This window comes from Pectinophora gossypiella, chromosome 2 (assembly GCF_024362695.1).
Source record: "Pectinophora gossypiella chromosome 2, ilPecGoss1.1, whole genome shotgun sequence".
In the NCBI taxonomy this organism is placed as follows: domain Eukaryota; kingdom Metazoa; phylum Arthropoda; class Insecta; order Lepidoptera; family Gelechiidae; genus Pectinophora; species Pectinophora gossypiella.
The window spans coordinates 11,409,158-11,529,079 of record NC_065405.1 but is presented as its reverse complement, the minus strand read 5'-3'; the positions used below and the strand labels follow the sequence as shown (position 1 = coordinate 11,529,079).

Genomic DNA, 119,922 nt, shown 5'->3' with positions numbered 1-119,922 from the left:
AAACCATATAATATCAATCATAACTTATATCCCACTGTAGGCTGGGCACAGGCCTCTCCTCAATGAACCAGAGGGCATATAGAGCATACTCCACCACTTCGCTCCACTCGATCGACGAGGGTATGATACAATATCATCTTTCATGATTTTACTGAACTCTACTACTTTATAGAATTGTTAAATGACCATGGTTAATAATAATTGTACTAAATAAATGACGTAGTTTTTATAAACCGTTAACACGCATTTATTATCATCATGTACCGGTTGATTGAGGGAAAGCCTGTGCCCAGTAGTGGGACGTAAATGCATAGACATATTTATTTAGAGATATTTATTATCATGTAGGTACTGTAATACCTACCAAAATGTAATTAAAAAACTAATGGAGATTATCACGTTTATTGTTCGATTTATTTGTAGTGCAATATATCAAACATAAAAAAGTGTAAGTATAGAAAACAACTTCAACATTATCGGCACGGCCATCGACACTGTGTCATTAGACATCAATTGAAAAAAAAAAACATATCGAATAGCGCGCCAGAATATACTTACAATGCCAATAATATTAATAGATACACCTCGTATCGTACTACCTGCATACACGGTTCTTATATTACCCTGCCCAACGGGCTAGATGCGTTATAGTGTCACATCTCGGATACTTTACACATGAAACCTCGTTTTACACAGACACTACATATTGACGAGGTTGATGTGTGTGTGTAACGTCCGACGCTGATATGATTGAAGACTAAAGTAAGACCGAAGGGTGAGGTAAACCTAGCTCAACCGCTGGTGGGGAGCAGAGAGTTGCTGTTCTATACGAAGTCATCATCACCAGCCCATTATCGTCCCCACTGCTGGGGCACGGGCCTTCCCTATGGATGGATAGGGAGATCGGGCCTTAAACAACCACGCGGGCCCAGTGCGGATTGGTGGTTATTAACGACTGCTAATGCAGCCGGGACCAACGGCTTAACGTGCCTTCCGAAGCACGGAGGAGCTCGAGATGAAAACTTTTTTTTTGTGGTCACCCATCCTATGACCGGCCTTTGCGAAACTTGCTTAACTTCAACAATCGCAGACCGAGCGCGTTAACCGCTGCGCCATACGTAGTACTATTCCTTATTGTACGATAGTTTTTTAGAAAATTACACGTTAATACTTTGCATCGGAAGACGTCTGTCAGTCTTTTAGAAATGTTTATTTTAAATGTGAAGCGGTTGATAAGTGAGTTTCCCTGCATATGTTTTCTTGCGTACAAGCCAGTATTAAAGATTTACACCCGTTTTATGTTATATACTTACATCTTTAGTTAAATCAGAATTCTTTAATATTTATTTAGAAAGAATGTGTTTTATGATTCAATCCATTTGTTTTGTCGAGCATTAAGATTTGTCTTTATACTTACATCTTGAAGGGTAAATTAAACATTAAAACGAATAATAAGAAATAACTTTGCCCAGATAAACTTGTTCCAGGCGACATTTTCCCTTGTAATACTAGTAACATAAATTCCTCTACGAAATAAATTAGGTACATCTAGTAACAAACTTTGAAGGCCTTTGTTTATTTATCACAATATTCACAGCTACAATTGTTAGATCCAAGTTGAATGATTGATGAAAGTAATAAAACTGGAATTGTCAAGATGTCGTCGACTCAGACAGATGGGCATAAATATAATATTACGTACTATATGACTATAAAACAATACTTGGAACTGGTTTATTGAGCCTACAAAACTGTATAATATGTACCTATTTAATGATACGTCATGAGTATTTCAGAGTTTCAAACTAAACACACTCAAAACACCATGCAAAAATGTCATTTTTACCGTGTGCCGCGAAGACACGTAAGTGCGAGCGGAGAAGTAATTGTATTATTCTGTTATGTAATAAATAATTTATTTAAAAAATATATTAAGTAATGTAATAAATAAAGTAAAAAGTTAATGAAATTATTGAATATTTGACAATTAAAATTAATAAGCTAATATTTTCACCCTACAGAATGTTTTCATTTATATAAAATTATATTTTATAATTAAAGATTATCAATCATTCTTTTATTTATTTTTCCGTCCTACAAAATTATTTTATTTTAATTATTAGTAAAAATATAATTCGTCAAACGTTATGCTTTAGATGATATGGCGTGTATTTTAGAAATGCCGGCACATAACGATCTGCCAAGGAAGATGTCGATCGGCCCACGATATACACCGACTCCTCGGCAGCTATGTTTAACTCCCATTAATATAAGGAGCCTATTGATATTAACCGGCCACAAAGCCTGAAAATCACGTGACAGAAATTATCTACGACTATAATTCAAGCTCAATAAAGTCGAATTGTGAAAACAGAATAAAAATTCTTACACATCACACCTCACACACACATACACAAAACACACAATAATAACAACTTACACACACACAAAATCACATCACAATCTCAATCATTCAATCTCATCTTTTAAAATAATGATAGGAACTCTTTGAACCATCATAAATCTTACCCATTTGTATTTTACCAAATAATGTTACGGTTTATCGCAATTCTACAATATGCTACCTTAAACGTTACCTTTTATACGTACTACATCAGTGGGAAACTACAAAGTGGCTTTTTAAAAATATTCGCAAAGACACCATTAGTGAAGAATAACAAGATTTGTCGAACGTCTTCAATATTGATATTATGAGAAATAAGGTACCTACTTTATTTTTTCGTATCTTCGCCTACGCTTTCAACGTAATCGTAATAAGCCTATCATACAAAACTCAGAAATCCTATTCATGCATGGTTAAATACAGAAATAAATTGTTCTGGAATGTTCCATTTATAAAAGGTATTAGTAATATCGTAACGAATACTGAGGGGGTGATTCAGACCAGGGGGGGAAATTTACGTCGCAAAATTCATGATGTTTTCTGTATTTTTTTTTAATTCTATACTCTAGCGATAGAACATTCCACTTAATATTAACTCAGAACCGTGGTCTCAATCATACCTCCAAGTTTTCGTTACGATGTCACTTACACCCTGTATTTTACTAGTAGTCTCTTGAGCCACTACCATACTTCTTAGGTATAATATTGTAACAAAAAAATACAAAGCGTATGAAATGTTTAAATAACCTATTCCCTATGAAATAGAACTAGACGAACACAATTAACAATCTATGGCAAATCTAGACTAAATAATTAAACGATTTGAACGAAATACTTGAATGGTTTTTTTTTATTTCGTATATTTTACACGAAAAATACTATGACGCGGATGTAAGTGATAGAGTCGGTAAAGAAAAGCCTAGGCGAACACACCGCGATTAAATCCAGCATGTTTTAAAGAAAGGCCAAGTTAAGAGTAATCTAAAGCGGCTAGCGTGAACAATTTTATGAGAGTCGAGAAAGCGAAAGTGGTTTGCCAGGATCATAGTACTTACAATGACAAATAAGCGTTTCCTTATGTACTTAAATATAAGTCATTGGTAGAGTCCATGTATGTTTTATTCATCTCTTTGCTCCAACTAGAAATATAAAAAATCTGCGTAAAAACGAGTCAAAAGCTCAGGTTTTTCACATTCGTTACCCGAACTACATACAGGTTTATGCTTAACTTTTGATTCCAGTATGTTTCAAATAAAAACTTTTGATCAAACACCGCTTGAATTTGTTAGCGTTTCATTCTAATGTTGCCTTCCACTCGTATGCATTTTATGTCCAACATAAATATTAAAGGTAACGTTAAATGTCATGATATTTCACATATATAACATACTGACACAAAAATACTTTGGCTTTCTTTTACGATAAATCAATATGAAGACGCTACGATTGGATATTTCCGCATTCTTCGTTTATTTAAAAAGCATATCGCCTTTTTGATAGGTATTTTGTGAGGTAAAAAAATTGTAAAAATATTTGTTTCCTTTGGGTCCTTATTTCTTTAATAATTTTATTTGTATTAGTCTTTTTGGATCAAGTTTTGTAGCAACTGACTTTGACTCGTACAAAAAAATCTTTAAAAAATATCAGCGCAGCCATGAACTTTTTTGTTTTTGTTTTCCCCGAAGGGCAAGGCAAGAAGTACTATGGCCATACATCCTTATCTTATGTATTTTTTTTCTTAATGATGATTAATGAAATTATGAAAGGTGATAACGATGAATGATTAAGAATGATTAAACAAAAGTCCGCATAAACTCTCGATATATGAAGTGACTTGTTGGTACGAAGCGAAAATAGATAGGTACACCTTATTTATTAATATTCCGAAATAATAACACGGTCGCGAATGTTTTCCGACTAACTCAATGCGATCATTAACCACAAAACACCACTTTGTATTAATTATTTAGACTATTTAATAAAGAAAGCAACCGTCCCGTTCTCGTTCCCGCCAAAAAGAGCAACCATAAACACAAGAAAAAATAATAAAAAATATTTCATAAATTCCTTAATGGCTTTTCTACAAATGTTTTTCGTCTAAACTAGCCAGTGTTCCTTAAAAACATTAAAAAATAAATTAAATAAATACTCTTTGGTCATGTATATCTAAAAACTTATATTGCGTAAGTATTTGTATTAAGTACGTTTTATTTTTTTAAGATTTTGTAATAGATCTGGCAAAATTGTACAAAAATAATAACCAAGGCAACAGAAAAAGCAAATGAAAACATTTTTTTTAATATCTTCATTGCTTATTTAAAAGTTTTTCGTATATACAAGTCCATATAAACATAAATTCTACTCTCAGATTTATTATATTGTAGATAATTTAGTAGACGTCTCTTACAAAATCTCAATAGTATAAATACTTTCTATACGGCACGAAGAGTAATTTATAAGTCTATGATCCCTCCAGTTCACTGGTTGTTTCAAGCACCATTGCATAAAGCTGTTCAATGCTAAAACGTTTTATAGCTAATGAAAAATGTTAAGAGACAGAAGATTGCACCCAGTAAACAGAACACTGTTGTTTATTTTCACTTGAGGCTGCTTCTTAATTGGTACTCTTATGGTAACTAGATTGTATACTATTGAATTGAACTTGAACTTGGTCAATACTGCTTTACAAGAAATTCTTTTAAAAGCATTTTATCTGTGAAGGACTATAGGATTAGCATTTTTATTATGGCTTGGACGGAATTTATTACTAATTGGTCAGATAAATGGCCATTTAATGTAAAGTTGCAGAAATTACATTATATTCCATCAAGCATTTCGACATTCATTTAATTACTGGTAACATTTAGTTGTTGATGGGAGCCATCGGTAAGGCAATGCAGGACTGTAACCTGGAACCTGACAGAGAGCAGCAGTAACTGTCAGTACTATTCAGAGGTGGAGGACAGAAGTCCTAGTACGAGTTTGAAATAGACTACTCTGGGCGCCATCCCACTTGCGTCAAACAGAATACTGCGGGGCGGAAGGCAAGGGGGATACCACTGTCCTATTTTTAACAAAAAAGTAGCATGGAGAATGCTACACTGACAACTATGTATGTGTATGTGAACATTTAGTTGATTTTGTAAAGAATTACATAAGATTAATTTACAATCTAAAATAATAATTCGGTTGGTATCACACCATATTTAGATTAAATTGTCGTAAAGGGTGTCAAGGTGTTGGCTGCGGCGCGAAGCATGCTTTTCGAAACTCCATAGGTCTGAGATATGGAAACAGTAGCGGATGGAAACGTGCCCATGACACTGGCCATATTACCGCGTTGGATGGCCATGGACAAACTCTACATAATGTAGATCCCGGAGCGAGCATCATGCCCCTTCAGCCTAAGCCGACGACCTTTGGCAAATATGTCCTTCATTTTCTTATCTGCCGAAAAGAAAAGGGACGAGTAATCGACAAGCATAAAATATATAGAACACTCGTCACGTCGTCCAGGTTATTCATTCACACGCTCATTCATTTTAAAATTAATCCGTCCCTTTCGTTTTTGGCGAATAAGAAAATGACAGGTATAACTTAAAATAAAATTAAATAGTGTCAGGAGAAATCAGTGCCAATAACTGGTAAAATTCGGCGAAACAACAATGAAAATTACGAACGTACGCAACGTAACCTAACAATAACCATGGTACCTATACCATACCAAAACATGACGCCCGTTTTATTTATACATTTGCAAAAGCAATAACAAATTCAACAAATACCAGAACATCATAAAACAAAACACAAAAGCTTTTTCAAACAAAAATTCGAGAATGGCGGTCGACAAAACGTAAACATCAGTTAATATTAAGCGTAAAATTATTTTTTTACCAAAATTTCTTTAACTGACGTTTCATTTTTGTTTTCTTTTTAGCATCTCTTTACCATAGAAGAAATGGCACATAATTTATGCAATGGTTCATTGTAATACTTTAAATTTTAGATTGTTCAATTCAATTTCTTAGGAAACCGAATTCTTATAATTTTATGGAAAACAAAACAAACATAATTGAAAGAGAACTTTTTAAATTACCGAAGTGCCTATTGAAAACAGTTCTTCTTTTTTTAAAAACAATTCCTAATTTTAATCAAATAATAACATTTACCCAAAAATACCACCAAATTATTATAATTAATGAACCTAGACAACTCTTGTTTGTGTCTCCCCGAGCTATTTCAATTTCTTTTTCATAATACCAACTACAACTGCACGTCATTTCCCTACTAATATCCCGTTTTTCACGGGTTCCGCTTCCCTAATCGGAATATTTGACAGGTTCCGTTTTTTACAGAAGCGACTGCCTATCTGACCTTTCAACATGCGAATGTAAAACCAGCCCAATTCATGTTAGGTCACATACCTCTGAAATGCATTTCTATGTTTATGTATGTTTCCTCAGGATGTTTTCCTTCACCGCTGAGTACGTGATAATTATTTGTAATCCAAACATGGCTTCTAAAACAGAAAATCATTGGTTGAGGCTCGTACTGTGATTCGAACCTGCGACCTCAGTGGGCTACTATGGCTCTGGGCGAGCACAATACATACCTAAATTTTATTTGATAAAACTCTGACCCAAAACATTCTACTTGAGTGAATCTGAATGACTAGCGGTACTAACTGGCATATTTTTTTCATAATTTTAGTAAGTTGACCTAACCGCTTGACGTGATGCGATAAATCACAAAAAAGGGCAGACTGACATTAACTCTCTGATAAGTGGGTCTATGGAAAAAAAGGTTAACTTTACTGTTAGGATCATGTTTACTGAAAAATATTTTCAAATATATTTTGAGGAATAGTCCTCCATGGCTATAGGGTCATTTATGTGTGTGTCATGATTCGATATCGAAAATACCTTTTACTGTTTAGACCATACTCCACCACGCAGCTCTATCAATAAAAACTTAACGCATCGATGACTTGCCAAACTAAGAATTTCTCATCAAATCCTTCCTGAAAACATTGTCACGTCGAATCTCGTGAGTTCATGTATATGTATATGATTTGTGAATCAGCATTAATATTAATAGCAAAGGATTCATTGTAAATTATTCGTTTTCTGTCTTAAGTACAGTTTCCACTAACACAGTTAGCTCAATTATTATAAGTACACTGCCGTACGGTTAATTACCAGTATACAGAAAAGCTCGGTGAGTTGTGGGTACTCAGTTCATCTTGTCGTGGAAGCCCAGCCGAGCTCAGCGGAGCCGTGTTACCTCAAATGGAGAAAGCTTGACTCGCACTTTGAGGTCGCAGGTTTGAATCCCAGTACAGACCTCAACCAATGAATTTCGAACTTCTTTTCAAATTCAAGTTTGGACCATAAATGATTAGCATGTGCTCAATAGCGAAGGAAAACATCGTGAGGAAACTCATATTCCCGAGAAATGCGTTTCAGAGGTATCTGACCTAACCTGTATTGGGATGGTTTTCCGTTCGGGTTCGCAGGTCAGACAGGCAGTCGCTTCTGTAAAAAACCGGACCTTACAAATCTTCCGGTTAGGTAAGCGAACCCCGGGTAAAACGGAATAACGCTAGGGAGATGATGATGAGCAGGAAAATAATATTTACTCGGATGTTTCTACAAATATTTACTGACATGGAAATCCTTAACTCCACTTCGTTTGGTCTTATATTTGTGGAGTAATATTTGGTTACAGTCGTAACGTGTAGCACAGAGGAGAATAACACCAGTAAATTTTTGTGTGGATTTGTCTGAAGACTTGATCACATATTTTCTTAGTCTTTTGACTCGTATGTCTAGCTAAAAGGAGTCACTTAGTAGGTTTATATTAGATTTTCTAGTGATCAAACGGTGAATCAAGAGGCTCGCTCTATCTACGTATAATATAATAGACGTCTAGACTAGACGCGCTGGTTGCTGTCTAATACTTTACTTACTGAATAAACCAATGAACCTTCCTCCAACCTCCCGCGCCCCTATGAGTTATAAATTGTTCACTAACAGAGTTGCTTCGACCATTATAGACGGCGATACGGATCTCCACTATCACGTTGGTCTAAATGAATGACAGTAACAGTTGGTCGGTGAGGTGTGGGTACTTAGTTACATTCAGTTAGTTACGTGTAAAAAATGTTTTTTTTTTTAATCAATAAATTATGTTAGTCTAGTTTATCTTGCAATGGGTGTACCTCTGATTACAGTAATTGTTTTTTTTTTGACGTGATTTATTGTAGATTTGCCGCAGGTGGCATTAACTACTTGGCCGGACAAATGGGGAGCGCTGAAGGCTCTCACCCGGTACAGTAATTGAGTGTAATGTCCTTTCTGTACACAGTATTCTTGTTTATTCTATGAAGAAATAGTTGTTTGTTATACTTACCTAACAAAAATACTCGAGTCACCAAGTCCTAAGCAAGTAAATACTTAATTGCCTAAACAGTCTACTTTGCCAAAATACTTCCAAGAAAGAAACTAAGTTAGCTATTAATAAAAGTTTCAGTGTTTCGCGTGAAAAAGTTTGTACCTCGGCGTGTTCCCGAAACTGATTTTATACTCAGAGTATCAACTTACGTCGCACTCGAGAAGAAAATAGGTGCTGATTTTGAATACCCGACATTAAGGAATTTTACTTTGCATTTTAAATATTTTATGAGATTATCTTCTCTGCTGCATTGGGAATACAAAAAAGCATAAAGTGCGTTCAAGAAAAACCGTTCCTTAGTTGACTTTTAGGAAGTGTCCTGGACTAGCCGTTATATTTATATTTTTGTCCTATAACACTATTCACATTATTTTAAAAAAACACTATTCATAAACTGTTGATGTATAACATTTCTAATTTAATATTTAATCCTAACATCGTTTCTACTAATAGCCTTCATTAATTATTGTTTCTGTCATATACATTTTTCTTCTCATAAACATATTTCTATCTCATATACTTAATTATAGAATAACCGCACACACTCGGATAACTATAGAACTGGTTAGGTTAGTATTGTGGCCATGCATAGCAAATTGCATGCTGCTTGCTTGTATGCTTGCTTGATTATGGATTAAGATATTCTCGGTAAAGACTTTATGACAAAACCTTCGAGTAGTTATCCTCCCTGGCTAAAGTACAGCCTTCTCCAACGTGATGATGAGGGACTGGATTCATCATATCCATCGAAAAACTAAGTTCCATAGTTACAAGCACCATCCAAGGGCCTTAGGCTCTGCCCACCCCGAAAAAAAAAAGATAATATATTGCATCATGTCTGTATCCCCGAAGCAGTAGGCAGAAGTGTATAATGTATGAGAATTCCTTTTAATATTTAGCAGTTCCTTTAGACAGTGGAATCTACCGAAAATCTTGATGCAAAAAGTCGAAAAGTTTTTGTAATTTAAAAATACTTACGGTATCTTTGCATCTTTTACAGATTGTACAACAAGAAAAAAAAACAATCGGAAATCGGAACCTGCCTAGGGAACAATAGGGAACAGCCAAGAGAAAAGCAAAGATGGATCGATAAGGTCTCTGTGTTATGCGAAACGTGGTTACAGCAGTGTATAGTAGTGTATGATGAATAGGAGATGCTTTTCATAGCTGTGATAAAAATCGGCTGAAATTGATTTGTTTATATAAGTATGATTTGCCTTTAGGTAAGTATGTACTAGCGTACTCACATCTCCTTAGCGTTATCCCGATTTCACATGAAGAAAACGGGTTTCACACCCTAAAGTTTGACAGGTCCGGTTTTAGACAGAAACGACTGCCTGTTTGACCTTCCAACCTGTGAAGGGAAAACCTGCCCCATACAAGTTAAGTCACATACCTCCGAAACGCATTTCTCGGGAATGTGGGTTTCTTGGGGATGTTTTCCTTCACCACTGAGCACGTGGTAATCATTTACGATCCAAACATGGATTAGAAATCTAGTTCGAAAATCATTGGTTTAGGTCCGTGCTTGTACTAGTGTAACTTATACTATCGCGAGCGTAAGTTTTTACTTAATCAGAAGTCAACTGCTTAGGGGCTACAAGTACTTCATTAGGTTACTGTATGAATGTATGTGTATGTTACGCAAATCCCTAACCCTAACAACTTATTCTAAGTCCATAACAATAAGTTGAATAGGTAGTCTTGTAAGTAGAGTCTTACTATAAATGATGAATGATTCGATCTTGACAAGGAAACATCTGTAGTTAATACATTTGCTTCTTCTTCTATCGTATGGGTTATAAGGTGGAATACCAACCTCACTCACCTTAGTGTCAGGGTTACTATTGACCCGCCAAAGGCCCCTGACATGGCTCAAGTAACGGCTACTTTAACGGCTTAACGTGCCTTCCGAAGCACGGATCATCTTACATTCGGGCAATCAGGTGATATGTCCCCACAGGGAATAGAACCCGGGACCTCCGGATCGTGAGCCCATCGCTCAACCACTGGACCACGGAGGTTGTTGGTCGTTTTCGTTGATACATTTAGAAACTGTTTAATTTTAGCAAATGTTGTCGGCTGTCGGCCGACTTTAGCTGGAATGTTCCGAGTGTTCTGACCAACTTCGGTCCAAGGGCTATAACCCATAATGAAGCCTGTAAAGAAGTTTTATAACACTTCCCTTTGATTAATGTTTTTGTGAAACGACGAAGTTCGATGTTTTTGGAGTTTATTGATTTTTTTCTCCATCACAAAGCAAAGTCTAAAGTAAGAAATATTGTGATAATACCAGCTGTTTCCCACGACTTTGTGCGTATTATTAAACAGAACGTCTAATTCAGTACAATTAGTGCTTATATTTCAATATTGGTAAAGTTTTTACAATAGCTTTAATGCGCTGTACTAGTTATTCTGTCAAAGTAGGTACAAAAAGCCAATGTTGTGACGTTCATTAGCATAGAGATGTATCAGTCAAGATTAAGGCGATTGATTCTGTTCAATCTAACAGTAGGAAGCTCGTTTTTGTCGCGATCTCTGGAGTGTACCATAAATATACTTCTGGGTACAAATATCTGTCTATGTGCCATTTTTCTAGCTAAATTGCAGCAGTGTATGGTAAAAGTCGTGTAGAACAACAGAGTTAATTTTGTATTTATAATTTTAGTATGGATGGTACGTGTTTAAACGAGGCGACTTCATCATCATCATCATCATCATCAGCCGTACGACGCCCACTGCTGGGCATAGGCCTCCCCCAAGGATCTCCACGACGATCGGTCCTGCGCTGCCCGCATCCAGCGGCTTCCCGCGACCTTCACCAGATCGTCGGTCCACCTTGTAACGGGCCTACCCACTGAGCGTCGTCCGACACGCGGCCGCCACTCCAGAACCCTTCCGCCCCAGCGGCCATCGGTTCTCCTCGCCATGTGTCCTGCCCACTGCCACTTCAGCTTTGCAATTCTCCGAGGTATGTATCTGTCTATGTGTTATTATTCTAGCTAAATTGGTCTAGCAGTGTATGGTTGAAGTCGTGTGGAACAACAGAGTTACTTTTGTATTTATAATTTTAGTATGGATGGTACGTGTTCAAACAAGGCGACTTATTTGCTAATATTGTCTTTTAACCTATATACGTAAACACATAAATCTTTTCAAGCAAATATTAAATGTTGGTTTAGGTCCTCTTTAATATTGACGATAGGGTCCAGGTGGAGCTACCTTTCATGATATTGTAGAGAATTCTTGATTTAGGTAGAATGTCCTGCATCGAGGCGTTCTTGTATTCACTACTCCATCCTAACTTTGTAAGACGATATAAAATATTCATAAATGTCATCTGAACTGCAACGAGCACCCAGCAAGCAGTAAGATTGTAACAAAGTAGCCGCTGCTTTGAAATTAAAACATTTTATACACGTCATACGAAGGAGAGTAAAACCTCATTTGTGAAGTCGAGAAAACGGAAATATTATTTATTTTTTCATTATTATAATGTCCTCGGAGAAATCACCGGCTAAGCTATTTACTAAATTAATAAACTTTTTTTTTTAATGTCGAACGTTGAATGACGAAAAGCCCCGTAATCAAATAGAACAATGCTAACGGATTTTGAGGCAGGCGCGGTCCCGAAGGGGAGGGTTACTGAGGTCACGGGCCTCTTAACTTCTTTCCACCGACCGATAAGGATTTTTTTATATAAAATTAAACGACAAAAACTTTTCCCATGTAATAAAGTAACAATAATAAAAAATAACAAGGGATCTCCCCCTATTCCTCCCTTTAGATCCAAACTAAATTTAACGCGCAAAAGCGGGTGCTATTTTTGATAGTTTCTGTTGCTGACTCCGCTTGTTCATAGTTCGTGCTATTCCATACCATTTAGGTTCAATACTTATAATTCTATATATTTTGTATACCTTGCAGCTCCCCACTGTCGCTGAGTTCACAGGTTTACCAACATTGTCGAAGCAAATCTAGCGTACAACGTTTAAGACGCAAGTAATTCTTACTTTACACTGAACTGTGGTACGGATTGATCTATGCGAGATATTTTTGCCTTGCTATCAGCTATCCTGCGAAATTCCAGCCGGCTTTAAATAGCATCTCAATAAATTGATCCATCAATACGGGTACGCCTGGAAATTTAATCGTCTGACGAAGCCACTTCGTCAAGCCAATCGTCTGATGTCTCAGGTGTTTGTACCTACTTGTTTAAATGACAACACTTAGTCTTTTGTGATTATCTAATTAATATTTTTAATACGGTGTGTTTTTTTTATTAAAGATTCCAACGTTTTCTTTGTTTTGCTTTAAGATCGCAAATTTGGATCTCAACGCGGGCCTAAAATGATTTTCGTACTTCTTTCGAATTCATATTTAGATCATAAATCATTATGAGAGTTCAATCTTAAAACACAAAACGTGTTTGTGACTATATATTATTATATAAGTAATACTATTTAGACATCTGTTAGACTTGATACAGTTCAGGATTTTTCCTACGTATTCATTTCGAGGGTCATAGTACACGTCAAGATCTGATAATTTATTTGTTACAGAATGATAATATTATTCTAATTAAAACACATAATAACGGGTTCTTACCGCGTTTAAATCAGGGATATGAGACTCCCGATATTTCGACACTGTCACTGTCTGTGCAACAGTGTCGAAATATCGGGAGTCTCATACTCATATCCCTGATTGAAACACGGTAAGAACCCGTTACTATGTGTCTTAATTATGATAATAACCGCGTAAACCTAAAACAATATTATTCTAATATTCAAATCCCTATCAATCTTTATTTGTAGAATATCTTTTGGAAACATAGGTAAGTACTTAATTTGTTACAAGTAGGTACAAAAGACAATCATAAAAATTTCTTTACGAACTATGGCTGTAAGCATAATCCGCCGCGGCTTGCCGAGTGAGTACGTCAAATGTGACAATATAAATGACTTTTGATGTGACAAGGGTTTCATTCTGTGGCAGTCCTTTGAGGTGAGCAAATGGAGTGAAAAGGAGAACACAGCAGCCAAAAGACGGTATCACAAAGTGATCACAAAGACGCATATTGATCGTGGCTACACTGGGAATAAATAACATACCGCTAGAATGCGGCCAGGTGCTTAACTCTTCGAGAATATCAATAAAATGAAGCACTTAGATCTAATTTATTATTGATTTATTTAATATCTGGGGGATTAAAACGCTACATTCTTCTTTTATCGTGTGAGTTGTGAGGTGGATTATCAACCCCATCAACCTTGGTATCAGGGTTACTACTGAGCCGCCAAACACATTGATTACAATACACATTGAATTAATTCATCTAAAAAAGCAATAAGATTGCTATTTGGCATTTGTGTGCATTGCGCACTGACTTTTATATTTATTTTTAATCCTTTCACGGGCAGAGACCATGGGTCATTGATGATTCATACATAATAGATAGTATGACACCTTAAAATCGAAACGTCATTAGACGTTCTGTCCTTGAAAGTGTTTAAGCAATATTTATTTTTAGATGAATTACAAAACAATGTGGCCTTATTACCTAGACCCCAGATAACCCATAAGGTTTGTCTCATACAATCAAAATGAAACATAAAAACCTAACAAACCTACAAAACAAACCTAAAAAATTAAACCGACTTCAAAATCTGTCAAATAAAATTTAAGAAACGGCTCAAATTGATAATCTCCTTCTTTTTTGGTCGTTAATTTCAATGATCCGACTGTAATGGCTACAGCTTTGCGCTCACGATCTGTATGTCTCGGATTCGATTCCCGACGGGGACGTGATCAAAATCACTTTTTGAGTTTTAGATTGTGTGACTAAGACATTGCAGGCTTAATTACTTGATTTTTCGACAGAATAAGATGAGTCCGTTTTTTGGAAGGTACGTTAAACCTTTGCGTTGGTCCCTGACTACTAGATCAAAACATCTCCACCGACCCGCAGTGGAGCAGCATTGAGTATGCTCCATACCCCTTTCGATTGATTGAGGGGAGGTATGTGCCCAGCAGTGGGACGTATCATGGCTATTTATGTATTATGTTATGTTATGTTTAGATGTAATGTAATATGTAATGTTACATAGAGCTTCCAGTGACGGTGAATGTATATATACGTGAGTGGCCATGTTTCATATACACGTGGACGTTATCTAATTAGCTTCTCCACGTGCTATGATATCTCTTGGGGACGTCCGCATGTTATAAAAACATATCAAGTAAAAATATTAATTAGGTAGGTTAGGTTAGGTTAGGTTAGGCAGGTAACTGTTCGAATCCCGCCTAACAAATACGACTTTATGACTTTGAATTCATGTTTAGATCATAGATAATTGACATCACGTGGTTTCTAGGGTTTACACATACATAAACTCACGCCTATTTCCCACCGGGGTAAGCAGAGACTATAGAATTCCATTTGCTTCGATCCTGACAAACTTCTCTTGCTTCCACCACATTCATCAATCGCTTCATACACGCACGCCGGTTCAGAATAGATCGTATTGAACCTTTTCTAAGGACATCTCCAATTTGGTCAATTATTTCTAGGGTTTGTGCACGGTTAATGGTAATAGGCTCGCCCCGCTTTACATGGGACTTTTTAAACATACTAGACTACATACTTACTTAAGTAAATAGTAACCGATCTTACTTTCAGACAATCGGGTGATCAGCCTCCAATGTCCTAACCAACCTATGGATTACAAAGTCATCATCATCTCCCTAGCATTATCCCGTTTTTCACAGGGTCCACCTACCTAACCTGAAGATCTGACAGGTCCGGTTTTTTACAGAAGCGACTGCCAGCCCAAAACAGGTTGGGTTACATACCTCCGAAAATGCATTTCTCGGGAATATGGGTCACAAAGTGATTTTTGTAATAAATATTTCCCCACTGAAAATCGAACGCGATCGTTTCATATACGCACGCCGGTTCAGAGTAAATCGTACTGAACCTCTTCTAAGGACATCTCCAATTTGGTCAATGTACGTATTTCTAGGCCTTCCTCTGCCAGCCCTACCACCAACCTTGGCTTTATATACTTACTGCTTTCGTAATCCTATTATCCGTCATCCGCTCTGTGGGTCCAAACCAACTAAACATTTTCTTCTCAATCTTAGTCACTATATCGTCTTTTACACCACATCTCTCTCTTAGATAATAATTAATTCTATGTATTTTGTATTCTGTGACTACCGTCACTGAATTTCCGACCTAATAATACATTATTACGCACGGTGCAATCCAAACCCCTACACATCTTGCAAACGGCAACATATGGAGAAATAGACCAAAAGAAGTCACGCTTTTCGGCCTTGGGAATACACAATAAGGGACTTTCCAGGTTATGTTCCCCAAAAATAATATAGATGGTGCTGTTCAGATTTATCGTAATCTTCTCATTGCTCAGAGTACATAATCATACACAAATATAAAAATAAACAAGAATAAAAAATGCACATGTCTGTTATTGATGAACTTAGAAGGTTAATCGAAGACAAAACTATACAGCGCCATCTACATATTTTTTGGGGAACGTAGCCTGGAAAGTCCTTCATTCAATTCCATGAAATTTAATGTAGGTTACAACAAAAAGAACTGGAAGAAATCTCGTTACCGACAGACTATTTATATTACTTACGAGTAGAAGGAAATAGATAAGAACGATAATAATATGTAATAATATTACGAAACATATCAATAATATTATTGTTAGATATTGTATTTTATACGTATAAAGATGTCTGCTGCTTAAATGAAAAGGTTATCTAACACGTTCGTTCAAGCGTTCGTGAATAAAAGGTCGAAGTAAACACATGCTCGTAATAAAGATAAGTTATTGATAATTATAAAAGCAGTACTTAAGTATCATCATCAGGAATTGGCCTTTGATAGACAAGAATGGAGAATGGTAATGAAAATGGTAAAAAAAAAGGTACACCGACAAGCGCGTGGCTCTTAAATTAGTGATGATGAAGTATCATCATCATCTATTTAAGAGACGGTGGTTTTTTTAAGAATGGAGAATGCTACACCGATAAGAACGTGGCTCTTAAACGAATGATGATGATTTATTAACGTAGGCACAGACATACAAAAAAAACACACCTTACCGAGCTTTCCGTTAGACCAAGATGGTGAGCCGTATTGGCGATTATAATAATTTTCCGTCATTTTATTATAAACACATTTCGTGTTACGTTATCCCACATTCTTTTGACTTATAAAAAAAAGTGGCTGACTTGTCTAGTTGTCTTCATCAATCAGTCGAGAGCTTGTCCTACTTGGCAATCATTCTCAACTTCCCACACTCAAAGTTACCACACAAGTAACAAGTTCATCCATCAATATTAGGCGTAATCCCCGCAAATCATTTGCAGATGTGAACATGACTTCGCGTTTTTTTTAATCGAGTTTTTCAAGACTTCGAATACTTAGAAAGAAGAGTGAGTTTTATAAATTGGTTATAAAGTTATTTCCAATAGTACATAAGTACATGAACATAATATATAACATAATTAAATCAAATCAAATCAAATATACTTTATTGCACAGAACTAAAATTTCAACAATCAGACATAACACATGAATACAGTACAATTTGGGAGGCCTTATTGCTCTAGAGCAATTTCTTCCAGGCAACCAACAAAAGAAGACAAACATAATTGTTACATACAAATCAAATACATACAATAAACGATCTCCATGGTCCAGTGTGCGAGTGAATCGAAATGTTAGTACCTAGTACCAGTAGGTGGCGGGTAAGGATCTTCATAAGGGCCTTCACGGGGCATTGCAGACTCAACAAGCATCGAATCCGTAGATCGAATCTTATGGAGCTGACTGAGTCCCCTTAAGCAGATTCTGTTTAAAGGAGGATGAAACGCTATTACACCTGCTGTAGAGCTCTCATACACAGTAGAAGCCGAGCACTGGGGGGCCATATAATGAATCCCCAGCAGGCCATGGAGCTTCCTCCCAAAAAGACTAGATTTAATCGAACGGATCGGTCTAGAAGAGGATTTTTAAATGTAGGGACTTAGTCACTTCTTGCTAGGTCGCAGTGGACATTCGGGCTGCATCAGCTCGAGACTTTTACTCTCAAATAATATTAATAATGTCACAGTACATTTACCTAGATTAAATTGTCTTAAGGGGCCTCTACGTGTTTGCTTCGGCCCCACGCACGCCTTCCAAAAGTCCGGGACGCCATAGTCCCGAAATATGGAAACGACATACTTACCCATAATAATAATAGGTCCAGGGGGGTTAAAATGGCCACATCGAAGCAATTCAGCTAAGAAAGCAATATTGCAATTTGACATTTGCGCATATAAAAGTAAGTGCGCAATGCAAACAAATGTCAAATAGCAATATTGCTTTCTTAGATGAATTGCTTCGATGTGGCCATTTTAACCCCCCAGTACCTATTTTCAATAGATAATAATAGGTGAAATATTACTAGCGTCACTTTTCACAATCGTTCAACTGTTTTTGCGATAGATTTTATGCTACCACTTCACAGTAACGAAACATTTTAGGGATTATAAAATTATCCTCAAATAAGAAAATATTTAGTGTCAAATATACCTATTTGTGAGAGTATTTTCCACTTCTTAACATTTAATAAGTAAGTATTAGATATTTTCTTAGTATTAGCCAATTACTATATAGACTCAGTAATATTTTTATGGTTCTTATTTACGGCTTTCGTTTGGGCAGGCACTTGAAAATCCGTAATAGGCCATTATGGAGATTTATAAAACTTTTAATTTTAGATGGGTATAAATTATAATATAAAAGTTAACTCAAAATCATTATTGCCTGTATACGTAGATATTGGACAGGGGGTAATGAAAAAGATATAAATGCTTTAGTTCTCACCATTATGTGGGCTGATAATTTATCGACATATGAGTAGGTATTACTTTTTCCTAAGATGGCATTACCTACTTGGCCGGAATTGAAGGGTCTCACCTAGTGCAAACATTTAAAACAACATCCATGAGGGTGCCCAGTTTGGCGCGAAATTTTTGACCAGGCCTGTGGGTTTTTTTTTACCTTTGATGTGTTTGCTCTTGGTCCCAGACTTGACCGAAGGTATTGACGAGGCCTAAGATGGAGCGAGCTCGCCCAGAAGGCGCCTGTTCACTCTGGCATTGAAAGCACCCGGGTTATACGCATCTCGGGGTCTTTATCTTTACCTTTATGAAATGTTTGTTGTAGCAAGCTAATTGGCTGCGTCTATGGCTAGAGTAACCGGGTCGTCAGGATCGTATATTACGTCCTTCGGGCGCCGATTCTTTTCAGTATTATTCCGGTATATTGGACATTTAGTGTGTAAATTTGTCAAAAATGTTGATATGCCATGGTTCTAAAGTATAACGCTTTTTAATGCTCATGACAGTATGTGATCAATGCTTATATGTAGGCAGAAAACCACCATATAACAGGGACGCAGCCTAATGCCTATAGGCACCTAGAAAGCAGTGGGATAATACTACCAACACCCGGATTACCCAGTTATAACCCATTTATCACTTGGATTAACGTGTATTGGCGTATTAGGTGGATACTTAGTCAGTATTCAATACATATTCGGACACAAAATATAATGTAGTATTAATAAATATAAATGTGTATCCGAATATCTCAAGGACTGGCTCGACCATGGCACTAACACGTCTCATTTTTGTATGTAATTGGTATTGAATTGGTAAAATAAGTAGCTAGATCTGCTACCCACTGAGTTTTTCTTTTTTAACGCACAGAAGAATTGGGTAGTTTCCTAGGTCAAAGATAAATTATGGAATTCTGATTAACACTTTCAAGGACAGAACGTCTAATGACGTTCGGATTCCAAGGTGTCATATTACCAACTATGAACCATCAATGACCCATTATCTCTGTCCGTGAAAGGGTTAAGTACTAAAAAAAGACAGATCTAAAGGTAAAAAAAAACGTTTTACTTATTTACGAATTTTAATAAAGAAAAACGATGAAGTTCTTTGACGAAGTTTGTGTGGATTTCATTGACTGTTTAGAATTAGGTACATATTTGACGAAGCATGTGGTGGATACCTAATGTTTTTATCAATAAACATTTATTAAAACAAATAAAGAAAAATGTAAGTACGACATTTTGTCACGTTTTTCTATGACGTCACAGGTTTTTCATACAAATTCCATAGTAATTTCGTGTTTTGACGTTTAGTAAAATGTTACTGATTTGACTAGTTGGAAACTAACCTATTGGTCCCTGCACCCGAAGCCTGACAAGCGGTATATCGTGCAAAAAATATCCATCGAAAAAAAGAAGTAATTTGTTAAAATCCATTAATGTAACATAAATTGCAGGATTACGTCATCCATCATTGTTACGGTCTGTCTGTGTGAAAGATAGATTGTGGGCAAATATTTTGTCTCATTTACCGATAGGCTTTGATCGTAGGTATACCTACGTACTTACATAAATACACACCCATAATAGCTTCGGTAACACAAACAATCTCGTTTTACACTGAAACCAAACATTGACATTATCGTATACGCGCATCTGTGTGTGTGACGTCTGACGCCAAACGATTGAAAACTAAACTATGTCCGAGAGTTGGTGAGGTAAACCTAGCTCAAACTCTGGTGGGGAGCGGAGAGTTGCCGTTCTATACGTAGTATTATTTCTTATTCTATGGCGGTAGGTACACGTATTTAGGAGATACCTTGCAATCACTTTTAATATGAAGGTTATCAGCTCTTCGCCCTATAGAGTTGGCTTTTAGTCCACTATTTTGTGGGCTTTTACCACAGTATTTATATAGTACAGAAAGATGATTGGACACTTAATAAGACACGACGAATTTATTAAAAACATCATAGAAGGGAAAATAGATGGCAAGAGAGAAAGAGAAAGACCAAGGAGATGGAAAAAAATAAAGAGAAGGCGAATGTCCTGTCTTATAAGGAAAGAGGCCCTAAGGCCCTTGATAGACATAATGAAGAATGCTGCGCCGACAAGAGCGTGGTTCTTAAATTGATGATGATGATGACGTATAGGAAAGAATTTAGTAAGAGTAAAGATGTTTTGATAGTGTTATGTTGTTAATATATTTTACAGTTTTATGATATTAATAATTGCAAAAAGAAATAAACTGCTAGTATGGTGATTAAATATGAAAAATGTAGAAATTGCAGGCAAACATATTTATTTATATTTCTGCCTTCTTAGACATTAAAGATAGCTAATTGGTCACTCACGCTTACGTGTATGTAAAAGCGCATGTCGAGTCGATTGCATAAAGTGTTTGCCCTGCAGCATTCGCGCAAAAGGCTTTTCTTGCAGTTCCTTTTCCTCGAATATACAGATTGTGAGCTGCAGTAGTTTCTAAAAATTGACAAAGTGTAACTATGTTACCTACTGAGTAAACATATTTTTAAATTTTAATTTGTACTTTAACACCGCCGGAACCGTGGTAGCCCAGTTGGTAGAACGCTTCGATCACACTTTGAGGTCGCAGGTTTGAATCCAGCACAGGCCTAAACCAATGATTGTCGAATTTGTTTTCGAATTCATGTTTGAATCATCAATGATTATCAGCGGTGAAGGAAAACATAGTGGGGAAACCCACATTCCCGAGAAATGCATTTTCGGAGGTACCTGACTTAACCTGTATTGGGCTGGCTTTCCCTTCCGGGCTGGAAGGCCAGACAGGCAGTCGCTTCTGTACAAAACCGGAACTGTCAATCTTCAGATTAGGTAAGCGGACCCTGTGAAAAACGGGGTAATGCTAGGGAGATGATTTTTTACTTTTACCACATACCTTATAAGTAGCTGTACATGTTAATTTTATAAGGCACTCATTCTACCACAAGGCAACGGTAATAAAACAGACAATAGTATTTACACAATCCTCTTGTCTGCATAAAAGCGTTAATTGCGTAAAGGGACACTCATAAACTCTGTCGTCGGTAAGTCTAATTGTTTTCTTTACGCGAACACGGAGTCGTACGCAATAAAATCATTGTAGCCCTTTGTACAAAGCTTAGCGAAGTTTATTAGGTCCGTAACAGAGAACAATCGAGGCTCGCAGTATATACAGGCAGTGTAAAACTAATTTATAAATATACTGAGATGTGACGACCTGAGCATTCTTATTCATTCATTTGATGAACAAACACCCCGACTAGCAATTAAAAAGTAGTAAAACTAGGATAGTGCGGTCCCTGCCCTGACGAGCAAACGTTGCGTCATCCTTAGAGATCTTGGATTTTCTCCGGTCTCTGCCTACCCTAACGCGAAATAGGCGTGATCTTATATATGTATCCGTGATTTAATGATTTCAGAGGCGCTCAAACTTCACACCCCTAAGCAAATACTACACTACATAATATAGATAATGTAGAGCTTAGAGATTATTTTTTTTTTGACGTGACTTATTGTAGATTTGCCGCAGATGGCATTAACTACTTGGCCGGACAGATGGGGAGCGCTGAAGGCTCTCACCCGGTACAACGTTTAAGACAACAGGCCTGAGGGTGCCCAGTTGGGCGCGAACCTCGGCTCAGGGCGTCGTCTGAGAGGAAAAATATTTGAAAGAATTAATCGACCCTAGTGGGTCGATAGCGATAAGCGCTGAATGAGGGAAATCGTCGACCACGCCGACGGGGTCGGTATCGGGGACCTGAGAGCTTAGAGATGAACTATAGCATAAGGAGGCGATCACTATAAATCCCTCCTGCAAAATCTCCAGCTTCAAAATAAACCTTTTCTATAACTCGACCGGTAACTGAACCCAGGTTCTTTGGTTTGATGGTCGAATAATCTGGCTATTACAACATAGTGATTGCTTGCTTTCTCGACTGTTAGTTAAACTTTACAAGTCAATGTTTTGTCAGAAATATATCCAATTTTGTTGAGCTACTGCTCGCTGGTATACTTGGTGATAAGGGTGACTTTCTCATTTGTTGTCTCAGAGGTGTCACGGATATGCTATACCTAGGCTACGGTACAAATTCCTATTAGTAATACACCCTGTAATATCCTGAGCGACGCCATCAAAACTTTCATTAGACAAAATATTTGTCCCATTTCGAGCCGCAATCTTATGAGAATATTCGATTTTATGATCTAGGAGTTTAGTACATTTACTAAAGTACATTTAAATGTAAGTTTAGGGAAACGGGGATAAGCTCTGAGCTATTGTTTGTTCTTAAGGATCATTTACCACCTCATTATATTACGGCAATGTGCGCCATTAAGGCTCCAATACAAAGTTTGGTTGCAATTTACTTGTAAAGGTGGTGTTTTCTGGAACTGTTTACATTGATAAGGAACACATTGTCTGTCTTTCTCTGTTTTAGAAGTTACAATGACTTCATAACCGTTTATCACCTATCACATTGGTCTAATATAACTAGGTGAAACACGGGTACTTCATTCATCATGCGATGATGTACAGTCATGAGCAGTATTATATAGGTACTCCCCTTAGAACCCTGTCGTACTAACATATTTGACATTTATTGTGACTTACAGTTCAATTACCCAGACCTACGGGGTATAACGTAGAACCCTTGCCAATGCAGGACGGAAGAGGCGAGTTACAGGGACTGTAACCTGAAAACTGACAGAGAGCAGCAGTAACTGTCAGCACTATTCAGAGGCGGAGGACAGGAGTTCTAGTACGGCTTTGAAATAGACTACTCTGGGCGCTATCCCACTCGCGTCAGACAGAGTAATGCGGGGCAGAAGGAAAGAGGGAAACTGCTGATTTATTTTTTCCTAAAAGTAGCCTGGAGAATGCTACACCGACTCTTGTCGGCGTGGCTCTTAAATTAGTGATGTGACAGTTCAATTTGTCAAATAAGTTAATGTGAAATGGTACCAAAGTCTATACATATTAATGCTCCAACAACCCCAATTGGGAATATGGCCGGGAGCTTATATTTATGTAATTTTTAGCTTTGAAGTTGCCTAGTGTAGTTGCCATCTCACAAAATCTCTATCTAAACCTATATTAATCCTGTAAGTCTGAGTAATCCATGGGATTATCCATGGTTTTTTGGCCCAAAACTTGGAGATAATAGGTCTAATAAAGATGATTGGATATTCCAAGTCTCATAGTTTATCTCAGATTAATCGTATTCAATCTCAGTACTTAACGGAGTAATTAAAACTGCTCATTCAAGATTTACGAAGCTTTGGTTTTTGGTTTGGTTTAAACTTTTCTTTGATATTCACACCGTTCCCGACTCCAATATGTAGCAAGTTCATTCACCCTAAGGTTGCCTGGAAGAAATTTCTATTTAGCAATAAGGCCGATTGTACTTCTCCTGTCACATTTGTAATTGTTTTTAGTGTTGTGTTTATATGTGCAATAAAGCGCTTTTGTATTGTATATTGTATTCTATATTTATTCTACTCGTACTTAGGTAGGTAAGTCTGTATAACATAAATTCACGTCATTAATCCCTTATATGATTGACAAACCCACAAACAATTCGAGGGTCTAAAAATATCACATTGGAAATAACTCGTCTAAAAAAGCAATAAATATTGCAATTTGACATAAGTGCGCAATATCAAAGAGAATATAATTCACTACGTTTTACGCAATATGAATATCAACTTTAAAATAGCAAAATTGCTTTTTTTAGATGAATTGCTTAAATAGGCCTTTATAGACCCTCTGAAGACAACTTGCCAATTTTGATACGAAATCCTTTTAAGTAAGTAAAATGTTTATTTTTCATAAGAATACAAAAATATTGGTAAGTAAGTACAATAAAAACCCCACAAAACCAATTCCTCGGTTTTTCTGTGGGAGTGGAGTTCGCGTAAAGATATTATACGTATATTTTAAACACATATTATTAATTATATTATGTCTGTATGTCGTTTCCATATCTCGGGCCTATTATAATTTTTATTTAAGTATTATTATTAGAACAGCCTCCGTGGTCCAACAGCCTCCGTGGTCTAGTGGTTAGAGCGTTAGGCTCATGATCTGGAGGTCCGGGTTCGATTCCCGATGGGGACCAATGTCCCCATTGTCGAAATCACTTTGTGAGACTGTCCTTTGTTTGGTAAGGACTTTTCAGGCTTGAATCACCTGATTGTCCGAAAAAGTAAGATGATTCCGTGCTTCGGAGGGCACGTTAAGCCGTTGGTCCCGGCTATTAGCCGTAAAAACACCTCCACCAACCCGCAGTGGAGCAGCGTGGTGGAGTATGCTCCATACACCCTCCGGTTGATTGAGGGGAGACCTGTGCCCAGCAGTGGGACGTATATAGGCTGTTTATGATGATGATGTTTTGTTAGTTAATTTATAGCTAAGAGATGTTTTACATAAGATGTTTAAACAAAGATTTACTACTTAAATTTATTTATATTGCACTCCTGACTAATGTCGACAGCCAGCATGTTGTACGGTCATGAGTACTAACATTTATACACTTTGAAACCATGTCTTATTAACTTTCTTGACAAATTAAACCGCAAGTCACATTAAATGTCAAAATCTGATAGTGCGACAGGGTTCTAAAGTGGGTAGGTACATGATATTGCTCATGACTGTACAGATACGGTATCTCATTTGAAGGCATTTGAGGCCTTAGCCAGGTTCGAATGATTACGAAAAACGACAGTCTAATAGAAAATAATGTATGCTACACATAAAATATGTACAAATAATGTATTGGCTGCCCATAGTAGACAGTAAAACTTTTTTTTTCCCGACATCCACCAGCGAAGCACTGGGGGCAACAGTGGGGGCCTTCAGGATTTCCTGGTATATTTCCAGGTATATACCCATCCCATGATCCATCATATTTATAAAACTATCTTCTTCACTATATATTTCAACCAACCGACAGACGGCCGATAAATAAGTTATGCAAATAATCTATCAAATTGCACATAAAAAGAAATAATACCTCTATGTTTCTACCTAAATATAAAATACCATTGGTTTTGAACGTAAAATACACGTACAGCCTATTATGATAACCTGATTTTCCTTCATTTCATACAAATCGAATACATTTTTCTCCGTTTCGCGGATGTACAGAAATTATCCTCTTTTAACGTTCAGCGCCCGATGCACGAGACGTATATCCACAGCATAGCATTCGCTTCGTTTATTGTTCGCAGCCATCGATATAACTTATTCTGCGCAGAACACGACTTAACAAATGGAATGGTGGTTAGAAAGAAAAAAGGAACTTTTATTATTGTATACACCCATCACTGAGCGGCATGTTCCTAAAACGCAGAAACCAAATCCTAAGATGGATGTGACGATCCTCATATCATCGTGAATCCTCATGCTTTCTCTATCATTTGGACCTTTGCGGCCGCACATTGGCTAACAATTTTAAAAAAATGTCTCTAAATTATCGCGAAAACCACTAAAGGATTTGCATGCAGTTGTAAATGTTATAATCTGCGTTGTTCCTACTTTCCAAGAAGACTAATCGGCAAAAATCAAGATGTATCCCCGGATATACAAGTGACTTTATAGTTTAGGTATTTCTGAATTTTAGTAGAACACATTATATTTTACCGTATTTCTAACACGGACCTAAATCAATGATTAACGAATTAATGATTGGGTTATAATTGAGTATCACGTGCTCAGCCAGCGGTGAAGGAAAACATCGCATCATGAGGAAACACATTCTCGGAAATGCGATTCAGAGGTGTGTCTGAGCTAACCTGTATATGCTGGTTTTCCCTTTGCGGGTTGGAGGATAAGGACAGTCATAGTCGTTTCCCTGTAAAAAACACCAAACCTATCAATCTTCAGGGTAGGTGGGCGAACCCTGTGAGCATGGGATAATGGCCTGGGGAGAAGATTATATTATATTATACCCTATTATTTCTAGCGTTTGAAACTGCAAATAATATAACGCCATTAATATTAATGAGTTGTATATACAGGCTGCTGAGGAGCTCGGTGGCGCAGCGGTAAACGCGCTCGGTCTGCGATTGTTGAAGTTAAGCAACATTCGCAAAGCCCGGTCATAGGATGGGTGACCACAAAAAAAATTTTCATCTCGAGCTCCTCCGTGCTTTGGAAGGCACGTTAAGCCATCGGTCCCGGCTGCATTAGCAGTCGTTAATAACCACCAATCCGCACTGGGCCCGCGTGGTGGTTTTAGGCCCGATCTCCCTATCCATCCATAGGGAAGGCCCGTGCTCCAGCAGTGGGGACGTAGTAATGGGCTAGTGATGATAATATAAAGGCTGCAAACGTGACGTGTCCGCTTGACTGATTGTTTCCAAACCGAGTTTGGCAAATGTTTGTTAATTCGAGCCTATTTTGTTCTGACACCGCTGTGAATTGATAGCAGTGAACACTTATTGTCTGGAACCTCTAATTTTAACACATATACAGCAAAATGATCCTTTTGTACCACACCAAAACATTACACACATACAAGAGTCATACCCGAAATTAAATAATAGGATATTGGCCCCGAATCCTGCACACACCTTCTAATTTTACTTTAAGTTATAAGTACTTACCTATCATTTTCTTATCCGCCAAAAGCGAAAGGGGCGGATGATTGACAGCTCTTAATTTTAAGAAGAATAAGTAAATGAATGAATAACCCGGGCGAATCAAAAAGGTATCTCGCTGGTATGCAAACAGTTTGACGTCGCTGTCAACTTAATTATGTCGTGTTATTAGCCGATGCAAAAATTGTAATGGTTGTTTTAGATTTGTGCTTAAAATTGACGTGTATTTCATAAATTTTATGCTTGTCGATTACCCGTCCCTTTCCTTTTCGGCGGATAAGAAAATGACAGATATAACTTAAAATAAAATAAGATTGTGTTTACAGGAATTAGCACCATTATTATAATAGAATAGGTAGAACCACAAACAATCAAAAGCCAACCTGCAGCATAAAAAAGCAATACCCAAAAAATAAGTAGAAAACGTTATTGCTAATAAGAAACTTCTTACAGGCAACTCTTAAAATGTAATAATAATATTAATATTGTTAGACCAACGATATAACTTAGTAACTTATTAGATAAACGACTGAATAACTGATTAATAGATAATTTATTATGGTATATTTTTCCAGATTTTTCCAGATTATGTCGATTAAAATGTTACTTGTAATCTTAAATGCAAATAATTGAAAGTAAATAGATACAATGAAAGAATGTTAGTTGCTGCTTATCTTCCGAGACACGTCAACGGAATTAATCAAACTGATCACGTCGTATCTTCGGTAGTAAACAAATTGCACGTGATATCAATATAATCTCTTGATCAACCTTAAAGGCCTCATCACACCAGGCACCATAGCGTTGGTACATTTTGTTGGTGGCGTGACCGTGGTTGCGTCGCGTGTACCAATGTCACACAATGTGTCGCGTGTGCTGTTTGTTTGAATAAACGTTTTCTCTCTCTCTCTCTCTCTCCCTCTCTCTCTCTCTCTCTCAATGAGATTGGGCTTACTATTAATAATAGGGGATTTTCTTTGGGTGCACTCCCATGGTGCATACAGGGATAATCGCCGGTTGGTGTCACACAACATTTAGATTAAATTGTCTCAAGGGGATTATATTATTTGGATTAAATTCTCTACGTGTTAGTTGGCTTCGGCCCCACGCACGCTTTCGTAAAGTCCGGGACTCCATAGGCTCGAGATATGGAAACGACATACAAGTAATAATAATAAAATTTCTATCACATTTATAACAATAAATTTTCATTTCATTTCAAGTGGTTACTTAAAAGTTATTTTTGGTTCGAGCTCAGATGGACCTTCAACCAATGTCTAAATATTGACCTAGGTAGATCTTCACAGATAGCCTTCAGGATACTAGGTGTTCGATTTTCGCAATATTTCCAAAAACAAGCGATACGGCCCCGAACAACAGCGAAAAATAAAAAACAACAGTGAAAATTAAACCGAGAACGATTAGCGGCCCTTGTCTACGTTTATTAAGATTTCATTTTTTTATATCACACCGGGCATTCAAAAGTACTCGTATTGATCTGACGGAATCGAATAACAGTTTTCAATTATGTTTTAGAGACTTAAGTCAGAACACGAAACTATTACAAAAACACTTGCCTATAGATTTGTGCGAAAAAAAATACCTCTACAAATTTTACACTAACTAAATTTATCAAGAGACCGGCGATAATTTATCACTGCTTTGTTCAACGACAAACAGCTTCAATAGTTTATTATACCTATTATTATCTCGATACATTTTCCCAACGTTTTTAAACATAAATATTCAACGATAGGCTGTTAAAATTATCGCTTACCTTTTATGAATAATGTCGCAGTCATCCAGAGCAACTGTCGCGTAAAAGACGGCGATATCATATTGGACACAGGGCACAGGCGATCATTCACTATAGACCCAACCCTCATAACACGTTATACACCATATACTTTACCCCATAAACTTTAATTCAACATAACTTTTCTGGCGGCTCATTCCGAATTTTCTCAAAAATAAAATATTATATCACCAAACAAATCATAACATTAGAAAAAAAATGTAAGTAGGTACTATTTTATTTAAGTAATATATTTTTTATAACTTTCGTAAAGATGGTTAACGACACGGGAGGAAAGTTATGTGACGTCACCGCTACGTAGCGCGCGCCCGCAAGCAGTGACGGTCGTAGCACTGAGTGAGCTCCTCGGGTGCTACGCCGCTACGAGATGCAGACTACGCGCTACATCTGCGACGACCGTTGAAAGTTTGCTTGATTTAAATCTAAAGAGACGAAATTAAGATCGCTTTTAGAAGTTTGTTTTGATCCTTTCAAATACTTAAGTGGACATTTTAAGGGGTTGCTAACTTTAGGAAATGTGGGTTTCGAACACAAGTTATACAATTTGTTTTCGCTATTAATAAGGTTTATTTACAACCCTCTGTTTTAGTAGGTATTAAATTTCTAATTTTATACATTGTATCTTTTATTTTCCAAATTTAAAAATAGATATGTGTAATAATTTTAACTTATCTATTGTCAAAGATTGTTTTTCATAAAACTGTAATGAATACTATTACTGATTAATTTAAATTGTAAATTGTACTCTCTCCTCCTCTTTGTTCCCCCTGTGGACCAAACAAACAGAATACACGAGGCAATCTTAGAGTAAAATTCAGCCAGCATAAAGTGATCTAATAGGCGGTAACGGGGTAACGTCGAGACAGCAATTACGGATGTCGTATGTCACCGTACACAAACCAATTTGCGGAGTCAGAGATACTCAGTGTACGCTAGTCGATATGCATCGTGGGTAAAAAATATTGTATTGGAGCCGTGGTAGCCTAGTTGGTGGAACGCTTGCCTCTCACTTTGAGGTCGCAGGTTCGAATCCAGCACAGGCCTAAACCAATGATTGTCGAATTTGTTTTCGAATTCATGTTTGGATCATAAATTGTTATCAAGTGCTCAGCGGTGAAGGAAAACATCGTGAGGAAACTCTCACTCATGCATTTTTTGGAGGTATATTATGTGAGTTTGTATGACCTGTACGTACTTATGCGGGATGTAAGTGACATCGTAACGAATACTGAGAGGGAAGATTCAGCTCATTATTCTGAGTTAATATCAAGTAGAAATTTCCATCGCAAAAGTAATAGAATTGAAAATAATTTAAAATTACGTAAAAATAATCATAAGACAAAAAATCATGAATTTATGAAGGAAAATTTCACTCGATAGTAACTCATCCCCCTCAATATTCGTTACGATGTCACTAACACTCTGTATATTGGATTCAATCCCATACATTTTTATCAATGTCACTGTCGATTGTCATACTCTTTTCCAACTTGGCTAAGGCCCCATTCTATAAAAGCCTATTGTGAATGTCTAATCTGACTGTCGTGTCGTGTACAGTCGTTAGTCCTCCGGTTACGGAAATTCACATTCCTACACACACTTATACATACAAATCCTATTCAGCATTTAAGAATTGTCATGTACCTTATCTAGTCGTTTACCGTATAGAGTACAATTACGAATGCCCTGAGTCGTCGAGCACAAACCACTTACAGCGAGCGAGTGAGGGATTTACTTCAACGCAATTTAATACTGGATTACTTGGAATTGGCACACAAATAGGGACCAAATTCTGTTTAAAACCTATGATATCCCGCTTGGAATTCCGAGATACGTAGAGTATTTTTCCTGAGGTCAATACTTGGTTTTACATATTATACCTCTAATATAGGTAAGGTAAATAAATAATAATATATCGAATAATATAAGTAAGTGATTTATTGGACAAATAACGTACACATTAACTTATAAATAAAACACCTCCTCCAATGCGTCATATCAAGACAAGGTGACCAACAGGCTGGCAGCATTGCCTCTCTGAATCGCCAGACTCATTCTTTGACAAAAATAACTTCCATCCCTTGCATCCCCCGAAGCCCGGATAAGACGCATTGAAAGACCCATCGAATTCATCATCGAAGATATATCGAATTGATTATCATATGTTGTTTAATAATTACATCCAAATTAATAGAAGTAGTTACTATGCTCGGAATCCGTTCGCTCCTAAATTTAAGTTTGCCTGTACGCACCTTAAAAACTACGTAGAGTCTCATTCCCTTGATGAGAACCGCCTAGTGCTTCAAGATATGACAGTCATTTATGTCGCGTTCGTACGCGAAGAATAAAATATAGTCTTCTCCTTGTCGTTTCGATGGCATTCAGATTTTTTCAGCCCAGTATTTTGCCACTCAGACAGCATTTTCCGGGTTTTGAGCTGACCAGGCCGACCTGGAATCTTTAAATAGACTCCGCATACAGGTTGGCCGAAGTAAAGATAAAATATAGTGGAAACCCGAAATCATCATTATCACGAAATTGAAGAAAGAGGTTGGAAAGGCCCTAACGTGCATTTTATATGAGAACCGCTGTCGCCGGTTCAACCCTTCTCTCTTTACTACTACCGCTGCAAACAGATAACTACGATAGCTCTACTGCTTCTCAAATTCCATAGCCACTTTACCGGCAATGTATATTTTATGTGTTACGCTGCAATTTTATCAGTACCTATCGTAAGATACTGCTACAAACATATAAAAGAATTTTTTTGATAAATAGCCGATCATACCAAGGTTTTTAGCGTTTCTATTATATGGAGGGATCTCCTTGAATGATAGCCGATTTTTGAGTTTTGGACCCACAGATTTTAATGCACAAGTCAACCTTTTAATACACTATCGCGAAGCACTTACGAACTTTTTGGTCATGCTTGTAGGTCGTCCTATCACCTAGAATACAGCCTAGCTACGTTTTTATTTATTTAAATAGGAACCGCTAAAAAGCAAAAAAATAAATTAACGCTTAAAAATAAAAAAAACGCCTTAAAAACATTAACTACAAAACAAACACAAAAAAGCATTAGAAAAATACAGAGAAACTAAAAAGCTAACAATTTTACAGTTACATAATAAGTATGATGATAAGTTTCTAATTTAAATACCTATTTACAATAATCAATTATTTTTGGAGTCGGTGCCAAACGATGACTAACGGTCTGCTCACCCTGAAGGGCGGGGAGATTTGCGGGCATGAGTTGTATCTGTCTGTGTCGAATCGATAGTGTCGAGGTTAACACGCCTATGGGACGCAAACCACTTAGTGGTACAGTTTCTAAACCGGCCCAGAGCTAGCTTAGGCACTTGTAAGATCCAACCACAGTAAGCGCAGCGAGATAATACGCAATTATTTATAAGAAGTCGTTTTCTGCTGGACTAACAATACAAATATAGCATAGAATGTATTCATATGAGTACCTGCAAGATCGTCCCAACCATTAGTAGGTAAGAGTATCGCCCGCGCACTACACTTTTTTGCCAGAATTTTCATATATAAATACATTATTACATTGGATACACTTTGGTGCTAGCCGCGACTAAAAGCTATTTCAATGTACGTGGTAGATGCAGAAAACGACGTAAAATTGCAATATCCTCCCATAACATTATAACTTTACATGGAAATCTCCCCGAGCCTCTTCTTATATGTCTTGTAGAAGCAAATAAGTACAACACTATTATACTATCGTAGGTAATTCTTATTATTGTAAACACAGTAGTTGTCAGATGACCTTTAGGTTCAACGTTGTGTGTACGCAGAAAAATTACTACCATTCTGAATTCTAGTAATCAAGGTACCAATTCCCGAGAATTTTTAGTCATAGTACCGATTCCCGGAAATTTTTGGCTATATACATACTTTTGATAGTAATACCCATAAACTACCCATACACATAATAAACAGCTTGCACACAACCAGAGATACATAATAACACCACACTGCTCTGATGGAAAATTGCACAGTGCAGTGATGATAACAACATAAGCTCACGACAGTAACCCACATACACACAGACTAGATAATTACATAAGATTATAATGCAGATTCATTTATTTGTGTTTTTATTATTGTACCCATACTTACGTAATTTTATAAATGCGTAAGTAACTCTCTGGTATGGAGATAGATTGAGACCCAGGAAAGAACGTAGAATAGTTTTTATATCAAAAATCCCTAAAGTGTTGAAAACGGGGGTAGAAAAAAATATGCCGCGCGCGATAAACCAAGTACACGCTGATCAATTCGCGAGCGGAAAACCAGTCGCTTAAAATGGAGATTGTTTAAAACAGTGAAATAAAACTTAAGATTTTACAACACTGTCATTCCGAGCATATTGAAGACGCAGAAGCTGACTAGGTTTTTAATACTCAACTTATTTCGAGTCTACTTTAATGACACCATACACGGCTGAAAAGCATCAGATTTTCTTTACTTCCAGATTTTCTTTGACCTGAAGTATGAAACGTGTGACAAAATCTTCAGGAATATACCATGTACCAAATTAAGCTAGTCATTGAAGCGGCTAATCGGATCAACTAGGCTCAGTCGCATACAATTTTCTCTTTTACTAGACGACCTCAATTAGGGATGGTCGGTCAGAACTAACACGAGTAAGTTGTACCTATTTTATCTATAGGTATATCTATCTACATATTGGTCCCGATTCCTGCAGACACCTCCTAATTTTATTTTTAGTTATACCCGTCGTTTTCTTATCCGCCGAAAAGAAAAGGGACAGATGATTGTAAACAAGTTAATTTTAAAATGAATGAATAACCCGTGCGAATAAAATAGGCATCTCGCTGGTACGCATTCCGTTTGACGTGCTGTCTACTTAATTCTGTTATGTTATTGGCCGATGTAAAATTTTTAGACGGTTGTTTTAGATTTCTGCTTAAAATTGACGTGTATTCCATAAATTCTATGGTTGTTGATTACCCGTCCCTTTCTTTTTCAACGGATAAGAAAATGACATTATAAATTAAAATAAAATTAGATGGCGTCTGTAAGAATTAGCACCATTGTATCTACATAGATACTACTTACTTATTAGTGTTTGACACTCGTAGCTTATGACCACTGTTTTACCTACAGATACGAGTACAATACATTTCAAAGACAATCAAATTGGGATTTTCGTAAAGTGGCAGAGTGCAAACTCTGCACATACTGGCCTCTCCTTTTTACCACCAATCATTTTTAATTTCAAAATTCTCTTTTATTCCACAATTCGTTTTATTCAGCAGTGACGCATTACATCCGCGACCTTGATAAGAGTAACATCTATACTGTTTAAGTGTGGCGTATCCACTATTTTTAACTGTGTTCTACGTGTTCGTTGCATCTTATTTTCGTTATAAGGTCAATGTTGGGAAGACCGGCATACTGTTGTAAAATATGAGTTTGACTGGATTTATTGAAGAAGATATTATTTGTAGACCAGGTCATATGATCGGGTATGATAGATAATTTACTTGGATATGTATATAAGTCTAAATATAAGGCACTAGACGATATTTTACCCCAGACGGTCTTCCCCACATTGACCTTAATCTATTCTTAACTGTGACTTTGTGAAGTGCCAATTCTACAATTAACTGTTTACTGTTGGACGCCTGCTTTCATTGTGACTCTGAGCTTCCACCTCCACCCATCGTGCCGCAGTACAGCTCTTCCAGAAGAGCCCCCATGGAGGCAATTAATCTACATCAAAAAACCTTTCAAATGAGCAGTATGGCTCATTACTAAGACCAGAGTCTACATCCTCCGAGGTGTCTCTATGCGTCTTAATTATTATCCGGTCTATGTGACGTCACGCTAATTTCAATATGGCGCCCTCTACAGGACATAAAATGAGGACGATAAAAACTCGCCGTGGGCGAGGAGCCTAAATAGTGCGGGCTAATTGCTGACTATGAAACAATTTACTGAAAACTATTTCAATTTCAATGAAATACCCAAAATGTATTTTTCACAATTCACGTGCTACATTTTATTCGACTAACAAGAGTTACTTAAATTCAATTTTCTAATCAACTATACAATACAAATTGAACCATTCTGAGGGGAGCGGGTAATCAGATCACACTGTTTTGGTTACGTATGAGTTATCCTATTTTAATTTAAATCAAATATACCGACAGTACTCGTAAATATGATTACGTTATACCTACAAATAACATTAAATACAAGTATAAGTGTTACAGTTAAAACGCGTTTTCCACATTTAAAAATTTTTTTTCCGAAATGCTTCTCTTAAAACTAGAATCTAGGTACTATGTTAGATATTTTAAATAAAAATACTTATTTCTTACTTTAAACCTTGGTTAAAACATAAAGCTTCTAATACAGAGGCATATGTCAACATTTCTAAACATTTTGAAAGAAAAAAAAACATTTAAAAATATATTTTATACCCGGATTTGTACTGGCTTGGCTATTAACGCCCCTATTACATGGGACTTAAACATGGCTGGCGAGAAGTGGGTGTATTGTATAATACACCTCTAACTACCCCTTCGGCGGTACGGGCGAATGGTATGCTATGTTTATTTACCTACATCAAAAATTAAGATTCAATATTGTAACTTTTTTGACACTGTTTTGGTACTTCTATATACATTTATTATTTATGTACCCGTTATTTTGCACTTCCTGTCCGTCTTTTAGATGGGCATTCCATCCGATTTTTTTATTGGGAATTTTCGTGATAGGTGATCAGTCCATCATCTATATAATGAGGGTTTTTACGTGATTTAAGTAGGTTATAATTGCCTTGGATGGCATACTTTAGCTTTATTCCTTGTTAACAGGTTTTCAACGCCAACACTCAAAGTTTTATGGAACTAATACTTGTCCGTCGCCTCGTCCGCGCAAACTCTATTTAAACATCTCTTTGATGTGGCTCCAAGAGACCTCACTACTTTCTTTCTTTGAAGAAGCTAAACACGATTAAAAGCTATTCCGGTACTTGACGGCACATTACAAGCGAATTAAGACTGGGTAACAGTTTCACAAACTCTTTAATAGCAAACAAGTTACAAAACTTACTAAACATCATTCAGTATCATTATTTATTTCTGCTCGACTGCGGCGAAGTTAAAGGGAGTGCTGTTTTTGACCGCTATACAGGATGTTAGTGACATCGTAACGAAAACTTTGAGAGATGATTCAGGCCATAATTCTGAGTTGATATCAAGTGGAATTTTCCGTCGCAAAAGTATGGAACGGAAAATAATTTAAATAAGCTCTAAAATTTTCATGACTTCTCCGACAGGAAATTCCACTTGATATCCACTCAGAATCATGGTCTGAATCATCCCCTGCAGTATTCGTTACAGTGTCACTAACACCCATACCTACTTGTATGGCTACTGTATGTACTTGTATGGGGTGTAAGTGTCATCGTAACGAATACTGAGAGGGATGATTCAGCTGATTATTTTGAGTTAATATCAAGTGGAATTTTCCATCGCAAAAGTATAGAATTGAAAATAATTTAAAAAAACTAAAAAAATAACATGAATGTTGCGACGGAAAATTCCACTTGATATTAACTCAGAATCATTGTCTGAATCATCCCTCTGATTATTCGTTACGATGTCACTAACATCCTGTATATAGATATACAGGCTGTTAGTGACATCGTAACTAATACTGAGGGGGATGATTCAGACCATACATACATACATAAACTCACGCCCGTAATCCCAAATGGGGTGGGCAGAGCCACAAGTAATCAAAGACAACTTGCAGCCACTGTTGATACGAAGTCCTAAGATGGATATGATGAACCTTATGGTGATAAGGGATCAGCCTATCGCCCATAACATTAGTCCATCACGTTAGAGGACGCAATCCCTCTGTCGGTTCATGACCATAATTCAGACCATAATTCTGAGTTAATATCAATTGGAATTTTCCGTTGCAAAATTCATGTATGTTTTTGTATTTTTTTAATTATTTTCAATTCTACACTTTTGCGATGGAAAATTCCACTTGATATTAACTCAGAATAATGAGCTGAATCATCTCCCTCAGTATTTTTATCACTTACACCTGTACAAGTACATACAAGTAGCCATACAACTAGATAGGAAGCTAGTGTGTTATTTGAAATCCTATTTCTATTTACATTTACTTCTTCTTCTATCGTGTGGGTTGTGAGGCGAATTACCAACCTCATCAACCCTGGTGTCAGGGTTACTATTGAGCCGCCAAAGGCCCCTGACATGACTCATTTATAACGACTACGTACTTACAAAGGAAGTAGTAATCGGAAGTAGTACATTTACTTATCATCTTTCGATTTAAACATAAACAGTCTATATACGTCCACATTTCACCACGCTGCTCTGCTGCGAGTTTACACTCCACACATATACTATATTGTATTAATATATTACTATATTGTATTAAATCATTTTTGCATGGCTTATTAATGATTGTAGGACCTTGGACAAAAAGCTTACATGGTCATTGTTAGTACTCGTAGCAAAACATTGAACGGAGAAAGTCATTAATGTTGAAACTTTGCGAAGGGCCCATAAGTTGTGTATGAATACACTGAAATACATATATGAAACTATACGAGTAACTAACTATTACATATATGAAACCACTAGTTAGCTGTTACCCGCGACTTCGCTCGCGTGAAACGCAACTATTAAAACTATACATAGAAGTTTCATATAAACTTTACCTCCGTTTTTACCTCCTTTGGGGCAGTCTACATTTTTAAAGGAACCCATGCAAAATTTGAGAGTCAAAGCACTTGTAGTTTCTAAGATTTCATGATTTCGTTAGTCAGCCAGTCAGTGATATTTCACGGCCTCCGTGGTCCAGTGGCTGAGCGTTGGGCTCACGATCCGGAGGCCCCGGGTTCGAATCCCGGATCATAAAAATCACTTTGTGATCTCTAAGTTGGTTAGGTTACAATCTAACCACTGATCTTATTTCACTCTACCAATTTTTGAGTTTCTGATTATGAGTGTCATGGCATTGGGTACCTAGCTAGGTACATACTTGTAGTAGTACTTATCGCGAATAGTTAAGGCGTAAGTAGGTTCCTAATGTCGGTCACTCAGGAGAAAATAAGAATAAGTTAGATACTACGGTAACTTAAGAACCTTAATGTGTAAACATTAGATATATACCCACAATTATGAACACTAAAAAAAAATATTTGTATCGCAAACGTAACCTCTATTAACTTTTGACGCACACCTCAAAACGCTATTAGCTCCGATAGTTATGAGAATACCTAATACGTTCTTGACTGACTCGCATAATTAAAATTAGCTGTTTATATATTCAGTCTCATGTAACATAATTGTCAAGTCCTATTCAAATGTTCCTCTAATATTGTCGAAATAGGAACAGATCACGTCCTAATTTCTGAAGCTATGATTAATTTATACGAGCAATTTACGGGCGCCGTGCCAATATGATTTCCACTTCATTTATTATTCCATCATAAAATTATACGTGATTAGTCATGTGTGCTTATAGCACTGTAAGCGAATTTCAATTAAATATATTTTATTAAAAATTGATTCTCCCCTCCTCTCCCTGATCTGAAAATGAAGAAAAAGAAAATATCGATCTACTTTGGACCAGTTTCTTGCGCCTCCGTAGACACACGTTTTATTTTAAGTTACTATGAAATGAAACCCTCAGCGCTCCTGATTTTTTCACTAAGACTAACGTAGTAAGGCGGCCGAACGAAGCAAAACTACAGTAATACATGTAAAAAAAGTAGTTACTTCACTAATGCGACTATCCATAATGCGTAACCAAAATAGTGTCATCCTGTTCGATAGCAATAGCGTAGACCATTTTGACTAATACATGCTTACTCCTTCTACTTTTGTAGCGGGAAAATTCTATCAGAACACCTAAACATTATCTATGATTTTTTTGCACCTTCCAAGGATTGCATAAACATATAGGTTGCGTCTGCAAGTTGTATTCAATGAATCAAGTCTCAACAAACTTCACTACTTACTTATCAGTAAGTGAACTACGTGTCACATGGTACTTATCTCACACTTAGCGTAACTTTAATGAAACTTTATACAGGGAACTTAAACGAACTTCAAAGGAACGAAATATGTTGCTTGGGTACATACCTACATTTCACCTAATTGTCTGTGCTTCGGAATGTACGTTGGTCCCGGCTGCTATTTATTTAATATCTAAGTAGGAAAGTAGTCGTTACATGTGCCAAAACGCTAACTTATCTTGAGTTACTTGTCTGGGCCTTTGATGGCTCAGTAATAACCCTGACAAAATCCTAGATAATTCGTAGACATGGTCTATTGAGAACTATTGAGATGCGCCAATCAATTTCTCCAAAGAGCTTGTCTGTCGCAACCTTGCTATGTAGTACCTAATTCTAAGACTTACAGAATGGTGGGGAAAAGTAACTCAGGTTATTTATGAGGTGTTTTAATGAAACAGATGAGGTTCTTGTCTGGAATGGGTAGTCTATGGAGCGTTTATTCTTACAAATGAGGAGCGTCGATAAGCGAGGGGTATCCATCACGGAGTTACACGAATTACCTACCTACCTTTTGATATAGCCTTGCTAGATTCACCAATTCACAGTCTCTACTTGCAGTATTTAGTTGCGTTTTGTTAATAATGCACAGTGATGGTGCGTTTTGTTGCAATTTTTAATCTCTCTCTGTTCTGTTGTGTGGGTTGTGAGTTGGATTACCATCCCATTAACCCTGGTGTCCGGGTTACTATTGAGCCGCCAAAGGCCTCTGATATCGCTCATGTAACGACTACTAACTTACATGAGTAAGAAATAACCGGGACCAAGGGCTTAACGTACCTTCCGAAGGATCATCTTACTTTCGGACAATCAGGTGATCCCGGTGGGGGAAATATCACAAAAATCATTTTGTGATCCCTAGTTTAGTTAATACACTTCTCATCAAAAAAATCGAAACACTTCCGTTTTCATTGTTTCTGTCCGAATTTAACACAAAAAAGAATTCATACGATGAAAAAAAATACATAAATGTATAGCTGGCAGTTTGGCCATTACAGTAATAAGCGAAAATTCTAAATTCAAAATTAGAATTTCATTTGTTTATCTTATAAACGAAATGAATCACTGTTTTGAGACAAATGTGTGTTTAGGGTTGGAGTACATTTAGCGTTTAAAAACTAAAAATTGGCGCCTATCCTTAAACTTTTTGTTTTTTATTTCAATACTGTGACTTTGGGACGTCTGAAAAAAGGTTTTTTTTCTAAAACGTATGGATACTTCGCCCACAGAAGCCGCCCAAGTTGTGGCATTGCTGGATTCTGGCCTTAGTCAGCGTGTTGTGGCTGCAAGACTGCATCTAAGCCTGTCATCTGTTCATAGAGTCTATAAACGTTATCGGGAGACTGGTTTGTTCACGCGCCGTTCAGGATCTGGCAGGAATCGGGTCACTTCTGAGCGAGATGATCGATTTATTGTAACAACTTCTTTAAGAAATCGACGCCTTAACGCTTTTCAACTGCAGCAGCGGCTTCGTGTTGTACGAAGGGTGGCTGTAAGTGACTCTACAATTAGAAGAAGGTTGAAGGATCGTGGACTGGTACCGCATAAGCCAGCAAATGGGCCGAAATTAACTGCAGACCATCGAAGAGCGCGCCTTAACTTTGCACGTGAGCACCTAAATTGGTCATACCTACAGTGGAGCAAAGTTCTCTTTTCTGATGAGTGTAAAATTATGCTGTATGGTAACGACGGAAGGAACAAGGTCTACAGAAGAGACGGAGAACGCTATGCATAATGCTGCATTGAAGAAAAGGTCAGCTATGGTGGCGGTTCGTGGACGGTTTGGGGAGGAATCAGCGCCGACGGTAAGACAGAGCTTGCTTTCGTGTCTGGGCCACGTCTGCCTGCACTAAACTGTCATCGGTACGTCGAAGAGTGTCTCGAGCCTCATGTGATGCCCTATGCACATTTTATTGGCAACGGCTTCATATTCATGCACGACAATGCTAGGGCTCACACCGCGGGCGTCGTACGAGATTATCTTAACGAAGTCGATATCTCTATTATGGAATGGCCAGCAAGAAGCCCGGACATGAATCCCATTGAACATCTGTGGGATGAATTAAAGAGACGAATTCGAGCAAGAGATCCTGCCCCAGAAACACTTAGCCAGCTGCAAGATGCAATCCAAGAGGAATGGGACAATATACCACAGCATGTGATCGTGACTCTCATCCGATCGATGAAGAACCGTATGGAAGCAGTAATTAGAGCTCGGGGAGGGAATACAAGTTATTAAATAAACGTTTTTTAGCTTTTTTTTTCATTTACGTGTGTTGTTTTATCCATTTCCTTTATACTCCATACGGAATAAAAATGACTCATTTAACAAAATACGAAACCTATGAAAAATTCATTTAAATTTAGAACATTAACATTAAGATTTGATAAGCTCATATTACTCACTATTAAACGACATTTAACATTTATTCCTAAATGTACACATTTTTCTGATAATCCTGACAAAACGTAAACTTGCAAGGTGTTTCGATTTTTTTGATGAGAAGTGTATATTACGGGCATTTTTTTATTATAGGAATTGGCAAGAACAATCCATAACATATTTTTTTTGATGTGAATTATTGTAAGTAGATTTGCTGCAGATGGCATTAACTACTTGGCCGGACAAAAATCTATAACAAAACAGAATTTAATAGGTATTAAAGGCAGTAATCGAATCGTTTGGCTACTAGCCCAGACACCTCCATCAACCCTGCGTTGAGTATGGATCCATACGCCTACGAAACGACACCGCTTGTGTCGTAGGCGCTTATAAATTGTGTTCCAAGTCTCCTGTTTCTATACTGTAGGAATATTGTTCGTCGTTACCAATACGTATACAAGTACCATAAGTATTTTCACAACTATTTTATTTTTACAATTGAGTTCAATACTCTTCCAATACACAAGGTGTATCATCTGATAACTCGTCGCGCTAACTACTTTTGACGTGAAAAATGTACGCGGTCTTTGGAAGCCTAGCTGAAAGCACTTACGTGACGATCCAATGATTATAATGGCTTCAACGATGAAATCAATCTTCATGCCAAGCTATACCTATATTATAGCTATATCAGAGCTATCATCATTTCCCCATATATGACAGAGTCCGCTTACCTAACCTGAAGATTTGACAGATCCAGTTTCTTGCAGAAGTAACTGCCTGCCTGACCTACCCGATCTCGTGAGATCTCGTTTAATTTATTGGGATCAATCCTGAAGCATAATATGACGAGATCCCATTCGAGATTTACGGGATTGCGCGAATCTCCTTGAGTCATACTTTTTAGTTTGATTATGCTTAGGTATTTCCAAAAAAAAACTTAATCATTTAGTTATTAATATTGAAGAATAAAGCTTTTTGTTTTCTTTCTAAAAATATACGAATTTTATTTTAATTAACCTCACTATCACAGAACAAGATGATTGGACACCTAATAAGACACGCAAGAGATCAAGAGAGGTAAGGTGATTGGACACCTAAATAAGACACGACGAATTTATTAAAAACATCATAGAAGGAAAGAGATGAAGAGGAAGGCCAAGAAGAGCTTACATGGAACAGATTAAAGAAAAGGGTAACGTCGTATTTTATAGGGAAGTCAAGGAATTGGCCTTTGATAGACTGGAATGGAAAATGCTACACCGACAAGAGCGTGACTCTTAAATTGATGATGATGATCACAGAACAGCAGTTTTCATCGTCTCCAACCATCCAAACTTTACATTTTTTTATGAACTAGACGAGATCCCGAAAATTTAGGGGTCTCGCGGGATTGATAATTCTAATCCTGCGGGATTCGAATTTGCAATCTCAAGTCGGGATTGCATTCGCTATCCGAAACACATTTATCGGGAATGTGGGTTTCCTCGCGATATTTTCCTTCATTGCCGAACACGTTATATTTTTGAAGCTGAATAGCGGTACAAAGCCGCGAGCGATGACCGAAGCGCTGCAAGGCGATAATTGATTGGTTTTGCACTCGAATGCCCCGGAACACGAATGCAGGCGATCAACTATGATAATACCTATTAGTATTAACAACAATAGGTAGTACTACCTATACTTATTCTTGACTACGTGTTTATCTCCATTAGTTTACATAATATAGTAATTATAAACACGTTTGGGTAAAAGGCGCTAAGAAAGAACCTGTTTAACATAACATAGCATCACGCCTATATTTCTGAAGGACTAGACAGAGGTGTAATAATTATATATATATATATATATACAGGGTGGCCCAGAAGTTCAGGTTCAAAATGAAAAATTAGATAGAGGGGCTCATTAGCTACCAGAAACACCCCTATGTATGTTCAGCAATTATTTACGGTTTAGGAGATATGACCCATTTTGTACCTTTTTCTAGATTTTCTACCTTACTTCATAAATAATCATTTTGTCGCTATCCCTTTCTTAATAATTATTTTATTTTACTTCACAACTATGCCTAAGGCTGTGTACCGCTCAATCAAAGATAAATCAAAGTCAAATCAAGTATAAAAAAAAAGTTATCGGAAGTCAAAGTGAGAATTCGACCAAAATTGTTACAGTTGTTAAAACTTCGCCGAAGAATAATAAACACATGAGATTGTTACGGACCCTGAAAGTATTTCTAAAAACTGCTCCATTTAATAGGCTTTTAGAAACATTAATAAAAAGTACCCTTAATACGGGCAAAAAACTAAGTAATTTGACCTCAAATATTGCAAGACAGACAGATTTGAAGGAAAATTTAACATTCTCATACAATGTAGCTGCTTCTTTCTAACGTTGTTAAAGGTGCTCAAAGACACATTTTCAGTTAAAAGTAAATAAAAATCACGCTTATAATCGCTAACAGGGTAGACATAGCAACAATCCGAAGAGAAAACTTGCAGTCACTTTTGGTATTCGTATTTTAATGAAGGTACATAGGTAGATTTGAAGGAAAATGTTATCCCCAAACACTGTTGGTGATTCATACTATTGGATACTAAAATAAAATCTGTCTTTGAGCACCTTTAATAACGTTAGAAAGAAGCAGCTACATTGTATGAGAATGTCAAATTTTCCTTCAAATGTGTCTGTCTTGCAAACTTTGAGGGCTAATTACTTAGTTTTTTGCCCGTATTAAGGGTACTTTTTATGAATGTTTCTAAAAGCCTATTAAATGGAGCAGTTTTTAGAAATACTTTTAGGGTCCATGACAATCTCATGTGTTTATTATTCTTCGGCGAAGTATTAACAACTGTAACAAGTTTGGTCGAATTCTCACTTTGACTTCCGATAACTTTTTTGTTATCTTTGATTTGACTTTGATTTATCTTTGATTGAGCGGTACACAGCCTTAGGCATAGTTGTGAAGTAAAATAAAATAATTATTAAGAAAGGGATAGCGACAAAATGATTATTTCTGAAGTAAGGTAGAAAATCTAGAAAAAGGTACAAAATGGGTCATATCTCCTAAACCGTAAATAATTGCTGAACATACATGGGGGTGTTTCTGGTAGCTAATGAGCCCCTCTATCTAATTTTTCATTTTGAACCTGAACTTCTGGGCCACCCTGTATATTGTCATTACCTGGCATAAATCCTGTACACCACGTGATATCAATTATCATAACCCAAACATGAAGTCAAACTCATAAAATCGAATTCAGTGGTTAAGAACATTTTTTCTACATTTATCTACGTCATCATTTAGGTATTTTTTAACGTTTACCCTGGTGATCTTTCGGCATCGCACTTGATTAGATAAATCAAAAAAAGTTTTCAAAGTATCTTAAGCTTTATTGTTAAAGAAGCAAAGAACCCTTTTAAGACTTGCTTTAAAAAAGGAACTTTCATCTCAAATTATAATTTGGGGCTTTGAAGATTGCGCAGGCATAAGGCGGAAATTATTCTAATTAACCCTTTCAACACAGTGGAAGAATGAAAAGAGTGAAAACATGTTTTAAAACTACTATTATACAAAGATTTTCCTTAAGATCTGAGTTAATTTATGTTCGAGGCCTAATTAAAGAAGAAAGCTGTTAGGTTAACAAATAAAGATCTACTAGCAAGTTGCAGCTTCGAAAGGAAATAAAAAAGAAAACTAGTGATTGAATACGGAAGTTTGCATAATTTTATCTGTAGGTATACTCCATAATTCCATTAAAGTTCCATTCCTCAGCTGTGAACGAAGTGAAAGATGAGATGGATCGTTTAGTACGATTTGGAATATTGCCAAATTATAAGAACAGTCGTTTCAAGTGATTATTCGTATAACCGCACGCAAGCTTTATCTACATAATCTATGTCTTTTGAATTGTTATAAATTGGTTTCTTTATGTATAAATATAACTCACGCCCGTAGGCATACATTACGTGCTGATTTTTATATTGAACAAAAACTGACAGACATTTAAAAAAAACAATGAGACATACTGAAATTGTAAAGTATATAAAAAAAACTTAAAACGACCAAGGAGGCCGTCTTTAACACAACCACCCTAGTGCGTTTGCACTCATTTGAAACAGGGATTTTGGCGAAATATGCCACAGAACGCTTTAGCAGCCCAGACCTTGTCCGCACTGCCACCATCCTTATCCGGCTGTACTTGCCTGGAAATATTTCTTACGTACAGACTCCTTTTAGCCACAAGTTGCGGGGTGCATCAGGGTCTACAACTAAAACGAGATCCTAATGGGGTGGGCAGAGCCACAAGTTAAATAAACTTGCTTTACAAGTTAGTCGATTACATAAGATTACTAAATCTTTTAAAGGGCAATGTATACGTTTTTACAATAAGATTCCCATTGACATTCAGAATTTTCCTGTCAACTGTTTTAAGACAGTAGTTAAACAAAAACTTTACTAAAAAGGTGATAAAGTGATTATTTAGAAGATATGATTGCATGGGATTAACTGTCTGAGAACTGATAGGTATTAGGCAGCTAAATTACTCAATTGTATACCAATATTTTATGTTTATTTTTATTTTTTTAAAGAACTTCTAGGGCCCTGTGCCGAGGTTTTTCTTGCAGCTTCTTTTCCCCGGCTATACAGGTTGTGAGAAGCTGCAGTAGTTTTAGGCGGATGAGACGTTCGTTATGTAAAAAATTACGATTCAAAGTGTAACTATGTTACCTACTGAATAAAGATAAAAAAAATAGTAAACAGAAGGCAACTTGCAGCGCAGCCACTGACTATAAAAACATTAAAGTATAACAACAAGAAGAACTTAAGTAACTGTGGTCCTGTGGTACACGGGTTTGCTTCTCAAATGGGAATCGGTTCGAACCCCGGTACCGGACTTGTGAAGCCCTTTTATCTCAGAACGTCCACAACCACCTTATGATCATTTCGACAAACATCCGTCTTGCTTTTTTGTAATTGTTTTAGTGGAAATTTGATATGATGTTGTTGTCTTTTTTGTGTGTGTGGCACCCTTTTATAATTCCGGCCAAGTAGTTAATGCCATTCGGGCCAAGTAGTTAATGCCATCTGCGGCAAATCTACAATAAGTAACGTCAAAAAAAAGCCCTTTTATAATAAACTAATTCTATTCTATACTTGCACCAACACTCGCGTTCACCACCTGGCACGTAGGTCAAACAGAAAGCTCGGTGAGGTGTGGGTACTTGGTTTATAGTCGTGAGATTCTGTTATATTAAAATAGAAAGTACTTATCAACATACTTCTGATGCGTCCTGTCCTAACAGAGAACTGACTTCATTACCTACTAGATTTTGATCTTAGATTGTAACTGTGTATCGTCACAAAACAAGGCAAAGCAGGAAAATCTCATCCCGCCATCTTTAACCTTTCCAAATGTGTTTTTGTAGTAATCAGGATTTCTGGGTCCAAATCCGAGCTTCAATCACAGCAACGGCTATGGGGCTGGGCCCAAATCCGACCGAATTAAAAACACATCTAGCAGTCGGCGACCCGAAAGAACCCAATAAACCTTTGCCGTTAATTTAATTTTGTTAGTAGATATATTTAATCACCCACGTTCCAAATATGAACAAAGTTTAAGATGTTTCCACCATGTCTACTAACGGCCTCCGTGGTCTAGTGGTTGAGCGTTGGGCTCACAATCCGGAGGCCCCGGGTTCGAATACCGGTAGAGACAAATCACAAAAATCACTTTGTGATTCCTAGTTTGGTTCGAACATTACAGGCTGATCACCTGATTGTCCGTGCGTCGGAAGGCACGTTAAGCCGTTGGGCCCGGTTATTACTTACTGATGTCGTTACATGAGCCATGTCAGAGGCCTTTGGCGGCGCAGTAATAACCATGACACCAGGGTTGATGGGGTTTGTATTCCGTCTGACAACCCACACGATAAGAAGACCGTGCCTACTCACAACAACGACCTTTTGATTTGAGGATCCACAGCATTCTTCACTTGACCGATCATGTAGAAAAGCAAATCTACAAAAAGTGACATATAATTAACTACTTAAAAAATAAACACGTATCAGCTATAGGAACAATAATACTACTTTAACTCAATCCTTCCCGACCGTATTTCGCATGTCATCACGCCAGCACTCGTCGCGTTAATAAATTAAATTCACTCATTATATCCTGTTTTAACTGAAAACATTGAGAAGTTTTGTATGTCAATTTACCCAAAAGCTATTGCAGTTTTAAAAATTCTGACATGTATGTACAGGGTGTTAGTGACATCGTAACGAAAACTTTGAGGGATTTTTCAGACCATGATTCAGAGTTGATATGAAATGGGATTTTTTCCGTCGCAAATAATGAAAAAGACACAAAATTCTTCACGAATTTTTCGACAGGAAATTCCACTTGATATCAACTCAGAATCATGATCTGGATTATTCCCCTCAGCATTCGTTACGGTGTCACTAACACCCATACCTACTTGTATGGCATGATTCAGCTCATTTTTCCGAGGTAATATCAATTGGAATTTTACGATGTCACTAACACCCTGTATGTATAGATGTGTATGTGACATGGTACCAAGAGAAGAAAGTGACCGATTACCAATGAGGTTAGTTTGGGCTTAATAAATACGAGTTGGGAATCGTACTTTCCCAATAGTAACAAGTGGCTTATTTAAGTGAGCCTATTTAAGCTACAATCCACGTCAAATTTGAATAAATTGTTATCTCACATCTACCTGTCAGTCAGATGCAAAGTTTCTTTGAATTTTAAATACCTAGGTAGGACTTAAAAACTTCGGCGGTCTAAGACTATGTAATCGGCCTCTGAAGACAGCCCCCTTAATTTGTCGTGAGCCGACCTCGGAAACTCGAGCGGAATCCCAACTTAGTACGGATAATCTTGCTGTAAATCCACCTTTCAGAATCGTATCGCGCTGTAAGGATATTTACACACGGTGGTTTGTCATGTGAGGCTGTGGAGTGGGAGAACATTCTTCTCTGCTGCACAACACCACGCCTGGTCACGGCTTATATTTTGCCGCTAAAATTGATTCCACCTGCAATATCCTAGCAATACCATGGACAACAATGTATAATACCATGGACAATTTCAGAACCCAGGAACCCAAATCAATTGAATCAGTGGGTACTTAGGTTTAATTTTAAACTTAGGAAGTAAAGTTTTTTTTACTTTTGATGGGTTTGCTCTTGGCCTCAGAATTGCCCGAAAGTATTGACGAGGCCTAAGATGGAGCTCGCTCGCCCAGAAGGTGCCTGTTCACTCTGGCTTTGAAAGCACCCGGGTTATATGCATTCGGAAATACAGAAGGCGGCAGCGAATTCCACTCCCTACCCTAGGTTTTATTATATACCAAGAACATGGTTCACAACATTCAAGTCAAGTACCTACTTTACGAATATAGGCACCCACTTACTACTTTTCTCGGAAAAATTGGAAATCGTCAATATCAATTTCGCACGTGTACGGTCAGCAACACATTACGGCGATGTCGGCGATTCGTCTTCAATTCTTTATCTTGATATGTCCATCACGAGCGTGATTGAATTTGTACCCATTGAAAGCTGAATGGAAGCGTTATTTGTCGCCATGGTATTTTTCTTTTTATAAGTATAAGTACCTATGCTATTGTCACAAGACAAATTTGCACTTTTGGGTATTCTATGATCTGTCCTATAGTTAATTGTTATCCATGAAGAAATAATATAAATTAGGTAGGTACATGCTTATGATTACTTATGATGGCAGGGTTACCAACCCTTCGTCTATAATTGTAGGTAGGTACGTAACCTAATCTCAGAGAGAAAATATACAGGGTGGCCCAGAAGTTTAGCTTTAACAACGTTAGAAAGAAGCAGTTAAATTGTATGAGAATGTCAAATTTTCCTTCAAATCTGTCTGTCTTGCAATATTTGAGGTCAAATTACTCAGTTTTTTGCCCGTATTAAGGATACTTTTTTTGGATGTTTCTAAAAACCAATTAAATGGAGCAGTTTTTAGAAATACTTTCAGGGTCCATGACAATCTCATGTGTTATTATTCTTCGGCGAAGTTTTAACAACTGTAACAATTTTGGTCGAATTCTCACTTTGACTTCCGATAACTTTTTTTTTATACTTGATTTGACTTTGATTTATCATTGATTGAGCGGTACACAGCCTTAGGCAAAGTTGTAAAGTAAAATAAAATAATTATTAAGAAAGGGATAGCGACAAAATGATTATTTCTGAAGTAAAGTAGAAAATCTAGAAAAAGGTACAAAATGGGTCATATCTCCTAAACCGTAAATAATTGCTGAACATACATGGGGGTGTTTCTGGTAGCTAATGAGCCCCTCTATCTAATTTTTCATTTTGAACCTGAACTTCTGGGCCACCCTGTATATGTCGTAAAAGTGGTGGTGTGTCAGAAGGGTGGGCGTTAGAAGACAATAATGGCCGTCATTAGTATCACAATCATTTTATTTACTTCCACATAGTTTTTGTATCACGATTAGATAAAGTCACAGTATAAGGTTTACACTCACGGAAACATCACGGTATTTGTAACGGTTACATAGTCTCTCGTAATCTAGCGCGCCTAAGGACGTTAGCGCGAAGGGGGCCCTCCACCACCCATGGTTCCTATATTCGGACCGAATCATCGGGACATGTGAACGTACTTGCTAGGTGCTCTTTTCCGATCACACTTTCTTGACGTCCCTACAAGTTATAGGTGAGCGACTATAGCACTCCTCGTAATTATTCGACACGTCCGCTCATGACGATGGTTCGCAGTAGACTGCCCGACTAGAACGGCAGTGCACGTCCGCTCGACACGACGACTCTGTAGTGACTCCCTCGACTTCTCCCAGCTCTGCTCGTAGGCCACCTGCCGTCGGAGCGTTGCAACTTCATGACGGAAGTGATGTAACTTCATTTTATTTTCCGATTTGATCAATTTCTCTTCTTAATTCATAACTAGCGCCGGCATATATTATGAATAAATAACTAAACTAGACGACTGCCGACTAATCTAAACGGTCCTTCGTTCGAAACATTTATAGGTAGTAAGTTGAAATAAAATGAAGCATAAAGCTTAGTATGTTAAAAAGTTGGTGTCTTTTCTAATTGGCTTTTCTACGGAGTCGTGAAATATGTATATGATGATATAGTAAATTTTACGAACCTACTACTGGTCAAAAAGAAAATGGAATTACGAATAAGAGTAGAATAGATCAGGATATAGAGGATCTATCCCATTTTGCCAAGTAAACGTGCCTCCGGCTAGCATCCGTAAGATAGGCGGTTTCTACGGAAGATTCATGTGACCCTCGACGAATGTGGGAAAAATTTATCAGAATCGGCGGACAGTTCGTGGTTCTGTTACGGTTTTGTTCATGGTTTTGTTATTTTATGATTACACTTTATGGTCATGATGATGATTACACTTTATTGATTAGGTAAGTTAGGTACCTAGATCTCTTCTATCGTGTGGATTGTGAGGTGTAGTACCAACCCCATCCCCTTCCACCCTGGTGTCAGGGTTACTTTTGAGCCGCCAAACGCCCCTGACATGGCTCATGTAACGACTACTTACTTACATCAATAAGTAGTAACCGGACCCAACGGCTTAACATGCCTTCTACTTTCGGACAATCTGGTGATCAGCCAGTATTGTCCTAACCAAACTAGGGACCACAAAGTAATATTTGTGATATGTCCCCACCGGAAATCGAGAGCCCAGCGCTCAACCACTGTACCACGGTGGTCATTACCTACTTACGTAAGTTGTGCCTATAATACCTAATATATATACAATATGTCTAATATAATATGTCCTCTGACAATGGATCAGGTATTCAATATAATGTGGAAGTTTGAAGTAGAAATAGTACCTACAGTCCTACATTGAAGCAGTATTGCAAGTTAACATTTGCATACTGCGCGTATCTATATGAAAAAGTAAACTAAAGTGCACAATGTCAACACATGGTCTTCTTAATAAGATATCTACGACATTTTCTGTATAGGTACCTACTACTTATACGAATCCTACCCGAGAACCAATAATCAAGTAAAACCTAACAGTCTATTCAGTCATGGATAGGTACTTGCCAGTTGCGACTGAGCCACTAACGAGATCCGTCAATTCCAGGATTTATCATTGTCTCTTACTTATCATACCAGGCTAAATAGATGAAAGTAGTTGGAAAAAACACTATCGCGTAATACCTAATTACACTTATGAACTCTTAAATAGGTACTCATTTAATTGCTTTTATTATAAGTGCAAAAGTGAATGTCTTACGCTCTGTCATGTCGCTGTCCAGAAAAGGATAGGCACTTAAGTATAAGGTATGACTAGGAACTACTTACACTACTACTACTACCAGTATACTTTCCAGAGTCGAATAAAAACATCGCATACCGATGTCCACGAGCGAAAAGGTCGCTAAATACCGTCTTCCTACTTACTCATTTGTAAGTATGTTGTAGATACGAGTAGACCTATATATGAAGAGTTCTTAAATCCACGTGTAGGCGATATAAGCCAGTTTTTCCTTAAATGTTTACAGGTAAAATACGAATAGCTATTTGAGAACGAAAAGATATTCAAACAAATTTAATTTTGTAGCACATTCCCTGGTTTTGTGTAAAACTGTAAGGCGCGCTTTTCCTCACGTTTAGCTGAGCAGTGGTGCGTGATCCGTGCTGTGCACTGCAAAGTGAAAACTGCGCGCTATAAGCACGTAAGCCACTAAAATTTAATTTGCTAAAGCTATTAAACTGAACAGCCTGTATTGGCCTGGTTTCCCATCGAGGGTCGGAAGATCATAGGTAGTCACTTCGGTAAAAGACCGGACCTGTCAAATCTTCAGATTAGATAAGTCGACCCCGCGAAAACGGGATAAGACTAGAAAGATGATTATTGAAGTTTAAACAGCTAAAACTTGATCTACGTACGGTAAGATGTACAATCTATTTTACCTGGATTATAATACAAAGTGTTAGTTACAGACATCGTAACGAAAACTTTGAGGGATGATTTAGACCGTGATTCTGAGTTCATATCAAGTGGAATTTTCCGTCGCAAAAGTAATAATGGGGTGGACAGAGCTATAAAAAATGGAAAATAAAACTACGGATCCATAAAAGGCACACTGCGGCTCGCACCAATACGAACTTGGAGCGGGATTTCCGTATGGGCTGAGTTTACGTCCAGCGCAAAGATTCTACGCGGATTGGCGAAACCTTTCACTACGATGCCAAATAAAAAAGTCTGTAAAGAAATCTAGTTAACGCGCTGGCCGCATCTCGACATAAATATGTGAAGTAACGAAAAAAACAGCCACGGGGCTGTCAAATTAAACCAAAATTCCAAATTTAGTTACCTTTTACATATCCTTTTACAGAACGATATTTTATCATGCTCAAAAACAATCATATTACTAAATAGGTACTTATTTATTTTTACAAGGGGCGTTGATAGTACCAACAAATCAAAAGTATGAATGATTTCGCAAATTTAGAGAAAACTATAGTCCGTGAGCTGTCATGTCGCTTGTGTCTGTGTAACGATGTGGTGAAACTCAAGCCCCTCAGTTCAGAGGTCAAGAGGAAACTTAAGAAGCTCTTCGAAATCGTCGTAAGTTACCTTACAATTTATTGGAAGAACGTGTCACTTTCATTTCAATCTTAAGACCTGACCCTAAACTACGAAATACTTAGGGCGGTATTAATAAACTAATCTCAGTTTCGAGACTGCCCTCAAGATCATGTCAATGTGACAGTTCTCATATAAAAACAGACTTGAGCACCCTTAGTTTGAATGTGTGTAGGGGACCAATTCGCGTCAAGAATTATTCGCATATATCTTTCCCCCGTATAAAGACCCAACAGTAAATAGTACCTAAGTGTTCATACCTTATTGTATCTATTCATTCCAGATCCGAGCTGACGACAGTCTTCCCAAAGCGATATGCCACGACTGCTTGCAACAAGTAGGCACCATGTACCTCTACTCTATAAAAGTTGAGAAAACGCAAAAGTTTCTCGACTTTTACAAACTAAAAAGCGTAGACGAAAAAAGGGATGTTCCAATTGAAGAAAAAATGCATCCGATCATAGCGGCTTTATCAATTGAACGCTTGAAGGAATCAGAGAAGGCGTTGACCACGCCGAAGGATAAGCCTCTACCGCTAGAACTCCAGCAAGGAGACTCAAACAAACAACAACAAAATAAGCAAAAACAATCAACTAAAAAGAAGTCTCCTGCCGATATGAAGTACATGGAATCAATGCCAATGGAAGAATTTGCGAAATCGGAGAAACTAGATAAGTCCCTGCTAAACACGTCGACACCGCAGCCTAAAGCAAGTTTATCACCTGTAGAGAAAAAAGAACACAGTAAAAAAGAGAAGGAACCATTGGATATCTCAAATGACACTCTGGACCCGGTTGTGTTGATAGACGGGAGGCCGGCTAAGCAAGGGGTGGCACTGGACAGACAAATAACACTGTTTTACAAGATGGAATGCTGCATATGCCACGAGAATGGGTTCCACTTCAGGTCCTTGATGAAACACTACAAAGACAGACATGGTGTGCCTGGATACGTGACATGCTGCGACAAAAAGTTCCACTACTTCTACCCTAAGAAAATCATCGAGCATATGGCCTTCCATCTGCAACCTAGTATATTCATGTAAGATGTGATTTACTCATGTTTAATAGGCTAGTTTCCAACTAGTCAAAATCAGGTAATTTTTACTCACGTCAAAACACGAAATTACAATGGAATTTGTATGAAAAAGCACACCGTTACGTCATAGAAAAACATGATAAATTGTCGACTTATTATTACGTTTTTCTTGACTAAAATTCATAAATCAGTTGAATAGAAAAACGAAAATGTTTTCCGTTAGTTTTCGATCTGTAGTAGGTAATCATAATTTTAATAATTTATCTTGAAGCTAGTACACGATCCAATTATAGCGATTCGTTAATGGATTGGAAAAAAGGCAACACTTAACTGGGTATTCGTTCTAAAACAACCTTTTGTTTCATTTTTGATTGGCCTTCATTTTGTTTCTCAGTGTTACCTATTTACTTGCCTTACCATTGCGGTGTTACTAACAACTTTAATTACTAAAACGAAAATATAAAATTCAGGGAAAACATTAAAATAAAGTTTTCAGTTAGGGTTTTACATTACCGTTATGTCCATTCTGTTTATTCTTTAAATTAGTCCCTTCGGTGTCTCTCTAAAGCAAATCTGCAAGATGATCCAACAACATTTCTATATCTGCAGGTGCCCAAGTTGCCACCAAAATTTCCAAACCTCCCAAGAGTTGGTGGAGCACCAGAGCAACGGTGGGCGGTCTGAAGGCAAGATCGTCTGCCCTCGTTGCAGTGAGCGATACCCCACCTATCACGAATTGGGATGGCACATCATCACACACCGGAAGGACAAGATGCAATGCGATTATTGCGGCAAGCAGTATGTATCTACTATGTAACTTCTATCTTGTAGGTTGCAACTTGTACCTAAGGTCAATGACCGACTTCAATATCTCTGGTGTTAGGGTAGGGTACCTACGAGGGGAGGTCAAAAAGTTCGCGGAATGGAGGGGTTGGAGGGGGTTGGTTTGCTCGTACAGGTAGCCGCTAGTTGCACACATCATTAACAGTATATGTACCAAGTTTGAAGCAAATCGGGTCATTAACGTATGAACTATCGACCAGCAAACAAGTGAATCGGGAAGAACTCAGCGAATATGGAGAAAATTGAACACCGCGCCGTCATTAAGTTCCTCACCAAGCAAGGAAAATCCGCTCAGACGATTTTTCAAGAGCTGTTAGCAGTTTACGCGGACTCTGCCCCTGGTAAAACCATGGTTTACAAGTGGCATAGTCTTTTCAAGCAAGGAAGAGAGTCGATTGAAGATGACCCCCGCTCCGGACGGCCCATTGAGGCCACCACACCGGAAATCATCGAAAAAGTAGAGAAACTTGTATTAGAAGATACCCGCTTGAAGAAGAAGCAGCTTGCAGCAATGGTCGGTGTATCCGAAACAAGTATTTTAAATATCCTACATCAACATCTTGGGATGACTAAGGTCAGCGCAAGATGGGTTCCAAGAATGCTCACGCCACTTCAAAAAAGTGAGCGTGTCGAGTGTTCTCGCCAGTTTTTAGAGCTCTGTGGAGAGAATAAGGAAGAAGTTATGGCCCGGATTGTTACTGGAGATGAAACCTGGGTTCACCACTATGAACCTGAGTCGAAGCAAAAGTCGATGCAGTGGCATAAAAAAGGCACACCTCCTCCAAAGAAGTTTAAGGTGTCACAATCGGCCGGAAAGATCATGGCCACTATTTTTTGGGATACAGAAGGTATTTTGCTGATTGATTATAAAGATCGTGGTGTGACTATAACGGGACATTACTACGCTTCTTTACTGGATAGATTGAAAGAGGCTATCAAGGAAAAAAGAAGAGGAAAGCTGTCAAGAGGTGTGCTCCTTTTGCACGACAACGCACCCGTCCACCGTGCCATGTTGCGACGGCTGCCATTCACCGATGCGGGTTCGAAAAATTAAACCACCCGCCTTACAGTCCAGACTTGGCCCCCAGCGATTATTATTTGTTCCCAAAAATGAAAAAGGAACTGCGTGGACGAAAATTTGGCGATGATGATGAAGTCAAGTCTGCAATTTCGGCCTATTTTGACAGCAAAGAGAAATCTTTTTTTTATGATGGAATAAACAAATTATTTGATAGATCCGGAAAATGTGTTAAGGTTAAGGGAGAATATATTGAAAAGGAAAAATAGTTTCGTGTTTAATTTCGACCCCCTTCCCCCTCATTCCGCGAACTTTTTGACCTCCCCTCGTACTAACCCGCAGACCTAAATACCCATGACGTGGCTCATGTACCGACTACGTATCTGCTTCAATTGAGTAAATAGTAGCCGGCTATCCGAGACGACCGATTTAACGGACCTTCAAAAACACGGACTCATCATACGTTTCTATTTATTATTATTTCCGTCAACGTCCAGAGGTCCAGATCATTAGCCGCAAGCTCAAACCACTAGACCATGGACGCTATTAAGTTACGTATAACCACACCCCGAACACTTCATATAAAACACCTCGTTTTCACAGACACTACACATTGACGTTAGTGAACCTAGCTTAACGAGTTGCCATTCCATATATGCATTATCTATTATTCCTTATTCTATGGTACCTATAAGTGCTATAAGTTAGACGGTGTCCCGGCCAAGTAATTGATGTCATCCGATACAAATAGAGTTTCATCTCGAATCTATATTGATTGAGTGCGCTTTTGTAATAATAATAGAAATAAAAACGATACTAGTTAGATACTAGGTAACTAGTTTCCGTAGTATTCCAAAGGTACTAAAATCTACAACAAACAAGTTACTCAGCGCAAGTTTCATTTCATAGTCATGTCATAAGACAGTGCACTCGGTAAACAAAGGATTCAATCCGTCCAAAGGAGAAACACACTGAATAACACTAACCTATATGAAATAGAAAGATATCGTAGGTAGTAGTAGGTACTTACTTTTTTTAACTTCCGTTTGATCAGAATATCTAAAAGTTGCTCTCCCACGTAGTGCAAAATAACTCGCAATTATCCTCCCCCGAGTTTCCTATATCCTATAATGTATATTTTTGTCACTACCAATATTCGAAAACACCAATTGTATATTCAATTTCAATTGAATTATATTCTATTCAATATTCGAGATTGGCTCTCTATTCAATATCTAATTGCCGTGTCGTGTTGTGTAGTACATTATTACCTATTGTGTATTTATTCTATTGTCCTGGTTCCAAAGACCGGAAAGATGAGCACAAACACAGATACGAACAAAAATTTTCTTGAAGACTGAAACCGACTTGAAGTCTTTTGCTTTCAAAAGAGCCATCCAATCTAATCATTCGAAGTTATTTTAGTAAGAATAACAAAGGTAACTTCTGTAATTGAGTCACACGCAATCAACCTTAAATGCCAAAGCCAAAAACATTGAAATTCGGAATAGATACTGTTTAAATTTTCGAGAATTCAATTTTCGAGATTTTCGGATTGTTGTTTGAAGGAAAGCAAGACGTTATGGACGCATATACAGTGACATACCTACTTTCAATGTTAGTTCAGAGGATCCGACGTTCGTCGCCTTGTGAATATGACTTTGTTATCTGCTAATCTTCATTCCAGATTGAAGCACCACCATCGTAAAAAGACCATAAACCACATGGAAGACATGATTTTGTGTTCTCAGTGTATTCGCACACTGAGAAGTATAGAAAAGCAAGAAAAGGAACTAGTAAGTACATTCTCCATGGTCTGAAATTAAGTTATAAAATAAACATTAAATGTTGTGACAAGTTTTTAACGTTTCATTTTGCCTTCTGCAGAAGGAGAAAATTAAAGCTAAAAGCAACGACACGATCACACTGCAAAAGTATCAGAAGTTCAGGCAAGCGATGGGGCTCTCTGGCGACGAGGACGCATCAACCGATTAACCAGACATTTTCGAAAAAAATAGAAAATTATAGAAAGTGTTTTGACGCTATTTAAATAAAGGTGTATTTTTTTCGTTTATGTCTTTATTGGCGTCTTAAATTCTAGGTAATTATAATAAGTTTTTAGCCTTAGTCTAGCCTCCGTTTCTTGACGAGTGATCCGAGGAGGTCGGATATGAGCGGGAGGTTGTTGGTTTGGTCGTTGGCTCCTGTGTTGAGGTTGGATAGCGGGATGTTGAGTTGGTTGGAGGAAGGCTTCTGTCCTTTCATATTCCGGTGCTGCGGGAAACTCGGCATGAGCTTCGGGTCGCACGCTGTAACAATAAGTAAATATTGTAGCTAATGAGGGGTAAAATTCGGAGTTATGCGTGAGCCCCATCTGTCCCACGTTCCTTGTTACCAACATATTAGAGCGCTTACACACTGCGACTTTTTGCAGCGATCGATGCAAACGCGCGTTAGTGGATCTTCGAGTGTATCGCGATCTAGCGTTTTTATTTCCAGACACAATAGTCTCCCTTCAATCGTGTGGATTGTGAGGTGGATTACCAGCCCCATCAACCTTGGTGTCAGGGTTATTACTGAGCCGCCATAGGCCCCTGACATGACTCATGTAACAACTACTAACTTACATCAGTAAGAAATAACCGGGACCAACGGCATAACGTGCATTCCGAAGTACGGATCATCTTACTTTTTGGACAATCAAGTGATCAGTCTGTAATGTCCTACCCAAACTAGGGATCACGAAGTGATTTTTGTGATTTGTCCCCACCGGGATTCGAACCCGTGACCTCCGAATCCTGAACAAATTCAAATTCAAAAATATCTTTATTCAGTAGGTAACATAGTTACACTTTGAATCGTCAATTTTACATAACGAACGTCTCATCCGCCTAAAACTACTGCAGCTTCTCACAACCTGTATAGCCGGGGAAAAGAAGCTGCAAGAAAAACCTCGGCACAGGGCCCTAGACGTTCTTTAAAAAAATAAACATAAACATAAAATATTGGTATACAATTGAGTAATTTAGCTGCCTAATATCAGTTCTCAGACAGTAAATCCCATGCATTCATATCTTCTAAATAATCACTAACTTTATAATAACCTTTTTTGTAAAGTTTTTGTTTAACTACTGTCTTAAAACAGTTGAAAGGCAAATTCTGAATGTCAATGGGAATCTTACACATGGGAACACAACGCTCTACCACTGGAGCACGGAGGCCTTTAAACAATGGGATTTGGATTTTAAAAGAAAATTAGCTCTTACGACTTTGAAACACGTGGCCAGATTGTGAAAATTGTTTAATCACGTATTGATTAGACGCGACTATATCACGATGGTATGCAAACTGTCGCTGGTGTTATAGACAAACAAAATTAGCGTCTGTATTGCACACACGCGCTAAAGACACAGTGCGCACAGTGTGTAAGTACTTTTACACCACGCACACATACACATTAAAATTTGTAATCAGTGTTCAATGAACCAGAATTCGTACCTACGTCTCTTTATTCACCAAAGAAATTCTCAAAAAATTCTGTTTTCGCATTTTCCCTTTAGTAACGAGGCTAAGTAAAAAGAAGCGTAAAATTGGCTAAATAACCATGAATAAAGACATTTTGAATGGTATGCCTATTGTGCCTAGCTAGAACAGAAAATACTGCACATAACTATTGTGTAATCTGTGAGATGGTTAGAATTATTTCACACCCCGGACACTTCATACAAAACACCTCGTTTTACACAGACACTTGACATTGACGTTATCCTACACGCGTATCCGTGTGTGTGACGCCCGATTACGATTGAAGACTAAAATAAGACCGAGCTCAGCCGTTGGTGGGAGAGCGGAGTTGCCGTTCTGTACGTAGTATTATTTCCTATTCTATGGTGTAGGGTATCTCTAAGAAAATGTCTCGGCGTGACAGATTACGTCATTAGCGTGGACGTGTTAGATACAAGCGAATAATAGCTCTGATTAAAGCGTTGTGTCTTGGAAATGGGCGAGTTTCTGAAGACTTCACAATTTAATTACGTATAATGGCATATCATGGTTACAAGTGTAAGGTTGGGTTCCCATTGAAGCGGAGCGGAGGCGTGCGGAATCGACCAATCACAGCGTAGGAGAGAGCGAGAGGAAATGTCGCTTTTTCTCTCGCCTACGCTGTGGCCTGTGAGTGATTGATTCGTGCACATCTCCGCTCCGCTTCATGTGTTTAATATCGACTAAACTTAACATTTTTGTCGATCTTCTACGAAACGTTAATGTAACGTATTCAAGTATTTTTTGTCTATCTATCGATTTACGCAGGTTTTTTTCAAAATTCGCTAGATTGTAAGCATTTTCATATAACATCCAAATCAGAGCCTTCATTGTTCCGCTATGAATCGTAACCATGGTTACCCCACAATCTAAGGCAAACAAAACTTCTGTTTTTCCTGTTTTGTCCCAAAAGGTTTCTTACAGACAAATCAATCATTTGGTTGATTATTTAGATAATTGTATTGTGTATTAATAACAATATTTGTTTGCAAAATAAATAATATTATTTTGCAAACAAAATAATATTATTATCAGTCTACACCAAGGCATAGCCAGGCCTATAATTTCATCCACTCATTTCTAAACTGGGTTATCCTCTATGATCTTCGTCATGGAATGCAGCGTCGAGATACGAAACGTTCAAATTCAAATTTAGAATTCGATGGATTCTAAATTTGAATTTAACAGTTTAGATGTCGGTCAAAGACCAAGTAGGAATAGGCCATAACAAAAAAAAATACATACGTAACGGCTGCTCCTTGAAGTACGAACTCTGCAGGCACTCTTCAGCGGTCGCTCTCTTGTTAGGGTCATACATGAACAAGAAGTTGAGGAGTCGCAGCCCAGCGGCCGAAAGCCACGGGAACCGTTGCTTCAGATTGTTGTACGGTTGTTGTTTCAATGTGAAATTCTGGAGAGCTGGTAGCGCGCTGAATTCCGGCCAGATAGCGTCCGATGGTGTACCTAGAGAAAACATTAGTGTATAACAAAATGGTTCAACGGATCTTGCTCAAATAATTAGATGAAATCTAATGAGTAAGGAGCCGGGAATAGCATAGTTTCCAACTACTTTAGCTAAACGTCAAAACAGGAAATTACTATGGAATTTGTATGAAAAAGCAACCTGTGACGTCATAGAAAAACGTGACAAAATGACGCACTTATTATTACATTTTGTTATTAAAATTTTATTTATTAAAATTAATACTTTATTAAAATTCATAAATAGATTAAATAGAAAAAGAAAATGTTTTTATTTTTTAGTCTTTATTTAGTAATCAGAATTTCATAATTTATCTTTGACCTAGGAAACTACCCAATTATATGTAGAAAAAGGTGTTTATCTATAAGCTGACTACCACACGAGACTATCGTCTACACTGTAACACATCCAAATTTCTTTTCATAAGCAAATATTAACTTCGATAACAATTTCTTGTACAGTTTTTTATAACTTACCAAGTAAATCCACAATGAGTTCCAACTGTTCAATCTCAGTCCTGCCGGGTAACAGAGGTTTGTTGGCTAGCAGTTCACCAAGAATACATCCTGCAGCCCACATATCCAGTGCTGGGGTCTGTTTTGGCGACTGGAGTAGAAGCTCGGGTGCCCGGTACCATAGGGTCACGACGCGAGGTGTAGCGCAGCGCGAAGGTGCACCCAACCAACGAGCTAGACCAAAATCAGCTGCAAAGATTTTTATTGTGTATAAATTTAGGTACAATTATAAATAATAGATGCAGTTATAGTCGCAAATTACGTCTCACTAAATTTTGCCTTTGCAGGCACATTTCACACAGGCAATGAAATAACTTAAGAGAAAGAAAACAATATTATAAAAAAAACTATCAAAGAATATATTCAATGGATAAGTAGGTGTATAAAATAACTACAAACAAGGTGATTATGTAGAAAATGTAGGAAAAACTCTATCTAGGAATGAAAAGAAAGTTTTATTATGTTTATATTTGAACAGACGTTACACAAAATAAATGCAGTGTGAACCATAGGTTCTAAATTAAGTATCTTTTTTACATTGGGATTTCGTCCTGTAGCTATTAGGGTAGCTTCTATGCTTATAATAGTGCCGACTGTGGCAGAGTGGCAGACACCAACTTAATATTAATCAATTTGACAGTTCTAAAACTAGCACTTATCATAAAGTGAAGTAGAAGTTGAAGGATGGCACTAGTTTTGCAGGTGTCAAACTAAAATAAAATTAAATTTGTCTCTGCTAGAACTTCCGTAAGTTGGTAACATACATAAGTCCCAACCGGCAATTTACAAAAAGACAAAAGACTCTAGGATATTTTTGCGACGACACCGAATTATATTGGCTTCCTGTATGCTGGAATTAATAATTTCCTGCACCAGTATAACTCACCTATTTTCACACATCCTTTGTCAGTAAGGAGCAAGTTGGACACCTTCAGATCTCTATGCACAATGAAGTTAGAGTGCAAGTACTTGAGACCTTTCAGCACCTGCAGCATCAGGCATTTAACCTGTGACTCGGTGAATGGTGAAGACATATTGTCAAGAAGTGATGCCAGATCTTGCTCACAATATTCCATAGAAAGGAAGATACTGGAACAAGACATTATTATTTCGATTTAACCACTTTAAACCTCTAAATGACACATTGAAGTTCATTATTTTTAATATTGATGGAATGTTCTCAGGGCAGACTCAAAAATAGCTGATCATTTAAGAGATATTTATTTTGTATATAAATATGCTCCAGAAGCTAAAATTGACATTGGTGATTATGAGACCTACATGTGAACAGGCTTGCTAGGTTTGACAACTGATTGGCTATTACATCAAAAGCTTTCTCACAAGTAGAAAAATAAGTAACTGGTACCTACATGGAACTGAAAGATAATAATTTATGTCTTACCTTTCCAAGGAACGACCAACCAAGACCTCCTTCAACTGAACAATGTTCTCATGTCTGCAAGACATCAAGACTTGAATCTCACGGAGTCCGCTCAAAGGGAGGCCATCTTTTTCCACATCCATTCTCACTTTCTTCAGGGCTACAATGTTTCCATTGAGTTTATCTTTTGCTCTGTCTGTAAAAATAACAAAATAATAGGGTCAGATAAACTAAAACTAGTGTTAAATCATTTATTAGATTATAGGTGTGAGTAGGGTTGCCAGGCATTAAAATACAAAGGACAGACTCGGCACTATATAAGGCCGGATATTTTGCCCTAAAAGCTGAACATGTTGTTTAACAGCCAAACATACTGCTTTTACAGCTGGGCTCATGCAACAAAGTATGTGTAGTCACACGCAGTTCGCTCTCCACTCGCTTGTGCCTGTTGTCGTAGGTATCACCACAAAAAGCCTAACAAAAGCTGGACAAGCCTATTACACAAATATTTGACCGGACACAATCGCAAAAAGCCAAAAATGTCAGGCTAAAGCCGAACACCTGGCAACCCTAGGTGTAAGTCACACAACCATTTAAGTTATAAATACTCATTGCACTACAAATGAGATTAAAACATAATTAACTAAGTTATTGACAAGTTGTCACTGTGGTATTTTTGTGGAATATAATTAATGTTAACTAACTTACACACAATGCCATACGTTCCTTCACCAATTCGGTTTAACTTCTCAAATTCTCCAACAAATCGACATCTCCCAAGCTGAAATATCAAAGGACAAACATATTCTAAGATAAGTAGTTGATTATTAGATAATTATAACATGCTTAACATAGTATACATAGCGCACCATTACAACAGGAAAGTTTTTAGATTTTAAATTTAAACATAGTACCATAGAATATTATTGGATACCTTGGTAAATAATAAAAGTTAGGTTATGTTTACGTACAATATCTTTTTCTGGTATTTCCATTGTCTTGCCAGTTCGAAAGGATATGAGCACACCCTTTCGAGGCGAAGGCCCAGTTGGATCCACAACATCCTGACTAGGTTTTTCAGAATCTGAAACAAAACAAACTCGACATTTGTGTCTCCATACAAATAATGTTTACGCTCGCGTATGAAAATACGAAAAAGTGAATATATTACTTACTTTGAGACATAATATTATTAAAAAGGTAAATTACAGTCTCGAATTGAATTCTTATTTATTCAAAACCTTTAAATTTTATATCTTCCGGCACAATTCCGGCATCAAGTCAATAGTGCCAATCTCGTGCCAATACAGAACATTTTTTTTTTTAAATTTCAATGTGTCAAACACCATCAAACAAACCTCAGAACAATAACTAAAGCATAGAAGGAAGGCTAAAATAGCAACAGAACTCTATAATTCTGCTCTACTTTATCTTACGGAACCGGCGTAATGTTAGACAAAGACACATATACAAAAATTGTTTCGTGATTTCGTAGGTTGTCACAAGTTTTTCAATGCCTAGTGTTGGGTTTCACTTTAGTAATATGTCGATAAAATTAAATTTACTTACAATTAATGTCGATAATTTTTTTACAATATTTCTTTTTGTAGGACGCAATTATCTTCTTCTTGATGAAAGGAGACTCTGTCTCTGATAGGTAAGTATCTAACCATTTTTGGATTATATTGGCCCCGATTCCTGCAGACACCGCCTAATTTTATTTTAAGTTATATCCGTCATTTTCATATCCGTCGAAAAGGAAAGGGACGGATGATTCACAGCTCTTAATTTTAGGAAGAATGAGTAAATGAATGAATAACCCGGGCGAATCAAAAAGGTATGTCGCTGGTATGCAATCCGTTTGACGTGCTGTCTACTTACCTGTGTCGGGTTATTGACTGTTGTAAAATTTTTAGACGGTTGTTTTAGATTTGTCCTTAAAATTGACGTGTGTTCCATAAATTTTATGCTTGTCGATTACCCGTCCTTTTCCTTTTCGGCGGATAAGAAAATGACAGATATAACTTAAAATAAAATTAGATGGTATTTACAGGAATTAGCACCATTGTCTGGTTTATATTAGTTTGGAGCTGCAGCTCACATTCAGGAAGGAAAGAAAATAGCCAACTGTTATCGTTTCATCGGTAAGTATTTTGTAATATTCGAATTTATTTATGATGTCATCCGCCGTGCACTGGTGTTGATCGACGTGCCGTGCAAATTGGAACCGCCGGGTCTAAGCCGCACAGACGGTAAGAGGCCCGATGGGCTCACGCTCATACCCTAGGAGAGGGAGCGTGCTTTATTGTGGGACGCGACCTGCGCTTGCAGGTTTGCAGCAACGCACCTGCCCCGTACTACTCGAACCGCAGGGCCGGCTGCCGAGTGGGCCGCTAGCCAAAAACTGGCGAAATATGGGAATTTAACGCGGACCCACAATTTTGTCCCTTTTGCCGTCGAGACTTCGGGTGCGTGGTGCTCGGCCGTAATTACCATTTCATCTGTCTGATCTATAATGTTCAATGTAGGAATAGCATCGTCTCGAAGACGTCTCCACTTCGAATTAGGAACACACATAAATGAATCCGCAGTAAAATGTTTCGAGCAAATACGGCTGTACTTATTTGGAATCCAATTTCGTCTATTAATGTGAATTATCCATTCTTTCTCTTTGTTATCGTCTACAGGAAATCTAAAAATTAAAAGTATCGATAATTTTAGTACATCACTATGGACAATCAACATAACCTCAAATCAATTCCGTATTCATCGATGAAACGTATAATATAATGGATATCTCAAATATTTTATGCTACAAATCTATTCAACAAAACATATTACTTTCCTAAAATTGTTCAGCAGTTCACATTTCACTAGAAAATTACAAAAAACTTACCGATGAAACGACAGAAGTTGTTGGCTATTTTCTTTTCTTCCTGAATGTGAGCTGCAGCCCCATACCACACAAGACGTAATGTCACAGAGTCGAAACACTCAATTATTTGATATAAATAAAAGTGTCTTTCCATTTATTTGGAAAAATATTGTTAAATTATCACTTAAAACAATCTGAACACAAGACACTCGTAAACAAAGTTCACGCGACCGTGTCAAATAGTTCGGTAAATATAAGTAAAATCTTCTTATGTATGTTACTATGTATTTGGCCGAGTTAATTTTTTTTTTTTTTGGTTTGGTTTTCCCCGAAGGGTAAGGCAAAGGGAACTATGCCCATACAGCCATGTCTGACGTATTTTTTTTTCTTGATGATTAATGAAATGGTGAAAGGTGATGAATGATGATGATGAAACCTAAGCCCCCACCCTCGGAGTAGACTCCTACTCCGAACCCCAAACGAATTAACTCAAAAGTCCGCATAAACTTTTGAGCTATGAAGCGGCTTCCTAGCACGAAGCGAAAATAGGCAGATACACTTTGTTTATTGAATACTCCAATGTAATAACACTCGCGAATGTCTTCCGACTAACTTAATGCGATCATTAACCACAAAACACCACTTCGTATTAATTATTTAGATTATTCAATGAAGAAAGCAACTGTCCCGTTCCCGTTTCCCGCTAAAAAGCCCTTGGCCGAGTTAAAATGAGTCCAATAGGTCCAAATGACATTTCATGTTGTGACAACTTGTGACAACCTCGGAAAAAATGAAGCAAAGAGCGAATCATTTGTCCTTTTCTCACTCATAGTTTGTGTCGTAAGCTAGAAGAGAGCCGGTTTATAGTTTCTGAATTCTTATTTTAGCCTTCCTTCTATGCTTTAGTTATTGTTCTGAGAAACAAACACATACATATTTAGTGCAGTACCGGTATGTTGTGTGCATCCATTCGGCGATACAATGAGTGATTCAGTAAGAACTTAAGAAAGTTAATGATTTCCAAAGCAAAAAACATTGAAACAACACGATACGAGTGGCGCGGCGCGTGGCGGATCAGCTGACTCCGAAAGAACTTTTATGTACACGTGTACAGTGCATATCTAAATCCATCAGTCATGAATTCCTGCCATAACTGACATATGGCTGTATGGGTTATTAAGGTCTTTGCCTATACTTTCCTTGGAAGGTTTATAAACAAAACATTCAAAAATTATTTTTTGTAATTTTATGTAATATTTTCAAATATTTAATTTTATTCCAGTTTAAGTATCTTTAGCTTCTGATATTATTTTGAAATGGAGTTATCATCGAAAGTAATAGGTTCAATAGGCAGATTTTGGAGAACTAATGTGTAAGCCAAGGATCAGACACTCATTTTAGAGTGGATTCATCCAAACTCATAGCTTTGCAACCCATTTCATGATTTTGCAAGTGTTTGAAAGTTTTCCTTTTTGTATCATAGCCGGTAGTAGTATATCAATGACCATAGTGGTATCTTATTAATTTGCTTGTTTTAACTAATAGTCAAGAGGTTATGAAGTTTCTTTTGACTAGCTGAGGTTAAAAATATATATAGTCCATCTTTTAGTAGTCCTAGTTACAGAATCAGACAAGATGCGAGTGCCAAAAGCACTAAATCCACGGATCCAGAAGCAGTTATTGTAAGTTTAGCTTTGGAAACCTTGATGTTGTATATTCACGTACCAATTATTATAAAATTGCATTATATATTACATACATACATGCGAATGCGTAGTCGCAATATATGTTTTTATTTAAAAAATGCATTAAAATTAGTCACAACTTTTTTTAACTCAATGTTATCTTTATGAAATTCTATATGTTGTATTTTTAGGTATCTGTTATATAATTGTAAATTTAACATTCATATTTACATTATTCAATAATGTACATATTAAAAAAAGTACTTCATTTAATTACAAATCATACTACCTATTTGTTTTATGAAACCCATGTTGTATGTCCCTTTCATTCACCCACTCATACTCATTAATTCATCTCACTGTGTTTGCTACTCACCTTTTGTGTGTGCATGTTTACCTATATTGCATATTATATTATATTATTGGTACTGATTCCTGTACACAACATCTAATTTTAAGTCATACTTGTCATTTTCTTATCTGCCGAAAATGAAAGGAACTAGTAATTGACAGGCATACAATTTACGGAACACATGTCAATTTTGGGCAAAAGTTTAAAAAACTTCCAAAATTTTATATTAGCCAATAACCCGACCAAATTAATTTGACAGTACACATCAAATGGATTACATATGAGCGAGATGCCTATTTTATTTGCCTGGGTTAGTCATTAATTTTAAAATTAACAGCCGTCAATCATCCATCACTTTTCTTTTCGGCGGATAAGAAAACTACAAGTATAACTTTAAATAAAATTAGGAAGTGTTTGCAGGAATCGGGGCAATTGTTTACAATCTTCTCTATTCATTATTTTATAAAAATACTTACTAATTCATAACTTTTTCAGAATGAGATTTGGGGTATATGAAAAGGTTTGGCCAGTGGAAACTACTCCAAGCAGAATAGTACCAGAACATATTGAGAGGCCAGATTATGTAGCAAAGACACAAAAGCTAATTATACCAAAAAAACCTGAAATCAAAGATGTTAACCAATTAAGAGGAATGAGAAGAAGTTGCAAATTAGCTGCTAATATACTTGCACAAGTGGAAAACCTTGTTAAAGTATTTTTTTTTAATTATATTATTTTAATGAACTGATTGTCAAAAAAAAGATAAAGAGAAAAAAGAAGAGAAAAGGAAAAAATAGAAAGCGAAATTCTGACTCAGACCTGTCTGAGTCCTGACTTTTGTGATTTAATTTTCTCTTTATTAGTTTTTCTTCTTCGTCTTTCTAATTATGGGTGTGCGAAAGGTTTTCCGTCTCATTGACTTTGTGGTGAAAAAAGCCTTTCCTTGAGTGGATACTCTTCTTGTTTTTGCACAACTACCCAATCTCTCCAGTAACCAATTAGGAGGCACCCCTAGAACTCTCTTTTGGTACAAATCAAATGCAATACTTATAAGGATATTGATTAGAATCTGCTTTACAAAATAACCAGGCATTCTTTTAAAAACATTAATTTAAAAACTTGTTTCAGCCAGGTGTGACCACAGATGATATAGATGAGTTGGTCCACAATCTGTCTATTGAAGCAGGGGCATATCCTTCGCCGTTGCATTATAAAGGATTTCCAAAGAGTGTATGCACTTCGGTGAATAATGTAGCAGTACACGGAATTCCGGACTTGAGACCTCTGGAAAATGGAGACATTATTAATGTGGATATTACTGTAAGGTTTACATTATTAAATTAAATACTTTCTTATTTATAATTGCTTAAAACTTAAAAATGTAAACAGCCTATTAACATATAATTATATCTGCTGAGCATGTGCAGAGGAAAGGACCAATGGCTTACTTATTTAATACAATATTACACTAAGGTACCTGTACTGTAAAGTAACAAATTTATTATACATCAATGCCTATAGCTATGTTAACAGTAACATATTTATACATCAACATATTATGTTACTCTAATATTAATTTCAGGTGTTCTTCAAAGGTTTCCATGGCGACTGCTCCAAAACATTTCTGGTTGGTGATGTAGATGACAAAGGCTTGCAACTTGTCGGTGTAACAGAGGAAAGCCTTGAGATTGTAAGATAATATTGTGAATAATGCATTTTATGAGGATTAATTGTGGATGCAACTTTATCAATTATTATAAACAGATTGAAAAAAATCATGTTAAAAAGCAAATAAGCATTAGAATTAGTCATATCATAGGTATTTCTTTTTGTTGAATATAATCGACGTGCCGAAAAAGGTTTTCATTCAACTCATGCCGAGAAAATTGCACAAAGACTCGTCAGAAATTGATTAGACACGCATTTATTAAGATTTATATTATTTATACTAGGTATATATGAACATAAATTACATAATATTATGGTGCATTCCTTTGAATTTCAGGCTATCAAAGCGTGTGGCCCCGATGTGCCGTTTTATGAAATCGGAGCTCACATATCTAGACACGCGAAAAGGAATCGATTGACAGTATTGCCTGCATTTATAGGTCATGGTATAGGACAGTACTTTCACGGACCTCCGGAAATTTATCATTTTTGTGAGTATCTCATCTTCTAGAGATTTAACCTTTCAAAAGGTAGATTAGATCCTTTATTCCCATCTGCCCCCTTTAGGCTTGCCACCGGGGTGGTGGTTGGCACTAATTAGGTGCCGTTTACCACCCCGGTGGATGATGGCACTTAATTAGTTTCATCTGCCCACTTTACAGTTATAGTACGGGGGTTTATTCTTATGTCGTACTGGACATTAAATAAAAAAATGAAAATTTAGCAATATTAATTTTATTATTATATTATATATATTTTATTTTTTATGTATTAAACTATTATTGTTCCATTATTGTAAACTTAATTTTTTTTTGAAAATATTATAATTTTGTACGTTTTTTTTAAACAAAAAGATTACTAGATAATTTTAATTATATTGTGACATAACTGTAAACTTGGTTAGGATTTTGTTATCTGACAGAGATGGTTTTTTCATAGCTTCCATGATGGTCTCCTATCTAATAGAGAATGTCACCTCAATGTGGCGTGTGTAAAAGCATCATAATTTAGGTGCTTTTATTTAAAGGCATAGGTCGAAATCCGCATAGCAATCCGGCGACCCCACTAGGCGACATGGCCAAAGACATCGAGCGATATCTGACAACGTCGCAAAACTTCCTCCGATGACTCTCTTTCCGACAACTACATGGATGGCTGAGATAAGTGAGATGTCTTGCGAAGTCTGGCAAACTCGCACGATGTCTGGCGTAATGGGGACGCGACTTAGCAAAGTAAACCATCCTTTTCAGTTACGTACTGAATATTTCAGATGATCGATACACGCCACACCGGTACCCAGGCCTGATGCAGCCAGGGATGACGTTCACAATAGAGCCAGTACTGTCTCATGGAGGGGAACTGACTCTAGTCCTCGAAGACGGATGGACTGCCATCACCGAGGACGGGTCCAGGGCTGCTCAGGCGGAACACACTATCCTCGTTACTGAAAATGGCGCGGAAATCCTTACTAAATAATACATTATAGTTGAATATACATATGAATAAACGATGCTATTGACGCGCCTGTACTAGAAAGAACAACAAAATATAAGCTCATGACTATCTCATTGAAATAGTCGGAGGTAAATCCATCGCAAGATGAACTAAGTACCCACACCTCACTAAGCTTTCTTTTAGACCAACGTGATAGGTGGCCAGCGTATCACCGTCTATAATGGTCGAGCCAACTGTGTTAGTGAAAAGTGCACTTAAATTAATATTCAATGGTGCAGATGTTACAGTATAATATGGTAATCTGGGGTTTACTTCCGTGACTCCATATTCTAGCTGATGCACCTCGAGAAAGCCTACGAGTGAATGTAGATGCGATCCTTTGTAATCTAATAAGTAATCCTGTTGTGATATTATCAGTGTAATTTGACTTGTATACACATAATATTAAAGTACAATAACGAGTGTTCAGTGGTTGTTGCTCAAGTGTAGGTTTTTATTTTACACATTTTATTTAATTAACATATTTATTAGGCCTGGCCCTAGGCTTGTTCCTGTTTTATTGTTTGCTATTCTACCTCCATTTTGTGATTAGCTAGCTATAAGAATTGTAAGACAATTGTTTTACCAAATATTTGTCTCAATTAGAAATTGAGGCTCATTTCTTTAAGTTTTAAGTGCATGAAGTAGCTTTATTGATATTATATACAAATTACATACAATGTTGTGTTATACATATATTAGTGAAATCAACAGTTATATATTTGACATAGTATTTATGATTAATAATAAAAATGAAAAACAACGTAGCGTGTGGTGTTTTTTATTAGCTTTGATAAATCTTAAATTAAAAAAACATGTTACTTGGTACATTAAAAGCACAAGCACAATAATTTATCACTCACAATTGTCAGTCAATAGATAAACTTTAAAAGGCGTAGAAGGAAGGTATCGAAACTGTAACTTTAGTGGTTAATTGGACTAAGGCGTAACCGGTGGGACATACGCAGCCCCCGGCATTCTTGAAAACATTCGACACTGGGTTTTATTTCACCATTACTATTCACATTACTTGGTCCCATAATGTATCCAGCTACGCCTCGGACATAAGTGCTACGATAAATAGTAAATGGTCTTAAAGATAGAAGAGGAATCATGACTAGATCTAGAGATTAACAATAAATGTACTCAATAGAATAACTCGATTAACAACGCAAAAGACAGAATGTTGTCTCTAAACCATTCTTTTACCTATGAATGTCTTATAAGACGACTAATTATACAAAAAATAACGCTGACTAGGGTATAAACGACTGCAGTACTGCAGAGAATCTAAGTAAATTAATAGGTAAGTAAGTAAATGCAATAGTCTTGCGCATAAATGCAAAAACAAGTACAAAAACTCGACAAATTGTGTTGTTGTCGTACGATAATAATCCTAAACCTATACTATTTAAGTTACATTTTTATAATATTGGGGTAATATTTAATTAGTAAAGACAAAATACTATCTGCATTCCCGCTCATGTAGTGTAAATAAGTAATTGTTATTAATATTGTGAAGATAAATTATTTTAACATTAAACATTACGCAATAATACATTCTTTATATTTAATTTTAATAAATTATTTAGAAATATTTACTTATCAGGGTCTTTATTTTAAAACTTTTTGCGTATTATTACATTTTCAATGTCGAAATTTCATTTTAATTTCCGGCAAAAACTTTCAAAGTAAGAGCCCTCTTTCTCTCTTTGAGGTGATTTGGTGGGATATGAATTGAGGTAAAAGTTCAAATGAACTTAAGTAAAATTAATTAAACCATTACGAGTGATAATATTAAGCAAAGTTAAGACTTACTTACTGTCAATGGTAATTTGAATTACCATATAACAGACTAAGGGTGCTGGGAAGGTTAAAAGGAGTATAAAAGTTGATACAAAATTATTTAAAGATTTTAACAACATACAAAAGCTACTTTCCTTCATTTAGACTACTATGAAGATACTTAAACATTAATTTATCACTCAAGGTAACATACAATCCGTAAAAGAATTACCTCAGTCAAAATGAGAGTAAAATATCGCTACAGTAAAATATACTACATATTTGACAACAAACAACAAATAGAAAATATAAATATGAAGAACATTCAAAAACACTACCCACATGACGTAAAATTGAAATGTATATATTGTAAAGCACTAGCCCCTCGATCATCTAACCTTATAATTAAATAAACTATCTAATATCGGCGCTAGCTAGCTAATCTTTGAAGAGATTAGAAGTACACTATTATAATGATACTTCATTAATATAGAATTATCATTAACATTTAAAAATTAATTCATTGCTCAACATTCCCATGTAGGTATCATGCCTTCATAGACTATAACATTTTAAAATTTCATCAATATTATTTTTAAAATAATCTCGTTAATAAATAGCAACAAATGTAACAACCTACATAGAAACATGAACAATAAGCCTATTGGAAGAGGAAATGTATATTGTGCTAAACAATTGCTCAGTGAAGGCATTTTATGTTAAGATAGTTTACCTGGTGCTTTAGAATATTATGTCACACATTAGGTGTCATCATAAATTGTGATCTTTGTGTCAAAATGTGTCATCAGATAAATAAGTTGAAAGTTGAAGGAATAAAAATAAACAAATAATGGCCCCGATTCCTGCAGGCTCCTAATTTTATTTTAAGTTATACCTGTCATTTTCGTATCCGCGAAATGGAAAGGAACGGATGATTGACAACTGTTAAATTTAAAGGGAATGAATAAACCGGGCGAATAAAATAGGCATCTCGCTCACATGTAATCTGCTTGACCTGCGCTGACAACTTAATTCTGTCGGGTTATTGGCCAACATAAAATTTTTGAAAGGTTTTTTAAACTTCTGCCTAAAATTTACATGTGTTCCACAAATTTTATGCCTGTCGATTACCCGTTCCTTTCCTTTTCAACGGATAAGGTATGACTTAAAATAAAAGCAGATGATTCGTACTGGAACCAGCACCACGTTTAACTGAACATAACCATTACGATGGTAACTAAAATGAGATAGTCAGGTTTTTTTAAATAATAAATAAGTTTAAGTATTAAACAACCAAAGATTATTAAAACATAATCAACAAATGCCCCATGTGGGCTATGAGACTAACTTAAAAGTTAATATTTGACTATCTAATAGCATTGTATTTGTACTACTTGTCTATTTTATAGAATCGTTGAACAAACTCAGTAAGGTTGAATACTTGGCCTGGACCTGCTCCGATGTCCATATTGATGTATTCATCCAAATTATGGGTCGAAGCTGCAAATGTAAAATAATTTCATTACAATATAGAATAAACAGACAAAAATATATAAAAAATAAAAATATATATAGCCTTTAGGACAATGTAAGTATATCAAAATTGAGGTTTCATTAAGGTAGTTCAAATGATAAAAGTCTGTTTATTTCACAGCTTATGTCATCCTTGCACAATGAGGGATTTTCAAGGATATGTTCACCAAAAACAATATACATGGTGTTGTTCAGTTTAAATGTGATTACCTATTTTCTCATTACTTGGGTGCATCATTATTCCAAAATACAATGTAATGGCAGAAGAATATATAAAAATAATTGTTGCTTGTTATTTGGATCACATTATGTATAGGATTATGTTGCTACCTATATTGTGGAAGATGTAATTGTGCGTGGGTGTAATAAAAGGGGTCATCATTAATTATACCCAAAGATGAAATATGCATATGTCTGTTATCCATGAAATTAGAAGGTGAAACATATAAAAACCTGCACAGCGCCATCTATATTCATTTTGAGGAATTTTGTATTTTTTGACAAAAAATACTTTAATTCTCTTGTTATTGGCCTGCATCTCCTGTACATGAAATTCCAAGCCTAGCTAAAATAGTACCAGCCTATAAGTTGGATATGGTATGGTAATTTGGTACAATCTCCTATTTTCAAAAAGGTCATTAAACCCATACATTTCCAGTATTTCCACCACATAAACGCTCTACTTACTTAATATTTCCATAAATTAACTAAAAAGCCACTTACATGAAGTACAGATTGCAGGATATTGAGGAGGTGGTTTAATCCATGAACCATCAGGTCTTTTCATGTGACGGCGGTCTGAGGCAAAATGCTGCAGAAACTGCTTAGCAGGCACTACACGGAAGAATCTAAAAAATAATTATATGGCAATTAAGTACATTTCTTTGTTGACATGAATATTAAGGATATTTTTATTGTTTTCTAACATACCTGTGAAAATCTGAATTCAGTACTTGGTCTGTGCGAAATGTCTCTGTTACATACTTATGGAAGAAAGTTGGAAAAGGCAGCTCAGAATCTAAATCATAGACAAGGCAAGTCTTAACATCCCATGAATACAGGAATATCACATGGTAGTCCTGAAAGCCAAGATACACAGTTATAATCTGTTCAAACCCCCATTAAACGCATTTCATGCCGTGACACAATTTTATAAGAACACACCCATATAACGAGACGGTCTTCCTCTCGCCCAGCCCTTTGTTTCCACAGAGGCACGGTGCGGCAAGGGTTTGAGATGAAAACTACATAACATCTATCCAATTCTTCGGCAACTCTCAACGATACATCTTGGCATAGTTTCCAAACGTTTTCTTCGCTGCAAAATAGAAAATAAGTAACAAAGCACATGATTATTTAGTGCCAAAAGGTGATAAACAAACATGAATATCCGCCTCACTTACCAATAACAAGACACATATGAACATTCCGCATCTTTTGGAAATAATGGTTTGAGAGTTGTATCATTCCTTTTGTTATTTTCATTATTACTAAATTTTTGCGCCGCTTGTGCGTTGACCGACATTTTGACAGTTTCGATAGTTTGTTGCTTGCTTTACTTTGTCGATGGTTAGGGTAGTATTACATGTATCGACCAATCATTCGTCAATCATGACTCTATTCAAACAAAAATCTATCTTTGTAGGGTCGTATGCTAATTGGCGCAATACCGTGGTAAAAGCAAAGTATACTGACACCTGCGGAGGTCCAACGGAGGTCCATGTTGCTCTATGGGTAAAAAAGCGTTGTCTTATGAAATGAAACTGTTAACAAACATTGGATACATTTATAGAGTTCATAGACCATGAAAAATAAAAATCTTAGATTTTGCCTAAATAAACTTTTTTTATTATTATTTGTATGTCGCTTCCAAAGACCAAGTCGCTTCCATATCTTGGGCCTCCGGAGTCCGATTATTATTATTATTATTTATGTTTTTTTAGGTCCGAACACAGACTAATAAGAGATACTACGTATGGTCCGAAGAAACACCGATATACCCGTTTGGTCTTTGCCCGTTTGCGACGGTGTTAAGTCAAAGTCAAAGACCAAGTACACCAAGTACAAAATAACCAAAGACCTTTTTTTTTGTTAAATTTGCCCCGAGAAGGAGCAGGCAAAGGGACATAGGGACATAGCCATTATAGCCAAATTGGTAGGTACTTGGTCCTTGAAAATAACCTGTACAAAATCATAGACAAATTTCCAAAAGATCACAACAAAGACCTTGGATCACAAACATTCTATAATGTTTATGATAGACGCCATTTTTGTGAGTTGACGTTCGTGTTTGTGGTTAATGTGTGGTATTTGTGGATACTGGAAGGACAGCTGGCTGGTTGGTGGCTTTTATTATAAAGCCAACGATTCTCTTTTAGTTGTTTAAAAGTTTATTTCACATTGTCAAAAAGGAGGGCGGTGCGTTGTCCCAGGTTTCGGCCGGAATAACGTATCGTCCGAACTTTTACAATCTTTTTTTGCGACGGATCCAACCTTGTTGGCATTCAAAAAATAACCACGATGACCCGTAAGTAAATGATTTCGTAACCTATATCAGCGTTTATAGCATCACCTTTTCTAAAAATTATTACATACGTTTCTTTTTATTATTAAATATGCAAGACTCCTAATCTAATATCATTATAATAGAATGTTCTAGATTGCTCGGAATGCACATGAGTAAGCAGTGACGCCACTTTTTATTATTATGAAAATTGACATTTATCGCTTCCAGATGTACCTAGATGCTTTAAACCACTTGGATTATTTAACTATGACTTAGCAAGATAACTAACACTTAACTATTATTATAACTATTGTTAAAGTTAAATGGGTACCCACATACTTACTAATCCACGATTTATTTTACTTGTTGTATTTTCAAGCTAAACAAAGAATCTATCATGGGTATTATTGATATCCTGTTTTGTTTGATAATGTTACAGGGGGAAACCAGAGAGATTTGGCCCGAGCCAAGAACCAAAAGAAGCAACAAGAGCAACAAAAGAAGAAAAATGCTAATGAGAAGACAGGAATGTCTCTCTCTGAACGAAAACATAGGTAAGGCAATTTTTATTTCATGGGATTTCACAACTTTACTGCTAGGTATTGTACAACATAATAATTCTATGATCCATTAAAAAAACTAAGTAAATGTAGCCCCCTTGTCCATCATAATTAGGTCACATTGACAAATGGCTCAATCCTTTCTAATTATGGTTAGGGTATTCAAAACTTGAAGTCAACCTATTTAGTGATACCATGTAGGTACCTACCTAGTTGAAGCAAAATTGTAATTTGATTATGCACTTTTATTTTTTAAAGGGATGCTGAACTAATGAGAGAAAAACAACGAAAAAAAGAGGAACAAGCAGCAGTATCAATGACTAAACCAAAACAAGCTGTTTAATATTAATTTAATAAAGCAAACAAACAAATAATATGCACTTAAGATCTTGACTGCTCCATATTGTAAAGTCACATAAATATGAACTTGCTGTGCTGTGAGCTGAAATTATTCACGTGATATAAAAGCAATCCTCTAATAAGATTATACTACTAGATTTCAGTTTCATTTAAAGCCTAATTTAATAAACGACCCACTAACAATGCTGTGGTTTTCTTTGTTAATAGTATTATTGTAATATTGTATATATACACACAATAGCGCCTTATTAAAATAATATGATCTGAAATGTTGCATTGAATGGTATGAATGGGATTGTCACAATACAGCATTTATGCATACTGAATGTTTATTTGACTGAATAGGTTATGTATACTATTCAATTGCCGATTTTTGTACAATAAAGTCTTAAAGTACACAAATATTTTTTTTATTAAACGGTTTTAATACACACAAATCTTAACTTTGCATGTTGTGCAACAAATGTCTTATCTGCATAAGTAGGTAGAGGTCTGTTAGATGGTGTAGGTAGGTATAAGGTTACGTAAGGTATGTGATTTGATGACAGAAATAGGAATTTAAATTTACTGTTGTGTTTCTGATATTATAAATAGGTAGGTACCTACTTGAACATGCGATGCTTGTAACCGGTACCATAGAATAATACTCTATTACAAAATTAAAACTTAAAATAGGTAGGAAGATAGGTGCTAATAAGAAAGAAAAATATTAAAATAAAGAAACAGCTACCTATATTATTGCACATCTTTAACGTTTTTAACGGTTGCACGCCCTTTAAGAGAACTTTTAGATTTAAGTAGGTAGTTATATTGCGATAGGTGCTTATCAAGTAGGTAGCTGGGTAAGTAGGAAGTACCTATCTATATTAAAAGACAGGCAGGGCCTCTGTGTTTCTGTTTCACATTTATTTAGCAAGTGGTAGACCGCTGATAGCAGAGCAGTGTAGGTATTTTGAAAACTAAATCTCAAGCGTGCCCAAAGATAGGTGAGCCCATAGATGTAATACACCTATTACTATCTATAATAAGGGTGAGCCAGAAAAAAAATAATACCGGTGATACACACGGTGGTAACACACGTTAGCGTCAGATATCCTAGACCAAGTGCGATATTTTATGTTTGGAGACTATCAAAGTTCAATACCTCTTTGATACTGGCATAGAATAAGGAATGATTATAGATATAGTCATGATAACTATATCATGACTATATCTATAATCATTCCTTATTCTATCCTTATCCCTTATTCCTTATTCTGGACACTAGTCCAGTGGGTGAACGGATCGAGAGGGGTAGTAGGTAGGTAGCTACTTAGTAGGAAAACTGTGCAGGTCGAAAACGCGCTAGGTTGTTCGACCGTTCAGGGGTGGTTATTCGAACACCGGAAGTCAATATTATTACCGTCAACGCAAAAATATCCTAGAATCTCGTTTTCTTTTTTTTTTGCAAAACCCAGTTAGCAGTAGGTACCAGCCTCAGTGCTGGTCTCGGCTACTGAAGTAGGTGGGTTTAGATGATCGTGCACCATGTCAGGGACCTTTGGCGGCTCAAATAGGTAATACCCCTCCTGACACCACGATTGGTGAAATCGGTCATCGACCTTCTAGCCCAATTTAAACTCACACGAATGAAGAAGAATAATAACAAGTTAAAATTCAGTAGGGTAAGTAGGTACAGGTTTATTAGAAATTATAGCTATACCTAAAAACATAGTAAGGGCTTAATAAAATATCTACTAAAAAGTATGTAAGTAGTAGTATATAACAAGTAATATGTAGGTAAGGAAAATACAATTCAAACTTAGGTTAATAATAGGAACGTGCCTTCTACCACCTACCTATATAAAATAGACAGGTTACAGAACTTAGTAGGTACGTAGGTGCATAAAACCACCTTATTAATACAAAATAGAGAAGCGGTGAAAATGTGTGTCAGTTTTTATTTAACGTAGTTACCTATATAACGTACACACGTTCACCGCTTGTTTATCTTTAACCGACTTCAAAAAAAAGGAGGCTCTCAATTTGACCCGTATGTACCTATGTAATATTGTGGAATTGCACTAGGTACGCTCGGCTATGTGGGCTTATAATACCTACGTAAGGCGAATTTCACAGATATATAATATATTGTAAGTTTGGTATGTTATGTATGTACGACTACGCATTTCTCAAAAACTACAAATCGTATTGCAATAGTGATTGGATCGTCCAAAATAATGCAGCAAGTTTCATCAAAATCCGCTTAGGTTTTAGAGGTATTATGGTTAATAGTATAATATTAAATAATAAAATAATATTATTGAACTCGTTGATGTCTTTTGTATGAAATAAACCCATATCAGTGTTAGTTTTCTTCGAGACAATGACGTCATAAATCGTCTGAAACTGACGTATAATGCCAATGATGACGATGATGAGTAGGCAATGAAGTCGTTAGAAGTCATTTATATTGCAATAATTCCATTTTTATCGATCAACTTATTGAAAAAGTGCAAGTTAGTGTCTGACGGGCGGGATTTCAACCCGCGGCTCTTGGCAAGGCGGGACGAGTATATTAACCATTATACCACATTCACATTATTACATTTACAAGGTACCCTAAACACGCCACGGGCGGGTGAGTGCTATAAAAACAAATAAAACCTATCAAAATCGGTTTAGTGATTTTCATGTTAGGGTCAATTGCAAAAAAAACCGTTAAAATGTAATGTAAATGTAACGCTGAAATTAATAGGACTCCCAATAGTAAGTACATTTTTCCTCTCCCCCGGTACGCATGGCGGAAGATGTTAAATTAGCTACACTTCGGCAACTGCGTGACGCTTCTAAACCCAATTGCGCTCCTTTCACTTTCAACTCTATTGCCATGTGTGATGTTAAGAAGACACTCCTCTCTATCACTTCCAATGCTGTGGGGGATGATAAAATATGTTTGCAGATGATACGTCTGATCATAGATGAAGTGCTGCCAGTCATCACTCATCTTCTGGGGCATTCTCTGACAACATGCTCATTCCTCTCAGTCTGGAAAAAGGCCCTCGTCATTCCACTTCCTAAAACCTATAATCCTTCATCCTTCTCACAATTCCGTCCTATTTCCATTTTGCCCGTTTTGTCCAAAGCTCTAGAGAGCATAGTCCATAGTCAACTGAGTTTTTTTTTAGTCAGAAATGATTTGTTAAATCAGTTTCAGTCTGGGTTTCGTCCTGGCCACAGTACTGTCACGGCATTGGTCAAAGTTACTGACGACATCCGACATGCCATGGAGCACAGGCAGCTCACTCTGTTAACTCTTCTTGATTTTAGTAGTGCCTTCAACTCGGTTGACTTTGACGTGCTTCTAGGTATCCTCGAGTCTCTTAACATATCTCCACTGGTGATTGATTGGTTTGATTCCTATTTAAGAGGTCGCTGGCAGTGTGTTCGTGTCGACGACATGACATCTGACTGGTGTGAACTGCCTGCCGGTGTTCCTCAGGGTGGCGTGCTTTCTCCTTTACTTTTTTCAACCTTTATTAACTCTATCACTAATGTCATAACTTCCAACTACCACCTATATGCTGATGATCTGCAACTTTACTCTCACTTTTCGGTTGACGAAGTTACCGCCGCTGTCGCTACCATGAATAATGATCTGCACTGTATTGGTAAGTGGGCTGAATCACAGGTCATAATTATTGGTAGCCGACCTATGTACAAGCGTCTTCGCAATATTAATTTACCACCTGTCATTTTTGATGGTGCACCACTGCAATACGCAGAGTCGGTAAAAAATCTTGGTCTGCTGCTGGATTGCAATATGTCGTGGACCTCTCACATTAATCAGGTTAGCAGAAAAATGCATGCTGCATTCCACTCACTGAAGCGTCTTCAGAGTTTTCTTCCCCTTAAGACTAAAATCTCTGGCTCAATCCCTCATGCTCCCTATAGCTGATTACGCGGACTCCTGTTTTCTTGACGCCACTGAGGAGCTTGTCAATAAGCTTGAGAGGCTTCAGAATCTGTGTATTCGCTTTATTTTTGGCCTTCGCAAGTATGATCATGTTTCGGAACACAGAAAACAGTTGAGATGGCTCCCGATTAGGTATCGACGGCGATATCATATACTTGTTCTTCTCTTCAATGTTTTAAATAATCCCTCATCGCCACGATACCTGCGGGAGCGTTTCACGTATTTCGCCTCATCTGGTCGCACTCACCGTCCCCTTTACAACTTGCACCTGAAAACTCCCCCCTATTCTACGCAAATGTACGGTGACTCTTTTGCCGTGCAGGCCATCAAACTGTGGAACGCGCTACCCAGGGTCACTCGGGAATGTGACACGGTGGGTAGTTTTAAAAGGAACTTGAAGGATTATTATTTGAGTCTTGCTTAAGTTGCATTAGTCGTATTTGTATGGGTTTACTTATTTATTTAGGTATATATATATTGTATATAGTGTGTATTTTTTATAAACCAATATAGAAAGTATATAATATGTTTATATATTTATGAAATATATATTATATTATAATTTATTTAAATGTGGTTTGTAGGTTTAGGTTAATATTGTGTCTTATATTAGTATAAGTAATTTCTAAATAATTTGTACGCGTATGTATGTCTATCTATATAATATTATACGTTGAAAGTCTCTCTTGTCACGTAGGTCAGCTGGAAGAAATCTCTTTGTTTAGAGATAAGCTTGCCTGTACTATCTGTTTTCTTTGTATGTTTCTTGTGTCTGTTTCATTGTGTACAAATAAATAAACAATAGTGGCTGAGATTTCATTTATTAGTATAAATATGTAAGTATATCTACCATTCATTACTAGGGTGAACTCATCTAATGTGACAAAAGCTTTTGAGCAATAATAAAATAAATACCTACCTGAGCGGATGAAAGATAATAGGATTACAAAAGCAATATATATGTACGATCTCTGAATCATTGTGCGTGTAAGAAAGAATTGATGAATGTGGAGGAAGCAAGACTAGTGTGTCAGGAGTCAGGATCGAATCAGACGGAATTCCATAGTCTATGCTTACCCCGATGGGAAATAGGCGTGAGTTTATGTATGTATAAAATACGTAGGTACATAGTTACCAACAAAATTATTAACTTCACAATTCAGATCCTAACAGTGTATTCAACAAAATACATTTTTATACTTTTATTAAGTATAGTTATAAAGTCTGCTTTTTTAAAATTACTTTGTTATTGTTAAGGCGCTAAATATATAAGTAACTAATAAATACCTACCTAAAGTATGTTCTAACACATGACTCGACCAACGACTACGTACCTATTAACACCATCTTACTACATTATCACACTCTTTCTCCCCAGCATTCTCTTTTTAGAACCAAATTGATTGCTCTGATACAGACTTAGACCCATATCAAACCATTCATCTATTAAACGTAATTCTCGACAAGAAACTGGCAATGGGTTGCCTTCTAATGTCACATTTACCAGACCTGGCTTCCGGTTAAACCTCTTTTGGCATTTTATAACATCCAGCAAAGGGTTTAACGTCAAGTAGGAGAGATTATTATAAGCCAAATTTAAGTAGACCAAGGAGACATTGCCCTTATAATAACAAGCACCGTCAAGTTGCATAATATCTTGAAAGAATGGGTTATCAAATTCACCACACATTTCACGGGCCGCTGATTCAGCCTTTTCGTACAATATCATTTCCTTCTGATCCACTGTCATATCTTTCCCTTTCTTTGCTGTTGAAAAGGCTTTGGAAGGAGACTTTCGAGCTAATAGTTTGTTTGAAGTGGCTGCTGTTCCCTTATAGTTTACCAGTAATTTGTCCAACAACGCCATTTTTCTTTTTAAATACTTTATGTAATCGGACCTCATGGCGATTAGTTCGTTAGGGGTCATTTCAAAGTCCCGTAGAGGTCGGAGTATTAATTTTGCTCCTTCATCTGTTAAATTGTTGTTTGCCAGATTAAGATAACTTATTTTTCTATTAGATCTTAAGGTATTTGCAAAATATTTGGCACCGATATCGGTAATCCTATTAGAAGATAAATTAAGAGCTTGTAACGTTTTAGACGCTGGAAAAGGATATTCGAGCTTGAGTGCTATGTTTTTAGCTCCAGTATCTCCAATTTTACATCGTGATAGTGACAGATATTTGATATTCGAAGGGTCATCAAGTAAAATATCATAATTGGCTTCGGGAACAAATGTATTGTCTAAACTTAATTCAGTAATATTGGATAAAGCAAGTATAGGACATAACTCGTGGGCAGTATACTTGTCGATCCCGCTGTCCATGCATATAGAGTTTAACGTGGGGTAAAACTGAATTATGATGACAATCAGTTTTAGAACTTTTCTTGGCACGATTTTATTTTTCTGAAACTTTATCTGTATAAGATTTTCCCCCCTATAAACAGCAATGATACGTATAATAGCATCACCGTCAACTTCGCTGTTTTCACTTTGATCCTGAGTAACGGTGCTAGTGTCATAGATTGTAGATTGATTTACATTTCCAGATTTTGCTTTTTTGGTTCCTTTAGCTTTTGTTCGATCTCCAACTGCACTTACGTAATCATCTGAAAAAGTCACAGATATTACGTTTTTACAGTTACAAGGGACCGCAGACATCTATCTCAGTGGGTATTAGACGTATAAATTCAACTTGCGTTCCCGCGAAAAAGGGTATTTGACAGACGGACGGACTAAAAAGTAATCCTGTAAAGGTTCGAATTTCCCTTTTGGGTAAAAAAAGATAAGAATTCGCTCTTAACGCCTACCAAACTTGCAACGAGCAAAAATATAATTGTTTGATTTTAAATTGTTTATGAGCGGCGGGGCCATGTTATTAGCTAGGTACTAGTGTGTTGTGCCAGTTATTAAGAGGAGGTAGCTGAAACTTTAAGTAGGTAGGCAGGCAATCAAAAGACAACTTTTGCACACATTTTTACGTAACGATGTTTCAAGGTCCCCTTTTACCCGTGGTCCCACCAACATGTCCCCTGGTGGGTCCACGGATATTTTTTTTTACCCGTTGTCCTATTTTACGTACATTGATCGCCAGTGGGTCTACGGGTAATACAGTTTATTAGAAACTATAGATATTTTGTGATAATCCGTATGTTAAGTGGTCACTTTTACGTGCCTGAGACGATAGCTATGAATATTGGAAGTTAGAAAGAACGCGCGCGAAGTTACGGACGCGCCCATATACCTACAATTTCTTTTGGAGCACAGGCACAGATCATTACAAAACAGAACGTACTTACCTTGTAATACTCTAGTAATAACCAGTCGTTGCTCTAATTGAAATTGATCGAATGCCCAAGGAAGAAATGCACAAAAATCCGATGGTAAGGGCTGATCATCGGGATAAGAACCCACATAGCTCACCGCATCCAAGCTTTTTGTTGCAAGGGCATGAACAGAACGGCCTGTTTGAATATGAGTCATTATTAAACTTAGTAAAATTATAATAATTGTTTCCTTGTATAGAATCTAAAACAAATAGCTTTCCAACAATGATGGAAGAAACGACATCAGATGTCGAATTCTATAAAGAAAGAAAAAGACTATCGCAGGTTAGGTAGTTACTCGACCTGGCTGGTTTCATCTTCTTAAGTAATTTTGTTTATTGTCGCTTATAAAAAAAGAACTGATATAGCATAAGGTGGAGACTTCTCTCCCATTCTATGGTCTCTCATTTGTAGTGTTCACCGTGTTCACCGTTTGAGACCAAAGAACAACACGGGGGGAAGTAGACATACACAGGGGCTTTCCTCTGCGAACCTATACGTACCCAGAGCAAAAAACTAGTTGCAGTCGGCCTGAGCGCTAGACTGAATCTAGGTGCGTACCTGAAACGACGTCCTTGAAAAATGCTTAATTGTTCGGTATTTTGTAGCTAAAAGGCCCCGCGAAAAGTGGCAGAAAATTTTGTATTGGCAACTAATGCCATGGCTACTTCCTTCCGGTCCGCGGAGGACCGTGTTGCTCTATGTTTGAGATTTTAACTAGGTACCTACCTATTATTTTAAGTCCCGAAGGATTTTTGTAAAAGGCGGACATACCACAGGGTTATGTCTTTACTACACGCCTACTTCCCACCGGGGTAAACAGAGGCTGACACGTTTTATACACGCCGCGGTTTAGACTACCAGTACGTAGTATTTTTCCTTATCATAATATGATATGTACCATATTATGGTACCATACTATAGTATAGAGCACCATATTATGGTACTAGGAACACCCTCTTTTAAGGACACTTACAATTTGGTCAACGCATGTCTTTCTAGTCTTCCTGTGCCAGCCTTACCAATAATCCCCAAACCTATTAAGGAATACCAGTCCTTATACACAGCTTTAATCTTAGTAGGTATCCTACTCTCCGCTGTAAGATGGAACCTTCTTCGATCTGCTATAAGACGTCTCAAAGATCAAATCCTTGCTTAAATGAGCTAAAAAAGAAAAAAAAAATATGCAAAGGGTATTCATTTATTGATGTAATACTACCGCGGCAGCTCTAAGTAGTAATTTGAGGTACTTAGTAGGAATAATTATTGATACCTTCTTCGTAGAGACTTTGTACTTTACAATACTGGAAGGGGTATTATGAATTAGATAAGCAAAAAAGCGGGGAAAACAACAACTTCTTTGCGCTTACCCTAATCTTTAAAAGCTTTTAAAAATCAACAATAAAATTAAACTTATGGAATACAATGTGCATTACATATCATAGAAATAATAATTAAAACTTAAAAATATTGAAAATTAATATTTACTAGCTATGCTAGATTAACAATGGTGTTTTGTTACAGCCGTGGTATCATTAATTAAGTAGGTATGTAGAGAGGATTTATCTATCATTTACTTTTGCCTGGACGCACTTGAGATTTTATAAAAAGCGTACTTCAAATGGTTATCAATTGGCCATATGGGGAATAAATAGTAATACCACATTTCTATCGGGTCTTTGAGTGATGGTAATCTAATAAGGTAAAAATGCAAATTACCTTATTTATTTATATTCCAAGTAACCCGACCCGGCTCCCCAAGTCATCCCGTGACCCGTCCGTGTCGCTATAAAACGACCGAAAAACCTACATTGATAAGGAACCCAGTTGCATTTTAACCTTATTAAATGAATACACCACAAACATTACAATACAATATAAATACACTTTATTGCACCAAAGATACGATAAGATAGATTACTGTATGTATTATAAAAATTGTATGTATTTCAAAGTGACTAATCAGCTTGCAACATCAATATTCATAGAGCAAACAGATTTCTGGTCGTTTTTAACACTTTCATGGACACTGCCGATATTGACCTTATATTCATAAGTCTATAGACTATTCTTGAAGATGTTGAAAATAATTTAGGAGTATAGGACGGTTACATACTCGGAAGCTCATCCCAGACGTAAAAAATATATATAAAAGAGTGCGTTCAGACGTTAAAGTTAAAGCACATTGACTAGAGCGGAGTAGTTTGCGGAATCAGGACTTCTAGTTTTGAATGAACTCCTATACAACTATAGTCTCCAGTGGGCTTAGCACCGTAAGCACGCCACTCTTTCTCGCCGCGACAGAGATCGTCTGTCTCTTTCTGTGCAGTATTGTGAGAGTGACGGGTGACGTATGTCGAGGCGAGAAAGAGTCGCGCGCTTTCCGGCAAATGTGCGCCTTATGTTTTCAAAGCAATTCGCCCACAATCCATACGATCCATCTGCCCCAGTCAACGCGCAATTTAAGACCATGCGTAGTAGTCTACCTCAACCGATCATTCGATACTACAACAATTTCGGAATAGACAATTACAGCGACAGCTGATGAAGTCAGAAAAGTATTGATTCGCGCCGATTTCCAAATATGACGAATTAACAAGTAGATCCCGGTACACGGGACTTAAAAATCACTACACAAAGAGATCTGGAAGCGGGAGTTTGCAAGAAACCACTCCGCGCGCTTCGAGATTCTTGTAAACGCGTGCATACACACTTGAACATCAGATGAGTAGGATAGCGCGTTCCTGAGTACGCGTAGTGCGTACATTGAGAGAGAAAATATTCATCGTCATCATTGCATACGTGCACAGTTCCCGTACGTACGGTCACGAGCATTAATATGTACATACACTTTGGGACCATGTCACATTAACTTTTTTGACAAATTGAACTGTAAGTTTCTCTAAATGTCAAAAATGTTAGTGCGACAGAGTCCTAAAGTGGGTACATGATATTGCTCATGACACCATGACTGTACACCATGACTGTACGCGTAGCTGCAAATACGGACATAGCGTTTCAGTACACGCGTTACTGCCGACGCGTATGTGGTTATTATACTATTCAATCCATCTAGCCCGATGTGTCAAAGTCACAGGCTGCGCGGTCGGGATTGTGTAGTGTAATATCAAATTAGTGGGCGTAACAGTCTTAATGTGCCCAGCAGTGGGACGTATATAGGCTGTTTATGTATGTATGTAACAGTCTAATAGCGTCGATTTAAGCGGTAGTTACACTACATAATCCACCCAGACCGATGCGTCAAGGTCATGTCGAGATTGGGGGCTGCGCGCGTGACCTTGACGCATCAGCCAGGATGGATTGGCAAATGTACTTAGCGCTTTTTCGATCTCGATGCGCCTGCCCGTGACCGTGCCTGGGTTGATTGGCTAGTATAATAACCGCTGTACCTATGCACGCGCTATCCATACGCAGTTTAAAAAAAGCCCGACGCCCGGAGCGCTCCCAGTTCTGCCGACGCGTACAGTCATGAGCAATATCATGTACCCACTTTAGAACCCTGTCGCACTATCATATTTGACATTTAATGAGACTTACGGTTTAATTTGTCAAAAAAGTTAATGTGACATGGTTTCAAAGTGTATACATATTAGTATTTGTGACCGTACATCGGGCATAAAGCAGTTAGATTTCGGGACACTTGTGATGTGCAAACGCAATTTAACTCAAGTGCATATTACATTGAATATTTAGATATTGAATATTTTGTTATTTTTGGGCCTGGTGGTCGATAATTTTGAAAGACTACCGCATGGTCTTGTTACAAAAAGTTTTGGTACATATCTTATGCATTGCTGTTAAGTAAACTTTTCTTTTCAAACTCCTCTCTCTGTCTATAAAGTTCTTCGACTAAATCCTGTATGAATGGATGGTTGAACTTCCCTTCTGTTGCAGTGAAGAACTCTTGTAGTTTCTTTGGTGCATTCTCTCGTTTCTCATACTCAAAAGCTTGGAGTATCATGTCGTAACGATCCAAGTCTTTAGCGAATTTGGCTTCGGGAGAGCTCTGGTTTTCGTACTCCTGTAATTAAATATTTGTATATGTTAAATACCGAGTATAAAAAAAACATAGTTAAATAACGAAAACAGGTGCGAAACTTGATAAGATGTTAGACTGAACATTGGACGAAAGTGGTAATGGAGTGTATGATATTTTAATTTGTTCTTTTTTCTTAAAATTAGTTATTAGGCGATCCGCAGCCTATGAAACCTTTTCAAGCTGCGGACTTTCCTATTTATAGAATCGCTAATGTATAACCTGTCCAAACGAAATAAACACCTGGTGGCAAGAACATCGGCTTACTTGGAAGATTTGAGACATCTCCCCATTGCAGCCAGGACTAATTAAAATGCAATAAAAGATGGAATTATCGCAAATACAGATGTGGTATGTATTATCCATAAAATTACTTTATAATTTTATTACTTACAGGTAAATATTTCTATGTTATCTGTCAATATATGACCAGGCAGTTTTGAGATATTTGAACACATTGTGGTCCATGTCATAACAATATATTTTTTCGAATATTTACTATTACAAAGACAGTACCTACACATCAGCACATTTTTTTTTTTTTTTTTTTTTTTTTTTGTTTGTTGAACTACGATCAGTCGACAGACTATGAGCAGTTGTGTTGACGTATGAAAGGTGGCGTGACTGTAGCAACGACCAGCGTCGTAGCTTACCTCCGTTACACAATGTGGCTTCTTTTTAAGCGCTTTATAACATTAGTTGGATCTAAAAGCTCAGAAGCAAGAGGATTAGGATGACTGGCCAAGCGGTCTAGGTGTTTCTTTTGGTAGTGCTTGATAACTTCAGCAACCGTTGGAATCTTTAGATACTCGTGTATTTCGTTGTTTCTAGTAAACCAAGGGGCATTTAAGATGGCTCGTAGTATGGCGTTTTGCACTCGTTGAAGACAGATAATGTTGCTTTTACTGCTCACTCCCCATATTTGTATACCATATGTCCAGATGGGCTTAAGGAGTGCGTTATAAAGCAGTAGTTTGTTGTCTACTCTGAGAACAGAATTTCTTCCCATAAGCCAATGTAGATTTTTGTATCTGTAGTTTACCTCATCTCTTTTGCGTTTGATATGGTTTTTCCATGTGAGTCTTCTATCCAAGCAAAATCCCAAGTACTTGACACAATCGTTATGCGGAAGAGTGACACCATCAAGTGTTACTGAGGGACAATTGTCTTTTCTAAGTGTAAATGTAATGTGGTTGGATTTGTGAGCACTAGCTTTTATACGCCATTTTCTTAGCCAATTCTGAGTAGCATCTAGTACTTTTTGCAGTTTGGTACTGGCTTCGATTGGATCCTTATCACAAGATAGATAGGCTATGTCATCAGCATAGGTAGCGACAGACACGCTTTCAGTAGTAGGGAGGTCAGCCGTGAAAATGTTGTAAAGCACAGGCCCGAGAACGGATCCTTGTGGTACTACAGCTTCAATACTGTGTAGAGCAGATCTCGCGTCGGCTTGTTTTACTTGAAAAGACCGGTCAGAGAGGTAAGAAGTGATAATCAAAAATAGAGAATGCGGTAACTTCTGCTTGATCTTGCAAAGTAGTCCCTTGTGCCAAACTCGGTCAAAAGCCTGTTCGACGTCAAGAAAAGCTGCAGAACAATATTCTTTCCGCTCGAAACATTGTCTAATTGCGTGGTACAATCTGTGCACCTGGTCAGTTGTGGAATGCTGCTTACGGAAGCCAAACTGATGCCTCGGGATGACATCATATTCGGATGTCATCTCTATGAGTTTAGCCAGAAACACGCGTTCCCAAAGCTTGGACAGTATAGGTGTCAGACTTATGGGTCTATATGAAGTGACTTCATAGGGAGATTTACCAGGTTTTCCAATCATGATGATCTGCGATATCTTCCAAATAGAGGGAAAGTGTGACGTTCTAAATATTGCGTTGAAGAGGCATGCCAAAAATGTGATAACATCAGCACATAAGCATAAAATAAACAAAGATGTAAAGAAATATAAAACTTTAGAAAAATCTCAAATATTATGTAATTTAATCTATTTATTCCATAGTCTCTACTTACCCCAGTGGGAAATAGGAGTGAGTAAATGTACATGTACAAGAATTTATTACTGATTTTTTTGTGTCCTGGGGTCAAAATTCGATGTTCTTTTGACTTGCAGGGTCCTCAGGGAAAGTTCATAACGAAGTGAGCAGCATCTACTCCCACATAAGTGCAGGAATTAGATGTTTCGTAACACAAAAACCATCTACCAGTCCCCTTTCTCAATTATGGCAATATTAAGTTTTGAGTTTGAATATTAATTGTCTACCTTATAAAGCTCATACATTCTGTCACCAGCAATGCCAGTGAGCTCTGCAATCCTCTGCATGGCTACATCTTCTTGTCTGTGTTTTTCCTCTGGCGACACACCACAATGCGGAGTGATGTCCCCAACAATGCACTCTGCTAAATCGTGGACCAACGCTGAAAGTATAGGATTTTTTTAGTGTAACTATAGTAACATAATTATTATTATATTACATTTTTCATATAAGAATATTTTGAACTTTGTATTTGTTTTGTATGTTGTATGCAATAAAGTATATTTGTATTGTATTGTACTTTTTTTCTAGGTTAATAGCACACAAAGCAATTGGAATATTTCCTGTTTCCTGTACAATTAGGTACCTTATACAAATCATTTTTTAACAATAAATTTAGAATACTTAAAACTTACACCTACTGGATTTTGTTCATAATAAATCTGATAATACTTACCAATTTGAAGGCACTTAAAACGATCTAGTTTCGTCGGATTTGTAGCATCTGTGAGTAGAAAAGTCATAAGCCCCATGCGGTACATGTGACCAGCTATTGACTCACATTCATTAATATTACACAGCACCCATCCAGTCCTTTTCTCGTGCTGAAATTCATAAAAATAAGGATTTATTTTATACAGAAAGAAGGTCAAATGCGAAACCAAATGCAAATATTGTAATTCTTACCTTCAGGCGACCGACTAACTCCAAAAACTCAATAATCTTTTTATTTTCTACTAATTGAGCCATTATGTAAGTTGTTATTACAATGTAAAATATCTTCCAGTAACAACTAGTTTCTTTGAATGCACGCACGCTTATATCCGCACAATACCACAAAAAATATTATCGTCCAGACGTCCACACTCCTGCTTGCCATTGGTCTTGTATGGGTATTGTCAATGTCAGTTGTCAAACTAATGTCAGTTTTTCTTTGTTATTTCATCCGTAGGATAGGCAAAGGGAACATAGTCCATACAGTCAAGAAATACGGCTGTCTCCGAAACATCATTATAATTCTATAGGAATATCTGTGCCCTAGAATAACTTTGAGTATAGAATGGTTTCTTTACTCAAAGTAGAATAAGGAATAATAGTACGTACATCACTATTCGGAAGAATTTTTTTTTATTAAAAGATTTGAGTGCGTTTGACCACCATCACACCACCATCCAGCTCTGTGGTCCAAAGTGGAGCACACAAATTCAAATAGTGCCTACCTAAAATGTCAAAGAATTTTCATAGAGCGCGATTTTTTTGTATAAAAATTCGTAAGTATATCCAATGAAATGAAATATATGTCATATTCATAGAAGGTAGAGTCCGCGCCGCGCCACGAAAGAAGTCCCGAGGTCTCTCGCAGCAATGAATGGAATTGATTTAGATTTACCAATTAGTTTCATCAAAATCTGCCGGACTTCTTTCATGGCGCGTACCTACTCTACCTTCTACACATACATATATACAAACATACCTATAATCTATAGAACTCGTGACTCTACCAACCCCATTAGGCTAGGTAAAGACACGAGTACTATATCAGATACCTACCTTTTGAAAGATAGTCCTAGGATGGATATGATGAAACATAATGTTAGAAAAAATAGCAGGAGGGTTTCTGTTCAAACTCGGACCTGTCATAATCTTCAGGTTAGGTAAGTTAAGTAGACCCTGTGGAAAACGGGACAATGCTAGGCAGATGGATGGATAATGTTAGAAAGGACACAATCCCTCTGTTGGTTTTACAACATGCCCGTGAAGATAAACAGCTGAACGCGTTTTGTTTTCCATTTGCTCCCATTCTTGCATAAAAGATCCCACTTTTTTTTGTAACATACTTAGTCTAAATAGGCACCTTAGTTTATGTACAGGAACGTAACCAGGTACTTAGGTACCTATAACGTTTGCTTTGCTACGGTGTACGATCACATTTAGGAGACGGACTTTGATGAAAGCTGATGAATCATTTCACGGTACGCTATATCCTGCAGGATCTCCGATTACAGTATCGAGGCCAGGTTGTTTCACGCGTGGCCAATGCTAATACACTACGGTTTGATTAATATGATCGATGGGCGCACTGGGCCGCCGTTCTATGAATCCTAATGTACCCGACGACGTACCGCTACTCAAATTTAAATTCAATCTCGACCTCATACGGCCAGTGAAAATGTGGGAGTCCTCGCCGGCGGTCTTCCAATTAGATTTAGCTTCAAAATGAGCGTTCTAACCCGTTTAAAGTTTAACAAAGTTTCGTCCGATGTGTGGAAAGTTGGTTTCGCTCCCTCTGTGAGTCTGATGTTTGTGAGTGGGAAACGGAGCTGGAATGATTTTGTTGTTGCTTGTTATTTGTACAGGTTCGTTTGTTTACAATTGAATTAGTGTTAAAAGTGTTCAGTGATAATTATAATACAAAAAGTGTGTGAGTTCGGTGAGGTGTGGGTACTTAGTTCATCTTACGATGGATGTACCACTGACTCCCTCAATTGAGATATATAATATGTTATGTATGTTAAAGTATGTGGAATATATTTCAAGTTCTTTGGTATGTACGCTGCCGTTCGAAAAGCCAAGGATTTTATCGCTGCTTGAACTAATGAAATCCACGTATTTTTAAGTATAGTTTCCCTATGTTCATAACTTTCTATAATAGCTTTGCTGAATATCCTATTTAGTTTGTTTATAAGTCTGCACCCGTTATACAGGATGGCCCAGAGATTCACGTACAAAATCAAAAATTAAATAGAGGGGCTCATTGGCTACCAGAAACATGTATGTTTAGCGATTATATACGGTTTACGAGATATGCCCCATTTTGTACATTTTTCAAGATTTTGTACATAACTCAGAAATCATTTTTTTACCTATCTTAGATTCCCTCACGATGTTTTTCTTCATCTTTAACTTGATCCAAACAAAGCAGATTCAGTGTTTTAGAGCCCGAGCCAAGATTCGAACCTGTGGCCTTACGTTGTAGTCAAGTCGCGCGATTTTTTTTAAGATAACATTATTTCTGGTAGACCTATACTTAGATACCTAATCATAGATATTCATTATTCTAGGACACAACAATAGACGAATATCTAACGGAGTACAAAACTTTTACTTTCAAATTAGTAACCAGTTTTAGACACAAAATCTAGGTATGTTTAACATACTAATGCTTTCACGCCATTCGTAGCGTAGGTTGTATCCTGTTTGAATTTTCACTTTGAGATAACATCTAAGATAGCTTGCTAAGTACCAGCATTACCTTTATGGAAAGCATAAGTTTGTGAAAGTTATCTTATCACTTTATATTTTACTTACTTAACATAATAGGTAAACAGGCGAGGTTCTAGTTGTCATAAGGCAACTTGCGGCTATGCATCATCATCATCATTGGCCTTATACGTCTGTTTCAGACAATGTATGACGTCATTGCCTCGAAGAAATACACTTTCTTTCATGGCTGTGCAAGCCAATGCTAGAGCGGGAAACTCTACCACACACTCTGCAGGAGAAGTCTCCGACTGGTGGATTGTTGTCGGTTTGATGCCGTTTCATTCTCCATAAGCTACGCTATACATAAGTGTTAAGATAATTTTGGTCAAACGCAAGTAAATACAGACAACCACATCTCACTCAGTTTGTGTCTATGTCAACAGTGTCGGCGGCAAAGTTGTACGCGCCGCCGCCATACGACCCCGTCTGGTTAGCAGCCGTGCAGCAATACGGACCTCTGCCGAATGTTAGCGACACCAGGTTCTGGGGGTGGGTGTACGAGACCGATGTCGAGTTCCGACTGTTCACTAGGCAAGTATTACGTATTTAAGTTGGATGCACGCAGGAAGGCAGGACCAATGGGATTTGATGAACTCCGCGCCCTGACCGGAGATGTGCAGCAAGTATTTGTGTTAGACAGCTCAATGCAGAGGCGGTACCAGTTTATTTTTCTTAGACTTATTGTAGATTTGCCGCAATTGGCACTAACTACTTAGCCGGACTAGTTTCGTCCTGGGTCTGGAAGCAGGAGTCTGTATGAGACTGCACATATACTGCGGCAGATTTCTGTGTGACTGTATGCATATAAATTCGAACGTTGGGTACTTACAATAATAACCGCCCCTGGAACGCTCCTGGTACTGCCTACCGTCTCTGTGTGTACCTATAGTATTGCCAGAACTGACACCAATTAATACATAACTTTTCATATTATTGTTTACAGGCGCAATCCTTACGAATATCAAGTGCTAAGAATCAACGACTCTTCATCAATTCAGGACTCCTTCTTCGACTTCAATAACAAAGTGAAGGTTCTCACTCACGGGTGGCTCAACCATGGATACAGTCCTATGCCAGAATCTATCAAAGAAGGTATTTATCGTTACGCTGCTAGGAAAATAATTAAGAAGAACAAATAAAAATATAAATTTAAAAATTAAAACAGAAACATCACGCTCTGAAAAGCATAAAACAAAATATTTCTCTAAAAGTCTTCCGAATAGCGGGTCGGGTTTTAGTTTTTAAACTTTTATTTTTATTTATATTATTTTGGAGTCTTATTTATTTAGCTTACGTGCTCCCATTATGTGTTTTATACAAGATTTGGAGATAAAACCTATCCGAACATGTCTGAGCAATTATGTTATCAATTGAACGAAATTATCGAGTAAATACAAGCAAACATTAAAGTAAAAGCTAATAATATGTACATATTTAAAATGCACCTATATTCCGCACAAGTTTCTTCACGCACTACTTAACGTGATACTAATAGGTTTCTGGAGGCGATTGCTTTACCCACCTTAGTGTTAAGTTTTTTGTGTATCAACTGAATTCTTTGTATTTTTGGGGGCAATAAAGTGTTACCTAATTAACAATTTTACTGACGTTACAAATTCTTTTTTTAGCTTATCTAAACGTCAGCGATATAAATATAATAGTAGTGGACTGGGGTGTAGCAGCGAACGTGAACTACATACTGGCTAGTTACAATGTCGCGATGGTCGGGCACCTCCTGACAGAGTTCCTGAACTTCCTCATAGAAGAAGGAGTATCTATGGATGACATGCATCTGATAGGACACAGCCTTGGTGCTCATGTCGTGGGCATTGCTGGAGCCTTCGTGAAGAAAGGACCGATTGATACTATTACAGGTTTGTGGTTAGTCTTGGTCGAATTTGAAGAAGCTTAGAATAATTAAATCGGTTTAAAATGAAGATGTTACTACTATATGTGGCAGTAGTAATTTTGAAAAATTAGGCGGTATTTTGCTGTATATTGTATTCATCTCGTACGCTTCAAAATTCTAGTAGGTTTGGTCACCTATGAGCAGAATAAGTCCGTCTCTTTGAAGTGTTTGTTCCTGCGTTTCGATATTCAAATCTGCCAATTTTCATCCAAACCTAAATAAAAACGTAACAGATACGCAGAGCTAGGTACTATCACATTTTTTTAAATTATTGAGTACGTTAGTATTTATAGGATCATTCCATATTTCTCATTCAGGTCTCGACCCAGCTTATCCTCTGTTCACCCTGGGAAATAAAGACGCTCGCCTGGACAAGCACGATGCACGTCATGTCGAGGTCATCCACACTTGTGGGGGTTACCTTGGCTTCATGTCACCTCTAGGCCATATTGACTTCTACCCCAATGGCGGCTCGAGACAACCTGGATGCGGATACGATATTCGAGGTATGTAGTTATTTATTTTATCGACGCCTAAGTAAATGAGTAAAATGTACTCGTTACATGAGCCATGTCAGGGGCTATTGGTGGATCAATAGTAACCCATGGTTGATGACCCATATAAGAAAAGAAGAATTGACGTGTAATTTTGTCCTTAGCACTAGTGCAGTTTAGCTTAGTTTATGCAGATTCTGCTTAGGGGAAGATGAGACGCCACTACATCTGCTGTGCAGTAGAAGATAGTAGAAGCCATGCACACAAGTCATGGAGCTTTCTCCCAAAAAGACGTTGGATCTCTTCGAACGAATCGGTCTAGAGGAGGATTTAAAATGTAGGGATTTAGGTCACAATAGATTTGACAAGGTCGCAGCGATCTCGCGGGCTGTATTCAGTTCGGCCCTCACAACTTTCAAATAATGTCTAGTCTCTTTTTCGGTTAGTTCTCCCTGGACTGGCGGCATGGCGCTTGCCATCTACGTAAACGCGACAAATAGGTACTCGACGAATTTGAATAGACTCAGCGTACATCCTATGCTGTCTATGTAGACTAATTCGTATGTATGCAGCAATTTTAACATTTAATAGGTATATATAATTCTATTTATTTTATACTATTTATAATATTTAACGCTTCCACCAACCCGCAGTGGAGAAGCGTGGTGCTCCATATCCCCTCAGGTTGATTGAGGGGGGGCCTGTGCCCACCTGCAGTGGGACGTGTATAGGCTGTTTATGTTGTGTATAATATTAACTTTTAAGAAAGGTCGCGACTTTCGTATTACCATTGAAAGTTTGTTGTAAGTTACAACACAATTATTGATAAAACTTTGAATAAAAACTTTGTACTTATTGGAAATTGCTACAACGGAAGTTCATTATTATTGTTTGGAACACTGAATAAAATTATATAGTTAATTGGCTATTAATAAATTTCTGCAATACCGAGGATGATCCTATTGCGAAGTTTCGTTTTAGGTATTTATTTTCTGGGAAACAACTTTATGATTGAGGGATGTTAAGTATTTCTGAACGTTATAAGCACCTAATTAGTTGAAATCAATGTAAGCATACCACGTGATTGGGATTTTGCTGCTTTCTTTGTTTCCGGGGACATTAGGGGATTTTAATCCGAATCTTGACATATACGTTATATTATATGTCATTGTGTTTCATAAACCTCGTATAATAATAATAATATAATAATAATAAGTCATTTATTTCAGGCATAAAAAACCCATATACAAAAATAAAATAGAACTAAAATAAAATTATACAATAAAATGATATAAAATAGGTAATACAATATTATTATTATGTTTTACCAGGCCGGTGTAGGGACGTCCAATGTTTCGCAAAAGGGTTTGCGAAGTCTTCACTGATAGTCATCAGAATACCGTTCTGGCTGTTACGGAGCCGGTCCCAGAAGGAGGCAGTTCTAGCTGTTAGAATGGAGTAGAAGTAAGGCACTCGCGAACGTGTCCGATTTTTATTTATTTATTTTATTTATTTATTTAAGATACACCATCGGTATATACATAAAAAATTACATGAATAAAATTCAACGGACAATGACCGTATGTTATACCATTACAGGCGTATACAACATTCAAGTTAGTTTTAAACAAATAATAAAACAACACGCACACGTGTTTGAGTTAACTTAAAGCTAGAAGATAGAGAAGAAAAAAATTGGATAAAAAGTATATAAAGTAAAATTATAGGAAATTGAGTGAATTTAAACAATATTTGTAATTTTATATTTAAAGTTGGTGAGGGTTTCGTGGAAGATGTCGACGTTATTTTTACATGCTTCGTTATACGTTAGCATACAACGGTTTAATGGAGAGTATTTGCCAACATTAGTACGATATCGGGGGATGCACTGCAGTATCGGGGTAGTTTCATTATAATACGAAAAGTATCATTATATTGAACCCTAAGCACATATGTGTCATGATTACACATATTTTAAAAGAAGTTGAATTATCTGCAAGTAGATATCTCAATATCTAACATGAATACTAACTAGATTAAAGTTAAAAGTTGCGAAACGATGGAATTTATATGGACTATTAATTTACCTGCACTTAATTTAAAAGTATTTTAATGATTTAAAATATTATTAAATAGAATTAATATAAATTATTTATAATTGTAAATGTTAAACAACTAATTAATTAATTTAAAAAGTAAGTAAACAGAAAAGGCGGGAACGGAAGTGAGAATTACGCGGCGAGAAAAACAAATGAAAAACGGGATTGGATTGGTTCCCCGACTTTTCTAGGAGACGTTGGTTGTGGAAAGAATTACGATGGAAATTAATAAATAGTCGATAAAGTCACCCAATTACAGTGTTTTCTTGAAATATGGTATAACAAATAGATACAACCAATTTCTGTAAAAAAATGTCCGCGGCGCATCTTGTCACATGCGACGGCGTATAACACTGTACAACCTATATTGCACTTTATTTGAACAGCCGTAACATACGATCTTAATGTAATACTTTACGTATTTACATCACGGTTCGGTTAGGACGCTTCTTTAGAAAAACTCGTTAGCGAATGTGAGTCTCTTTGTTTATAGGATGTCAGTTTTGTGTTCATTGTATTTTTTATTCTACTCTTCTTATCGTGTGGGTTGTGAGGTGGAATACCAACCTCATCAATCCTGGTGTCAGGGTTATTACTGAGCCGCCAAAGACCCCTGACATGGCTCATGTAACGACTACATACTTACATCAGTCCATGTTGGGCCCATGGGGTCCAGAAGCACGACAGTTTTTAAAGACAATTTCAGCTCGCCTCATCGAGGCAACTTCCGACCCTAGAGCAGGCAGTTATTTTGCCCAAAGGGTCAGTTTGGCGGTGCAGAGAGGCAACGTGGCCAGTATTCTAGGGACTTTGCCTCGATGTGGTGAGCTGGAGGACATTTTTTATTTATAGCTTTTTATCCCTTTTTTATGTTTTGTTTTTAATAATATGTGTGTTCTTACAATTGTAGTTGAATGGAATGTACTTGTTTATGTATTTTTATTTAATAAATAATTTTATTACTTACTTACATCAGTAAGTAGTAACCGAGACCAACGGCTTAACGTGCCTTCCGAAACATAAATCATCTTACTTTCGGACAATCAGGTGATCAGCCTGTAATTTCCTAACCAAACTAGGGATTATTTTTTATTACTCCACGTCGTTTGGCAATGTATTATGGTATGTATACTTTTGAGTGAGTGAGTGAGTGAGGAGCTTGGTGGCACAGCGGTTAACGCGCTCGGTCTGCGATTGTTGAAGTTAAGCAACTTTCGCAAAGGCCGGTCATAGGATGGGTGAGCACAAAAAAAAACTTTTCATCTCGAGCTCCTCCGTTCTTCGGAAGGCACGTTAAGTCGTTGGTCTCGGCTGCATTAGCAGTCGTTAATAACCATCAATCCGCACTGGGCCCGATCTCCCTATCCATCCATGGGGAAGGCCCGTGCCCCAGCAGTGGGGACGTTAATGGGCTGATGAGATGATGATGTATACTATTTACTTTTGGTTCCAGGTTTGTGTGCCCATAACCGCGCTCACATGTTCTTCGCTGAGTCGATAGTGTCGGACGTTCCGTTTACGGCTGTTCGGTGTGAGAGTTACGATGAAATATACTACCAGGGGTCCTGCAAGGGCACTGGGGAGACACTGCTCATGGGCGGCTTCGACATACATTATGGGTGAGATATTGTTTTGCTACTGACATAGTAGGTAAACCAAATGCGTACAAATGTGAGTGTAGTGTATTCGTCTGTATAAGTTTATTATCGGCTCTCTGCCGACATATATGCTGCTGTCGGTTCGTAGCCGTGGTAGCCCAGTTAGTAGAACGCTTGCCTCTTGCGCTTGTCACTTTGAGGTCGCAGGTTCGAATCCAGCACAGGCCTAAACCAATGATTGTCGAATTTGTGTTCGAATTCATGTTTGGATCATTAATGATTATCATGTGCACAGTAGTGAAGGAAAACATCGTAAGAAACCCACATTCCAGAGAAACGCATTTTCGGAGGTATGTGACTTAACTTATATTGGGCTGGTTTTCTCTTTGCGGGTTGGAAGGTCAGACAGACAGTCGCTTCTATAAAAAACCGGACCCGTCTTATCTTCAGGTTAGGTAAGTGGACCCGAGATAATGCTATGGAGATGATGATCGGATCGCTGCCACACACTACGTCTTCAGGCCACGCCCGTACATACCAGGGGGGTTAAAGTGGCCACATCGAAGCAATTCATCTAAGAAAGCTATATTGCTGTTTGACATTTGATTGCATTGCGCACTTAGTTTTATATGCGCAAATGTCATCATCATCATCATCAGCCGTACGACGCCCACTGCTGGGCATAGGCCTCCCCCAAGGATCTCCACGGCGCAAATGTCAAATTGCAATATTGTTTTTAGATTAATTGCTTCGATGTGTCCTTTTTAAGGGTGAATACTTTCAGATAAGGTAAGCGGACTCCATGCAAACGGAATTCTAAACCCGAGAGGCAGACCAACGGTTCAGCTTATTTCTAGCAGAAAAATCTTCTCAGTAGAATCATACTTGGAAAAAAGTTGGCCTGATATCCATTGATCCATAGATTTTATTTTGAGGGATTGCTATCGACTCGGCCGAGAAAGATAGGTATAATAATTAATAAATAGTTTTTACAAATGAAAATACTTCTTATCTTTAAAAAAACTATTCATATTTAAAGTTGAAGGAAGCGTTATCGGAAAAATATACTGCAGTAAGTGAAATGGTCCAAGGGTGTTACAAATATTATTCTTCTATTTTATTACGGACCATCTATATCTGCTTTGTACAGAAAGTGAAAGAAACGGCTCTAGGCACTGTTTAAATCGTCTGCAAATGGCACTAAGGTCGAGGAGGATATCTATTCCTAGATTTATGACGATATCCACGACGGGGAGTATCTAGCCTCTGTCGACATTAGCAGTAGATAGGTTAGGTAGATAGAGAAAGCTACATGCATACTTATATTATATACATATCGGTCAAACAGATAATACTTCTTTTTGTTTCGCTGCAGTCGGGTAACAGAACAAGAGTAGCAAAATATGAACTAAGTGTGACGTCACTTTCTCGCGCGTGCCTCATTCGTGACCTAGCCGAGATCGTATTTTATATTGCATTGTTGCTTCATCATCACCAGCCCATTAACGTCCCCACTGCTGGGCCACGGGCCTTCCCTATGGATGGATAGGGAGATCGGGCCTTAAACCATCACGCGGGCCCAGTGCGGATTGATGGTTATTAACGACTGCTAATGCAGCCGGGACCAACGGCTTAACGTGCCTTCCGAAGCACGGAGGAGCTCGAGATCATTTTTTTTGTGGTCACCCATCCTATGACCGGCCTTTGCGCAAGTTGCTTTACTTCAACAATCGCAGACCGAGCGCGTTAGCCGCTGCGCCACCGAGCTCCTCATCATAATTGTTGCTTATAATTAGCTAAAATACATATCATGTACCTATATTCCGAATAAGTTTCTTCACGCACTTATTACAAATACAACTGTCACTGCCATTCGCACATAGTATACACTTCGGTGAGTGTGCGCAGGAACTTCACGAGTTAGTTCCACCCACTCCATTCCATCTACGGACTACTAGACGTTGGCAGGCATTTCATCCTTATGTTGGGGATATACCACCAATCTGCACTAAACGTTTTGCCTCTTCCTTTTTGATGCGAGCAGCAAAGGACTGGAACTGTCTGCCGTCGTCTATTTTTCCACATTGTTGTAATCTAGGAGTCTTCAAGGCTAGAGGGCTCCCTAGACCACATCGTCACTTACCATCAGGTGAGATTGGGGTCAAACGCGAGCCTATATTATAAAAAAAAATACTCACAATATAGGTAGGTATATATTATGCGAAAGAAGGTGGAAAATCTTGAAAAAGGTACAATATCTCCTAAACCATAAATAATCGCTAAACGTACATGGGGGTGTTTCTGGTAGCCAATAAGCCCTCTATCTAATTTTTCATTTTGAACGTGAATCTCTGGGCCACCCTGTACATGTAACACGTAACATTAGCAGTAGATTAGCAGTAGATAGATGTGATATTTTCAAATACTTACAACGTCCTTGGTCATCTAGAAACAATATCACCTTTGCAGAGCATATTTTATTATATCCTTTTACCATAGAATAGATCTCCAAGAGCTTGCTTGTTATTAATCAATAATATTATAAAAATGCATCAACAAAATACTTTAACCTGACTGTACATTTCCTTTAGCGGGTATTCTATCCTTATTGCTTTTATTTTGACGTTGCTTGTAGCTCGTATTACAATGTCATCCAGTCACTCAAAGAGTTTCATCAAGTTTATTTTGGCTCCGAAATGGACACATAAAACCCCAACGAGGTGCTCTGAGTAACTTCAAAACAAATGAAGCAAGTTCACGTTTTCATAACAACGATAATGATAAAAGTTTCTACTACTTATAATATAAGTTGAGTTGAATTTCACAGACTCCCATTCTACACAGCACGTCGTCAGCACCACAATAATTTTCGTAGAAATTACAGTCCCCATTCGTATTTCAGCTCGACAACAAAAGAGTAATTTTAAATATTCATGAACATGGTTAACTTTTGTCGCTTCTATGTTTAATTAAACAAAGAACTCTCGTTTGTAAAACAGTAACAACATTAGCTTAAATCTTGGAGATCAACGTCTATTGTGTGGTTTCAGGAAGGATGGAATTTACTACCTCAAGACAAACGCGGCAAGCCCGTACGCCCTAGGGGACCCGGCATGAATTACGATTAAGTATTAATTCTTTGCGTTGCCAACTTCGCCTATAAATTATTTTTTCAAGAAAATTGTTAAGGGGTGCACGTTTTTATCGAAACTCTCAGGCTAAGTGGGGAAAGGAATTATTGAACTTCATAGTCCTTCGTGAACTTTTTAGAAGTTTTATGCTAATTCCTTTTTTTACAGTCCGTTTCAGTTAACTAATAAACCTAAGTGTAGATAATTGTTATTTAAAGACGCAGTGTGTAATATTTTGTTGGTAATGGTAAGGGTCTTTTGTGTAATATTTTTTTTATATTTAAGTATTTGAATTAGTTTAAGTACAATGTGAAAATATCAATTAAATGTTTTTAGAATAACAATGTCCACAATTTATTTACCTGAGTAAAATACTAACGCATATCTACATAATACTTCCATCTTCTCACTACTCTCCTTCCACCACACCACGCTTTGCTGTCACTTTATTCAATTTAATGCCAAATTCGTGACAAGTATTGTTTAAATGTAGTGACAACCCGTTCGATTCGTATTCAGATAGAATAACAACAAACGCTTCGATATCAATAATCATATTGTGTGTCTCACGATTTCCCTATCTATCGGTAACTTTTGCACTGAGACGTTCACAAGCGGTTCATAGTTAGCCTACAAATGCTGAATTTGTATTCCCACGGGTGTTCGCAGACACCGGCGGAATATTAACCGGGATGCGAGAAATAATGTGGAATAAACCGCCGCAGTGGGACGTGCATGAGCGATGCGGCTTTGTCATGCAGCCGATGCACTATGCAATTCGGCCACCTGCTATACGTAAGAACGTATTCCCCAAGTTCCGGCGCTGCCTCAAACGTATGGATTTGTCGTTTAATGTTTCTTTCGCCGCCCCCATTTTCTGCAAGGAATGGTAATGTCACACTGTAATGTTTCCTCCACAAGATGACACACGATATTGCGCCGACCTACCGTCCCCATGCCGCCCCCCTTCCTATCAAAACTAGTTTACGATGTTATTGTTTTTCAGCACATCCGTAAATACATTTGTATGATAAGTCTGAGAATAGTCGGACGGAAATAATGCTACTGTGAGAAGTACCCGCGTGCTGTGAAATCGTGAGGGAAACAACTATCTGGTCCATTAAATAAATTGCTCTCCTTTTGAGAGCTTGCAACGAGAAGCGTATGGCGACTTGTCTCGTTCAAGTTATATGAAGAAACGGAGTATTTCTGACGTTTCCACTTTTAAAGAATTTTATTTGGTCAAAGAAAGCTGTAAATATAAACTTTCCACTTTAGCGCTTTAGAGCAAGTGGAAAGGTAATTTTGTATTATGTGTAGTATTTAAATGAAATGAAATAAAATGTATTTATGTGCATGGTATGTATTTAGGTTACAAAACACAAAAAAAATGATATGTCAAGGAAACTTCTAAAATGATCAAAATCGTATCTAAGTAAGTAAGTATCTATTTGAACTATTTGACGGCATTGACAATCAAGTGTAACTTTCTCGCTCTTTGGATAACTTGTAACATTAATTTACATTAATATTTAATTTTATTATTGTTTGTGAGAAATAAAAAAGAAACCTAGATTACGCCATGGAAGTTGTCAACTTCCAAAGTTTATTCAGCGAAATATATTATGTAAATGGCCCCCTTCGATCATATTATATTGACCCTCCACTCATGACATAAGTACCTACTATTTTCTACAATTTAGGGATGTTACTGTGAATAATTTAAAGTTTACGTAAACCGTTGTTTATTGATTAGTTAGGTAGGTAAGGCGCCGTTCAAAAGGTCACAGTTACGGATAGGTCGGGCAAATATTGATCTAAAGGTCCCTTGTTTGTTCTGGGTCTAGATGCATGCTATATTCGTCTACAGCTATCTCTTAGTTTTGGACATACATATTAACACAACAGAGATCCTACAATACAATACAATACAAATACACTTTATTGCACCAAAATAAAAAGAAATATTTACAAAAAGTCTCTTAACTAATTACATGGCAAATGGCGGCCTTATTGTTTCAAGCGATTTCTTCCAGACAACCATAAGGTGAGGAAAAATGTAAAAAAAAATCCTGATCCTATTTTAAACAAAATTGCTTCATTGCAAAAACATTGCAGACATTATTATTTAGATAAGGAATGCAAGTTTGTTTAAACGTGTCCTTACGCTAGATAACAAGGTTTACCCAAAAGGTAAAAGGTCTTAAATTTTAATCTATCTCATGTTTACACATAAAGAAAAGTCACAGACTCGGCACGAAAGAACCCCACCAGACCACATAGAAAACATTGTTCTTTCGTTTAAATAACTTGCGCAGTGCAGAAAACAATAGTGTTTACCTGTAGTACCCTCATCGGCGTCTAGCGCAAACAAAAAATAAATAAAACTAATAGTTCTCGAAGACTATTGAGGCGGACTCGCAACGCCATTGTCAATATCATCTGGTGTCTTTTAAAACTCGAAGAAACCGGTCAAGTGAAATCTAAAGCTGCTCGAAAGGTTCCGCACGGATCAATGAACAAATCCCGATATGAATTATAGAAATAGAAATGAAATTATGGCTGTCTCTTGTCTGTGGAACGGACTTTAATCTAAAGAGAAATGTGAGATGGAAAAAGGAAAATTCAAAGTTGAAGTTTTTGTCATTATGCAGGGCATTGTAGGGCTACGAAAATCCTATTAAGTAGAGCAGATATGCAGTACGTAGTGGTTTTAATACAGGAATATTTCAGAATCTGCAGATTTTACAGTTTACATATTGGAATATTTGGAATACTCAAGGATCTCTGAAGCTCCCCGAGAGTGTCGATTTTATAATATTGCTTCACTCCGATAACTGAATTGAGCATATTGAATAAAATTTTACTAGATATGAGCTTCACGTATCATATTCACAATTCACGAGCTTTAAAAGTTTTTTCAGTAAGTATACCTCTGGATGCGGGCAGCGCAGGACCGATCGTCGTGGAGATCCTTGGGGGAGGCCTTGCCCAGCAGTGGGCGTCGTACGGCTGGTGATGATGATGATACCTATTTTCTAAGTAAGTAAATTAAGTATGAATGTGATTAGCGCTCTGGTCGAGAAGTCGATCTGTTTTTGAAGAGTTAGAGGGCGCGTTCGACAATGATGGAGTGCGAATCGAAGTTTCATTAAATTTTCGTTGAGAAAATTATTCAAATCACTCCCATTTCGCATGCGATAAGTGTTACGAAGGAGTGAGTTTACATCAAAGTTCGAAGCGGGAAACAACCACAGTTTGCTGAACGCTTGAACATGTTAAAAGCCTCTAACTTTATATTACCCTTTCTCTTCGGATAATTACGTGTGGTTTCGCTCTTAGATAGCTACTGCTTTAGTTGAATACAAACTTTGATGTTATCTGCAATAAGGTAAAATTCCGTTTGGTCTGGAACCAATTTATTTTTTAATGCCCCGGTTTATTTGAGGTCGACCTTTGTTTTGCGTGTATGTCCTGTATTCAGGTTGTGTTACATTTATTTTATTATTATTTACATGTTATAATTAACTAAAAACGTATACCAAATATTAAATGCTGACCAACTGCATACTATACCATTTTTATTGCAAACAAAAGAATAATTAATTTTTGTGTAGGTGCTTTAAGTAATTTGTTAGAGAACATTACGGTTGCTATCGTCAAAGTAAGTCTTGCGATTCATTACTTTGACTACATTAATGCTTATGTCAAACTTAGTAGCTCAATACCAACTGAATACATTTCAAAGCACCGAAGCTTCCGAAATAGAAACCCGTTAAATTCCACGTACATTTCGCGCATCTGTTTTTTACTTTTTGGGGCGGTGTTATAGCCTGTATTAGTAATAAGCTCCTGTTCAGTGCTTGTCCTGCCATAAAATGCCGTTTCTAATATCTCGGAAACATTGCGCGCGCGATGATGACTGGGCTGTAAAAAAGTAATATTACGGCAAGGTGAGCTCGGTCGTAAAACCCAGTACGCCGATACGTGGACATTATAAAAAGTAACAATGATTACAAGGAAAGTGACCCGAAAGCCAAGACTAATGCTTGTAACATACGAGGCTTAGCGCGAGGGTGGGCGTTAGAGCAACTTACCTATTGTAATCACAATTTAGCCGCCTCAGTCCCTGATAAACCTCAATGCGTATGAGGACCCCGACATGTATTATAGGGGTTTCGGGGTCTCGTTCACATAGTCCGCATTGCTAAGTTTGTGTACTTACTAGCGATATTTGACTGCTTTAATTATTATTGAATTCCAGAAGTTTCAATTAGCAATGAGGAATAGGACAGATAGTGTAATTTATCATGGAAAATAATTGCGTTAGTCTTCTTCTATCGTGTGGATTGTGAGGTGGAGTAGCAACCTCATCACCCCTGGTGTCAGGGTTACTATTGAACCGCCAAAGGCCCCTGACATGGGTCATGGTAACGACTACTTATTTACATCAGTAAGTAGTAACCGGGACCAACGGCTTAACGTGCCTTCCGAAGCACGGATCATCTTACTTTCGGACAATCTGGTGATCAGCCAGTAATGTTCTAACCAAACTAGGGACCATAAAGTTGTTTTTGTGATATGTCCCCACCGGGAATCGAACCCGGGACCTCCGGATCGTGAGCCCAACCACTCAACCACTGGACCACGGAGGTCAGTTAGTTATCCGGTATGATACGAGAATTTTGGACCACACAGTAACGGCATGTGGGACATGGTCGTTGAAAGCGTGTTCTGAGAATGAATTTTTGTTAGGCCGGCCGGCAATTATCATTGAATTTTAAAGTTTCAGCGGGGCGTGCGCCGGCGAGCTAAAACCGCCTCTCATTGTGAATTTAGCGCGTTAGGGATTTTCGCAGGCTCTCCATGCTGTTCTCGGCTTACCCACTTTCCCTGACCCCTCACTTTTAAAACATACATTATGAAGTTCATAAGCGAGTCGCGTGGGGCCATCAGAAATTGCGGACGCAAAACCCCTTAATTTTATTAAGCAATTTTAATTAGTTTCGATGGCTTTCGTAAGGTCCGAAGGTGGAGAAAGTTTAGGGATTAAGGACGGATTAAGAGTTCTGAATAAAGCTCGTTATAATCTATTTTGGCGTAATCTTTTGTGTAATAATCATTTTTCGATATTTTTACGCAGGTAGAGAAGGATTTGGCTTGGAGTTTCATATAAAATCCCACGTTTCGGCACGCTAGTAGTACCGCTGTGCTGGCTGAGCCGCTGCCCGGCTCTGTTTGCGGCAACTATTACACTGGTGGAAAAAATCGACACAAGTTCTTATGGTCTTAGTTATTTAAAATATACTATAAGGTATAGGTATAATTAAAAAGGAAGGTAAAGTACCCAGGGTTAGAACACAATCATACATACATACATAAACAGCCTATATACGTCCCACTGCTGGGCACAGGCCTCCCCTCAATCAACCGGAGGGGGTACGGAGCATACTCCACCACGGTGCTCCAATGCGGGTTGGTGGAGGTGTTTTTACGGCTAATAGCCGGGACCAACGGCTTAAGGTGCCCTCCGAAGCACGGAATCTTCTTACTTTTTCGGACAATCAGGTGATTCAAGCCTGGAAAGTCCTTACCAAACAAAGGACAGTCTCACAAAGTGATTTTGACAATGTCCCCATCGGGAATCGAACCTGGACCTCCAGATCGTGAGCCTAACGCTCTAAACACTAGACCACGGAGGCTGTTAGAACATAATACCTATAACAAAAATAATCATTTGCGTAGAGCAGTCTTTTTCTAACATAGGATCACCTTGGCAGACTGCCCCGGGTAGGCAGAGTTGCATAGATACACCCACTCCTCGTCAGCTATATTCGGCTTATGTAAGTATCATGTATATAGTGTATTATTGTATATTACGCTATGTTCGCCAATTAGTCTTTTTCTAAATACCGGGCACAAAACATAGGCGTTTTTTAAGATAAGTATACACGATTCCCGGAAAAGTATTAAAACTCCTTGATTTTGACTTGAACCTTTTTAATCTGTTGTTTTTTCGAGTTTCTCAGCAATAACGAACCTCACTCCCCCACGCTTACGTTCATAAAAACAATGGCTTCCCTTTAATCCGCGCTAATTACCTTCATAATCGAGGTGGCTGTATATATAGACGCTAAACAGAATTGTTTACGTAAACATTTTTTGCATATTGGAATGTTTGGTCCAAGTAGAAAGTAAGTTCGTATACAAGAAAGTTCTGTGGCTATGTGCCCAGCATTGGGACGTATATAGGCTGTTTGTGTTATATACCTACCTAACTACTTACCTTTTTGATTTGTTGTAGATTTGCCGCAAATGACGTTAACTACGTGGCCGGACAAATGGGGAGCGCTGAGGGTTCTCACACGGTACAAAATTTAAGACAACATTCCTGAGGATGCCCCTAAGTCCCACACTTCCACAATACAAATCAAGAACCAAGTCGTGATTAATTAGGTACAATTACGTTAAGCTTATTGGAAATCCCTTCCTCACTAGGATTAACTGAGAGGTTATAATACGCACCAGTGCTTATTGAGTTTCCGCAAGTTATTACAAATGTGGCGATGGTGCTGATCCCAGCAGACACCTTTCCGAACCGAAAAGGCTACAAATGCTTAGAACACTATTCGGAAAATAAATTATGCCAGTATTGCGAAATGATAATGTCAAATGTTTTTCAGCGAAAAGCTAAAGAACCTATCTTCTTCTGGTAGCAAGTTTGATAATCATCTTTATTTAGTACCTATCATTACTTTTTTGGTATCATCACAAGTACCTACTACTTGTGATTTTTTTTTGGTACCGGATGAGAGCCTCGGCGCGGCGCTCCCTATTTGTCCGGGCAAATCTGCACTACTCAGTGATGTCCAAGCACCATCATTACATAACTTTATTGCACACACAGGAAATACGAAACAAAAGAGAAATAGAAAGAGTACAATAGGCGGCCTTATTGCTAATTAGCAATCTCCTCCATGCAACCTTTGCGGGATAGCTACCAAGCAACGGGGTGAGAAGAACTGGTGTTAAGTATCAGAACCTTGATACTTACATAATGAGTCTCAGAAATGGCCTGAAAGTGCTAGTTGATGAGGTCGTTTATGGCGTTGGTAGTAGTTTCAATTAGGTCTTATGTGGCTTCATAGTCATTGAAACTCAGATTGATCTGTGTTCAATTGGGCCTAGGGAAGGAAACTTTGATTCATTTGGACGTAATCCTTCGGGCCCAGCTATCTTATCATCCGGCCAATTTGTTGTGAATCACATAAAGACCTTAATCTAGGTTGGTCTTATTGGCGGTTCCTTTTGGAACTCCTAGTTGGTTAATCTGGGCCTAGAAGTCAAGCTGTTGAGTTGGGACACAAGGTCATCTGTGGTTTTGTGAGTGTTTTATTGACGTTTTGACTCCAAACAACACTACTTAGATACCTGTCTGAGGTTCTTCCGATCCTATATATTATAATATATAATATTCTTCTTTTTTCGAGTCGATGACAAGTCACTTAAAATACACGTACAAGGTGTTAGTGACATCGTAACGAATATGGAATTTTCCGACGCAAAATACGTGTACTTATATTATTTTTTCTTTTTTGAAATTATTCTCATTTCTATATTTTTGCGAGCGAAAATTCCACTTGATATTTACTCAGAATAATGAGCTGAATCATCCTCCTCAGTATTTGTTACGATTTCACTTAACTATATACAAGTAGCTAGGATATTAGTAACATCCCGCCTCCCGCGAGCGAGTTTCAGGGCGCAGTAACTATTATGCTGTAACTGTTACAATTGACAACATTTCAAATTTTTAAGCCGTGGTTTTTTTGTGCTATTTCGAAAGTACTTGTTTAAATAGAAGACACGTATTTTTTCTTTTCAAGATTTTTCCACTAGAAGTTACAAAAAATATTTTTTGAAAATTGGATTCTATCATTGATAGAATGAAGGCAGTATAATGTAATGTACCTTTGCATGCGTATTTAAAACAAGTCGCAAACAAAGTGTCATGTTATGCATGACATTTACTTTTTTTATAATTTTTATGTAAAGGTCTGAACTTATTATGCCTTCCTCTTCTGACCTCGTGGATTTTTCAATATATTTCTATTATTACTGAATTAAAAAATCTGAAAAAATGTGTTTTGTGTAAATCATAGAAATATCTCGAAATGGTTTTCGATTTAAGGCACCTTAGTAAAAATGAAATGTTGTCAATTATTTAAAAAAAAAACATACGTTATTTACTCCATAAATAAAACAGTTATTTACAGAACAAAAATATCAAACCAAATAAAATTAAACAAAACTCAAAATAAAATAAATTATATACAATTAACAATAGCTATGATTACTTGTTACTCTGTGTGTCATCAGGACCACCATCGCAAGGCTATATTACATCCTACTTTTAGTAACTTTAAAATACGTAGACATACGATTTATTTACCAGTTTTATAAGTACAGTAAGGAACACACATCTATTTCTTATCAACTAACTTGTCGGAACTTACATCCCCGCGTTGAAAGTTACAATAGAATTCTCTCCGAAATCTTCGCTTCCAAGTGTGAGGGCGGACAGAAAGTGCTCGAGAAGACACGAACTCGACGCGAAGTGGCAAATGTGACCAGACGAATATATTTTCGTGTGCAAGTGCATTCATTGCGGGATGTCGCATGTCGTCGGGATGAAGAGACCCTCACCACCCCACTAAGGGCAGGTACAAATTTTAAAGTGCATTTTTAGTACGTGCATCCTAATTGGGTATAGCCGTAAATGTACTTGTAAACGTGGCTGTTTGTGTAAACAGGGATGCATGCAGGCTTTGGTTTTTCAGTAGAAATTCGACACAATTCAATCAATGTGCACTGCATATTCTAAGTATGTACAATGGAATATCTACAGCGTAGTAAAAAGGGCGCTGTAACTGACTGCTTGACAAATTGTCTCCATTGATCGATTGACTTCAGCACCCATTTTGTAGGATTGTGTTAATTATTCCCTCAAATTATTTGATTCACTTATCGTAAACTGTGTGTGTTACCCAAAATCACACACGACAGCTAAAATTCAACAATCACGAACCCTTGTTAACATTATTCATATTCTAGAGAAATTGCTCACGTTTTCCCTTATTAAATTTAATTTAGAAACTGAACTAATTTGTCATATAGCTTAGGTGATTAGTGACTCTAACGCATGGTTTAGTTCGTGTAATTACTTATCTCATCGGATCTCTATTACAGCGGCAATTTGCATGCGAAAACATGTGGGGTGCCGGCAGGCATTGGTGAAATAAATTACACTACCAAGTTCTAAAGGCGACACTTTAAAAAAAATACAGCGCATAATCGCTACATTACAAACATTGACCGCATAGTAGAGAGGTTATAATTAATAAGAAAAGCCACGCAACGCATTTGCAATTTACTCGAAGGCGTGCAAACTCGCAGTTTGAAAACCTTTTCAATACACTTTTTTAATTATTCATGTAATTAAACATTGCCGTAAGTGCAGCGAAGAGAGCCTTTAGGTACCGAATTATCGCACACAATTTCGTCTACAGTAGAATTAATAACTAGCGTGTCAGGTCAATAGCGTGGTGGTCATTTGCATGCGAAAGCGTGCGCGTGTCCGACGCGGGGACACGGCAGGCTTTGAGAATTTTCCCGCACAGTGTCACCGGCGGGGAAGCGTCGCAGGCATTAATTAAAACTGCAATTTATCTCACTTACCCCGCCCCGATGCTTGCCCTCTCGAAACACTAGTTAACGGTTTTGCCTACTCGAATGTTGTGGCTGTATTAATAAGCAAGTGATTTATAATGGTGCTAAACCGCTTTATAAGGATCTTTGGCTTGCTATCTATATAATTATTATAGGTAGGATAAGGATTATTAATGTTTTGTAATTAATAACTTACTTATTGTAATATCCACTTGGAAATATAAACTAATTGACCAAATTGGAGTTGTCCTTAGAAAAGGTTTAGTACGATCTACTCTGAACCGGCGTGCGCGTATGAAACGATTGATGACTGTGGAGGAAACAAGAGAAGTGTGTCAGGATTGAGGGGAATGGAATTCCATAGTCTCTGCTTACACCGGTGGGAAATAGGCGTGAGTTTATGTATGTATGTAAATATAAACTACTACATTGAGTTGTAACTTAATGAAAATAAATGAAAATATCAACTCAAAACATACCTAAGGTAAATCCAAATGTACCTACTTACTTAGGATAAAACACCGTAATGTACTACTTAGCTGGTTTTACGGTGTTTCAACAAAATAAATGTATGGAAATTTCTACAAAAGTAAGTATGTTTTACACACTCGCGATACTTTTATGAGAGAGCTGAAAACGTTTGCATATTTTTTAGGCAACCGCATTATTTTAGCAGCGGAAAAATAGTTTCGTTTGCATTCAAGTCTAAATTCCCGCTTTGAAATTTTACGTTTGTGCAGACAAATAACGAAAAGCATTAAGTTTGTGTATTCGGAGAACGACGCGACGGAAATTGTGGACATTTTTTGCGACAAACTGCTTTACGTAAGTTAATGATTAGTAAACGAAAATATTATAAAGCATTGACAGAAGTTAGAAAAACTTAGTGATAGTTTGTTTACCCCGCAAGGCATGTAGGTTAACTGGCTATAACTGCCTGTAACTGGGAGTACATATAGGCACCTATTTTATTTATGTAAGTATGCTTACGTACGTATGTGTTTCTGGATCATAAGTTACAATTATTATGAGCGCTAAACGTAAAAGTAACCCGTTCTTTATAGTATTTTATGCAACAGTTGTATAAGAAGGGTCAAAAAATGCGAGTGGCGTGAGTTGCGATGTGAGCCTTGGCGAACATCGCAATAAGAGACGCCACGAGCATTTTTTGACCTAGTTATACAACGTTGCATACAATACTTTTTCTACGACGACGTAATTTTAAATGAAACAAAAATTATACAAAGAAAAATTTTATTTATAAAAATGAAGATGTAAATTTTGAATGGTATTGTGTGATATGGTAATATTGGGTACATTGGTAGGTTTTACTGCAGTGTTGATATGTAGATCGGTATTTTGTCCAATTTATTTTCCAACGCGCGGGAAAATGGCGGCAAATGTATACTTTTTTTTTATAGTATATCTATGGCACCAAACAAAGTAAAGGTGCCAGTTTCCAGGTCAAAAAAAAAAAAAAAAACAACAACAATGCTTTTTTGGCGACATTATAGTACAGTTACACTTTGTAAACAATGCTTTTATAGGCCATAGAGCATACACTTTTTCAAAGAGTTTAATTATGTATGTACTTATATTAGACTTTTTGGTTATTTAAATGCCAGATTAAAGTAGAGGAGTAGAAAAAATAAAATAAAATTCGAAGCCTTAGACCGAGAATTTATGCATCCTAAATCTACGCCAGAGACTAAACGCGACACGCTCTCGGCAATACCGTATCAATGTACCGTAGATTTAGGAACATGCACCCGATACAAGGCAGCGTATCGTAAATCTTAGCTGCAGTCAGCCTAAAATATTATTTCCAGGCGGGCAAACACGTTCGCAGCACTTTCCTATTAGCGGATTGAACACATGGGAATGGACCAACGGACCCGTGTGAGAAGACGAGTGGGAGTTGGAAAAAGGATGATATTATTTTCTATACTTTTAAATTGCATCCGCTTTCCGTTTTCTACAGTTGTAGGTACAAGATTTATAGTTTTTGAACTGACAAAGATCCAATTATTACTGTCGTTGCGGGGATAAAATAGAAGTAGGTAGGTAACTGTTTCATTTCTTCATTTTATTTCTGTTCAGTTATAGCTTTATTAATGGTAACGTTTCCGCTATGTGAAGGTGTATGACAGGATAGGATATTAAAGTAGTCTTTTCTCAGTAGAGCTATAATATTATACACATAAAACTCATGGCCGTAATTCCTATTGGTACGACTCACATTCGCAAGAATAAATAAAACTTGCTGTCATTTTTAACAGCCTCCGTGGTCTAGTGGTTAGAGCGTTAGGCTCACGATCTGGAGGTCCGGGTTCGATTCCCGATGGGGACATTGTCGAAATCACTTTGTGAGACTGTCCTTTGTTTGGTAAGGACTTTTCAGGCTTGAATCACCTGACTGTCCGAAAAAGTAAGATGATTCCGTGCTTCGGAGGGCACGTTAAGCCGTTGGTCCCGGCTATTAGCCGTAAAAACACCTCCACCAACCCGCATTGGAGCAGCGTGGTGGAGTATGCTCCATACCCCCTCCGGTTGATTGAGGGGAGGCCTGTGCCCAGCAGTGGGACGTATATAGGCTGTTTATGTCATTTTTATTAAGATGTACTTAAACTTACTAGTATTAATATAGGTACCTACATTTGTTGTATTTGTGGTTCGTTATGTTGGTAATAATGGCCTCTCTGACCACTAAAATCATCAATACATCAATGATTAAAAACTATTGTAAACATCTCTTCGCTAGATCTCTTTGCACTTTACACGTAATGCCAGGCGCGCACTACGAGTTTTTCGCCGCGCGGCAGAAAAAAGCAGCGGCATAATGGCGTACTGTAATACTGTACCAAACAGTTTTAAATTGTATTGCACGCACTTGACGGCAGAGCCACCGCAGCGGCGCAATATTACAGAGCGACATTATGCCGCTGCTCTTATCTGCCGCGTGGCAAAAAAGCTCGTAGTGCGCGCCTGGCCTTACGTGTAAAGTGCAAAGAGATCTAGCGAAGGGATGTTTACAATAGTTGTGAACCATTGATGTATTAAAAGGCTTAAAAGATAAATATGGCTCTCTATAAAGAACCATTTCCATCATACTATAAAAAACTCTCTTACCAAGGTGTGTCGCCTGACCGCTTAAGTGAGAGTGCTCCAGACGGTCCGCGCGCGTTCTCTCTTAGCGGCTTATGATCATTTAGATTAAAGTAAGACCCAGAGAGGGTGAGCTAAATCTAGCTCAGTCCGGCGGAGAGTTACCGTTTTATACGTGCTATGTAAATATTATTCTTTATTCTACGACCATTATGATGGCATACGCTATATTCGTGTAAGTACTTAAGTGTTACGGTTTTTGCATCGCACTCGCAAGTGAATTTTTGATTCCCGTCATGGTGAGTAGGTATCGCGATAGTGAGTATAGGTCTACCAGAATCTGCTAGCATAAAAAAAATAAAAAAAATATTGATTTTCCTATGGTAATATTAAACTGTCACCTGTCAAGTCAAAGTATAAGTTTTGTCAACAAATACTGAGATTTTCCAAAGATTCCTTGATTCTGGTATTCTGATACACCTATAGCTCCACGGTGAGTATTCCCGTTTACATACATCTTCACAAACTTTCGCATTCATAATATTGGTGGAATCCTTTATGAAAATAAAAATCCAAATTAGTATAAGGAAGAAAAGGCGAGCCAAAGTTAAGCTCGAGCTTTTTTATTTGTAGAAGGAAACTCGGTCTGTAGTTAGACGTGGTTTGCGTGACTTTGTGGAGGTCATGAAATTTTCATGGGAAACGGCCGTTGACTCTGCAAATTAAGTTTAACATCTGCTATTCCAAATTATGCACCACGGAGTGAACAACGTAATAAATTGTGAAGGGAAATCGTCTTCAAAAAGCGGCAGTGTGAACTGGAGCGTTTTCTGTATAATAGTGTGAATAATGTTTCTTTATGCCACATTACTTGAATTTCCGGGATGTCAGTAGTACTAGCTGTAACAAAGTATCTTGCGTTTGCCGATTTGTGGGTAGTCCTTTTTCCCGACATTTTGAAGATACATGATTAAAATACATAAAGCTCACGACTATATTTCCAATTGGGGTAGTCAGTGGTTTTGTGACACACCATGCCGTAAGTCTTAATTTTAACAAAGAGATGCTTTTGCTGAATGATTCAAACTGAGTTATTACTGCTTAAAAGCGTGTTTAGTTATAGGGAGTAATAATATCAATCCTATGCGAATAGTGCTTAGTATATGACAACAGATAGTTGCCGAGCTCACATATAACTCCAAATACATTACAGGACAAACTTGGTTATTATTTCAACTAACAAAAACAATGTGTGTTTTCATGTGGGGCCGGTAATATTGCCTCCGCCCACACAGTTCGACGCAATGCTTCTTCTAAATAGAAAAGTTTTAATTCGTTGTGGCGCTTCGAGAGCTCGCAGTAGATACTTCTAATAACAATAATATCTGAAATGGTTGTCTTATTTTATATCCAAGATTTCATGATTCTTAGGAACTGTTCGGGGGTCTTGAAACTCGACGATAAGTTAAGAATCACAGACATCGCCGAAGGATCTCCGGCGCGTGGAATAAATTTTAAAGGATATACCTACTTTTTAGAATGGAAAGAAAATTGTATTTAAGCTACCGTTCTTCTGTGGTTCTTTTAGAACGGGGCATATAATTCCGATTGACGGATGTACATAAGTATTTAACGTTGTAAAAGCAGAATTTATATATGTCAAGGAGGACGTAGGCGGCGTGGCCATCTTGGCGAAATACAAGCAAGCAAAAAATAGGCCTTTGCGAACAGCAGTTTTACTGGTTTTGATGGTATTTACCTATATTGAAAAACTAAATATGCACGCTATGATATTTTGACATACTTACCTAATAAAGTACAGTAATTCGCTACGTCAATATAGTTATAATTTAATACGAAACTTGATGAGCGGGACAAACGACAAAAACGGCTATCACAGTGTACTTGTAGCTTAAGGCTACTTCCTACGAATAGCCGATAGCCATAAGTAGACATACCACTAAATCTACCTTCCTCCATTCTTATATCTTAATATTAGCACAAGGGGAAAGTTTATGCTCGGTTCCACGTAAAGTCGCGGGCTATAGTAGTATGTTATAAGACGTGTTGAAGTAGTCTCGAAACAGATACTGGCGCACATTGTCTGTTCTAAAGTTCTCCTTGTTTAGCAACGGAGAAACTTTACACTCTGCCAATTGCTAGAAATACGTGATAGGAGCCAGCTTTTCTATATGTGTGTACTACAGAATTATTTTCTTAGGTGTCTTATGTAGAAGGCATTACTTGGCCCAATATACGTGTATGATGGAAGACTTGGGAGGATTAAATATGAGGAGCGCTGAGGGCTCTCACCCGGTACAAAAGTTAGGACAACCGGCCTGAGGGTGCTCAGTTGGGCGCATACGACTCAGAGAGTCCTCTGAGAAGATTATATTTGAAAGATTCAATCAATCTTATATCCGAACTAGCGCCATTTTTTAGTAGTACTGTTAATGTGTCTATGGTCTCACTATGGTAGTTGTACTGTGTATGGAAGGCTTTATATTTTTGACACTGGCAATGTCTTTGGGGACCAGAGACGAATTGTCTGTCCTTTCTCTGTCTGCTCGACCACCGTCCATGACGGTTACTATTTCGTTGTTTCTTTGTACTTTAACTTTTGTGACTAATTTAATTGTCTTAAATACTGACATTATCGTGACAAGTGTACTGGTATTCTTGAGGAATAAAATATACATTTGGTGAGAATCAGCTGTTTCAATTATCTATCGCTTTGCTAATAGTGCTAATCACAGCCGCTGCCGATCTACGTCCTCCATCAAGTACCTACAAATTTTAATACAAATATACAAAAAATTGCGCTGATTCAGTCAACCGGACTCGTAACCGGACTTCTGCTACTAAAGGAGTGGATCGATAGCGATACGCGTTACATGAGGGACAACGTCGGCCACGCCGGCGGGGTATGCATTGGGGGTGGCGGGGTCGCTATCGGGT

At 37.4% G+C, this 119,922-nt stretch overlaps 6 protein-coding genes and 1 long non-coding RNA gene across 9 annotated transcripts; 3 read left to right on the top strand and 4 right to left on the bottom strand.

Annotated features, from left to right (window-relative positions):
* Positions 1 to 21,829: 21,829 nt before the first annotated feature.
* On the top strand, positions 21,830 to 58,353 carry LOC126373321 (zinc finger protein weckle-like). Of its 2 annotated transcripts, none has more exons than XM_050019450.1 (5): positions 21,830 to 21,848; positions 53,671 to 54,428; positions 55,035 to 55,223; positions 57,974 to 58,082; positions 58,174 to 58,353. In XM_050019450.1, the coding sequence occupies exons 2-5, from the start codon at positions 53,734 to 53,736 to the stop codon at positions 58,279 to 58,281; spliced, it is 1,101 nt and encodes a 366-aa protein (XP_049875407.1). In that variant the 5' UTR covers positions 21,830 to 21,848; positions 53,671 to 53,733; the 3' UTR covers positions 58,282 to 58,353. The 2 variants fall into 2 exon arrangements, with proteins under 2 accessions (XP_049875407.1, XP_049875398.1); XM_050019441.1 differs by lacking the exon at positions 21,830 to 21,848 and adding an exon at positions 53,098 to 53,369.
* Positions 58,354 to 58,361: 8 nt separating this feature from the next.
* Positions 58,362 to 64,510, bottom strand: LOC126373331 (cyclin-dependent kinase 10). Its single transcript, XM_050019463.1, has 8 exons — positions 64,384 to 64,510; positions 64,180 to 64,292; positions 63,917 to 63,989; positions 63,230 to 63,404; positions 62,714 to 62,916; positions 61,789 to 62,016; positions 61,075 to 61,293; positions 58,362 to 58,595 (listed from the first exon to the last, which is right to left on the bottom strand). The coding sequence occupies exons 1-8, from the start codon at positions 64,391 to 64,393 to the stop codon at positions 58,411 to 58,413; spliced, it is 1,206 nt and encodes a 401-aa protein (XP_049875420.1). The 5' UTR covers positions 64,394 to 64,510; the 3' UTR covers positions 58,362 to 58,410.
* An 828-nt stretch (positions 64,511 to 65,338) lies between these two features.
* Positions 65,339 to 66,160, bottom strand: LOC126373490 (uncharacterized). Its single transcript, XR_007567319.1, has 2 exons — positions 66,105 to 66,160; positions 65,339 to 65,900 (listed from the first exon to the last, which is right to left on the bottom strand). It is a non-coding gene; the product is annotated as an uncharacterized LOC126373490 (long non-coding RNA).
* A 1,137-nt stretch (positions 66,161 to 67,297) lies between these two features.
* On the top strand, positions 67,298 to 72,050 carry LOC126373389 (methionine aminopeptidase 1D, mitochondrial). Of its 2 annotated transcripts, none has more exons than XM_050019559.1 (6): positions 67,298 to 67,455; positions 68,616 to 68,832; positions 69,249 to 69,440; positions 69,703 to 69,810; positions 70,126 to 70,279; positions 71,059 to 72,050. In XM_050019559.1, the coding sequence occupies exons 1-6, from the start codon at positions 67,400 to 67,402 to the stop codon at positions 71,262 to 71,264; spliced, it is 933 nt and encodes a 310-aa protein (XP_049875516.1). In that variant the 5' UTR covers positions 67,298 to 67,399; the 3' UTR covers positions 71,265 to 72,050. The 2 variants fall into 2 exon arrangements, with proteins under 2 accessions (XP_049875516.1, XP_049875524.1); XM_050019567.1 differs by having other exon boundaries at positions 67,298 to 67,765.
* LOC126373437 (protein N-terminal glutamine amidohydrolase) lies at positions 72,048 to 76,153 on the bottom strand. The gene is made up of 5 exons (XM_050019598.1): positions 76,004 to 76,153; positions 75,765 to 75,918; positions 75,531 to 75,679; positions 75,324 to 75,448; positions 72,048 to 74,567 (listed from the first exon to the last, which is right to left on the bottom strand). Exons 1-5 carry the CDS (start codon positions 76,123 to 76,125, stop codon positions 74,458 to 74,460), a joined length of 660 nt encoding a protein of 219 aa, XP_049875555.1. The 5' UTR covers positions 76,126 to 76,153; the 3' UTR covers positions 72,048 to 74,457.
* Positions 76,154 to 89,044: 12,891 nt separating this feature from the next.
* LOC126373446 (5'-deoxynucleotidase HDDC2) lies at positions 89,045 to 92,519 on the bottom strand. Its single transcript, XM_050019607.1, has 4 exons — positions 92,323 to 92,519; positions 92,093 to 92,240; positions 91,644 to 91,798; positions 89,045 to 89,350 (listed from the first exon to the last, which is right to left on the bottom strand). The coding sequence occupies exons 1-4, from the start codon at positions 92,383 to 92,385 to the stop codon at positions 89,114 to 89,116; spliced, it is 603 nt and encodes a 200-aa protein (XP_049875564.1). The 5' UTR covers positions 92,386 to 92,519; the 3' UTR covers positions 89,045 to 89,113.
* Positions 92,520 to 95,272: 2,753 nt separating this feature from the next.
* LOC126375559 (pancreatic triacylglycerol lipase-like) lies at positions 95,273 to 104,378 on the top strand. The gene is made up of 6 exons (XM_050022548.1): positions 95,273 to 95,430; positions 95,843 to 95,991; positions 96,528 to 96,773; positions 97,126 to 97,314; positions 100,855 to 101,020; positions 104,050 to 104,378. The coding sequence occupies exons 1-6, from the start codon at positions 95,273 to 95,275 to the stop codon at positions 104,114 to 104,116; spliced, it is 975 nt and encodes a 324-aa protein (XP_049878505.1). The 3' UTR covers positions 104,117 to 104,378.
* The last annotated feature ends 15,544 nt before the right edge of the window (positions 104,379 to 119,922 follow it).

Coding starts and splice junctions, on each gene's coding strand:
- LOC126373331 (XM_050019463.1), bottom strand. Junction 63,990..64,179: donor AAATACCAGAAAAAGATATT/GTACGTAAACAT, acceptor TTGATATTTCAG/CTTGGGAGATGTCGATTTGT. Junction 61,294..61,788: donor ACTCATTGTGGATTTACTTG/GTAAGTTATAAA, acceptor TGTTTTCTCTAG/GTACACCATCGGACGCTATC.
- LOC126373389 (XM_050019559.1), top strand. CDS start 67,400: ATGGAGTTATCATCGAAAGTAATAGGTTCAATAGGCAGATTTTGGAGA. Junction 67,456..68,615: donor AGATTTTGGAGAACTAATGT/GTAAGCCAAGGA, acceptor TAACTTTTTCAG/AATGAGATTTGGGGTATATG. Junction 68,833..69,248: donor AAGTGGAAAACCTTGTTAAA/GTATTTTTTTTT, acceptor AACTTGTTTCAG/CCAGGTGTGACCACAGATGA.
- LOC126373446 (XM_050019607.1), bottom strand. CDS start 92,385: ATGGCTCAATTAGTAGAAAATAAAAAGATTATTGAGTTTTTGGAGTTA. Junction 92,241..92,322: donor AGTTAGTCGGTCGCCTGAAG/GTAAGAATTACA, acceptor TATGAATTTCAG/CACGAGAAAAGGACTGGATG. Junction 89,351..91,643: donor GAATGTATGAGCTTTATAAG/GTAGACAATTAA, acceptor ATTTAATTACAG/GAGTACGAAAACCAGAGCTC.
- LOC126373321 (XM_050019441.1), top strand. CDS start 53,232: ATGAATGATTTCGCAAATTTAGAGAAAACTATAGTCCGTGAGCTGTCA. Junction 53,370..53,670: donor AGAAGCTCTTCGAAATCGTC/GTAAGTTACCTT, acceptor TATTCATTCCAG/ATCCGAGCTGACGACAGTCT. Junction 58,083..58,173: donor AAAAGCAAGAAAAGGAACTA/GTAAGTACATTC, acceptor TGCCTTCTGCAG/AAGGAGAAAATTAAAGCTAA.
- LOC126375559 (XM_050022548.1), top strand. CDS start 95,273: ATGTCAACAGTGTCGGCGGCAAAGTTGTACGCGCCGCCGCCATACGAC. Junction 95,431..95,842: donor GAGTTCCGACTGTTCACTAG/GCAAGTATTACG, acceptor TATTGTTTACAG/GCGCAATCCTTACGAATATC. Junction 101,021..104,049: donor GGCTTCGACATACATTATGG/GTGAGATATTGT, acceptor GTGTGGTTTCAG/GAAGGATGGAATTTACTACC.
- LOC126373437 (XM_050019598.1), bottom strand. CDS start 76,125: ATGTCGGTCAACGCACAAGCGGCGCAAAAATTTAGTAATAATGAAAAT. Junction 75,680..75,764: donor AAGACCGTCTCGTTATATGG/GTGTGTTCTTAT, acceptor CTTGGCTTTCAG/GACTACCATGTGATATTCCT. Junction 74,568..75,323: donor TCCTGCAATCTGTACTTCAT/GTAAGTGGCTTT, acceptor TTACATTTGCAG/CTTCGACCCATAATTTGGAT.